Source organism: Papio anubis, chromosome 7 (assembly GCF_008728515.1).
Source record: "Papio anubis isolate 15944 chromosome 7, Panubis1.0, whole genome shotgun sequence".
In the NCBI taxonomy this organism is placed as follows: domain Eukaryota; kingdom Metazoa; phylum Chordata; class Mammalia; order Primates; family Cercopithecidae; genus Papio; species Papio anubis.
Genome location: NC_044982.1, coordinates 110410368 through 110549104, shown reverse-complemented (window position 1 = coordinate 110549104; position 138737 = coordinate 110410368). Strand labels below are relative to the sequence as shown.

The 138737-nt window shown below is 45.1% G+C and overlaps 4 protein-coding genes and 1 pseudogene across 7 annotated transcripts; 2 read left to right on the top strand and 3 right to left on the bottom strand.

Annotated features, from left to right (window-relative positions):
- The first annotated feature begins 5469 nt into the window (after positions 1 to 5469).
- On the top strand, positions 5470 to 14475 carry PSMA4 (proteasome 20S subunit alpha 4). 2 transcript variants are annotated; one of them, XM_003901272.3, is made up of 9 exons: positions 5470 to 5601; positions 6961 to 6986; positions 7233 to 7275; positions 7544 to 7706; positions 9319 to 9396; positions 10011 to 10099; positions 10778 to 10908; positions 11701 to 11824; positions 14060 to 14475. In XM_003901272.3, exons 2-9 carry the CDS (start codon positions 6984 to 6986, stop codon positions 14212 to 14214), a joined length of 786 nt encoding a protein of 261 aa, XP_003901321.1. In that variant the 5' UTR covers positions 5470 to 5601; positions 6961 to 6983; the 3' UTR covers positions 14215 to 14475. The 2 variants fall into 2 exon arrangements, with proteins under 2 accessions (XP_003901321.1, XP_021796493.1); XM_021940801.2 differs by lacking the exon at positions 7544 to 7706 and having other exon boundaries at positions 5472 to 5601.
- Positions 14476 to 32080: 17605 nt separating this feature from the next.
- Positions 32081 to 61325, top strand: CHRNA5 (cholinergic receptor nicotinic alpha 5 subunit). Of its 3 annotated transcripts, XM_021940804.2 has the most exons (6): positions 32081 to 32164; positions 47851 to 48002; positions 51917 to 51961; positions 53708 to 53817; positions 55225 to 56056; positions 59128 to 61325. In XM_021940804.2, the coding sequence occupies exons 3-6, from the start codon at positions 51935 to 51937 to the stop codon at positions 59287 to 59289; spliced, it is 1131 nt and encodes a 376-aa protein (XP_021796496.1). In that variant the 5' UTR covers positions 32081 to 32164; positions 47851 to 48002; positions 51917 to 51934; the 3' UTR covers positions 59290 to 61325. The 3 variants fall into 3 exon arrangements, with proteins under 3 accessions (XP_021796496.1, XP_021796494.1, XP_021796495.1); XM_021940802.2 differs by lacking the exon at positions 47851 to 48002 and having other exon boundaries at positions 32090 to 32164; positions 59128 to 59731; XM_021940803.2 differs by lacking the exons at positions 32081 to 32164; positions 47851 to 48002 and adding an exon at positions 49536 to 50184 and having other exon boundaries at positions 59128 to 59731.
- Positions 61326 to 61364: 39 nt separating this feature from the next.
- CHRNA3 (cholinergic receptor nicotinic alpha 3 subunit) lies at positions 61365 to 88781 on the bottom strand. The gene is made up of 6 exons (XM_003901273.5): positions 88256 to 88781; positions 86291 to 86430; positions 86132 to 86176; positions 84558 to 84667; positions 75295 to 76306; positions 61365 to 62802 (listed from the first exon to the last, which is right to left on the bottom strand). Exons 1-6 carry the CDS (start codon positions 88311 to 88313, stop codon positions 62674 to 62676), a joined length of 1494 nt encoding a protein of 497 aa, XP_003901322.1. The 5' UTR covers positions 88314 to 88781; the 3' UTR covers positions 61365 to 62673.
- Positions 88782 to 92403: 3622 nt separating this feature from the next.
- On the bottom strand, positions 92404 to 108647 carry CHRNB4 (cholinergic receptor nicotinic beta 4 subunit). Its single transcript, XM_009210729.4, has 6 exons — positions 108406 to 108647; positions 103052 to 103200; positions 99029 to 99073; positions 98817 to 98926; positions 96711 to 97671; positions 92404 to 93017 (listed from the first exon to the last, which is right to left on the bottom strand). The coding sequence occupies exons 1-6, from the start codon at positions 108458 to 108460 to the stop codon at positions 92859 to 92861; spliced, it is 1479 nt and encodes a 492-aa protein (XP_009208993.1). The 5' UTR covers positions 108461 to 108647; the 3' UTR covers positions 92404 to 92858.
- Positions 108648 to 123105: 14458 nt separating this feature from the next.
- LOC101003741 lies at positions 123106 to 128168 on the bottom strand (annotated as a pseudogene).
- Between the last annotated feature and the right edge of the window lie 10569 nt (positions 128169 to 138737).

Below are 138737 nucleotides of genomic sequence, written 5' to 3'. Positions count from 1 at the left end.
TGAAGCTCACTGTATACTTGGCTGAAGGTATCCCACTGTGTTTCCTTCACTGGTTTCTCTTCATGTCTCCTTTAGTATGATTTAGTAAATGGCTGTTTACTATTCTTATGGTTTCAACTATTCATTGTCTACAGATGACTCAAGCCTAGAACCCTGGCCATTCAAACACTCAATAGTTATCTTTCTATATATATGAACAGGCATTGATCCTATCTCCATCTTTCTGTCTACCTACCTAGTCTTCCCAAAGTAGATATTTCTCTAAATTGTCTTTTTTTTTTTTTTTTTTTGAGGGCAGGGGGACAGGGTTTCACTGCAGCCTCAACCTCCTGGGCCCAGGTGATCCTCCCACCTCAGCCTCCCTAGTAGCTAGGACTTCAGGCATGTGCCACCATGCCCAGCTAATTCTTTAAATTTTTGTAGAGATTGGGGTAATACCTATCTCATACAGTTAACAGAGTTCATTGTGAGAATTTCATGAGAGAACAGTGCCAAGTGCTTAACACAGTGTAACACATAGGACTCAGTAACTATTTACTCAATACATGAGCCATATTCCAGGTTACCCAAACTCAAAATATTGGAGTAATTTTTTGCTTGCCTCTCTTATATTCAGTGAGCCCTACTGGTTTTTAGAATCGTAGAATTTTAGGAATCTCTGTCTTTCCTGAATTTTTTGGGGTTTTTTTGGTTTTTTTTGTTTGAGACAGGGTCTCAGTCACCCACGCTGGAGTGCAGTGGTGTGATCACAGCTCACTGTAACCTCTACCTCCTGAGCTCAAGCAGTCCTCCCACCTCAGCCTCCTGAGTAGCTGGGAGTACAGGCATGTGCCACCATGCCTGGCTAATTTATTTTATTTTGTAGAGATAAGGTCTCACTATGTTGCCCAGGCTAGTCTCAAACCCCTGGACTCAAGCAATCCTCCTGCCTTGGCCTCCCTAAATGCTAGGATTACAGGCGTGAGCTATCATACCCAGCCTGTGCTGTTTTTTAACAATATATAATAAAAGCCAACATTTATTCAGCACTGAAGTATTTTACACACATTAGCTTACTCAATTTTTACAACAAACCCATGAGGGAAGTACTGTTATAATTAATTCTCATTTTCAGATAAGAAAATAGCAGCTGAAAAAGTAAAAATAATTTGCTCAAAGAGAGCTAGGGCTTAAATCAGGTCTTTCTGATGCAGACCATGCTCTTCACTACCACAAAGTTCCATGCTACTTTCTCTCCCTCTCCCTCCTCTCCTGTCCCTGCTGCGCGCACACACACACACACACACACACTCTCTCACACACAGGAGGAACAAATGAGATCATTCACATGAAAGCACTTACGTTTCTCAAATTTAAGGGATTGTGGTTTTTATCTAGTTTGACCACTCAAGCTAAAAACTAGGAACCAGAAAAATGGACTGAAACTTGGGTTTCACTTTCAGACCAGTGTTGATCCTCTGAATTGATGAAACTCTATAGATTTCCCTCTTGATTGCCCCTGCTAACATAGATTTCCTTTCACGCAATTCCTAATGCAGATATTGCTGACCACTGTTTAGATGTTTATATGCTGCATTACATTGATATTTTACTATTTGGTGTTTGTTCTAACTTGTCTCCAATCAATCAATTTCATGTGGTTTATATAAACTCTTTGGTGGCTGTGATGGTTAGTTTTAGGTGTCAACTTGCCTGGATTAAGGGACACAGAGATAGGTAGCAAAGCATTATTCCTGAGCATGTCTGTGCAGAAGTTTCCAGAAGAGACTGGCATTTGAATCAGTAGCTGAGTAAGGAAGATCCCCCTCACCAATATGGGTGGGCACCATCCAATCTGTTGAAGGTCTGGATAGAACAAAAAGACAAAGGAAAGATGGATTCAGTCTCTCTCCTGGGACAACCATCTTTTCTTGCCCTCAGATAGCAAAACTCCAGGTTCTTGGCCTTCAAACTCCAGGACTTAACCAGCAGCCCCTCAGGTTCTTAGGTCCTCAGCCTCAGACTGAGAGTTACACCATCATCTCCTTTGTTCTCCAGCCTTTAGACTCAAACTGAATCACACAATTGGCTTCACTGGTTCTTCAGCTAACAGAGAGCAATCGTGGGACTTCTTAGCCTCCATAATTTAGTTCCATAATAAATCCCCTCCTGTCTGTCTACCTATGCATCCATCATCCCATTGATTCGGTTTCTCTGGAGAACCCTAATACAATGCATAAATTAAACATTTATTTTACTTTACCTTCAGGACCTAGCACCATGCCAGGCCCCTAGAAGACCCAGTAAAGATTTGTTGAATAAACTGTAAGAATGAACACACCACTACAAGTGCCAGGTCCTGGTCCTTTCAAACGTGGAGAAAACCCAGTTCCAGATTTAGGAATTAATACTGTATGTCTGGCAAAGACTCTTTGCTCTTGCTAGTGCCTTCTGTCCAGGCTTTTAACCCCCCTGGACTACAACACACCTTTACTTTCTGGTGTTCTTAGTCTCCCTAACCTCTGCACTTCGTATTATGTAGGCAGATAAAAACTCTGGTTACATATATTGCTCTGTGATGACCAAAAAAATTGTGGCTTAAAACTTTAGTCATTTTATTAGCTTATGGTTTCTGGCAGTCATGAATTCAGACAGGCCCTGGGACAGTTTGTCTCTGCTCCCCAGTGCTGGGGCCTCAGCTAGGAAGACTTTAAGGCTGGGAGAGATTTGATGCCTGGGAGAGACTCAATCACTGTGTAACCGAACACTCGTTTCTTAAGAGTCCAATTGACAAGGGTGAGGTATGATAGAAAGACAGAATTTATTAACCAAAAATAGTAAAGGGAAAGCAGTCAGATTCCTTTCCAAATTAACGGCTTCTATTTTTAGGAAGAAGGCAGGGGTTTAAAAAGAAAAAACTTGATAAGGAAGACATGCAAGAACTGGGCTGAGTACAGTTGTCCGTGTGTCTTGTTCTGGTGGCTATCTTGGGTTCTGGTCCACCTGGACCCTGGGCTGATGGCATTTCAACAATGGCCAGGTTGTTTTTTTTTTTTTTTTTTTAGTAGAGCCGGGGTTTCCCCTGGTTCCCCGGGATGGTCTCGATCTCCTGACCTTGTGATCCGCCCGTCTCGGCCTCCCAAAGTGCTGGGATTACAGGCTTGAGCCACCGCGCCCGGCCGCCAGGTTGTTAACTAGCTGCCTTGAAGTAATCTCTGGAACCTTGCAGCTGGGTCTCCAGACTTGGTCTCTGTGTCTCAGGATTGACCCCTGGAACTTCTAAGAAGACACATAATTAGATACTAATAGACAGTTATGTGAAGGGAGTATATATAATGAGAAAGGGAAGGATGTGGAGTCTAGAAAAGGCTTCTGCAGTTTGCTTCAAGGTTGTATCTTTAAACCCAAGGAAAAGGGGGAAAAAATTTAATGCAGTTTGAAGCTAAGCTGCCTGGTTACAACTGGGTACTAGGATCATCTGGAGGGATCTTCACTCAGCTATTTGGCAGGTGATGCTGGGACTTCATCTAGGCTGTTGGCCAAACACCTCTCCATGTGGCCTTTGCCTCCTCACAGCATAGTGTCTGCGTCCCAAGAACGACCATCCAAGAGGACAAGACAGAACCATATCACTATTTGTGACTTGCTCTTGGAAGTCACATGATATCCCTTCTATTGTAGTCACAGGCTCACCCAGATTCAGAATAAGGGGACACAGAACCTCTCAATGGGAACCATCTGTGGCACATTGTAAGAGGAACATGTGGGATGAGAGATGTTGACGGTTCATCATCCTAAAACATCACTTTAATCCTGTCTTCCCATTACTGACCAAAACAAATTCTGGCACTAAAAGCACTCTACACTTTGGCCTCAAACACCTTTCCTTCTTTACTTCCTGTATTATCTCCTCCATTCAGATCAGACGGAACTACTCAGTCACCCACACTTGTCAGACTCATTCTTCTTTTGTCCTTTTTCTCAACTAATCCTTCTTCTTTTGACCTGAGAGATTCCACCTCTGACTTAAAAGTTACTGTTCACTGAATTCTGCAGAATGAACTAAGGTGGCAGGCAGGGGCCCTCAGAGATGCCATACGTTACACCACCTGAGGATGCTTTCAGAGCACCACCTGTGTGTGACTCTTTGCCATCTTGCCTTGGCTCACTTCCCTGTGTGCTTGGAAAGCAGAGACGATAGGTGAGACCCCAAAATGCAACTTCCAAGCCATCTCCTTTTCAAAGGCCACATCCCCCAATTATTTTGCAACCAACATGAAGAGGACAGAGTTTCTGCCCAATGGGTTGCTTTTTGGGAGAGACTGAGCAGATGACTTCATATGAACCCAGATCTAGTCAACCTTCTAGCCTGAAAAAACCTGAAATGAATAGTAGATAGTTTACATAGGGACTGAGGCTGAATGAGCAAAAGGGTGGAGAGATGGATAATGAACACATAAACAAGTATGACAATTTCAGTAAAGAAGATAAAATGGTGCAAGTATATGCTGACAGTAGGGTATTGTTTTAACTACGCTGGTCAGGGTTATCCTTTCTGACTGGTGAAAAGCAGAGAAACAGACCAAGTGAAAATTCTCCTAAAAGTGTGAACCTGACCATAATTTTTTTTTAATTTTTAGAGCCACAGTCTTTGTCTGTCACCCAGGCTGGAGTGCAGTGGTGCGATCACAGCTCACTACAGCCTCAAACTCCTAGCCTCAAGCCATCCTCCTGCCGCAGCCTCCCAAAGCAGTAGAATTACAAGCGTGAGTCACCATGCCCGACCATCATCATAATTTTTTTTTTTTTTTTTTGAGACGGAACCTCACTCTGTTGCCCAGGCTGGAGTGAAGTGGTGCACTCTTGGCTCACTGCAACCTCCGCTTCCTGAGTTCAAGCAATTCTCATGCCTCAGCTTCCTGGGATTACAGGCGTGCACCACACACCCGGGTAATTTTTGTAGTTTTAGTAGAGACGTGGTTTCACCATGTTGGCCAGGCTGGTCTCGAACTCCTGACCTCAGGTGATCCACCCTCCTCGACCTCCCAAAGTGCTGGTGCTGGGATTACAGGCGTGAGCCACCCAGCCTTCCTCATCATAATGTAAATGTCCAAAATGTATACATCAGCAGTAAAAGTGAAAGCCAGAATGAAAAAGGGAGATGATGACAGAGGTAAAGGCTCATGTGATTGGAACCATTTCGGGAAACAGGACAGGAATGGTAGCAATTAAGAAGCCGGTCCACACTATTTGCTATCCTAGGTGTGAATAGTGAAGAGAAAGTGAAAGTAGAGCGCCAAGGGTAAGAGAAGGAAATTAGTTATTCCACCTTCTGGTTGGCTACGGTCTTCCTGTCCTCCTCTCCATGGCGCAGCAACTCCTCCACCTGCTGCAGCGCCTCCGCAGCCCCGCGCCCCAGCTCCCACGAGGGCCACGGGTTCTAGCTCCGCCCCACAAGGAGGACTTCCGTGTCCTCGGCCATCCCACTACCCCCTCCCTTAGCGGTTCTGCGCAAGCGCGGGGGCCATATTAGCAGCGGTTATTCGGGCAGCCCTGGTGGTTTATTTTCCTGCGGAGATAAGGGCTCAGTGGACATCTGAAGTCTTCAGGGTCTTCCATCTGGTGAGCCTTTGGCCCCTGGGGGCCCGCGGAAGCATGGCCGCTCTTCCCTTGGGCGGGGGTCGTGAACGTCAAGACAGTCGGTCCCGGCCTGCAGTTGCCGCCGAGGAGCCGTGGGCACGATGACTCTGCACCGCCTCCACGGTGACAGACCAGCCGCCGGGAATGGCCCCCTCCGGCCGCCGTTGGAGGCTTCCCCGTGCCGAGCCTGGACGCCGGGGCCCGGCGAGGGGGCGAGCTGAGGGTGGAGGTCTGTGGGCAGGACCGAGGACTGCGTCCTCGGCGGCTTCCGTCCCCGGGAGTTCGGTACGTGAAAGTTAGCGCTCCCGGAGGTGCCGGTGAACTCAAAATCGTGGTGTGACCGGCGTCAGGCGTGGAGACCACAGAAAGTTGTGCTTACGCTCGAATCAGAAATCCCCGGCGAGTCTGTCTGTGTCCTACCTGTTTCTCTGCTCTGGGCCATCCTTACTTTGCACCTTCCTATTACCTCAACCAGTTCGCTGCCCTCCGTCTCTCACCAGCCAGAGGGATCATTGAAAATGCTAATCAGTTCTTGTGGGCCTTGGGAATCATTCCGAGGAGCCCCAGTGGCTGAGAGAGAAAATTCTGTTTTTACCTGGGCACGCGGGCTCTCCAGGATTTGATTCCAGCTTACCTTTCCAGTCTTGATTCCCTGTATTCCAGTATTTGGGAATGTGGGCTTTGGACTGAGGCTTTACCAAATAACACTGAGCACCCAGTATTGCCTTTTGCACGAATGGTACTGATGGTGCCCAAGATAACTGCCTCCACCCCCAAGTTCAGGACTCTCTGGAGAAGGCCTAAGTGTCTTAACTTGGCATTCAAGGCTCCGCGGGATTTGGATACTCGCTTAGCTCTTATTTATGTATTTTTAAAAACATCAGCAGTTTGTCTCATGCCCACTAGGCTATCCTGCCTCAGTACCCTTTGTTCATACTTTCTGCTCTGTCTGGAGTGCCCTTCCCTTCTTTCTTCCCCTGTTCTTTCTCTTAGACCCAAGAGTTCTCAGCCTTATTTCTGCCTCTCCCGTCTCTGATTTACTTTCATTTTCTGTATCGGTTTCTCAAAAAATACTTTCTGGATTTTTTTCATCATCCCTTTTCCCATTCTACCCCCGGTTCCTCTTTCCGCATTATAATCTATGACTGCCTCTCTCACCTAACTGCCAGTATTAGCTTTTCAGGACAGGAATTGGTTTTACACATTTTGGTATTCCAGCATCTAGCATAACGCCTGACACTTAGCTGAATAAAGGGAGTAAATAAAACTGATTTGTAAAGTCAGCAAATGCTTTTTAATTTGTGAATCTTATTTTAATGATGATTGATTTTCTTTTTACAGGAACTATATAAAGTTCAGAAAACATGGTGAGTTAATACATGTGCCAGTAAACTGTTGCCTGATAAATAGTATTGCTTGTACTCAGCTTACAGACTTGTGTGGGAAAATTGAAATAGAAGGAAAGCAGTGAGATGGTGCCTTTTTTCTTGTCAGTTTCCTCTCACCTGCTGAACTTTGTATACCAGGATAGGTTTTGTAAGGTGATTTGTAGGCTTGCAGGAGTTGGCCTACTTTCAGTGGGTAGGAATCACTCATGTGTTTTTCCTTTGCAGTCTCGAAGATATGACTCCAGGACCACTATATTTTCTCCAGAAGGTAAAATAGAAATTGTTTAATCTGCCTCAAGTTTAAAAAAAAAAAAAAGTGTTAGACTTTTAGAAAAAAAAAATTACAAACTTTTTTTGGTAGTTGCAAAGTTCATCCTTTTTGTACTTCGAAGCAATTATGGTCACCGGGTTGATTATACCATAGAAGAGTGAAAGTGGGAATTTGTTTCTAGCTTGCTTCCTTGCTAATTTCTTTTGGGTCAGTGGTGCAAGAGCATAGAGGAGAGTCTTGGCTTCTCACTGCTTTTGTTTTGTAGGTCGCTTATACCAAGTTGAATATGCCATGGAAGCTATTGGACATGCAGGCACCTGTTTGGGAATTTTAGCAAATGATGGTGTTTTGCTTGCAGCAGAGAGACGCAACATCCACAAGCTTCTTGATGAAGTCTTTTTTTCTGAAAAAATTTATAAACTCAATGAGTAAGTGAGATTTTAGGAAAGAGTTTTTTTTAAAAATCTCACTTTCTCACATAAGTGGGATCTATGTAATTTGGGAGGGCTCTTCCGTGTGATGTGGTAGGATTGAAGTTGTACCTTTATTTTGCTTGAAACCTCTTTGAGGCCTGGTACCATGTGTTACTCCTTTTAAGTGCAGGGCAAACACTTAGTGGAGAAACTAGCATTGTGTAGTGGTAAAAGTACAGACATAGTAGTCACACAGATTTGGGTTCAACTCCAGGTTTCCCCCATGCAGGCTATGTGATCTTGCACAAATTATTTAATTTCTTTGGGCCTCAGAGTCTCCTCAAGTGGTTGTGGCAGTTTAATGAAATAAAATGAATGAAATAAAATAGTATAGTGTCAGGCATATAGTAGGCCCTCAAAGTATTGTTTAGAATAGCTATGCAGGATTTTGTTGAATTATACTGAATCTTACTAAAGAACAAGCCTGTTGGAGATCTGGGAAGAATTTAGCCAAGCCTTGTACACGGTGTGAGATGTTGGTTATATTTAGATGTGCAGAACTTTGCAGCTCATGGAGAGCTGTCCATGCTAAGTAGAGACTTTCCCTTCAGTGATGTTGGGCTTGGTAAATGCTGATTATCATGCTAAGTAGAGACTTTCCCTTCAGTGATGGTGGGCTTGGTAAATGCTGATTATCAGGGCCTTTGGATACACTTGTCCAAAGTGGTGTCACCCCTCCACAGAGCCTCTGTTGGGCTCACCCAACAGCTGGCACACTTGGCTAGGCATAGTCACAGGGTGAGTCTCAGCTATAAGAGAGCCAGGGCAGCCCTCAGGAAATGGTCCAAAAAAAATGAAATGCACCTCGAGTAGGAGCCTAGCCCTGTACTTCCTAAGCAGGCTTGTAAACCCTCCTGCCACTGTCCCCCGTCACCTCCATCAAGCCAGGCCTTAGGAAATGAATACTACTCAAGAGCAATCTGTCTAGCAAAATCTTTTTTTTTTTTTTTTTTTTTTTTTTTGAGACAGATTCTCGCTTTGTCACCCAGGCTGGAGTACAGTGACGCCATCTCGGCTCGCTGCAACTTCTGCCTCCCAGGCTCAAGTGATCCTCCCACCTCAGCCTCCCAAGTAGCTGGGACTATGGGTGCGCACCACCACACCCAGTTAGTTTTTGTATTTTTTGTTGAGATGGGATTTCGCCACATTGCCCAGGCTGGTCTTAATCTCCTGGGCTCAAACCCTCCATCTACTTCGGCCTCCCAAAGTGCTGGGATTACAGGCATGAGCCATTGTGGCGAGCCTGTCTTTGTATTCTCTGTTGCTAAATCTTCTTGAGATTTACTTTAGCTTCCTGGCGTAAATCCTGTTACCCTATTCACAGGGTGGTAATGATAAATACATCTATTAACGAACTTAAGGGTGCATTTATTTATCTTTCACGTTGAATGACATCAAGTAAACGTCTCCTACAAAGATAAGACTTTTATAGGTTTCTTCTGAAGGAAGTAGCTGCTGTGAAGCAAACGTAGGGAATTGCTAATAGAATTCTGTGCTTTTTAATATTTATAAATGCTCCTTGCAGGCATCTTCCCTGCTTACAGATCAATATCTTTTTTTCTTCAAGGGACATGGCTTGCAGTGTGGCAGGCATAACTTCTGATGCTAATGTTCTGACTAATGAACTAAGGCTCATTGCTCAAAGGTATGGTCATATATAGCATAACTGATGATACAGAAATTAGTTTTGATGTTTCTTTGTTTTTTTTGAGATGGAGCCTCACTCTGTTGCCCAGGCTGGAGTGAAGTGGCGCCACCTTGGCTCACTGCAACCTCTACCTCCCGGGTTCACGCCATTCTCCTGCCTCAGCCTCCCAAGTAGCTGGGACTACAGGCGTGTGCCACCACACCCGGTTAATTTTTGTATTTTTAGTAGAGATGGGGTTTCACTGTGTTAGCCAGGATGGTTTCGATCTCCTGACCTCATGATCCACCCACCTCGGCCTCCCAAAGTGCTGGGATTACAGGCATGAGCCATTGCAGCCAGCCTAGTTTTGACGTTTCCAAGGAGAGCTCACTTTTGCAAAGATTAAAGTCATTAAAAATCTTTGAATTGAAAATTACAGATTTTTTTCAACCAAACTTACAAAATGTTACTTACTATGAGAATATTCGGATATTGACTTGTTCCCTCCCCTTCAAATTACAAATGACTGTTAGGTTGTCCCCATGGCATGGATTGCTTTTCAGAGAATATTTTCCTTAGAGTCTGTCTGTGTTTTGGAGAAAACTACTAATATGCCCATCTCTTTATCCTAGGTATTTATTACAGTATCAGGAGCCGATACCTTGTGAGCAGTTGGTTACAGCACTGTGTGATATCAAGCAAGCATATACACAATTTGGTGGTACTTAATTTTTTTGAAAATGTTATTCCAAAAAGTTAAGACATTTTATGAGTTATAACCCTTTTGAGGTAGTAAAAAATTGAAAATAGACCCTTTGTTTTAAATTGAATTTAATTTTTTTAATTGACAAATAAGAATTGTACATATTCGTTGGGTACATAATGATGTTTCGGTACACATAATGATCAGATCAGGGTAAATGGCACATTAATCATCTCAAACACTTCTTTGTGTTGGGAGCCTTCCATATCCTTCTAGCTATTTGAAACTAATGTGTTACAGTTAACCATATTAATCCTACAGTGGCGTAAAACACTAGAATTTCATACATTCTTGCTTCATGAATGAATGTGTTCCTCCGCCATGTAGATTACCCTAGTTTTATTAATAGGATATTGAAAGTCCAAAACAACATTTTCAGATCTGGAAACTAACTGCTGTTTACATAATAATGAAATTCAGTACTGGTCCTTTCTCTGTTCCCTCTCCTGGCTGTGTCCAAATCATAGAAACAAGTGGAATTTGTAATGGAGCTTATCTCTGGTAGCCAGAATACAGAACAGTTTATGAATGCTTAAGTTCACAGAGAAAGGTTTAGCTACATTCACTGAGCTCAAGTAACTATAGTGATACTAAATTTAGATTATTGATATATTTGGCTTTTTTTCTTTGTTAAAGGAAAACGTCCGTTTGGTGTTTCATTGCTGTACATTGGTTGGGATAAGCACTATGGCTTTCAGCTCTATCAGAGTGACCCAAGTGGAAATTACGGGGGATGGAAGGCCACATGCATTGGAAATAATAGCGCTGTGAGTATTTTTGTTGTGCTGTGAAATCTAGCAGAACGTCTAATAGATGCCATAATTTTGCCGTGGTGATGGATGTAAACAGTATTTAAAGATAGCTGCAACAGCCTTAATGTGATATGGAAATATCTGTGATTTCTGTTGGGGACAGAGTTGCTGGTATAGCTAATACACTGGGGTTCATTAACTACATTAATAAATGCTAATTTTCAGTTAGGAGTTGTGAAATTAGAAGTTGTGATTTTGTTTCACATCCTAGTTTACAGACCCCTTGAATTCTATGACAGACCCCTTGGGAGACTGAGGACCTCAGGTTAAAGACACACTATATAGAGCATCAGTACCACCTCTTCTCACCCTGTGCCATGTGTGCCCTCCCTGTCATCAAAATTATTTATATGGGCCAGGCATGGTGGCTCATGCCTGTAATCCCAGGCCGAGGCAGGCAAATTGCTTGAGCTCAGCAGTTTGAGACTAGCCTGGGGAACATAGCAGAACCCCATCTCTACAAAAAGTACAAAAATTAGCTGGGCACCATGGCATGTGCCTATAATCCTAGCTACCCAGGAGGCCAAGGTGGGAGGAGGAGCACCTGAGCCGGGGGGACTTGAGGATACAGTAAGCTGAGATCATGCTACTGCACTCCAGTCTGGGCAACAGAGTGAGCCCGTGTCAAAAAAAAAAATTGTTTATACTTGTAATGCCAATAGTAATTCAGGCATTTTTCTTCTAGACCAATTCATGTTTCTAAAAAATGTAAAAACTTAAAATTCTGTGTTGATTCATGTTTTATAGGCAGCTGTGTCAATGTTGAAACAAGACTACAAAGAAGGAGAAATGACCTTGAAGTCAGCACTTGCTTTAGCTATCAAAGTACTAAATAAGACCATGGATGTTAGTAAACTCTCCGCTGAAAAAGGTAATCCATATCCTCTGCTTTAATTATTTCAACTGAGCAAGGGGAATTAGCAGCTGTTAAGTTTTTTGTTTTTTTTTTTAAATATGGAGTATTGCTCTGTCACCAGGCTGGAGTACAGTGGCACAATCTTGGCTCACTACAACCTCTGCCTTCTGGGTTCAAGTGATTCTTCTGCCTCAGCCTTCCATGTAGCTGGGACTACAGGCTCATGCCACCATGCCCAGTTAATTTTTTTTTCTTTTTTTTTTTTTTTTTTTGAGTCTCGCTTTGTCACCCAGTCTGGAGTTCAGTGGCGCAATCTCGGCTTACTGCAAGCTCTACCTCCCAGGTTCACACCATTCTCCTGCCTCAGCCTCCCAAGTAGCTGGGACTACAGGCACCCGCCACCACGCCCAGCTGATTTTTTGTATTTTTAGTAGAGACGGGGTTTCACCCTGTTAGCCAGGATGGTCTTGATCTCCTGACCTCGTGATCTGCCTGCCTCGGCCTCCCAAAGTGCTGTGATTACAGGCATGAGCCACCGTGCCCGGCCTAATTTTTGTATTTTTAGTAGAGACAGGGTTTCACCATGTTGGCCAGGCTGGTCACAAACTCCTGACCTCAGGTGATCCTCCCACCTTGGCCTCCCAGGGTGCTGGGATTACAGGCGTGAGCCATCGTGCCCAGCCAGCAGCTGGTAAGATTTTTAATGTCATCCTAGTTCATTGAAACAGCAACCTTATGAATTACGTGATGTTATCCCTGTCTTCTGAGGATACTAGGGCTTAATGAGGTTAAGTGAGTTGAGCAAGACCAACATTGGTAAATTGTGGAGTCACAATCTCATACTGTATTCCACACTTAAAGGCTTGATACTGAACAGTCTCAGTACTCACAGATAGACATCCTGCACTGTGTCACTTTTAGTTAATAGTTACCAAGTCTTCTCATCAATGTCTTTGGTTCTATGTATGATAAAGCATATATATATAGTTATATATTTATACATAGGTTTGGTATACCTTACCAGAGATACAACATTTGCATGGGTTGTGATACCCTCTCCTGTTCTTAATCTACTAATCTCTTATTTTAAGCTCATGTTAGCAATTCCAAATACTTTGTTCAACTTAAGCTATATGACTATATAAAAGAATATTTCAGTCGAGCATGGTGGCTCGCGCCTGTAATCCCAACACTTTGGGAGACCAAGTTGGGTGGATCACCTGAGGTCAGGAGTTCAAGACCAGCCTGGGCGACAGAGACTCCACCTCAAAAAAAAAAGAAAAAGAATATTTCTAAATGTTTTTCAGAAATTGTGGTAAATTAACATGTTGCTTTATGTTAGAACAGTTTAGCTCCTGGTGTTCCTTAGAAAATGCCATTTATGGTCAGGCACATTGGCTCACGCATGTAATCCCCAACACTTTGGGAGGCCGAGATGGGCGGATCACCTGAGGTCAGGAGTTCAAGACCAGCCTGACCAACATGGTGAAACCCCCGCCTCTACTAAAAATACAAAAAATTGGCCAGGTTTGGTGGCGCATGCCTGTAATCCCAGCTACTTAGGAGGCTGAGACAGGAGAATCACCTGAACCCGGGAGGCAAAGGCTGCAGTGAGCTGAGATCGCACCATTGCACTCCAGCCTGGGCAATGAGCAAAACTCTGTCTCAATAAAAACAAAAAGAAAATGTCATTTACATGCAGATTTCCCTCTGTTGTCTACTTCCACCCAGTTTCAAGGAGGCACTACTCACTTTCCCTGGTACAAAAAAATTCCTTCCCCTCGAGGTATCAGTCTGCTTTTCTTGGCCATTTCATGCCCCCCCCCCCCTTTTTTTTTTTTAAAGACTTGAAAAGTCCATAAAAAATAAGCTATTATTACCAGTTGAAGATTCTGGCTGAGCCCTCAGAGGTTCCTACAAGAAAATTGTGGTTCGTCTAATCGGCACAGCTAATAGCAGGCCAGCAATAGCAATTGGTCGATTATACTTTTTCTAAGGGAGTGACAAAATGGCCACTAAGAAAGTTGGGATGGGTGAGGAGAAGGTATTTAGGTAAAATTTGTAATTAAAAGATTACAAAATCAAAGATATTTTGTTCTCATAAAAGGGAATAATATTAAGCATAAAACATAGGAGAGTGCTGAACTAATGTTTAAATGATGTGACGAGCATAAACCATGAGTGCCTATTAAGTTTCTCTGCTAAGTATGCCTGCCTGCAGTACAAATACATGTATGTGTTTGTTTTTAGTGGAAATTGCAACACTAACAAGAGAGAATGGAAAGACGGTAATCAGAGTTCTCAAACAAAAAGAAGTGGAACAGTTGATCAAAAAACATGAGGAAGAAGAAGCTAAAGCTGAGCGTGAGAAGAAAGAAAAAGAACAGAAAGAAAAGGATAAATAGACAAAATTGGAGATTTTATTACTCATTTGGGGCACCATTTCAGTGTAAAAGCTGTCCTACTCTTCCACACTAGGAAGGCTTTGACTTTTTTTAACTGGTGCAGTGGGAAAATAGGACATTACATACTGAATTGGGTCCTTGTCATTTCTGTCCAATTGAATACTTTATTGTAATGATGATGGTTACTCTTCATGGACATCTTAATCTTCCACACACATCCTCTTTTTTTGGAATAAAATTTGGAAAATGGAAATGATGGAATAAATTCTCTGTAGCAGTAATTGTTAAATATACAAAAACTGACAGGGCGATTATCTTTTGCACACTGTGGCTTACAGTCCTTTCACAAAGATGGGCACATTCTTCAAGCTGACCAGATTATTTGTCGCTGTCTGCAGGGATTGGTTTGAGAATGAACACTTGAGCTGAACAAAGCCAGAATTAATATATAGGTGTGGATCTTACAGCTAGGACTGAGGCTGCCCACAGGCAGCAGCCCAAGCTGCGTGGAAGATGAGGTATAGAAGTTAAGGCCACAGAGGAAAAGTGGAACCAAGAGATGAGAACAGTTACGTGTTGGCTGAAGGGAGCTCTGTTGCTGGGCTTTGTTCAACCTGAGTTCCCTTGGGTGTCTGTGGCTTCATGACAGAAGTGATAATGGGGCACTTAATGTATAGCCATGGTGCTTTAGCATCACCTATGCAGATTCTTTTTTTTTTTTTTTTGAGACGGGGTCTCACTCTGTCACCCAGGCTGGAGTGCAGTGGCCGGATCTCAGCTCACTGCAAGCTCCGCCTCCCGGGTTCACGCCATTCTCCTGCCTCAGCCTCCCGAGTAGCTGGGACTACAGGCGCCCGCCACCTCGCCCGGCTAGTTTTTTGTATTTTTTAGTAGAGACGGGGTTTCACCGGGTTGCGCCACCGCGCCCGGCCACCTATGCAGATTCTGATGTCCCATCCCAGATCTACTGAATTAAAATGTCTGAGGGTGGAACCCAGTAATCTGTTTTAACAAGCTCTGCATGTGATTCTTAGGAATGCTAAATAAACCTTTAGAAGGTTTTGTTGCATATTAGAATCACCTGGGAAGCTTTTGCAACTTGTAAGCATGCGATATCAATTAACTCAAGCTGTGGTGGAACCCAGATAGTAACATAGCTTAAACTCTTCAGGTGATTTCCATCAGCCAGAATGAGACCCGTGCATTGAGCCATTCTTTACCCTTCTCTCAGCTGTTGCCAATCAAATATGGGATTGCAGTCTAATTCCTCATTGTAGATTTTTTTAATGCAGCTCCCTGCAGTTTTCTCTATTGGCTAAGGTATTTCCAAGCCCTATTTGCAGTACTTTTTTGAACTTCTAAATTATTCCGTTACTCTGTACAGCTGGTTCTTGTTATTTTTGGTAATTATATTCTAAATTCACTGCTAAAACTAAATAACTGAACTCTTGCACCTAGGGGAAGTACTGGGTTAGGGTCCTACAAGCCACTGGTCACATTTTTACCAACTGATCAGTACATAACCTGTTTTTTGTGTGTTTCTACTTAAAGACACCTTTTTAAATGTATATTGTGGATTCATTAACATAGAACTCAGCCAACAGCTCTTTACCTGAATGTTTTAGTTTTGTTTTGTTTTTTGAGACTGGGTCTTGCTCTGTCACCCAGGCTGGGGTGCAGTGGTGTGATTATATTTCACTGCAGGCTCAAACCATCTTCCTGCCTTGACCTCCCAAAGTGTTAACATCACAGCCCTCTTATGCTTAGGAACAACACTAAACTTTTTTTTCGTAGAGACAGCAAGCAGGGAAGGTCTCACCATGTTTCCCGTGCCAGTCTCAAACTCCCGGACTCAAGTGATCCTCCTGCCTCAACCTCCCAAAGTGCTGACATCACAGCCCTGAATGTGCCAAGCGCCCCTCGCATCACTTGCCAATCCTTCTGCCTTGAGAATGCTCTTCCTGGGTATCTATCACCCACTCCCTCATCTCCAGGTCTCTGCTTGAATGTCACCTTTTTTGGGGTACTTCTGTGAAGGAGCAATTTTTTTCCCCTGCACACTTAACATTTTCTATTCCCCATACATACCCTGTTGATTTTTTCTCCATAGCACTCATCACCAACTGGTGTATTTGTTTATTGTCTCTCTCCACTGGAATACAGGCTTCCAGAGCAGTACTTTGTTTTCATTCAATAGTTGTGTCTCAGTACCTAGAACAGAAACTGGCACATGTTAGGCAACAAATAAATACTGATGAATGAATAAATGCCCTGGATATGCTGGTGTGAAATCCTAAAAAATACCCACTTTCCATCCAGATCAATAGCACTGGTGGATTTTCTGTATTCTGACTACCCCTTCAACACTTGCCTAAAGCTAGGACAACTTCTTCAAAGGCAATAGTGGATAAGAGAGGCTGGTATAGTTTGCCACCACATTAGGAAAGTCTTCAGAATTTGACCCTAACAACAGGCAAATTTCAATGTATTCATCGTTTTGTTGAAATAAGTTCATACCACAGGGAAAAGCAAAAGATAGGAGGTGAGGCAAAGGCTACTCTGTAACTGAGTTTTTTTCCCTGCTATAGGGTTTGCCTACCTAGTCTAGATTCTCACACTAGCCCGACTTTCCTCTGCTCTGTGGCATATTTTTAACCCGAGTTGCAGGGCTGTTGGTTTCCAGAGTGTTGCCTGATGCATCCCAAATGTCGGCTTAGCAATCAATACACATCTGAACAGGGGCCCATCACTAATAGCAAGCATCTCATTCATCTGGGCAAAACTCATGGGTTTTCACAGGGACCCTACCAGCTCAGAAGCACCTTGATATAAATAAGTAGAAACCAAAGACAGCTAAGTTTTAAATCTTGAGTCAAAACTTTAAAATCAAAGTCAAGTTGATTTCATTTTGGCGAGCTTTCAAATCATGCTTTTAAAAATAAATCATGTAAAAAAATCATGTACTCCTATGTATAATTTTACTTCTGGTGTTTTTTCTTAATCAGAAAATAAAGGAAGACTCTGGAATTTGTACAGTCTAGCACTTTGAAAGTTTCATGAGAGTGTTTGTTTTAGCAGTGCAAAAATATTCCATACTCTGAAAAACAAAACCAGAAAGTTGATTCATTTCTTCATTGGACACTTACCATGTTCCTGATAATTTTAGGTGGTGGGGATACATGGATAAGACATGTTCTCGGCTCTTAACTTGCAGTCTTGCAGGAAAAGTGGATAATCAACAACTTAATATTGTGGAGGAGTGCTAGACTCCAGGTAACTGTGTGCTGAAGGGTAGGGAGTAAAAGCAGAAGGAACCGCAGGTGCAAAGGCTTGGTAATGGGAAAACTTCACAGTAGCTAAGCAGAGCTAGAGCACAACTTACTGGGGAAATAAGAGATGAGGTTGGAAATGTACACTAGGATGAGAAGACAGCTTTGCAGGTCTTGAAGTCTGTGCTGTATGCAATGCAGAGGCAGCTGAGATTTTTTAGTGAATAAGAAAAACAATTACTCTGACTCGTTTAGAACAATGATTCTGGGAGCCCAGAAGATGGACTAGGTGGGAAGAGACAGTGAGTTAGGAGGCTACTGAAATAGGCAAGGAAAGATGACGGTGTAAGACTGTAGCAAAGGGAACAGAGAGGAAGGGAAGCTGCCATGGAGTGACAGAGGAGAGAGAAAAAGAAAGGGATGACAAGGGCGTCAAATTCAAGTAGTCACAATCTGATCTAAAAAAGTACTCAGTGAACACGATGAACGACTCTTAAAATTTCCTAATGTCGGCCGGGCGCGGTGGCTCAAGCCTGTAATCCCAGCACTTTGGGAGGCCGAGATGGGCGGATCACGAGGTCAGGAGATCGAGACCATCCTGGCGAACACCGTGAAACCCCATCTCTACTAAAAAATACAAAAAACTAGCCGGGCGAGGTGGCGGGCGCCTGTAGTCCCAGCTACTCGGGAGGCTGAGGCAGGAGAATGGCGTGAACCCGGGAGGCGGAGCTTGCAGTGAGCTGAGATCCGGCCACTGTACTCCAGCCCGGGCGACAGAGCGAGACTCCGTCTCAAAAAAAAAAAAAAAAAAAAAAATTTCCTAATGTCTTTTTTGTTACTATTGTTATCACATGAAACCAATTAGAGTTAATATTCCTAGTAGGGAAGAATTCTATAAACAACATTGCATATCACACATCAGGGTAAACCCATGTCAAATGCTTTTTTCCCCTTCTTCTTCCAGATATTATTCATTTGTATTCTTGTGTGCACTGTCTGATCATCTTTTTTCCCAATTTCTATCAGAGAATTTAACTTTCTAAAAATTCATTTGTGAGCTCTTTTAAAATAGTTGTTTGTCATCTGTGTTACATTTTTTTTCATTGTAGCATTTGCATTTTTATTTTGTTTTTGATGCTGATGTACCGAAGGGTTGTTTTGTGTTTATGTAAACAAAGCTATCATTTCAAGTTCTTGTTAGTACAATGCACATCAAAATATTCCCCATGCCAAAGTACATCAACGTTATTCTAGTAAATTTGTGGTGTAATCATCTTTATAATACACAATTTGCAAAATATAATTGTTAATCTATTTTTAAAAGCAGTATTTAAATTAATCATGAAACTTTCAGACTATTGTTCAGACTACTTGGGAATTTTCCATTCTTGAGTGAATTCAGAATTACATGAAATGATAGTTATTTACCTTTCTCCATTTATTTTTGTTATTTTTTGGTAACAGCCTTACTGAGATACAGTTCACATACCATACAATTCACCCATTTAAAGCATACATTTCAGTCGTTTTTTGTATACTCCCAGAATTGTGCAACCCAGCACCACAATCAATTTAGAACATTTTCATCACCCCAAATATAAAACTCCACATACTTCTTAGCCATCACCCTCAAATCACTGCCCAGTCCTAGGCAACCACTCATCTTCTTACTGTGTCTACGGATTTGCCTATTATGGACATTTCATGTAAATGGAATCATACACTATGTGGTCCTTTGTGTCTGGCTTCTTTCACTTAGTGTAATGTTTTCAAGGTTTATATATGTTGTAGTATGCATTAGTAATTTGTTTACTAGATTAGAGAAAAAAAGCAGAGATGTATTTTTTTTCCATTGTATGGTTATACTACATTTTGTTTATCTACTTATTGGCAAAAATATGAGTTATTTCTACTCTTAAGAGTAATGCTGATATGTACACCCATGTACAAGTTTTTTGTGTGGACACACGTTTTCATTTATTTTGAGTATACACCTTGAAGTAGAATTTTTGGTTTATTTTCAAATCCATCTTTATGCCGTACATTAACATTAGTGATATGGATTTTTTTAAAAATCTACTTTGCCCTATTTTCTCCTATAAGAACCCAATAGAAATGGGAAATGGGTTGACTATTTGAGTAAATGTATATGAATCTGTTAGTTATAGAAGTAGGTCTCACAGTTGGAGAGGATTTTCACTTCCTTTCATCTTGGCAGGAAGAATGTTTTCTCTAAGTCTCTTTATACTTAACACTAGAGAGGCCAAGTCTTTGATTCTGTACCTAAGAGCTTTATGTAATAACCTCTGAAAAATTAGGAATCACATGGAATGGGAGAATCCAGGGTAAATTGTCTTCTGAGTCCTGAACAACCTAATAACTTACTTTCTCTGATTAGGAAAGCAATGCATGATCACTTTGGAAAACACACAGTGAATACAATAAAAATCACCCATAATATCTTGCCCAGAGTTAGCCACTATTAACTTATCTCATTGGCCCAGTTTAGATACTGAATGAGTATACCGGTAACCTTCAGCAAATTATAGGCAAACTATTTTAAAAGACTGTTTTATTTTGTTTTCTTTGGAGATGGAGTCTTGCTCTGTCACCCAGGCTGGAGTGCAGTGGCACAATCTCGGCTCACTGCAACCTCCCAGGTTCACGCAATTCTCCTGCTTCAGCCTCCAAAGTATCTGGGATTACAGGCACCTGCCACCATGCCCAGCTGTTGTTTTTTTAATTTTTAGCAGACAGGGGGTTTTACCATGTTGGCCAGGCTGGTTTCAAACTCCTGGCCTCAAGTGATCCATCCGCCTCGGCCTCCCAAAGTGCTGGGATTACAGGCACGAGCCACCACCACGCCCAGCCTAAAAATACTCTTAATGGAGAAATGTAAAAATACTTTTTCCTTCTAATTGCCTTTCTTTTCTTTTTCCTTTTTTTGAGATGAAGTCTCACTCTTTTGCCCAGGCTAGAGTGCAGTGGCACCATCGTGGCTCACTGCAACCTCCGCCTCCCAGGTTCAAGTCATTCTCCTGCCTCAGCCTCCTGAGTAACTGGGATTACAGATGCGCACCACCACGCCTGGCTAATTTTGTATGTTTAGTAGAGATGGGGTTTCACCATTTTGGCCAGGCTGGTCTCGAACTTCTGACCTTAAGTGATCCACCCACCTCAGCCTCCCAAAGTGCTGCGATTACAGGCGAGAGCCACCGCACCCAAGTATTTTGCAGCCTTAGAAAGCCCTGTTTCTCTTTACAGCAGAGTAGAAGCTATCATTTGTTGAATAAACAGTAAGTGTCAGCTACATTATAAATGTTAGTGCTAATTCTCACAACAACCTTGTAAACCCTTGAGGGCCTACTCTGTGCTCAGTGACTTAGAGGCAATCTCTCTATAGTGTAGCTGAGGAAACCAAAGATCAGAAAAGGTGAGTAATTTGTGCCAAGTCACACAACTCCAGTGCTATCATTCCATGCAAGCCATCACTATCATTCCCTTGCCTGGACTTCTATAATAGCTGCCCATGCTTGTTCCCCTCCAACCTATTCTCTCCTTCACTGCTAGAGGGATCTTCTTAATATGTCAGTCGAAGCACATGAACACATGTCTTAAACCTCACATAAGTTTCCCATCAGAGAACTTCCCCAGTTTACTGTGAAGCTAATGCAGCTTAAGATTCAAGTCTTCATTTGCACGGCTCCTTCCTAGGCTCTGGGAAGGACCCTAATAATGTATTCTTATGCTCATACGCAAAATACCTTTTTTTTTTTTCTTTTCAGAGACAGAGTCTCACTCTGTTGCCCAGGCTGGAGTACAGTGGCACGATCTTGGCTCACTGCAATCTCCACCTCCTGGGTTCAAGCAATTCTCCTGCTTCAGCCTCCCGAGTAGCTGGGATTATAGGCGCATGCCACCATGTGAAGCTAATTTTTTTTGTACTTTAGTAGAGACGGGGTTTCACCATGTTGCCTAGGCTGGTCTCGAACTCATGAAGTCAGGCAATCTGCCTGTCTTGGCCTCCCAAAGTGCTAGGATTACAGGAGTGAGCTACTGCGCCTGGCCGCAAAATATCTTTTAACAGCAATTGAGAAGCACTACTGTTTGTTTCTGCACAAATTTCTCCTCCTTTTGGAAGACATTGGAGTGGTCATGGGTGTAATGGAATATGTTAATTCACAGTCACTTTCATGGATAGTGAGCTTATTGTTAACCATTCCAGTGTAGAAATGGCTTCGGGATGTTTCCTACCACCATTGTGCCAACTCACCTGGCATCATGACAAGAAGATACAGGGGCAGAGGTTGTGTCACCACGTGAACTACGTCTTCTATGGTGCCCATCACTGGAAGTTTATGAATACTGGAGAGAGAAACAAGGCTTGAAATATATGGAGTCAGAAGCTAATCTATGATAAACACTTCCGGTCTCCAGATGTATAAAATTATAAGCTAAGGATTCAGTTCTCATCAATACCACAACAGGAAGTGGGAAAAGTACTATAGGATGTCAGACTGATAGTCAAACTATCATTTTCTAGTTACTGTGATGTTTGTCATCTTTTAAAAAATTTGTTCTGGCTTTGAGTGTTGTGGTCCAACAAATAATGTAATTTGTTGAAATTTTTTTTGCTCTAAGTAAATAACCAATTTCACACCCAATTTCACATTTGTACTATCCTATTCTTTTTCTGTTTGTAGAGATGGGGTTTTGCTATGTTGCCCAGGCTGAGGCTTGACTTGAACTCCTGGGCTCAAGTGATCCTCCCTCTTCAGCCTCCCCAGTAGCTGGGACTACAGGCACGTGCCAACACACCTGGCTTGTATTGTCATATTCTTTGCTTAAACAGAACTCCTTCCCACCTGCCCAAATAGTATAATCTTCAATATAAACCGGAATTAGCCCCTGTTTTCCATTGTCCCCCTATCTTGTTGAGAATCTGTACCTGATTCCTCTCTGCCCCTCCCTCACACAAACTTCGTTCTTTTTTTTTTTTTTTTTTAAGACAGGTTCTCTCTCTGTCACCACAGCTGTGGTGCCATCATAGTTCACTGCAGCCTCAACCTCCTGGGTTCAAGTGATACTCCCATCTCAGCCTCCCATGTAGCTAGGACCACAGGTGTGCACTACCACGCTCAGATAATTTTTATTTTTAGTAGAGATGAGGTCTCACTATGTTGCCCAGGCTGGCGAACTCCTGAGCTCAAGCGATCCTCCTGCCTTGGCCTCCCAAAGTGCTGAGATTACAGGCATGAGCTACTGTGCCTAGCCGTAGCAAGCTCTTTTCTACCTAAGTGTCTTTAGCTAGATCACCCCCCTATCTGGAATGCTCTTCCCTCTATCCTGCACGACTGTCACTTTCTCCATCTTCTCTCCTAACTCAGGTTACCTTGTCAGGAAGGCATTTCCTGACCACTCGATCTAAAGTAAAAGTCCCTACCCACCACTGCATCAATTTTATCCCTCAATAGTTTTTTTTTTTTTTTTTTTTTTGAGACAGAGTTACACTCGGTTGCCAGGCCAGGCTGGAGTGCAGTGGCACAATCTTGGTTCACTGCAATCTCAGCCTCCCGGGTAGCTGGGATTACAGGCGTGCGCCACCACACCCAGCTATTTTTTGTATTTTTAGTAGAGACGGGGTTTCACCATATTGGCCAGGATGGTCTCCATCTCCTGACTTCGTGATTTACCTGCCTAGGCCTCCCAAAGTGCTGGGATTACAGGCATGAGCTACTGCGCCAAGCACTCCTCAATTGTTCTTATCAAATTCTGAAATTATCTTGCTTGTTTTTTGTTATTTTTTTTAAAGACAAGGTCTTATGTTGTTTCTTTTTAAAGACAAAGCTTATTTTTATTTTTATTTTTGAGATGGTGTTTTGCTCTTGTCACCAGGGCTGGAGTGCAATGGCGCACTCTCTGCTCACTATAATCTCCACCTCCTGGGTTCAAGCGATTCTCCTGCCTCAGCCTCCCAAGTAGTTGGGATTACAGGCATGTGCCATCACACCAAGCTAATTTTTATATTTTTAGTAGAGATGGGGTTTCACCATGTTAGCCAGGCTGGTCTTGAACTCCTGACTTCAAGTGATCCACCCACCCCAGCCTCCCAAAGTGCTGGGATTACAGGCATGAGCCACTGCGCCCAACCAAGGTTTGTTTTTTTAAAGACAAGGTCTCACTCTGTTGCCCAGGCTAGGGTGCAGCAGCAGGCATGATCACAGCTCAGTGAACTCCTGTGCTCAAGGGACCCTCCCACTTCAGCCTCACAAGTAGCTAGGACAACAGGTGCACACCACCACACCTGGCTATTTTATTTTACCTTATTTTATTTTATTTAATAGAGATAAGGGGGTTCTTGATGTTGCCCAGGCTGGTCTGGAACCCCTGGCCTTAAACAATCCTCCCACCTCAGCTTCCCAAAGTGCTGGGATGATAGGCGTGAGCCACCGCCTCCAGCTTTGTTTACTTGTTTATTGTTTGAGTTCCTTCCCACCCAGCTTTGTTTACTTGTTTATTGTTTGAGTTCCTTCCCGAGGCAGTACTTTCCAAGAATGCAGGGACATTAACTATCATGTTCACTAAATCATTCCTAGAATTTGGCATATACATTAGTTGTTTCTTTTTTTTTTTTTTTTGAGACGGAGTCTCGCGCTGTGTCACCCAGGCTGGAGTGCAGTGGCGCGATCTCGGCTCACTGCAAGCTCCGCCTCCCAGGTTCAGGCCATTCTCCTGCCTCAGCCTCCGAGTAGCTGGGACTACAGGCGCCCGCCACCACGCCCGGCTAGTTTTTTGTATTTTTAGTAGAGACGGGGTTTCACCATGTTAGCCAGGATGGTCTTGATCTCCTGACCTCGTGATCCGCCCGCCTCGGCCTCCCAAAGTGCTGGGATTACAGGCTTGAGCCACCGCGCCCGGCCAGTTGTTTCTTAAATATTCGTTGAATGAATGAATGAATAGCTGGGAGTGACAGCAAAGATTCAAACTCATGTTTATCAAATCAAAGGCTGTGCGATGCCCAATATGCCAAAAGCTCTCTGTATTTCCCAATCTGTTATCCCATAGAGCATTGAAGAGATCATGTGTGTGTTAAGAACACAGGCAGTTTCAATTCTGGTTCACCAATGACTGAGAAGATCAGATATAATCAAGGATCAAAATATTCTTTTCCATATAGGTGACTTCAAGTATTCTTCAGTTTTCAAAAAATTTAAAACACCTAAAATTAATCAGACATGTTCTAAAAGAGCAAGGAAAAATTGTGTTCTGTGTGAGACAGCTGTGGAACTGGAAATTACCAAATGATTTCCACTTTTAAGAGATTTGGATCAGGTGGCTTAGAATTAGATTAAAGATAATCAATTCCCTGGAACAATCAATGCCATGCATAACTCTAATCTTCAGAAGGAGCTTTTTGTATTGCTGAGAGGTTGCTCATCTGGTCTTGTTTTTTATCCATACGGAAACCTTGATGTCAATTAGTATTCCACGGGAAATGAAGCTAGATGAGAAAGTGAACCCTTGCTAAATAAATTAGAAGAGACGATAATTAAAGCAGAGATTCTAAACCGTATCAGAGAAGCAGCTCTATTTTCATTTTACCATCACTTCCCTAAAAGCAATATATGGCAGTTTACAGATTACACATGGAAATGAAATATATTAAATTTTGGATTTTTTTGTGCTTTTGAGGATCAGAACTTCATAATATCTCTTGACTGAAGGAGAGTTAATCTGGGAACAAATAATTTGGCAATCGATACATTAAATTCTTTTTTTTTTTTTTTTTTTGAGACGGAGTCTCGCTGTGCCCCAGGCTGGAGTGCAGTGGCACAATTTCGGCTCACTGCAAGCTCCGCCTCCCGGGTTCACGCCATTCTCCCGCCTCAGCCTCCCGAGTAGCTGAGACTACAGGCGCCCGCCACCACGCCCGGCTAGTTTTTTGTATTTTTAGTAGAGACGGGGTTTCACCGTGTTAGCCAGGATGGTCTCGATCTCCTGACCTTGTGATCCGCCCGCCTCGGCCTCCCAAAGTGCTGGGATTACAGGCATGAGCCACCGCACCCGGCCCGATACATTAAATTCTAAGATGACAGTTCTCCTGGTCTATAGCCACAAATATCTGGAACATTTGTGGTCTAAACCTGCAGTATAATTTGTACTTTGGATTCACTTCAGGTATACATAGCAGTGTCTATAAATACCTTTCATGTCCAGAATAGAAAGCCTGAGGGAGAGACAGAGGCTAGATATTTGATATTAGAAAAATATTCCAATTCTACCTTTTGCACAGAATTGAATATTTGTAATTGTGTCTTGTAGATATCAAATTAAAAGTATAAGTTTCATTTTAACATTTATAATAGTACACCATCTATGGAGAACAGACAATATGTATTTATATTACACACATTTACATATTCCTAATAAGGTGTCTTTATTTAGTAGACAAATGGTGAACTTTTGCATATTAAAAATTATTACTTTACTCTAGGACTTTATGGAAATTCATATTTGTCTTAAAAAGAAAAATTATTTTATAACGTAATTCATCATTCCCAGATTTAAAAGCTTTCAACATTTAGGGCACATGGGATATTGTATTGTACTTTCTTAAAAGTGAAAAACAGTATCTTCATTTTTTTTTTTTTGAGACAGAGTCTTACTCTGTTGCCAGGGCTGGAGTGCAGTGATGGGATCTCGGTTTATTGCAACCTCTGCCTCCTGGGTTCAAGCGATTCTCCTGCCTCAGCCTCCTGAGTAGCTGGGATTACAGGCTCCTGGCATTACACCCAGCTAATTTTTTGTATTTTCAGTAGAGACAGGGTTTCACCGTATTGTCCAGGCTGCTCTTGAACTCCTGACCTTGTGATTCGCCCACCTCAACCTCCCAAAGTGCTGGGATTACAGGCATGAGCCACTGCACCCAGCCTAGTATCTTCATTTTTAACAAGAATGTTTTGTAGGCCAGGTGTGGTGGCCCATGCCTGTAATTCCAGTACTTTGGGAGGCCAAGGGGGCAGATCACCTGAGGTCAGGAATTCGAAACCAGCTTGGCCAACATGGTGAAACATCTCTACTAAACAAACAAAATTAGCCAGACGTGGTGAGGCATGCTTGTAATCCTAGCTACTTGGGAGGCTGAGGAAGGAGAATCACTTAAACCTGGGGGGTAGAGGTTGCAGTGAGCCGAGATCGCGCCATTGCACTCCAGCCTAGGCAACAAGACTGAAACTCCATCTCAAAAAAAAAAAAAAAAAAAAGAAAAAAAGTTTGGTAGCTGAATTGCCATTTCCTTGTTAACATGCATTTTTCTTGAATGTAGGTAATTGAACCTGTCACATTGTGTTATATATATATGCTATTATTAAATTCTGTTGAGAAGGTTTAGTTTTATATATGGCTTATGTTTTTGTGATATTTGATTTTATGCATTACTATTTAGTTATTACAATCTAATAAAAATGTGGCCAATTGATTTTCTTTTTTAAAGCTCTCCACATTAAAATATGTCTGTACTTTTACGTTTTGATTGTGGTCATTGAAATAGCCCTTTAAAGAGAGCTTTTCTTCTTATATTGTTTCTTATGAAGGGTTGAATTTTAATATCACATCAATACTTGCTTTTTTCATTTAATCTGTGAAAATGAATTTAATTTCAGCAGTAAAATTGACAGCATCCATTTTTATCTTTAATTAACTTTTCAGTTTGGCTTTCATCTTAAAGGCTCACAGCAGAATTTATCACCAAGCCATAATAGAAGTGCTGAATGGAAGATTCAGAGAAGCTGACTAACTCTGAATTTAGCTCAGTTGACCCCATTATAAAAAAGAAAAGTGAACAACATTGATATAAAAGACAACTCATTAGGCCATACCACTAACAGATGACAATGTTTATTTTTGATTTCCGCTATTTATTTGGCCTCCGAATTCCCTTTCCATGCACTCTCTTTTTAACTCCAAAGCACCAACTGCCCTTTACTTAAGGGTTTTGTAAGTATGAAAGTACGTCAGAGAATAATTGCTACATAAATAATAATAGCTAGCATCTATTGCATACTCAAGCACTGTGCTAAGGACTTTATTAACTTTATATTCTGTGAGGCAGGTTTTATGGCACTGTTTAAAAATTAGTAATGGGGCTTAAAGAGATTAACTTTAGTTTAGTGAATGGTTAAGTGTTTGAAGTCAGGTCACCTGGATTTGAATCCCTGCCCACTATTTTCTAGCTTGCTAGCTCTGAGATCTTGGGAAAACCAGTTAGGATTCATATATTCAGTGAAAGCAACGAGCAGAGGGAGTACAGGACCCAACTTAGTTAGAGAGATTGCTTTCATACAAGAAGTGACAATAAGCCCAGTGCTAGAGGAGGAGTAGGAGTTAGGCAAAGCAGAGGAGGAGGAGGGGTGGGGAGAGATTAGTCCAGGCAGAGGAACAGCATGTGTGAAGGCCCTAGAGCGGGACTGGGCTTGGTGGTTCCTGTCCTGAAGGGACCCATGTGGCTGGAATTTAGTTTGCAAAGGGGAGGGGTGTGATGCGGAGTTTGTGAGCATAGCGGGGGGCGGGGCGCCTCTAAAAATCATGACAAGGACTTGGGATTTTGTTTCTGTTTGAAGACAATCACTCGGGCTGCCATCTGCAGAGTGTGTTGGAGGATCCAGGGAAGGAGACCCAGAGAGAGGCTGGGGCAGGAGTCTAAGATAGAGATGCATTTGAATAAAGTAGGAGTGGAAAGGAGATACAGGAGATGGATTCAAAATAAATTCAGGGCTGGCCAGGTGCGGTGGCTCATGCCTGTAATCGCAGCACCTTGGGAGGCCGAGGCGGGTGGATCACCTGGAGTTCCAGACCAGCCTGACCAACATGGTGAAACACCATCTCTACTAAAAATACAAAATTAGCTGGGCCTGACGGCGCATGCCTGTAATCTCAGCTACTTGGGAGGCTGAGGCAGGAGAATCACTTGAACCCGGGAGGCGGAGGTTGCAGTGAGCTGAGATCGCACCATTGTACTCCAGTCTGGGCAACAAGAGTGAAACTCCTTCTTAAAAATAAAATAAGTAAATAAATAAATAAATTCCAGGTAAATAGCACTTAGGGTTGAATTAGACTTGGTGGGTGAAGTAGAGGGAGGAACTAAGGATGACTTCCAGTTTTCTAGCTTGAGTAATTAGTCAGATGGTGGTAGCATTGATTGAGATGGGAAGGCTAAGAGGATAACATGGTTTGGGGACATCTTAAGCGACATATCTAAGTGACTATAATGTAAAGTACATAGTCAAATACACTGGAGCTCAGAGGCGAGATCAGCACTTATCTGCGTATGAATCTGGTCATCATCAATATATGGATGGTATTTACAGCCAGGGAAATGGGTAAGATCACTGAGGGAGGAAGTTTACAGAGACAGGAGAATAGGTCCCAGATGTGAGCCTCTGGAATTTCCAACAGGCAAAGCCTGGGTCAAAGAGGAGGAACCTGCCAAGAGAACTGAGAAGGAGTTGGCCAAAACAAGGATAATAAAAGTACTACTCCTATAATATTGAGATTAAAGGAACTAGCATATTCAACAGTGTTTAACTTCTTACAGTCCCCTTACTTAGCAGTGTTAATTTAATTATTAAATTCTACTTTCTATGACAAAGTACTGACTGGCCAGTGGGTATTGTAAAGGTGAATAAGACATAGCCCCGCTGGGTATGGTGGTTCACACTCCTAATCCCAGCACTTTGAGAGGCTGAGGTGGGAGGATCTCTTGAGCCTGGGAGTTTGAGAAAGCCCAGACGACATAGTTAGACCTTGTCTCTACCAAAGAAAACCAAAGAAACAAACAAAAAAAATCAAAACTAAAAAAATTAGCTGGTTGTAGTGGTGCACACCTGTAATCACAGCTACTTGATAGGCTGGGGAGGAAGGATCGCTTGAGTTTGAGCCCAGGAGGTTGAGGCTGCAGTGAGCTATCATCACACTGCTACACACTCCAGCCTGGGCAAGAGTAAAATCCTGTCTCTACTAGGAAAAAAAAAAAAAAAACCAAAAAAAACAAAAACATAGCCGCTAGACTGAGAAACCCATTATCTAGTAGAGAACATATAGAGAAATAGATAAAGAGAAGGCAAGTGGCATTTGAAATGAGCCTTGAAGAAAGGGTGGGTTTAGATATTCAGAAAAGGGGAGAAGGAAGGACAAGTGAAGACAGGAAAGTGTAATAAAAATTCCACCATCTTCAGAGGAAAATGTGTCTGGGATGCAAGAACTGTGTAATAGTCCCTTTGGCTAAGTCTCAGAAAGTTGGTAGATAGAGGCCACTTTGGGGGAACTTTGTAGGCGGTGGCTGCAGCAACAGCCGCAATTTTCATTGTCATTTGATCAGCTAATGTCTCCTAGCAGTGTGAAGATGTCTGTTATCAGAATCAGGTGTAGCACCACATCCAGCAAACATGAGAAATTGGCATATCCCCCTGGAAATACCATCTAAGATGTAGACGTTATATTCTGATTATTTGCTTGGATTTTAAAATGCCCTACAAATGACATGCTTTGCCTTTCACTCAATAGCGACAATTAATAGTGTTTTTCATAGATTATGTAAATAACCATCATTCTCATGATTATTGATATAACATCTAGGAGTTCCAATTATACTTCCAGTGGCTCCACTAACAACCATTTCATTCCAGTTTTGCCACTGACAGGTACTGTGACCTTCAGCAGTTATTCAATTCCTCTGTTTCAAATCAATTAGCTGTAAAAGCAGAATAACACTTTAAAGTCATCCAAACACTGTTAGGATGAATTGCATAAGTGCCTATAAGTCCCATAAATTCTTCAGAGTAAAACATAAATTTGCAGTGAAAAGATGATAGGTACTGTCTTTCATTTCTGTGCAGAAGTACAATTAATTACTAACCCTAACTGGGGTTAACCACGTCTTGTGCATTCCTTTTCTGTGGCCCCTTTCTGTAAGTCCTGCTTAAACAGATTGGCTCCATTGGATGTAATTTCCATTTTTCTAGCTGTAGTTGGACCTAAGAAGTTGGACCGTCTTCACTGAATTTTGCCGTTTAGATTCTTTGCAACCAGGTTTAGTTTTTCACAGATTTACTAGTCTGGAGGTTGGAGTGAAATTTCTGCTCACAGTGAGTCTTAGAGGTGTCAACTCCACAAAGCATACTGTGAAGAGTCAGCGGCTCCCTCTGCCACTGAAATTTAAAGATAATTCGCCTGAATCCCTTCAGTCAAATGAACCTCTCTAATCAATTATGGACAGAGAGGATGAAATATAGGGTCTGGAGGGATTTGAGACGGGTTTCCAGCAGTCAGCACCAATCTCCACTGGAGCTGCTAAGTGTCTGTAGCAGATAGCGTCACTAATATTTACAAATGTTAATTGATGGCAACACGGAGGGTGATGCCCACGTTTGAGGCGACTGCATATCATCTCCAGGGATGGCTTGAGTGTCAGAGCTGTACCTTCCCGAGTCCTCTAGTTTATCTGCCTCGGTTCCTCGTTTCCAGACGAGGAAACAGGCCCAGAGAGGAAGGTGACTTGCCCAGGGTTGCCTCGCTGGGCCACAACACAGGTCTCCTGGTGGGGACCCCTTGGCTGGCACGACAGCCCCAGAAGGCAGTCAAGCTGCGACTGGTACTTCCTGGTGAGAAAGACTTGAGTGGGCAGCGGGGCCCATGGAGAACTCTGCAGCCCGGAGCAAGTCCCCCACCACTGTGATTCTGCCCCAGCTTCCCGCTTGTTTCCTTCGCAGCTCTGATACAACTCGGAATTACTTTATTTACATTTTCTGTCAGCTGGGAGCATTCTGTCCCTCTGCTTCCCTTTTGGTGCTGAGCACAGAGCAGACATCAATGAATAGCTGTTATCTTAAGGTGTGCAGTGACTTGGCCAAGGACACCCGGTGGTTAGAGAAGGACGCGCCTGCGATGCCAGCCTAGAGTCCTTGCCTTCCTGGAACTCTGCTCCAGGTCGCACCTGCCAGAAGGAAGGCCTGGAGGCGGGGGCCAGGGCGATGGGGCGGGGCCAGGGTTGGAAAAGGAGGAGCTAGGAGCAGACAGGGTTGGGCCAGAGGCGGGGCCGGGGGGGAAAGGCCTGGTGGGGATCGGAGGCGGGGCTATGAGTAGACCAGACAGGGCCAGAAGGAACAAGGCGGGGATTGGGCGGGGCAAGAGAAAACAGGGGCGGGGCCGGGGTGGTTCTGGGCGGGGTCAGGCGCCGCAAGCTTCTACACGCGTCCCGAGCCCGCCTGAAGCTGCTAGGCTGAGGCTGCTGTCCCGGCGGGATCTGAGGAGCGGAGCGGCCCCTCTGCTGCGTCTGCCCTCGTTTTCTCTCACGACTCACACTCAGTGCTCCATCCCCCAAGAGTCCGCGTTCCCCGCACGGCGGTCGAGAGGCGGCTGCCCGCGGTCCCGCGCGGGCCAGGGGCGATGGCGGCGCGGGGGTCTGGGCCCCGCGCGCTCCGCCTGCTGCTCTTGGTCCAGCTGGTCGCGGGGCGCTGCGGTCTGGCGGGCGCGGCGGGCGGCGCGCAGGGAGGTGAGCCCGGGCGGCAGAGGTGCGGGGCGGGGCGGGGGGCCGCGGGCCAGAGCGGGTACTGGCCCGGCCCCCAACCGCGGTGCCCAGGAAGCCCCCAGGCCACGGCCGCCGGAAAACCTGGTTGCGAGGCGAGGTGGGTTTTTTTCTCCTGGGGGCTTGGAGTGAGGTTTCAGTTTAAATGCCCAGATTTGCTCATTTAAATGCAGAGAAAAGCCACTTGGGTGGGTTTTCGTTGTTGTTCCACGACCTGCATCGCTGGAGACTACGAGGCTGGCTTAGCGTGTACTTCCACACAACTTTTTCAGTAAAAGATGCCGCTGTTGTCCAGTAGGTCTTTCCTGTCGTGGTGGCAGCCAGGCTTACCACTTTGTTGCCTATTCACGGGATATAGAGACTCTGGGTTTTATTCTAGGGGTTGGGACTTATCTTCCACCTCCTGCCCGCCTCTTCCCCAATTCCTGTCCCCCACCCACCGCAGCATTTGAAAACCTTCCCTTTCGCTGGAGATGAAAAGTGTGTGTTGTAGCGGGCTAGGCGGCCGACTTCCCTGGCTTCTGGGCTAATCGTTTGCATCCAAAGTTCCTCACTAGCTCCTTAGAGCACAGCTTTTTTCAGCCTGATGTTTTTCAAGAGGTTTTGGACAGGAATGGAAACAACAAAAGAAATCGCGTAGTCCCACATGTTTCAAGTGCCTGAGAAAGTTTTAGAGTCAGTTCTCTCAGTGCCTTGAAGAAAAATACGTTTGTGGAGCAGCTATGGTGTGATCTAAACATAGAAAAGCTAAGCATCCGTTAAGCAAGATATGATTGCAGAAGTTCACTACGTCTGTATTTCAGGTTTTATGAGTGAGTTTCTTAAATAGGGGAAATATTGCAAGAACCTTTTCTTGCCTTTCTTTGTTAAGGTTTTTAATCTATGGCTCCTGATTTTAGGAAGTAATAAGACTAGAATAAGTCATTGCAGGATGTATTGCTTAGTGTAGACCGAAGAGAAATAAGATGGAGGGTGATTTAAACAAATTAAGAGAATCCTGGGCAGAGAGAGTTAAACAGAAAGAAAGGAATGTGATGTTGGAGCCAGGCATTTAAATTATGGCTCTGGTGCATCCTGCCTGGACAAACTTCTCTCAGCTCTTTTCCTTCTTTAAGAAATAGGGGATAACCGTGCTTACCTCTCAGAGTTCTTTTGAGGATTAAATAATGCATATAAAATGCCAGGCACAGTGTCTGACACTCGAGAAAATGGTAGTTCTCTACCCCTTTTGATGAAACTGAACTTTAAAAATCTGTTTCATTTCTTTTAATATAAAACACTGTAGCCAAGCGTTAAATAGTGTAAATAGCTATCTCCCTTCATGCATGGTGTTCAGTAACAAAGTGAAATTGATTAGTTCCTACTTTCTGCCCCACTTAGTTAATATCTCTCTCATAATAACCATCTGGTTGTATTGCACTTATGTTTCCTCCTTGTTCCACGTGAGCTCCTTAAGAACTGTGATTCTTGTTTATCTTTGTATCCCCAACACCTACCTTACTGTAGGAGCCCAGTGAAGGTTTGCAGAAGGAAGGAGTGGAACAGTATTACCTCTCTGGATAGTAGTTTCCCCATCTGTCTGGTGAGGGGCCATTAAAGGATTCCCCTTTCCACCTCGTAAATTGTAAGATTCTGTGTGCTCTTAGAAGTGATCATCTTGAAGAACAAAGTGATATTGAATGGATGATGTAATTGCACACTTGCTCTTAACTGTTAATGTGCATTTGTGTACAGCTGTCATTGCATGTGGGTGGTTGAAAGTACTGTCTGGAAATAGGAGACCTGCCACTCACTGTCTGTGTTTCCTTGGATGTATTACTTGACCTTGCTAATTCTTTATTTCTCTCTCTTTAAAATGAAAGGGTGGTAGTAGATGTTTTTTAAGTCAACTTTAAGTTTTTTAAGTTCAAGTATAATTACCTTTATTTTTACAATTTATTGTTTTCATATTCGTCTTAGGTTCTTAATAGTAACCTTTCTCTATGGTTTTCTGTGAGCCAGTCCCCAGGTAAAGAGAATATCTAGACAGCCAGCAGCCATTATTTGACTGATGAACAGTCACAGAGCTGTGGAGAGCGGCTCAGGAGACAATTAAAGTATAATAAAGTATAATGAACTAGTACATTAAGATAATACAAGCATTTTAAACTGACCTGTGATTGGGACAGTGATTATGGAAGTTAGATAATCATTAACTATCTAATTATATTTCTTAGCTATGTGACATTTTAAAGCTGATGGTCATATTTCTTAGCTGTGTGACATTTTATTTTTTTAATATTTTAAAATTTTACTTTAAGTTCTGGGATACATGTGCAGAACGTGCGGGTTTGTTACATAGGTATACATGTACCATGGTGGCTTGCGGCACCTATCAACCTGTCATCTAGGTTTTAAGCCCTGCATCCATTAGGTATTTGTCCTAATGCTCTCCCTTCCCTTGCCCCCAACCTCCCGGCAGATCCCGGTGTATGATATTCCCCTCCCTGTGTCCATGTATTCTCATTGTTCAACTCCCACTTATGAGTGAGAACATGCGGTGTTTGGTTTTCTGTTCCTGTCTTAGTTTGCTGAGAATGATGGTTTCCAGCTTCATCCGTGTCCCTGCAAAGGACATGAACTCATTCTTTTTTGTGACTGCACGCTATGTGACATTTTAAATAGTTGAAACTTAATTAGTATATGTAGTGGCTGAAAATAAAATAGGAAAATAATTCGTAGAAAATGAGAGCTATCAAAGATTTTTTTCCTCTCACCTTTAGTCATTTTCATTAACATTTTCAGAAGCTAACAGAAGTACACACATAGTGACTGTCAGTTTTACTTTTGTTATGTATGTCCTTACATAAACTTTATACACAATTTAATTTGCAATTTAAAATTATTTTGATTTCCAAGAAATACTAAATATGCTGTATGAACTAGACTGAGCAACTGGAGGGCAGGATTTCATTTGTCTGTGTATTTCCTGATACATTGCAGATGTACCTGTGTTTATTTATTTATTTATTTTTATTTTATTTTATTTTATTTTTTGAGACGGAGTCTGGCTCTGTGGTCCAGACTGGAGTGCAGTGGCATGATCTTGGCTCACTGCAAGCGCTGCCTCCCGGGTTCACACCATTCTCCTGCCTCAGCCTCCCGAGCAGCTGGGACTACAGGCGCCCGCCACCTCGCCCGGCTAATTTTTTGTATTTTTTAGTAGAGACGGGGTTTCACTGTGTTAGCCAGGATGGTCTTGATCTCCTGACCTCGTGATCCACCCGCCTCGGCCTCCCAAAGTGTTGGGATTACAGGCGTGAGCCACCGCGCCCGGCCGTACCTGTATTTATTAATGTAGCATATGGGCTGAACTCTGAGGTTTTCAGTCAATTGTAAGAATAGCTTTTTTTAAGGTTGAGTTCATGTCCTTTGTAGGAACATGGATGAAGCTAGAAACCATCATTCTGAGCAAACTATCGCAAGGATAGAAAACCAGACACCGCATGTTCTCACTCATAGGTGGGAATTGAACAATGAGAACACTTGGACACAGGGTGGCGAACATCACACATGGGGGCCTGTTGTGGGGTAGTGATGAGGAGGCATAGCATTAGGAGATATACCTAATGTAAATGATGGGTTAAGAGGTGCAGCACACCAACATGGCACATGTATACATATGTAACAAACCTGCATGTTGTTTGTTATGCAGAACTTAAAGTATAATAATAAAAAAAAATAAAAAAGGAAAAATATCAGCATTGATATAAAGGAATTAATGCCCCAGATCATTAATTCTTGGGCTTCAGAGGGTTTCTGAAATAAAAATTTGCTTATAAAAAATAGCATTTTTTTCAACCTATAATCTACAAATTAGATCTAGCAAGTAATTTTTTATAATTAGGACTTGAAGTTTTAGTTCAGTAATTTCAGTACAGAACATTTTTTTCTAATAGCATTATTTTTCTTCTCAAAGCATTGGAATTAAATTATCAGATGATAGTTTAAGTTCACTCTTAAACAAGCATGTCTACTGTTAGAGTTGTTAAATACTGGAATTTTTTTTTTTTTTTTTGAGACAGAGTCTGACCCACCTGCCTCGGGCTCCCAAGTGCTGGGATTACAGATGTGAGCCACTGCGCCCGGCCTGGAATTGTTTTTGCAAGAAGTTTGGAATTTGTTTCTTTAGCCATCTGTTCCACAGAACAGCATGGGTATAGTGTTTTTTTTTTTTTGGAGACAGAGTCTCGCTCTGTCACCCAGGCTGGAGTGCAGTGGCATGATCTCGTCTCACTGCAGTCTCTGCCTCTGGGTTTAAGTGATCTCCTGCCTCAGCCTCCCAAGTAGCTGGGATCTAATTTTTGTATTTTTAGTAGAGATGGGGTTTCTCCATTTTGGCTAGGTTGGTCTCGAACTCCTGACCTCTGGTGATCTGCCTGCGTCGACCTCCCAAAGTGTTGGGATTACAGGCGTGGGCCACTGCGCCTGGCCTGGGTATAGTTTTATAATGACAACATGATGGAAAGGATTATTGAAAATTATCCTTTTCTGTTCTATGATGAAAAATGTTAATTTAGATATTTTGTTCTCCTTTTGAGGAAACATGATGTTGTTTGTCCTACTATGTTTATTTATTTATTATTTTTACTGAGGCAGAGTCTTGCTCTGTCACCCAGGCTGGAGTGCAGTGGTGTGATCTTGGCTCACTGCAACCTCTGGCTCCTGGGTCCAAACGATTCTTGTGCCTCAGCCTCCCGAGTAGCTGAGATTACAGGTGTGTACCACGACACCCAGCTTATTTATTTATTTATTTATTTATTTATTTATTTATTTATTTATTTTAGTAAAGACAGGGTTTCACCATGTTGGCCAGGCTGGTCTTGAACTCCTGGCCTCAAATGATCTACCCACCTTGGCCTCGCAAAGTGCCAGGATTACAGGCATGAGCCACCACGTCCAGCCCCTCCTATTGTGTTTCATTCAGTGACTTCATGCTCTTCTCTTCCAAAGTGTGATTATAAAATATAGCCTTTTACCAGTAAAAATAGGAGTTAAATATGAATATTTGAATTCTGACAAAAAAGATGATATGAACTTTTAGGTTTTATTTTTCTCTGGTTTTATTTTCATTTTTATTTTACAGTCAACTATATATATATATGGAATTAGGCAAAACTCTTTCCTCTAGGTCAGGATTTCTCAACCTCTGAAATTTCGTACTGGATAATTCTTTGTTGTCAGAGAGGGGGCGTCCTGTGCCTTGTAGGATGTTTAGCAGCATACTGGTTTCTAGCCATGAGATGCCAGTAGCACCCACTGAAAAATGTCTCCAAACATTGTCAGATGTGCCCTGGGGGCAAAATTGTGCTTCACATTTGCTACCCCTTGAGAGCCACTTCTCTAGGTCTTGTTGACCAGGGCTTCTGAAACTTAGATGTACACAGGAATTCCCTGAGAATGCAGACGCTGATCCAGTAGGTCAGAAGCAGGGCCTGAGACTCTGCATTTCTAACAAGCTCCCAGGTGATGTCAATACTGTTGAGTCAGTGTATCACAATTAAATAGTGAGGTTGTAGAAAATTCCACATTCATACCATTGGGTAAACTCTCAAGGGAAACTGATGACAGTAATTATGAAAATAGTGAATTTACAGTGAATTGTAGCCCAAACAATGTAAGGTTAATAGAAGCTAAGAAAACAAGCATTATCCTGCTGTCTTAACAAAGCAGCTGTCTTCACTTTTCCATATTTTCTTCCAGTGCTTAGTATTCATTCATAATTGGACATCTCTAAGGGGGAAATTGGCAAGCGTCTTTTCAAGGTCATACAGGCAACCTCATGCACCATTAGGTGTTTTATTCCATAATACTGTAAATATACTAGCTCGTAATACATATTTATTGCCTGTTGAGAGATCTATAGCCCCAAGTTAAGATAATGAACTCTGCATTTACTTGATCTGATGATGCTCAGCGTTTTTTTTTGTTGTTGTTGTTGTTTTTAAGTGTGCAAGTTGTCTCATCTCCTTGAGAACTATTGACTGCACCTAAATTAATACCACCTAAGGTCATTCATTTTCTTACTGCAAGTGTTCTGAGAGTCAGGGTAAGATATTAAGTTTACTAAAGCATAGCAGTTGCAGTGTAACTTTATCCTATAATTCTGTGATAAAAATCAATATAAAATATAATGAAAATCCTAGAGTGAAAAAAAAATCCCTCTATATTTTATCTGTAATACTTAAAATAATGATTGGTAAGCATTCTTGTTTGTCACATGGAAAATGTTGAATATAGTACGCATTTCCCCTCGTTTACAAATGGTTATGTTCACTGCTTTATCTTGCCGTTGCTTAAAATAGCCCTCCTAGGACTGCTGCAAAGAGGATTTTTTTTTCAAAAGAGTACAAGTCACTTTTTGCTATCTTATAAAAAGATACAAGGAGACTTCAGGGGTAGATTAACTGCTCCAGGAATGCCTTGATTATTAATTGGGGAGGTATAATATACATCACTCTTCAAATCTTTTTTAGATATGTTATCTTATTTCCTTCTTATGGCAGCCTGTGAAGAAGAAAAGGAAGCTATTGGCAGCACCTAGCAAGATTTAAAATGTGCATCCCCTTGACTCAGCAGTTTTACTTCTGAGAATCATTGCTGTAGAAATCTTTGCATCAGTATGGAAAAAGAGATTTGTTAATTATAGCATTTTTCCCGTTGTAGCATTATTAGAAATAACTAAAAACTGAAGAGTATAAATGCCAATCAGTGGTGAAATCTTAAATAAAGTCTGATGCACCTGTATTGAAGATCACTTTGCAGCTTATGAAGGAAGACTGGAGATGGTTGGACAGCTACTGGTATATAATTTATACAGTTTTGTTTTGTTTTGTTTTGAGATGGAATTTCGCTCTTGTTTTCCAGGCTGGAGTGCAGTGGCATGATCTCGGCTCACCGCAACCTCTGCCTCCCGGGTTCAAGCGATTCTCCTGCCTCAGCCTCCTGAGTAGCTGGGATTATAGGCATGCATCACCAGTCTGGCTAATTTTGTATTTTTAGTGGAGACAGGGTTTCTCCACATTGGTCACGCTGGTCTCGAACTCCCGACCTCAGGTGATCCCCTGCCTCAGCCTCCCAAAGTGCTGGGATTGAGTACAGGCATGAACCACCACACCTGGCTGGTATATAGTATTGAATGAAAAAAAACAAGTTGCAGAACTTAGAGGAAAACATGTTTCCATGTGTGAGTGAGCATGCATGTAATTTAAAATATCTACACATCAAAATTAACAATGGTTACCCTTGGAGGGAAGGGGAAGGAGAGGAGAAGAGGGAGAATTCTTACTCTTTTTTTTTTTTTTTTTTTTTAGATGGAGTCTTGCTCTGTCACCCAGGCTGGAGTGCAGTGGTGGGATCTCAACTCACTGCAAGCTCCGCCTCCCGGGTTCACGCCATTCGCCTGCCTCAGCCTCCCCAGTAGCTGGGACTACAGGCGCCCGCCACCATGCCCGGCTAATTTTTGTGTTTTTAGTAGAGACGGGGTTTCACCTTGTTAGCCAGGATGGTCTCGATCTCCTGACCTCATGATTCGCCCACCTCGGCCTCCCAAAGTGCTGGGATTACAGGCGTGAACCACTGCGCCTGGCCAGAATTCTTACTCTTTATGAGCTTCTGGATTTGAATTTTGACAGTGATCACACATTACTTTTGCAATTATAGCATTATTTTGAGAAAAACCAAAATAAATCTGGGTCTGAGGTCTACTTCTGCTGCTTATTAGCTACTGGTGTTACAACAGTGGTTTGCAAAAAGGGTCAGTTTTGCCCCCCGCTCACCAACATTTGGCAATGTCTGGAGACACGATTGGTTGTCACGTGGGGCGGTGATATGTCAAGTGGGTAGAAGCCAGGGATGCTGCTAAACATACAGGGCACAAGACAGCCCTCCAAAACAAATAATTGTCCAGCCCAAAATGTCAGTAGTGCCAAGTTGAGAAATCCTGTGTTAGACTGCAGTGGTGTTGGAATATGCAGATGATGCACTGTGCAGTGGCAGGGGCGCCATTCTCACTGTGGGGTGTAGTTTGCATAGCCATAGAATTATAAGTATGATATAATAAGGTAAATAAATGTGCAAGTTTGTACCCCAGGAAGACAGCACCAGGTCTTTGTTTTCTGCTCTCCCTCCGGCATCTGGCACAGAGGTTGGCACAGTAAGCAGCTAGTTGACATTTGTTGAATTAATGAATGAATTGAATGAGATATCACATTAGGCTCTAGTGTGGCTAAGTTGTAGCAGATGCTAAATATTTAAGAATAATTTATGGCAAAAACTTAAAATTATAGTTAATGTCTGTTTTTATCTGCAGGTTAGCTAAAGACTGCTAATATCCACATTTGGCTGCTGACCATGTTGGTTGACTTTTTTTCCAAATCATTACCTTTTGATAAGAAAATCATGATTCTTCATGGAAAAATGCCAGAGCAAAGCACTATCAAATGTTCCTAGAATTTTTTTTTTTTTTTTTTTTGACAGAGTTTCACTCTGTCACCCAGGCTGGAGTGCAGTGGCACAATCTCGGCTCACTGCAACCTCCACCTCCCAGGTTCAAGAGATTCTTCTGCCTCAGCCTCCTGAGTAGCTGGGACTACAGGTGTGTGCCACCACGCCTGGCTAATTTTTTTGCTTGTGTTTTTAGTAGAGACAGGGTTTCACCATGTTGACCAGGATGGTCTCAAACTCCTAACCTCGTGATCCGCTCACCTCAGCCCCCAAAGTGCTGGGATTACAGGTGTTGAGCCACCGCGCACGGCCTAGAATTGGTTTTTTAAATCCTCAGTGGGAGGCCAAGGCAGGCGGATCACCTGAGGTTGGGAGTTCGAGACCAGCCTGACCAACATGGAAAAACCCCGTCTCTACTAAAAATACAAAATTAGCCGAGTATGGTGACTCATGCCTGTAGTCCCAGCTACTCAGTATACTGAGGCAGGAGAATTGCTTGAACCTGGGAGGCGGAGGTTGCGGTGAGCTGAGATTGCACCAATGCACTCCAGACTGGCCAACAGGAGCGAAACGCCGTCTCAAAAAAAAAAAAAAAAAAAAAAAAAAAATCCTCAGGTATCTTTTTGGCTACATACTATATTTAGTGAAGAAGATTTTTTAAAAAACTTAAACTACTTAGATACTACCCAACATAGTAAGATAATGTACTTTATTTCATTTGATCCAGATGAGAGTGAAGCAGATAAGCAGAGGTTCTCCTTTGTATTAATGTTTTATAATGGAAAAATAAAAATGTTCACAAGAATGGTCCAATGTAATGAATTGAAAAGTTGTTGCCATACCCATTTAACAATTATTGACATATTGCTAACAGATATCCTTATTTTATATAGGCTAGAAAATTATGGGCCAGACGCGGTGGCTCACACTTGTAATCCTAGCACTTTGGGAGGCCGAGGCAGGTGGATTTGTTGAGCTCAGGAGTGCAAGACCAGCCTGAGCAACGTCTCTACAGAAAAATACAAAAACATTAGCTGGGCATGGTGGTGGCAAGAGGATTGCTTGAGCCCAGGAGATCGAGGCTACAGTGAGCCAAGATCGTGCGCTGTACTCCAGCTTGGGTGACAGAGTGAGACCCTGTCTAAAAAAAAAAAAAAAAAAAAAAAAAAGGGGAAAGAATAAAAAATGTGGGTTATGGAGGTTAACAGCTAATTAATGGTGCCAAGTATTCAAATTAAGGTTTTCAGCTTTGCAGTTCTGTGTCCTTTCCTTTCCACCATACTAAAACTAAGAAGCAAGGTTACATTTCTTTGAAAATCAATGTGGTTTCACCAAACGATTTGACTGTGATTTTTTTTTTAAAAATATCATTCTCCCAGTTCCTCAAACTTTAGGCAATGAATGATAGAGTTAAAATTGAATTTGTAAAACCAAAATATAAATATATAAAAGTGTTAGTGATATTACTCTCTACACATTTATACCTTTGTTAGGTATTCAGCTCAGTTTTTCTCTTAGCAGCTGTCCTTTTAACTACTTTAGAAGAATTATCCCATTAAATTTTTTTTTTGTTCTTATCCTATTTTTAGTGTGCTTCACTGCTTGGTTTCCTTTGTTTTTCTGAGATATGTGGTTTATATGCTATTAGCAGGTTGTATTATAATTACTATTATTTGGTTTCAAGAATAGAGACTTGAGGAAAGCTTTATAGTGACCCATCACTGCACTGTGTTAAGAGTACCCAATGCCACAAGCACATTCTTCCTTTGTATTTTTGCAAAGTTCCATTGGCTAGGACTGTCTGGAGACAATCTTTGTTGGTCTGTCGGTTACTGTTACTTTAGCAATCATTTATGGAAGAATAAGAACGACCCTGTGCTGGCACTTATATCTACACTTTTAGCTAATCCTTACAATAACCTTATAAGGGAGGTACCTTTTTTATACCTATGTTACAGATGAAGAAAAGTCATCTGCAAAGTTGAGTAACTTATTTGTCTTTTTGGTTATAGCCAATCCTATTAGGTGTGAAGTGCTATTTCATTGTGGTATTGATTTGTGTTTTCCTGATGGCTAAAGGTGTTGAGCATCTTTTCATATACTTACTGGCCTTTCATTGGAGAAATGTCTAAGTTAATTTAGATCTCTTGCCCTTTTAGAAATTGGATTATTGAATCTTTTTATTATTGATTTTTATAATAGTTCTTTATATATTTTAGATACAAGTCCCCTATCAGATATATGATTTGCAGATATTTTCTCTGGGTTGTATATCCTTTTGATGTAAGGGATCTTTTTAAATCAAGTTTTTTGTGTTTTTTTTTGGTTGTTGTTGTTGTTGAGATAGGGTTTCTCTCTGTCTCACTGGCTGGAGTGCAGTGGCACAATCTTGACTCACTGCAACCTCTGCCTCCCGGGTTCAAAAGATCCTCATACCTCAGTCTCCCTAGTAGCCGGGACCACAGGTGCGCACTACACGCCCAGCTCATTTTTGTGTTTTTAGTAGAGACAGGGTTTCGCCTTGTTGGCCGGGCTGGTCTCGAACTCCTGGCCTCAAGTGATCCATTTGCCTCGGCCTCCCAAAGTGCTGGGATTACATGCGTGAGTCACTGCGCCTGGCCCAAGTCAACTTTTTTTTTTTTTTGAGATGGAGTCTCGCTGTGTCATCCAGGCTGGAGTGTGGTGGCGCAATCTTGGCTCACTGCAAGCTCCGCCTCCCAGGTTCAAGCGATTCTCCTGCCTCAGCCTCCTGAGTAACTGAGACTACAGGCGCCCACCACCAGCCCGGCTAATTTTTTGTATTTTTAGTAGAGACAGGGTTTCACCGTGTTAGCCAGGATGGTCTCGATCTCCTGATCTTGTGATCCACCCGCCTCGGCCTCCCAAAGTGCCAGGATTACAGGTGTGAGCCACCGCGCCCGCCCCTAGTCAACAATTTTTAAGACAAGAAAGGGGAAGAAAACTAAAATGTAATAATGTAATAAGGCCGGGCGTGGTGAATCTTATAGCACTTTGGGAGATTAAGGTAGGAGGATCGCTTGAACCTGAGAGTTGAAGACCAGCCTGAGCTACAAAAAGAGACCCTGTCTGTACAAAAAATAAAGAAATTAGCTGGGTGTGGTGGAACATGCCTGTAGTTCCAGCTGTGTGGGAGCTTGAGATAGGAGGGAGGCTGAGGTGGGACGATTGCTTGAGTCCAGGAGTTCCAGGCTGCAGTGAGCCATGATGGCGCCACTGCACTCCAGTCTGGGTGACAGGGCGAGACCCAGTCTCAAAAAAAAAAAAAAAAAAAAAAAAGCCATTACTGTCATTAGCGTATATGTAGTGCTATAGCGATGCCAGAAAAATGTTCATTTTGAATAGGATGAGCAAATGTTAACTATTTAAAACAACTTCTAAAAAGAACTTTTCCATTTAATTCAGTTTATTTAGAATTTAGCTCACATATAGTGTCAGTCTTTCCTACTGGACTGTAAATGTCGATGTTGTCTGTTTTGTTTACCAGTATATTCCCAGTGCCTGTCTGATAAATGTTTGTTAAATTAATGAATAAGTAAACATCAAAGTGGGCTAGAGCTATTGGGGGTGTGGCATTCATTAAGTTAATCTAGAAAGTTGTCACAAGATGGAAGATGTTATTGTGACAAGAGCATGAAGCCAAGGGTGCCCCTCAGAGCTCTGCAGTTAATGAGCTCTGTAGCAGCAACCCTTCTGGTCATACATATATCCTGATTTGTAAAATGAGGGGATGCATTGGATTGTCTCCTTTTTAACATGCTGAGGTTTGTGAACAGTGTAAACTTAAAACATTTAGAGCCAGATAAAAAAGCATGACCACTAAGAATTTAAGTGCACTATCAAGGTTTTATGCTAAAATATCTTTGACATTTGCACCAGACACTGCTATAAAGTGTCATAAGAAAATGGTATTTCTAATATGGGATGTATTGTGAAGATATTCACAAAGCAGTATCTTGAAGATTCTCATTAGGTAGAATGTTGAGATTAATTTAGTATTTTATTTATACCCTGTCTACTTTCTTTCAAACAAGATTTGAGATAGCAATTCAAGCTAGTTTTTTTCCCCACTCAGGCAAAAGTTCCTTAGATGCTATTGAAAGACATTTTAGGCTGGGTGCAGTGGCTCACACCTGTACTCCCAGCACTTTGGGAGGCAGAGGCAGGCAGATCGCTTGAGCTCAGGAGTTTAAGACCAGTCTGGGCAACATGGTGAAACCCCATCTCTACCAAAAATATGAAAAATTAGCCAGTTGTGGTGCATGCCTGTGGTCCCAGTTACTCAGGAGGCTGAGGTGGAAGGATCGCTTGAGCCTAGGAGGTCGAGGGCTGCAGTGAGCCAAGATGGCACCATTGCACTCTAGCCTGAGTGACAGAGACCCTGTCTCCTAAAAAAAAAAAAAAAAAAAAAAAGATTTTATTTATTAATACTTTTATCTTTTAACCCTTAAATTTTTGGTATTTCAGGAACTATAATTAGGATTAGAAGAGGAGAAATGGTTCAATAATGCTATTTTAACTTGAAGCTCTAAAATTAATGGCTTTTAAACAATAAGAATGACTCTAGTGTATAATTTTCTAAATGAGTCTGAATATCTTCAATGCTGTGCATTTCAGCATAATGAGATTTACAGGTGTCACCACACAAACTCCATAGTATTTGAAGATTAAACTAAGTATCTTAAACTAGTTACTGCCCGGCGCAGTGGCTCATGCCTGTAATCCCAGCACTTTGGGAGGCTGAGGCGGGTGGAACACCTAAGGTCAGGAGTTCAAGACCAGCCTGACCAGTATGGTGAAACCCATCTCTACTAAAAATACAAAAATTAGCCAGGCATGGTGGAGTGCACCTGTGGTCCCCGCTACTCGGGAGGCTGAGACAGAGAATCACTTGAACCCGGGAGGTGGAGGTTGCAGTGAGCCGAGATCACACCACTGCACTCCAGACTGGGCGACAGAGCGAGATTCCATCTCAAGATAAATAAATACAAAATAAAATAAATATTTTTAAAAAATTAAACTAGTTATTCAGGGAAGCAGGACACAAACTCTTGAGGAGTAGGTTATTTATGAAGAACTAGGCAGCAAAGGAGAACTGGGAAATAGGTTTCCTTGAGCTAGAGTACCCGGGTATTCGTTCATATCTCTGCGTGGAAAACATGGTCTGTCATCATAAAGAGAAGATTTTGTGAAAGTGTTAATTTCTCTCCAACCATTTCTTTTAGGTTGGAGAAGAACCATCACTAGCTACTGTAATCCTTGTGCATATATTTGCTGATTAATAAGCCAGTGACATTTTTGTTTCAAGTAAAAGTGTTTTTTTTCATAATATCATTAGTTTTAAGTAAATGTCATGCTTGCATTTTATACATTTCACCTTTCCTTAAGTGATCCCAGGCCAGACAACACTGAAAACTCATTTCTTCAGAGAGGCTTATTCGAGCTCTATAGGAGTATAAACATAACTATGATCCCCAAATCTAACCAGTCTTTGGCCATGGTATCCAAAACATTTTATATTTTGACTTTTTTTTTTTTTTTTAACAACTTAGGTCCTAAAATATATTTTTTTGGAAGAAAAAAGTTTATTTTAGTATATTTAATGGCACATGTTTCCTGATTTTTGAAGAGGAATTCCTCCTCTTCATTTTACATTGGGCCTTGTGAATTATTTAGCCAACCATGTTCACATTCACACACAAGCATACATACGTACATACATTTATTTATTTGTTTTTTGAGACAGAGTCTCGCTCTGTTGGCCACGCAGAGTGCAGTGGCATACTGTAGGCTCACTGCAACCTCTGTCTCCCGGACTCAACCTATTCTCCTGCCTCAGCCTCCTGAGTAGCTGAGATTACAGGCGTGTGCTGCCATGCCTGACTAATTTTTGTGTTTTTAGTAGAGACAGAGTTTCACCATGTTGGCCAGATTGGTCTCAAACTCCTTACCTCAGGTAATCTGTCTGCCTCGGCTTCCCAGAATGCTGGGATTACAGACATGAGCCACCGCCTATTTATTTTCTTACTGATCTTGAAATAAACCTTTCTTGACTCTTTATCCTCAGTATCCCTATATCAGCGTAACTTTTGAAAGAGGTCATTCCTGTGTTTGCACTCTGTATTAAACATACTCCAAGTCATCTCTCTTCTCTTCCCGTAGATGGCGTTTGTTAGATTCACCGTCTGCCTCACTGTTGCTAATCTAGCACTCAGTTCTCAGCTGCCTCTCCATGGCTCATGAGTAGCATCCACAGATTGGGAGGCTCAACCCTTCTTGCTACATTTTCTTCATTTAGCTTCTAGGACAGCATGCTGTCTGCTATCTTTGAGTTCTTCCTTCCTTATTCCCTAAAAAGCAGTTTTATACAAATGTTTTATACAAATATAACAATATATTATACAAATATAGTAGCAAAGTATGTCAAAGCTAAATAAGTCACTCAATATTTATATATTTCATATTAAGATTATGCCAATAAGGTCAGGCACAGTGGCTCACATCTGTGATCCCAGCACTGTGGGAGGCCGAGGTGGGCAGATCACCGAAGGTCGGGAGTTCAAGACCAGCCTGGCCAACATGGTGGAACCCCGTCTCTACTGAAAATACAAAAGTTAGCCCGGCATGGTGTTGGATACCTGTAGTCCCAGCAACTCGGGAGGCTAAGGTGGGAGAATTGCCTGAATCCCAGTGGCAGAGGTGGTGATGAGCCAAGATTGCACCACTGCACTCCAGCCTGGGAGACCAGGTGGGACTCCGTCTCAAAAAAAAAAGGCTATGCAAATTAAAGCAATTTTAACATTTATAATTGATAAATGAACTTTGCTTTAGTGTATCTGTTTTCTAGGTTTAGAATTTCAAGATAACTCCTGCCGCCCTGGCAATTTAAAAGCTTTTATTATTTAGATTTGAAATTATTCTGTATTGAGTACTGAATGTTTCTTAAGGAACTCAGCATATTCCATAGTCAGTATAATTTAAGACATATCTGAGCCAGAGAGTCCCTTATTCAATCAGAAATACTTATATTAATACTTCATTTTAAAGGCTGCATTAATAATAGCCTAAGTTGTAGTTTGGTTCATTATTAATAATGCTGAACTTTTTTTTTCCTATTTTTTTTTTTTTTGGAGACAGTCTCTCTCTGTGGCCCAGGTTGGAGTGCAGTGGCCCGATCTTGGCTCATGGCAACCTTTGCCTCCTGGGTTTGAACTTTTGTTTGAAAGTATAGGGATCTGGTGGGAGAGAAGCCAGTACATTAACTTTTAGAAATTTGTTATACAGGATTATCTGAACCTTCTTCTATTGCAAAACATGAAGATAGTTTGCTTAAGGATTTATTTCAAGACTACGAAAGATGGGTTCGTCCTGTGGAACACCTGAATGACAAAATAAAAATAAAGTTTGGACTTGCAATATCTCAATTGGTGGATGTGGTAGGTGTGCGTATCCTTCTATACTCAATTTCTCACAGATTTAGTGAGAGCCTGGTGTGTGGCCAGGCACTGTGCTAGGCACCAAGGATTACAAAGGTGATTGAGGCAGTCCTTTGCCTGAAGGAACTCACCAAGGAAAAGTAATGATTGTGTCACATACATGATAACACACTGTGTTTATATATTTTATAGTTTAGAAACTGTTTATCTCAATTTGGTAATTGTAAGTCTATCTTTAACAAATTCAAAGATCTAAAACATTGTATATTCCTTAAATGTGTTAAAAATAGGTTCAAAAAGTTTAAGAGTAACTTGTTAGCTTGAAAGTAGGGAAAAGAAAAAAAAATTTTTTATGTTTAAGAGAAAAAGTCCAAAAATAGAGTGGTAGATTCTTAGGACCTAAAAGTATCATAAGAGATCATTATCTTGGGCTCACACTTAAAACATTTCAGAAATTTTTCCATGTGACATTCATCAGTAGGATAAGTTCCCTTGATAAATTGTTCTTATTGCCAAGGGATTCTATCTATTTAAACTAAAACATTCATGCTAATTTTTAAACTAGTTTCTTCTTGTTCTGAACGTGTAAATCAATAATTATTTCCCTGTTGTGTTCCCAGAATAACCAAGTATATGTATACATATATATATATGTATGTTTTAAAATAACATTTATAGATGTGCTTTGTGTTCTGATTACAGAAGCAATGGGTGATTTTTGTAGAGAATTTGGAAAGGGCAAAAAATTACAAATGAGAAGTTAAAAATTGACTGTAATCGTACTACCCAGAGATGACTAATATTAATAATTAGTTGTGTTTCTTGCCAGACTTTCTTTGTGTGTATGTTACAAAATTGTAATAATATTTTAGAAATAATTTGATTACTGCTTTTTCTCTACTATGACATAATGAACATTTTCCTATGTCATTACATGCTCTTCAAATGTAATTTTTAATGGTTACATATTTCATCTATAATTTATTTAAGCATTCTCCCATTTTGAACAGAAACTTGTTTCCAATTTTTCTTCTTATAATTAACAACGATGAATATATTTGTATACAAATGCCTGAACATCTCCTTTCCTTAAGAAAGGCAGTTAGTGAACCAAAGGATATACCTTTTTCAAAGTCTATAGCTATGTCATCTAACTGCTTCCAGAAAGGTTAATGAATATATATGGACTGTGCACTCAACCTTTGGCTAGTCAATATGGGGAGATTTTAAATGAAAATAGGAAAGTGGAAAAGTAAGGTGGTGGCCAGGCACGGTGGCTCACACCTGTAATCCCAGCACTTTTAGAAGCCAAGGCGGGTGGATCACTTGAGGTTGGGAGTTTGAGACCAGCCTGGCCAATATAACAAAACCAGATTTCTACCAAAAATACAAAAATTAGCTGGGTGGTGGTCCGTGCCTGTAATCCCAGCTATTCAGGAGGCCGAGACAAGAGAATCGTTTAAACCCCGGGAGGCAGAGGTTGCAGTGAGCTGAGATTGTGCCACTGCACTCCAACCTGGGCAACAGAGCACGACTCTGTCTCAAAAAACAAACAAACAAACAAACAAACAAAAAAAGGAAAATAAAAGTAAGGTGGGTGGGGCTTGCTCTCAAAGATCTTTCTGGTTGAGGTCATTGGCACACAACTGGTGTAGAAAACTGTAGCACTAACTCATGATACCAGAAAGAGCTGGGAATTCAGATCTTGATGAATGACCTTATCAAAGAAGGTAGGGTAGATGAGGTGGCAGCTGAGCTGACTTTGTGGGAAGTGTAGGGTTTGACATGGCAGAGAGGAAAAGTATTTAAGTACAAAGGAACAATATAATCGTAGGTATGTATGATAACTGAGCCTTGCTGTACAGCTGTTTAGATCAAAAGATGAATGTTGGGAGCCCTGGCATACAGGAGTGGTCTGACTGGATGGTGGAGAAGATGAGGAGGATCCCTGCATGCCACTTTGTCTTTGCTCCTGCCATGTTTACTTCTTGGGAGAGCTTTCCAACCGGCACTAGCCATTTATTATTCAAGGCCAAATTCATTTGTCAGACCCTTTGTGAAATCTTTCCAGACTGCATAAGACAGCCTCTTCTGTGTTCAAACTTTTTTTTTTGCACTTTAATAGGGTGCCCGTTACACTCACTGGTACTCATGTGCTCTGGCATTTCATCTTCAAAACTGGGTGAGCTTTATTCCTTGTATCTGTCCTAGAGCCTAGTACCGTATCTGGTACATAGTAAATGCTGAATGAGTGAGAGACCTGATAGGCAACAGACATGATCAAAGCAGTACTTTCAGAAGATCAGTAAAACAGTAATGTACATGATTTTGAGGAGTGAAAGAGAGACTAGAAGATGAGAGGCAAGTTAGAAGACCACACAGAAGGAGCAGGACTTGACCACTGAATATGGAGGGAGGCATCACATTTTGAAGCCTAGGTGATTAGAGTGGAAGAGTAACACATTTGAAAAATACTGTTGGCCGGGCGTGGTGGCTCACCCCTGTAATCCCAGCACTTTGGGAGGCTGAGGTGGGCAGATCACGAGGTCAGGAGATCGAGACCATCCTGGCTAACATGGTGAAACCCTGTCTCTACTAAAAAATACAAAAAAATTAACCAGGCATGGTGGCAGGTGCCTGTAGTCCCAGCTACTCGGGAGGCTGAGGCAGGAGAATGGCATGAACCCGGGAGGTGGAGCTTGCAGTGAGCTGAGATCATGCCACTGCACTCCAGCCTGGGTGACAGAGTGAGACTCCATCTCAAGAAAAAAAAAAAAAGAAAAAGAATCTTCATTGTTATGGGAGTAGGGCAGAGAAGATGATGAGTTTGATTGTGGTTTGAGGTGTTAATTCCAAAGAAAATGTTCACTAGCTTTTGGGAAGTCAAGACTGGCTCTGAGATGACAGATGAGAACAAGGATGTCCATCTGGAATTGCTGGCTTGGAGGTGACTGTTGAAAACTTCGATGAGTTTTTTTGTTTTTGTTTTTGCCCTTGCCTCTCACCTCCCACTTTGATGAGTTTTTAAAGTTAGTGGGAAGAGCAGGAACCTGATCCTTGAGGAACATTTGTAGAAAGTGGTAGAAGGAAGGGCTAATCAAGCAGAGAAGTTGGAGAAGGGTTGCTTCTTGAGAGAAGAGCCCAGAAAATGAAATGTCAGTGACTATGAACATGGAAGAGGACTGGAGTCAGGGGAGATGAAGGGTGAGGGCCCTGGAGATGGAGAATGGAAAATTCACTGAATTGTGTCTGAGCTATTTTAGGTTCCTTTTATCGCTAAGCTCCCTGGAATCATATTTGGCGGATTCCTACCTTATTTCCCACATATTCTGTCTTTTTTTTTTTTTTAATCTCATTTTTGGCTTGTTTTGATTTTAAAGATACAATCTTTTTATACATATGATTACCCCTGAAACTCTTCTGCTATGCTTACACTTGTAGTTAACATTTTTCCATTTATTAGTGGTTTCCTCCTGGGGATCATCCTACATTTGTCTGTCTGCATTTTAACACCTCTGAAATCATGATGTGTCTTATAATTCATGGCAGCTTGAAATTCATTGATAGCTTTTTTTTCTCCTCTTAGTGCTAAGCACATAAAATAATACTGTGCTTATATCTTAGACTGCATCTTAAATTTGAGGAAATATAGTAGTTGAGATGATTAATGTTAAATGCAAAAATGCCAAAGGTATCTTTTAGTGTAGTTTATCTGAAATAGAGAGTATGTTGAAAGGAATAATGGGAAATTAGGCTGGAAGAAAGATCCTAGCTTTCTAGAGAACCAGACTGATGAATGAAATGTGGGTACTATGTGCAGAAGAGTGTTTATATAACAATGTGAAATTTATTATTTAAAGAATTATTGTTTCTGTAATTGAAATCAACCTTATTTAAATTTTTGCTTTTTAAAGGATGAGAAAAATCAGTTAATGACAACAAACGTCTGGTTGAAACAGGTATGTATAAAATTCAAGCAGGCACCCAATTAGTGACTGAGACACCTGTTTTTATTATATGTCTTGTAGCAGAAATACAAGAGGATGTGTATTTGTGAATATGAATGAATACGTGAATATATGGCCTTGGTGGATTGGCAGGATACAGAAAGATGAGGGTAGATGGAGTTCTTGTATTTATTCAGCTAGTATTTTTGGAGTGCCTATTATGTGCCAGACAGTGTTATGTGGAAACAGCAGTAAACAAAACAGACAAAAAACCCTGTGGTATTAGTCTGTCTTCACCCTGCTATAAGGACATACCCAAGGCTGGGTAATTTATAAAGGGAAGAGGTTTAATGGATTCATAGTTCAGCATGGCTGGGGAGGCTTCACAATGATGGTGGAAGGCGAAGGAGGAGCAAAGGCATGTCTTACGTGGCAGCCGGCAAGAGAGCGTGTGCAGGGGAACTGCCCTTTATAAAACCATCAGATCTCATGAGACTTATTCACTATCACAAGAACAGCACAGGAAAAACCGTCTCCCTTGATTCAGTTACCTTTCACTGGGTCCCTCCTACAACATGTGGGGATTATGGGAGCTACAATTCAAGATGAGATTTGGGTGGGGACACAGCCAAACTACATCACCTGCCCTCATGGAACTTCATTCTAGTGGGGGAAAAATAACAAGTAAGTTGTATAGTACCTTAGAAACTGATAAGCTTGGGGAAAAACACACTGGAAAAGAAGATAGGGAATATTGGTGGGGGGGATGTACTTATAAAAATGGTGGTCAGAGAAAACAGCATTGAGAAGACAATGTCTGAACAAAGTCTTGGCGGAGAGGAAGCAAGCCATGTGTATATCTGGGGAGGAGTGTTCCAGGCAGCAGGACCTGCAAGTGCAAAGGTTTCTGAGGCTGGTGTGTGCCTAGTGTGTTTAAGCAGTTGCAAAGAGGCTGGTGTGGCTAGTGGTGAGAGAACCACTGGGGAGAGGGGGTGTAGGAGATGGGGTCAGATAAGCAAGAAGAGGCTGGTGGAGTAGCAGCTGCTTATAGTCCACTGCAAGGATTCTGACTCTCTGAGGTGGAAATGGGCAAGAATGAAATGAATTTTTTTTTTTTTTGTAAATAGTCCCTTTTATATAAAGGACTTTTGTTTTTTTCTGGGCCACCATGCATATATCCTAACTGCTGTTGAATGCTTCCTTTTGTTTTCCTTTATCCCTAATTTTTATACCTACTATTTGTTTCCTAACCCCAAACTCCTGAAAGGCATATATGCTTTTCTCAGGCTGCAGCTCCTAACTTGATCACAGAATTGTAACTGCATGGAGGGTAGGGCAAGGTATTGAAATATGCAGAATGTGCAATAAATCCAACTCCCTTTTGCATGGACCAGAACAGCCAAATTGGGTGACAATACATCTGGAAAAAAGAATGTTTCCCTTGAACCTGGGTATTAAGTGCATGTGGCTTCAAGTACTGGATGTAGTCAGTCAGTTGATGGGAGAAGAGCTGCTGAGCAGAGCCATGAACACATCTAGCTCTGGTTCTCACCTGTGTCTCACAGGGACCATGGTGAGAACCACCACACAAGGGGACGGGTTATCTGGTGCCCATAATAAGAAAGATAGGGAAGTGTTCTCTATTTGGGGTAGAGGTGATCTCATGTCTAAAATTTCTGGTGTGACGAAAAAGTATAGTATTCACTGTTTTTGACTATTAGTTTTATTGAAATTGAGGCAGATTTCTTTGTTTTAAAGGAATGGATAGATGTAAAATTAAGATGGAACCCTGATGACTATGGTGGAATAAAAGTTATACGTGTTCCTTCAGACTCTGTGTGGACACCAGATATCGTTTTGTTTGATAAGTAAGTTGTATTCTAAATATAGTTTCATATTTCCAAAAGAAAACATTTGTGTTTCTATTAGGCACTAATAATTTTTCTCCCTTTTGAAAATTGTTTAGGTATAAAAATCAAATGACATGACTGCATGTATTGGGTGTGATTACATGTTTTATAGATGAGGAAACAGAGGCTTAGGGTGGTGGTTCATAGAGCTATCACGTGGCAGATCACAGAGCTATCACATGGCAGGGTAGGGGGGTCACACCAGGGGGACTGATACTTCCATTTACCCTTTGATTTACTAGACTATATATTTGGCGGACTTCCAGATTTTTTAAATATGTTTTTTACATCGTTGAGGTCATATTTTATGTTGAATTGTACATCCTTCTAATTGCGTTTAAATACTGTATTGTCATTTTCCCACAATGAAGAATGCTGGGTTAATTATTAATTCATCTTCAGAGGCATCCTACCTAGGTGTGTTTTGAGGATTTTTTTTTTTTTTTTTAAACTTAGGGGAGAGGATAATTCTGGCTACCAGTTTTATTTTTTTCTAAGACCACTCCTGGGCAAATCTGGGAATTTGTGCTTATCTTAAAGCACTTTATCTAATTTGAAAGAAGGCCATTTGGCATGAGGACAGGGCAACTGCTATGCAAAAATATCTTTAATCTTTTGACACCTTTTACCTCCATGCTGCTTAAGAAGTGAACAAAGCTTGTAAGGACACATGATGCAGCTTCCTGGAGCATCATTTTATTTTCAGTAATTGGAAACATTTGTATATTAAACATGGATATATTACAGAATAGTGTGCAAAAGCCACATTAATTTGAAGACAAAGAGCAACATTTTAAAGAAATCTTACGTTGGTGGTGTGCTTTCCTGCTAGACTTTTCTAGTATATGAATTCACTTGGTGGGAGAGCTTGAGAGGCACAGCTGCTTTTCAGGGTCATGCCCAGCTTGGTGTTGATGGTCTTTCCCCATCAAGTAAAAAACGGCCAGTATTTGTGATGAAGGAAGAAGAGCACTGTGCAGGGAGTCTAGGAATGTGGATTCAGGTTCTGGCTGTATGCGTGCCCATTGTGTAAACAGCCTGAGTCTGTTTTGTGTGTAAGGTGAGGTCTTTTCAATCATTAGAATCTCAGGCTTCTGTGAAATAGAGATTTGTCAGTTCTGGAGTAGATGCAGAAGAAGGGGTTCAGTTCTCATAGAGTTAGATATTTAAGGAATATATTCCTGGAACAGGAGTATCTGTGTAGCAGATATTCTGTGTAGCAGGTATATCTTATCTGAAGTATAGTAATTTAAAAATTATTTCATGCAATCAGTGATAGGCCTGCATTTATATTAGGCTTATATTAATACAATGCATGTGCATTGTTTAATTTCTGCATTGTTATTGTCTATGTGTGTATTTTAGTGCAGATGGACGTTTTCAAGGGACCAGTACGAAAACAGTCGTCAGGTACAATGGCACCGTCACCTGGACTCCACCAGCAAACTACAAAAGTTCCTGTACCATAGATGTCACGTTTTTCCCATTTGACCTGCAGAACTGTTCCATGAAATTTGGTTCTTGGACTTACGATGGATCACAGGTTGATATAATTCTAGAGGACCAAGATGTAGACAAGAGAGATTTTTTCGATAATGGAGAATGGGAAATTGTGAGTGCAACGGGGAGCAAAGGAAACAGAACCGACAGCTGTTGCTGGTATCCATATGTCACTTACTCATTTGTAATCAAGCGCCTGCCTCTCTTTTATACCTTGTTCCTTATAATACCCTGTATTGGGCTATCATTTTTAACTGTACTTGTCTTCTATCTTCCTTCAAATGAAGGTGAAAAGATTTGTCTCTGCACTTCAGTACTTGTGTCTTTGACTGTCTTCCTTCTGGTTATTGAAGAGATCATACCCTCATCTTCAAAAGTCATACCTCTGATTGGAGAGTATCTGGTATTTACCATGATTTTTGTGACACTGTCAATTATGGTAACCGTCTTCGCTATCAACATTCATCATCGTGCTTCCTCAACACATAATGCCATGGCGCCTTGGGTCCGCAAGATATTTCTTCACAAGCTTCCCAAACTGCTTTGCATGAGAAGTCATGTAGATAGGTACTTCACTCAGAAAGAGGAAACTGAGAGTGGTAGTGGACCAGAATCTTCTAGAAACACATTGGAAACTGCGCTCGATTCTATTCGCTACATTACAAGACACATCATGAAGGAAAATGATGTCCGTGAGGTCTGTGATGTGTATTTACAAACGCAGATCTGCTTCCATTCTAAGTTCAGAAGTTACTTTCATTAATTTTGGCAGAGTAAACAGCATGACCCTTAAGTAAGACTAAGCATAGATTGAGGGCCAGAATGGTTGACATAATTTTCTTTTTCTTTTTTTTTTTTTTTGAGACAGAGTCTCGCGCTGTGTCACCCAGGCTGGAGTGCAGTGGCGCGATCTCGGCTCACTGCAAGCTCCGCCTCTCAGGTTCACGCCATTCTCCTGCCTCAGCCTCCGAGTAGCTGGGACTACAGGCGCCCGCCACCACGCCCGGCTAGTTTTTTGTATTTTTAGTAGAGACGGGGTTTCACCATGTTAGCCAGGATGGTCTCGATCTCCTGACTTCGTGATCCACCCGCCTCGGCCTCCCAAAGTGCTGGGATTACAGGCTTGAGCCACCGCGCCCGGCCGACATAATTTTCTATAAAAGATCTTTACTAAGGCTTGTTTCAGTTAAAACACCTGCAAAATGGGGCATCTACACAAATCGCACTTCTCCACTTCCGCCATCAGCATCTTGGATAACTCGAAAGAAAATTTAGTGTTATATATTCTAAGGAATAATAATCCTGCCATATTTCTTGGCTCTGACATGATGAATTTTTTTAATTTCTTGGGGTGAGGGCAGAGGGTGAACTGTTTTAATTTTGTCTTTAGTAACTTTGTTTCTAAATTGTGACAATCTGAAGGCAGAACTCGATTATAACAGTTAATGGAGTTATCAAAAGTTATTTTAGGCTGGGCGCAGCGTCTTCACGCCTGTAATCCCAGCACTTTGGGAAGCTGAGGCGGGTGGATCATTTGAGGTCAGGAGTTCGAGATCAGCCTGGCCAACATGGTGAAACCCCGTCTCTACTAAAAATACAAAAATTAGCCGGGTATGGTGGCACATGCCTGTAGTCCCAGCTACTCGGGAGGCTGAGGCAGGAGAATCGCTTGAACCTGGGAGGCGGAGGTTGCAGTGAGCCGAGATCACACCATTGCACTCCAGCCTGGGCGACAGAGCAAGACTCTATCTCAAAAAAAAAAAAAAAAAAAAAAGTTATTATAAAGAATGAGCCTAATGTGGAATTTATAAATATAGCCAATATATTTTTCTAAAACAAATCTTTTTGTTCATTTATAAGAGAATGTTAGGGAAATTAAGAGAAGTAAGGTGTTCTTTTGTGTTGTTATATATCAGAGGATTCATTGAAACTTAGTGTTTACTGTGCTTAATTTGCCTAAAATCAAAAATTTGCTTAAAACTTTTTTTATAGAAAAATTGCTCTGTCTCCTTAAGGTTAATATTTAAAATTCAAGAATTGAACATGAATACATTTTAATTTTACTAATGTGATCACATTGGCCTGCATTTTCTTTCAAAATGTGTAAGATTTCAGTTTTGTCACGGTTATTTCTTCTATTGTGTATTATTTTAAATCTATGACTATAGTAATATTTTCATAATTGAATGCACATTAAAATTATGTGAATTATAATTTGTAGAGCTATTTTAAATGGAAAATCTTCCATCAGGTATGAGGAGACAGAATAAATCTGGCAAAATAATAGCCTTTACCCCAAAAGGGACATTTGATGTATATTTTTTGAAAACATTTTTTCATATTTGAATGATTTAATTTTAATAAGACTTTCCTTCCTTATTTATTAATTTCAATAGGTTTTTGGGGAGCATGTGTTTGGTCACATGCATAAGTTCTTTCATGCTGATTTCTGAGACTTTGGGCAACCAACATAAAAACTTTTTAATGCTTGTGGGTTTGTAAAGTATCTGTTTGGTGGTAGCATAATTAAATTAGTTTGTAAGGTTTGGAGCTATCAATGGAGTTTTCAAAAGTACATTATATTTATTAGATAATGGTTTAGACTGAGATGGAATTTAATAAATGTCTGCAAAGTATTGTGCAAAAAGGCCATGGCTCATACTACTAGGATCGGGGAGGTTGGCTTTATTTTCAGAGGAAAACTTAGAAGCAGAGGTGGCCAGGTGCGGTGGCTCATGCCCTGTAATCCCAGCACTTTGGGAGGCCAAGGCAGGTGGATGATGAGGTCAGAAGTTTGAGACCAGCCTGCCAATACGGTGAAACCCTGTCTCTACTAAAAATAGAAAAATTAGCTGGGTGTGGTGGTGTGCGCCTGTAGTCCCAGCCACTTGGGAGGCTGAGGCAGGAGAATCACTTAAACTTGGGAGGCAGAGGTTGCAGTGAGCTGAGATTGCGCCACTGCACTCCAGCCTGGGGGACGGAGTGAGACTCCGTCTCAAAATAAAAGCAGCAGAGAAGTAACAGAGTGTTTACGATGCCCTAAATTCTAAATTATCCTACACCTTGGAGGCATAGTTCCTATAGAGGAACTATATAGACACCATCCTTCATAGAGGCTCAGGGCCAGGGAAGCCCCTGGTCAAGGAAATGGCCTGGTAGAAAGGGCTGCTCAGTGGCTGGGCTCATCCTTCTCTTTCCTTGTGGTGGCTCTGAGCTGTTCAGCCAGCTCCCTACTAAAGCTGGCTCCAGGGAGGGCCGTTCTGTGCTCATGAAATTAGACTGAAGTGGTCCCTAGGGAATCCAAAAATAAATAAAGTGTGTATGTGGGGAAGATGAACAGCTTTCTAACACGTATTATTCTGAACCAACTTTTAATTTGGCATGAAATTAATCTCAGGCTAGAGTCTCTCAAAATATTAAAATAAGTAAACACTGCTGGGCAAGAATAAATAGCAAGAATAACTACATAGTAAGAATAACTTTTAGTTTATTGTAAAATATCCAAGTAGTCTATTTTAATCTATCAAAGTAAACCACTTGTAATATAAGTTGATGTGTAAATGAACATATTTTGTAGTGTCTTTTAAAGCTTATAACAGACCATCAGGCTAGTGTCTGTCCCTGAGCTGAGTATAGGGTCAGTTACTGTTTACAGGCAGCAACGGGAGGCAGAAATTGATTTGGCTTCTAACTCAGTGTGTTTGTTATATGTTAAAATATGTACACAATTTACAATTATTTAATGCACTTTTATTTTTTTCATCACAGGTTGTTGAAGATTGGAAATTCATAGCCCAGGTTCTTGATCGGATGTTTCTGTGGACTTTTCTTTTCGTTTCAATTGTTGGATCTCTTGGGCTTTTTGTTCCTGTTATTTATAAATGGGCAAATATATTGATACCAGTTCATATTGGGAATGCAAATAAGTGAAGCCTCCCAAGGGACCGAAGTATACCTTTAGTTAACACACATATATCTTATGGCACTTAAAAAATTATGAAAATGTAAGTTATGTGTTAAATTTGGTGCAAGCTTTAACAGACTAACAGTTGCTAACCTCAACTTATGTTAACAGATGATCCATTTGAACAGTTGGCTGTATGACTGAAGTAGTAACTGATGAGATAACATTTGATCCTCTAAAAATAGCAGCAAAATATTATCTGAACTGTACTAGTGAAAAATCTAGTGTTTGTATCCTGGCAAATAATACTAATTTATAATCCACAGTAAAGTTCATCCTTTGTGCTAGAGAATTCCGGTTGTATTTGAAGACTGATTTTAAAACTTTTCTGCATCTGGTAAAGGTATATAAACTTTCCTGTACTCACTGAGTAACAGCTAATCTTTAATATATTATACTGCTGTATTTCAAAAGCTGACTACTTGATATAATTACTTAATGTGATGCTTGATATAATAATTACTTAATGTGGCCGGGCACGGTGGCTCACACCTGTAATCCCAGCAGTTTGGGAGGCCAAGGCAGGCGGATCACCTGAGGTCGGGAGTTCAAGACCAGCCTGACCAACATGGAGAAACCCTGTCTCTATTAAAAATATAAAATTAGCTGGGGTGGTGGTGCACACCTGTAATCCCAGCTATTTGGGAGGCTGAGGCAGGGGAATCGCTTGAACCCAGGTGGTGGTTGCGGTGAGCTGAGATCACGCCATTGCACTCCAGCCTGGGCAACAAGAGCGAAACTCTGTCTCAAATAATAATAACAACAACAACAACAACTTAATGTGATGCTGCTTTTTCATAACCAACGTTTTTAAAATAAATGAAAAACAGGAATTGGGAACTCCTTTAAGGCTTACTTTATTCTTTAGATGCTTAAACTTAATAATTATTGTGTTAACTATTTCTGTAGCTTACCTTCCACTGTAAAGTCATATAGTAGACAACTCCTGTGGACACGCAGTAGTATATCCTTAACATTAATTTCAATCCTGTTGTCCACATTTCCCACAATTAATAGAACCATCTTCTATGTAAATTGTGGTAGTATCTCTTTATCCTTGATCTTAGAATAGTCAGTCCACTACAATCACATGAACCCCATTTAAAAAACATATTTAGGGCCGGGGGCAGTGGCTCACATCTGTAGTCCAAGCACTTTGGGAGGCCGAGGCGGGTGGATCACTTGAGGTTAGGAGTTTGAGACTAGCCTGGCCAACATGGTGAAGCCCCGTCTCTACTAAAAATACAAAAGATTAGTTGGGCATGGTAGTAGGTGCCTGTAGTCCCAGCTACTCAAGAGGCTGAGGCAGGAGAATCGCTTGAACCTGGGAGGTGGAGGTTGCAGTGAGCCGAGACTGCACCATTGCACTCCAGCCTGGGCAACAAGAGCGAAACTCTGTCTCAAAAAATAAATAATAAAAAACACATTTAGGTCTAACTCATTCTGTGAGAAAAGTCTTCTAATATTAAAAATAGTATTCTAATTTGGTATAAGCACACTGTTATATACTTGTAATATTTCAACTTTCTCTCTTCATTGTAATTACAATAATAGAATCTTAGAGTTGCAAGGGCCTTTAGATGTAATCAATCTTAGTCTATTAGTACAGCATAAATGATTTAGTACAGTATAATGTATCAAGGATAAAACAGTTACATTTCATCTCTAAAGGTCACCACTTCAGGTGTGACCAGGTAGCAAACACTGACAAAAACCCTGCGTTCAATTTAGGACTCTTAGCTGTTGAGATCACAAACACCTCATTTATTTATAATAAGTAACCTATCTAAGTTCAAGCTAATGCTCTTTGGAAGACAGAGCAGACCCTGTCTAATTTGCATTTAATTGTAGGCAGGTGTTTAATGCCATTTAATGAGTGAAAGCCTGGTGTGATGAATTTAAACTGCCTGTTAGCTACCTTAGCTTGTATACATCCCTGATCTCTCTTATACTGCCATTACTGTTACTTACGATTTTTATATATAAATAAATTTTGTTGACATCTTTCTTTTGACTTATTGAAACATGAGTCACAGCAGGCTGCAATTCTGTCCGTTTTATTTTTGCATAGGAAAAACAGCTAGTGAGACAAGATTCAAACAGTCTCTGAATCATCCGTCAGTGATGATGGTCATGTTAAGATTCAGAAGTGTAGTACATGATACTCTTTCTTAACAATTTGTCTAAAGCAATGTTTCTCAACCAGGAGCAGTTTTGCTCCTAAGGGGACATTTAACAATGGAGACATTCTTGGTTATTGTAACTGGTGAAGAAGCAGGGTATGTCATTGGTATCTAGTAAGTTGAGCCCAGGGTACTGCTAAAGATCCTACAATGCATAGGATACCCCCACTCTGTCCCAACACATACTTATCCAGCCCAAAATGTCCATAGTGCTAAGGCTGAGAAACCCTGTTCTAAAGGTTCATGCTATGGTCGGAATGTGTCCTCCCCAAATTCATATGTTGAAACCTAATCCCAGTGTGATTGTCTTAGAAGGAGGGGGCCTTGGAGAGGTGATTAGGCCATGGGGGCTCTGCTCTCATGAATGGGGTTAGTGCCCTTATAAAATAGACCCCACAGAGGTAGCTAGTCCCTTCAGTCATGTGAGGAAACAGCTAGAAGGCACCGTTTGAGGAAGAGGACCCTCACCAGACACCAGATTTGCTGGTGCCTTGACCTTGGACCTCCTTCAAAACTGAGAAATAAATTTCTGTTGTTTATAATCCACCCAGTTTATGGTGTACTAAGACAGTTTATTAACAATGAATAACTAGGCATGATTTCTCATGGTATAATTTAGAATTATGCAAGAGAATTAGTTGAAGCTCTCTGAAATGGAGGCACAGCCCTTTAGACCCAATAAAGAATGAGAAATGCATGGTGAGAAATGGGTAACAGTAGGAGATTGCTGAATTAGTATAAACCTGCAAAGAGATTATGGGCTAAATAAGAAAAACCACTGGGAGATCTGCAGTGATACTGAACTGAATGACTTTTCATATTTCTCAACAGCATTTTTCTATCCAGTTTTGTCTTAAAAGGAAACATTTTTACACGTATATTCCATAGCACAGCACACTACTTATCACATAGAAGAATCACATTTTGACGTCTCTTTGCCATGCCAAAAAGGCTAGTTAAATGTTCATTTATCCATAATAAATATTCTACTTTTTTTTTGCATGATTCTTTTTTTGACAAAAACCAAGATAACTGGAAAATAAGTAAACCTCGAAATGCCAAACACAAAGCTGGTAGCTTGATAACAGAAAGTACGTTCCTACTAAGCAGCAGCCTCCTCCTGCCCTGACACAAGGAAGTCTCCCAGGCAGGCACACAGCTTGGTGCTTATGCATCTTCCCTGGCCATCAGGGGTTGCAGAAACAATCCTGCCGTCCCTAGAATGCACACCAGGGTGAAAACCCACAGAAAAATACGATCAATCACCATGGCAACATACTTCCAATCATCTTGAATCTGCAAAACAAAATGATAAAAGAGGAAAAAAACATGGAGGGAAAGGCAAAATTAATACATTTTCAATACTGAAGATTTAATAAATACATTGCAGTAGAAGCCATTTTGTCTCTAATATGCAAGAAGCCCTTTTTTTTCCCTAATTGATGTAGTCTGAGGAAATCTACCATTCTCAAGTTTCTCTTTATGCAGGAGAGAAACAGGTGTAAAAGATTTGTCATGTTAGATCTGTTTCAAATCAGAAGTTTCCTAATATATGCATAACCTAGTTTTTCTAAATTGAATTCCAATTGTATAAAGTTAGTGAAACCAGTTTGGACTTCCACGGAAGGATTCTGGGCCTTGGTTGGAATGCCTAATATAGTCCAACATAATCTACAAGTGCTTCAAAGTACTCCTTATCCAGTTTTAGATATAAATTTCTGGCTGGGTGCAGTGGCTCACACCTGTAATCCCTGCACTTTGGGAGGCTGAGACCACTTGAGATCAGGAGTTTGAGACCAGCCTGGCCAACATGGTGAAACCCCGTCTCTACAAAAAAATAAAAAAAAATGGCCAGGAGTGGTGGTGCATGCCTGTAATCCCAGCTACTTGGGAGGCAGAGGCATGAGAATTTCTTGAACCCAGGAGGCGGAGGTTGTAGTGAGCCAAGATTGCACCACTGCACTCCAGCCTGGGTAACAGAGCGAGACCCTGTCTCAAAAACAAAATAAATTTCCTTTTAACATCTGTTCCAAAAATGAGAACACACATCAGGGCAAGTCCATCCTCATCACCCTTTCCCTCCCCACTGCCCTCTCCACGATGCCCAGCTGATCAAAAGTCATTTTTAGTGTAAGGCCAAAGTATCATGGAATACTGTGCAGTTGGAGAGCAGGTTGAACATCAGAAATAATTGCTGACAATAAAGTAAAAGATGGGAGAAAAAGCAAGACCAATTGTATATCATACAGCTTCAATTTGGGCTTGAAATAGGAAGGAAAATTGTAGGGTAATTATACTCCTAGACAATTCAGAAAGCAAAGAAGCCATAATTGAATTGAGAGAGAGAACCCATGAATCAGCTGATTTTAAAGCAATAATCAAAATAAAGAGGCAGCATGTAATTTATTAATTTAAGTATACTGAAATGGCACTGGGAGACGAAGATTTTACATCACCATTGTGAGCTTGAGTAAATGTGTCCTCTTGGTGACACTACTGTCATAGGTAAAATTAGAATTATGATGCCATATTTGCCATAAGGTACTTTATTTGAATTCCTAAGACTGGTTTGTGTGTGCTTCAGATACACCTTGAGATGTGAGATTCCTACCCACCCCCTACCAGCCACGTCCTAAGGCTCTAGGAGGCCAGAGGGGTGGAAAAGCAGAGACTTGGAGACAAACTGATTAGAATCCCAGCTCTGCTCCTTTCGAGCTGTGAGAATCTGGGTAAATTCCATGACCACTCTTAGCCTCATTTTCCTCATCTGTAAAATGGGGATAAGAACAGTACCTCCCTCAGAAGGTTGTTTCACAAGAGTCCTTAATGAATAGAGCCTAGTGATACTAATGTTGATTTATAAAATGACCCTTACTTAAGCCTCATGAAGAAAGATGACACTTGAGTCTTACACATGAATATAAATAGTGGTGCAAAAAGAGCTGGCTGGATAGAAATTTTTTATCTTTTTTTTTTTTAAGATGGGGTCTTGCTTTGTTGCCCAGGCTGGAGTGCAGGGGTACGATGATGGCTCACTGCAGCCTCGACTTCCTGGGCTCAAGTAATCTGCACTCAGCTTCCTGAGTAGCTGGAACTACAGGTGTGTGTCACTACACACAGGTGACTTTTTTGTTTTGTTTTTTGAGACGCCCAGGCTTTTGTCGCCCAGGCTGGAGTGCAATGGCATGACCTCGGCTCACTACAACCTCTGCCTCCCAGGTTCAAGTGATTCTCCTGCCTCAGCCTCCTGAGTAGCTGGGATTACAGGTGCCCACCACCATGCCCAGCTAATTTTTGTACTTTTAGTAGAGATGGGGTTTCATGTTGGCCAGGCTTGTCTCAAACTCCCAACTTCAGGTGATCCACCTGCCCCGGCCTCCCAAAGTGCTGGGATTGCAGGTGTGAGCCACCTGCAATTTTTTTTTTTTTTTTTGAGATGGAGTCTCACCCTGTCACCTAGGCTGCAGTGCAGTGGCACGATCGTGGCTCACTGCAACCTCTGCCTCCTAGGTTCAAGCAAGTCTCGTGCCTCAGCCTCCGATGAGTAGCTGAGATTACAGGCTCATGCCACCACCCCCAGGCTAATTTACTGTATTTTTAGTAGAGATGGAGTTTCACCATGTTAGCCAGGCTGGTCTTGAACTCCCAACCTCAGATGATCTACCCGCCTCGGCCTCCCAAAGTGCTGGGATTACAGGCGTGAGTCACTGCACCTGGCCTGATTTTTAATTTTTTTCTAGAGACAGAGTTTCCCTGTGTGGCCCAGGATGGTTTTGAACTCCTGGGCTCAAGTGATCCTCCTTCCTTAGCCTCCCAAAGTGTTGGATTACAGGCATGAGTCACTGTGCTGGACTTATATCAAACTCCTAAAGTCTTTAAAGCACTTGATATTGGCTATTTTCTGATGAGTCACAGATAGATGAGTGTTAGGCAAAATGGTGAACTAGCCCAAACTGACAGCTGGCCCAGAAGCAAGAGAAGACTACTTTAAAGGCCCAGAAACTGGGAAGGTGTGGCCGGGGATTGGGGATGGCAGCCCTGGGCAGGCGGAGGGGCTTGGTGGAGGGGAGGGCTAGGGAGAGTTCTTTGTTCTCTCGCCTCTTTGCCTCTTTAGCCTGCCACTCCCAGCCCAGAGATGCAGGTTCAGGGGGTCCCTTCGCAAGCCCAGCAGAGCCTGGCTGAAGGGAAGTGCAGAGAACTGAGCTGCCCATTGACTGGTAGAGCCCGAGGCTTTCCTCCTCCCCCTTGTAGCCCCTGGATTTGTTTCTCTTCTTATTGGCCTGCCTTCTCAAGAATGTTTATGGATAAATGTTCTTCTAAGGGTTCAAAAGGCCAGGTGTGGTGGATCACACCTTTAATCCTAGCACTTTGGGAGGCCAAGGCAGGAGAAATGCTTCAGTCCAGGAGCTCAAGACCAGCCTGGGCAACACAGTGAGACCCCTGCCTCTTCAAATTAAAAAAAAAAATTAGCATTTGGGAGGCTGAGGTTGGAAGACTGCTTGAGCTTAAGATTTAGAGGCTACAGTGAGCTACGATGGCTCCACTACACTCCAAAGTGGATGACAGAGCAAGACCTCAAAACAAAAACAAAAACAAAAACAAAAAAACAAGAAGGCTAAAAATTTTATTGCAGCCTCACTTTTATTTATTTATTTATTTTGGTAGAGATAGGTTTTCCCCATGTTGCTCAGGCTGGTCTTGAACTCCTGGGCTCAAGTGATCTACCCATCTCAGCCTCCCAAAGTGCTAGGATTACAGGCATGAGCCACGGTGCCCATCCCCTTTTATTTTATTATTTATTATCTTTTAAGACATGAGGTCTCATTATATTGCCCAGGCTGGTCTCTAGCTCCTGGCCTCAAGCAATCTTCCTGCTTTGGCCTTGCAAAGTGCTGGGATTACAGGTGTGAGCCACTGTGCCTGGCCATTGCCTCACTTCAGAGAGAGTAGCTGGATGCAAAACTCTTCAGCTAAGACTGAAGTTCCACACATCAAGGACCAAACAGCTTCAGTCCAGCAGGAGGTACTTGGAAGAGATCAGAGTCAGGCAGATAATGAGACATTCTTTGAGGGACAAGGTCATCTGGAGGGGATGACCTTGAAAGGTGATCTAGCAGAGTTTGTGGCTGTGTGGACCCCCAACATTCTGAAAGCCTGGATTTCAGCCCCTTCCTAAACACAATTCAGAAAAGATGACTGACACCCTCAGGAAAAGTGAGTTTACAGGCCCCAAATATACCAACTCAATTATTTGAAAGAAAATTCATAGATTTAAAATAAACATGAGATAAGGGACCATTGGAAACTAAGGAACCTGCAGTTTTACAGAAGAACCAAGTGGAAATAACAGGTGTGAGAAATAGAAAAGTTACAATCCAGAACTCAGGGGATGGGGTAACTGGCAGGATAGATGCCACTCAGGAAAGAAGCAGAGAGGTGGGAGGAGAGACTGTGGAAAGCTCCTGGGAGCAGCCAGAAGTAATGACGAGATGGGAAGCGTACAGCGTAAGAGATGGGGAGGCTGGACGCCGACATGTCGCTGCAACAGGAGGTCAGGAAAAGAGAAAAGGAAGGGGTGGGAAGGAGTCTTTACAGAAATCAGAAGCTGGAATCTCTCAGAATTAAAGACAGCAACTTCAGAATGAACTGGCTCATAACCAGTGCCAAGCAGAGTAGGAGAGACCCTACCCAGACACATTCTCTACAAATTCTAATAGCTCCTAGGCAGAATCCAGTATTCACAAAGGACCAACACAGACTCACTTAAAACTTTTTTTTTTTCTTTTTCTTTTGAGACAGAGTCTTGGTCTTGTCACTTGGGAGTGCAATGGCACCATCTTGGCTCACTGCAACCTCCACCTCCTGGATTCAAGTGATTCTCCTGCCTCAGCCTCCCGAGTAGCTGGGATTACAGGTGCCCGCCATCATGCCCAGCTAAATTTTTTATTTTTAGTTGAGATGAGGTTTCGCCATGTTGGCCAGGCAGGTCTCGAACTCCTGATCTTAGGTGATTGGCCTCCCAAAGTGCTGGGATTACAGGCATGAGCCACCGCGCCCAATCCACTTAAAACTTTTCAAAAGTGACACAGGTGAAAAAGACCATGGAGCAATATTTAAGTATTTATGGAAGAGAATTTCAACCCTAGCTGAAGTATCCAACCTTAGCTGAAGAGTTTTGTAGCCAGCTAAACTCCCTCTTTAAAGTGAGGCTATAATAAATTTTTTAGCCTGCCAGGCCCCAGAAGGTTTACCCTTAAACACTCTTGAGAAGGCATGCCTGTAAGAGAAGGAATTGGCTGGGCATGGTGGCTCACACCTGTAATCTCAGCACTTTGGAAGTCTGAGGCAGGAGGATCACTTGATCACAAGAGTTCAAGACCAGCCTGGGCAATATAGTGAGATCCCATCTCTACAAAAAATTAAAAAATTAGCCAGACATGGTGGCATCCACCTGTAGTCCCAGCCACGTGGAAGGCTGAGGTGGGAGGATCACTTGAACCCAGGAGGTTGAGGCTGTAGTGAGCCGTGATCGTGCGACTGTACTCCAGTGTGGGAGACAGAGCAAGACACCGTTTCAAAGAATTTTTTTTTTTTTTTAAAGAAGAGAAATAAATCCAGGGGGACACCATGCAATGTATGTGAAGGATAAGTAAACTTGGCAAAGTTCATTGTAGACTAAAAAAAGGAATGGCAAAAATGAAAATGTACATTCATAAAAATCCAGAACTAGGAATAACTGGGGTGGCTAAAGGCAGTTCCCTTTATTTTATGGGAAGGTAAGAGGGGAAGGAGAGTGGATGGGTGTAAGATACAGATATTGAGACATATAAGAGACTGATCGAGATGGAAAGGGAACTGGGGGATGGGTTTAAATCAGTTAGGAATAGCTACAGGAGAATAAATATAAAACACACGTGGGCCGGGCGCGGTGGCTCACGCCTGTAATCCCAGCACTTTGGGAGGCCGAGGCGGGCGGATCACGAGGTCGGGAGATTGAGACCATCCTGGCTAACATGGTGAAACCCCTTCTCTACTAAAAATACAAAAAATTAGCCGGGCGTGGTGGCGGCGCCTGTAATCCCAGCTACTCGGAGGCTGAGGCAGGAGAATGGCGTGAACCCGGGAGGCGGAGCTTGCAGTGAACCGAGATCGCTCCACTGCACTCCAGCCTGGGCGACAGAGCGAGACTCCGTCTCAAAAAAAAAAAAAAAACAAAAAAAACGCACGTGGCACATTACCTGTTCGATATCAAAAAAAGAGTAAATAGAAAATGTGACATAACAAATGTAATCCTGATAAAGCAGTATTACAACACATGCAAATTAATAAACAACTGATCAAAGGCCAGGCTCCAACTGGAATGAATGAAATTATATCTATACCTGTATCTTTCTCTACCAAATAGAAAAAAAAAGTCTCAGAATTATCAGCTCAAAATATCATAGCTGGGTTGCTCACGTCCATAATCCCAACACTTTGGTAGGCCGAGGAGGGCGATCACTTGAGGTCAGGAGTTTGAGACCAGCCTGGCCAACATGGTGAAATCCTGTCTCTACTAAAAATACAAAAAGTATCCAGGCATGGTGGCTTGTGTCTGTGGTCCCAGCTACTCAGGAGGCTGAGGCAGGAGAATCGCTTAAGCCCAGGAGGTGGAGATAGCAGTGAATAGAGATCATGCCACTGCAACCTGGCCTGGGGGACAGAGTGAGACTCTGTCTCAAAAAAAACAGGATCCTGGCTGGGATCGGTGGCCCCTCTAAGATCTAGAAAGCAACTCCTACAGTGTGCCAATCACTGAGGGATCAGCCATCAAAACAACTGTCAACAAAGAGTGCTTCCATGCTACCACAAACCAGCTCCCTAACTAGTTTTCTAATTTGATAATCCAATCCTAGTCCTAACTCTAAAATTAGAGTATTATTGCTAATTAAATTCCTTACTAATAAGACCAAGTATGAGCCTATGGGGATGACCAATGTGAACTTTTTTTTTTTTTTTTGCAGAGGTAGCTGAGGTTTTATTTTTTGGGGGAAAAAAAAAGCAATTGAATTGTTTTGTAGCTGGAGGCATGGGCAAGAGGGGTGCCTAGGCAGTGAACTCCCCTGAGGCTGGGCTGAGGGCTGGGGGAAGCCTCAGGTGGGTCTTCCGTTCCCTGTGCCCCCCTGCACATGGGCCTCCCTCCCAGGCTCTGGGGCAGCCACAGGAAGGGCAGGCTGGGAGGGGCTGCTGTGGCTGTTCACTTCGGCAGGGTGTCAGAGGACTTGGACACCACCTTCCCATGGTCTTGATCTTCTTCACAAGAAGAAGTTGACCGTGACAGCACTGATGCCTCCCATACCACTGGTCCCGCCACAGCCTCTGCCCAGGCCACCCCAGAAACTGCTGCTGCCCACGGGAAAAACTCGAAGAGCTGATGTGGGCACTGGGCCCACTTGTGTAGGAGCGGCTGCTGAAGGCCTGGGGGGCAGAGGTGGACACCTTGTAGGACGTCTGGGTCACCCTGATGGACATGGTGGAGGCAGGCAGGCTGAACCAGGCGGAGATTCAAGAAGGAGCAGAGAAGCTGCTTCTTGGTGTGAACAATTTTTTTTTTTTTTTTTTTTTGAGGCGGAGTCTTCACTCTGTCGCCCAGGCTGGAGTGCAGTGGCGCGATCTCGGCTCACTGCAAGCTCCGCCTCCCGGGTCCGCGCCATTCTCCTGCCTCAGCCTCCCAAGTAGCTGGGACTACAGGCGCCCGCCACCGCGCCCGGCTAATTTTTTGTGTTTTAGTAGAGACGGGGTTTCACCGTGTTAGCCAGGATGGTCTCGATCTCCTGACCTCGTGATCCGCCCACCTCGGCCTCCCAAAGTGCAGGGATTACAGGCGTGAGCCACCGCGCCCGGCCGGTGTGAACAATTTTTTAAAAAAGAACAGCCAGGGAAGGCTGGACACTTCCCCTACCTTAGGAGCCTGTGAATGTGTCCAGGGATCAGCATTCACAGGCTCACGGCACCCTCAGGAGATGGCTCTGGGAAAACAGCCTAGGCTTCAGTCTAGGCTCCTTAGAACCAAAGACAGTTAAAACCAGCCAAGCTGGAGCCAGAGATGTAGGAAATTAAAATATCTCTGAAAAATTCTGTGTAAATAGCAGAGTGTCAGTCACTCAGGGAAAGAAGGAATCCTTCAGACAGCTCGACTTTCTCCTCCGAGCGCTGAGTTGGCACCTTTACTCTAACACTCGCTACTTTCTCATAGACAATCTGGTGGCTTGCTGGCCAGATTTCTGCCTTCTCTGAAAAAAACAGGAAGATCTAGCAATAATGGGCTCACAAGCCCATGTGGAGACATGACCAGAGGTGAGCAGTGGCTGCCTCTTGAGACAGACCATGTGTCACTAGTTTGCCACAGACCCCACCACTCCCTATCGTTGCATTCAGGCCATTTCACCAATCTACCTGCCTTGTATTTAAGTTTGTGACCTCCCTTTTAATTACAAGTTTTTTATATGTCTGTCTCCATGCCTTAGGGCCTTCTAAAACTCTAACACCTTGTATGGTATCTAATAAATAAGTTTTAGAATAAAAGTAATTTCTAATAGCCTGACAAAAGCTAGAGTATAGGTACTTAGATCTCGACCTTTAGTAAAGAAATAATTATTTTTAAAGTGGGTAAAGAAGATGTCTGCAAAAGTTATCAGTATTAGACAAATAGATTTTCACTGATCATTTACTTTGTTTTGTTTTGTTTTGTTTTTTTATTTTTTTATTTTTTTATTTTTTATTTTTTTGAGACGGAGTCTCGCTCTGTCGCCCAGGCTGGAGTGCAGTGGCCGGATCTCAGCTCACTGCAAGCTCCGCCTCCCGGGTTTACACCATTCTCCTGCCTCAGCCTCCCGAGTCACTGGGACTACAGGTGCCCGCCACCTCGCCCGGCTAGTTTTTTGTATTTTTTTAGTAGAGATGGGGTTTCACCGTGTTAGCCAGGATGGTCTCGATCTCCTGACCTCGTGATCTGCCCGTCTCGGCCTCCCAAAGTGCTGGGATTACAGGCTTGAGCCACCGTGCCCAGCCTTTTTTTTTTTTTTTTTTTTGATATGGAGTTTGCTCTTGTTGCCCAGGCTGGAGTGCAATGGCGCTCAATCTTGGCTCACTGCAACCTCTGCCTCCTGGGTTCAAGTGATTCTCCTGCCTCAGCCTCCCAAGTAGCTGGGATTATAGGCATGTGCCACTATGCCCAGCTAATTTTGTATTTTTAGTAAAGATGGGGTTTCTCCGTGTTGTTCAGGCTGGTCTCAAACTCCCGACCTCAGGTGATCCACCCGCCTCGGCCTCCCAAAGTGCTGGGATTACAGGCATCAGCCACTGCGCCCGGCCCTGTTCATTTGTTCACTTCTAATTACTCATGGTGTCCAACAACTGCTTCAACTGAATTTAAAGGAGTGCCTGACTCTTCCGCTAAATTACTGGGATCAGCTGGAGGTTTTGCACCATTATGGTCAGAAGACATACTCATAGTTGCTCAGATGGGTGGGGGTGAGGGGATGAGGGCAGCTGTGACTGTCTCCCTCCTGTCCCATCCACTTTGGTATGCCACTCACAGCTGAATAAAAGAGGCTCCAGACATACCTTATCAATATTAATTACCTACAGTGGGTCAAGAGATGAAGTTATCTGGTAATTACCTCTTTGCTGATAAACAACTTAAGGCAGATCCACTTAATTTTAAAGCAGAACTTCTCATAAAGTCATTAAGTGTGATCCTGGTAACCTTGGTGGTATACAGTCATGGAATGACCAGGCACATGACATTATTTACAGTAAGTCTTTCCTATTCTTATTACTTGACATAAGTTCCCGGTTCTTAAGTTCAAGCATTAGATTTTTGGAGAAAACAGAACTAAGTTCACTCAATTAAAAAAATGGGCTGGGCATGGTGGCTCATGTCTGTAATAACCCCAGCACTTTGGGAGGCCGAGGTGAGTGGATCATCTGAGGTAACGAGTTTGAGACCAGCCTGACCAACATAGTGAAACCCCGCCTCTGCTAAAAATACGAAATTGGCTAGGTGTGGTGGCATATGCCTGTAACCCCAGCTACTTGGGAGGCTGAGGCAGGCGAATCACTTGAACCAAGGAGGCAGAGGTTGCAGTGAACTGAGATCACACCATTGCATTCCAGCCTGGGCAACAAGAGTGAAACTCCATCTAAAATAATAATAATAATAATAATAATAATAATAATACAAATTAAAAAATGGGCAAGAACTGGGTGTGGTAGCACCTGCAGTCCCAGCATGCAACTTGGGAGGCCGATGCAGGAGAATCGTTTGAGCCTGGGAGTTTTGAGACCAGCTAGGGCAACATAGCAACGCCCCATCTCAAAAAAACGGGCAAAAGAATGTGAATAGATACTTCACTAAAGAAGATATCCAAATGACCAATAAGTATATGACAAAGAGCCCTAATAATTACTCAATGAGAAAATGCTAATTAAATCCGCAGTAAAATGCCACATCACACACGTTAGTGAGGGTGTGAAGCAAATGGAACGCTGAAACATCGCTAGGGAAGTGTCAAATGATTCCATCACTTTGGAAACCTTACAGTATGCACTGAAGTTAAAGACATCTCTCCAATGATCCAGCAATTCCACTGCTAGGTATACATCCAGGAGAAATAAGCGCATACATTCACCAAAAGACATAAATATTTGTAGCAGTTTTATTCATAGTAGCCTCAAATTGGAAATAACCAAATGTCCAACAAATGTAAAACAAACAGAAGGCAGTATTATAGTCATATTATGGAATATTACACACTAATAAGAAAGAAACAGCAACAAAGATAAACCTCAAAGACATTATGTTGAATGAAAGGAGTCAGACATGGGAGAGTTTATACTATGTGATTCCATTTATATGAAACTCAAGAATAGGTAAAACTGGCCGGGCATGGTGGCTAACACCTGTAATCCCAGCACTCTGGGAGGCCAAGGCAGGTGGATCACCTGAGGTCACGAGTTCGAGACAAGTCTGGCCAACATGGCGAAATCCCATCTCTACTAAAATACAAAAAATTAGCCAGGCATGGTAGCAGGCAGGCACCTGTAGTCCCAGCCACTCTGGAGGCTGAGGCATGTGAATCACTTGAACCTGGGAAGCAGAGGTTGCTTGCAGTGAGCAGAGATTGTACCACTGCACTTTAGCCTGGGTGACAGAGCAAGACTCCATCTCAAAAAAAAAAAAAAAAAAAAAGGTAAAACGAATCAATTATCAAATAAATCAGTATAATGGTTATTTTTTTAAAAAATAATTAATTAATTTAAGAAAGGACTTCACTCTGTCACCCAGGCTGGAGTGCAGTGGCATGATCATGGCTCATTGCAGCCTAGACTTCCTGGGCTCCAGTGATCCTCTCACCTCAGCCTCCTGAGTAGCTAGGACAACAGGCACATGCCACCATGCCTGGCTAATTTTTGTATTTCTGTTAGAGATAGGGTTTCGCTATGTTTCCCAGGCTGGTCTCAAACTCCTGATCTCAAGCCATCCACCTGCCTCAGCTGCCTAAAGTGCTAGGATTACAGGTGAGAGCCACTGCGCCTAAGCCAGGATGGTGGGTATCAAGCAGGGAAGGAGACACTGACTGGCAAAGGCATTGGGGAACTTTCTGGGGCACTGGGAGTGTTCTATATCTTTACCTGGATCTTGGTTACATGGTTCTATACATGATGTAAACATTCATTGACATGTACATTGAAGAGGTGTGCACTTTACTCCACATAAATTCTTCCTCAATGAGAACACATATATAATTAGAAAGTAAAAATAAAGGCCAGGTGCAGTGGCTCACGCCTGTAGTCCCAGCATTTTGGGAGACTGAGGTGAGCAGATAGTTTGAGTCGAGGAGTCTGAAACCAGCCTGGACAACATGGCAAAACTCCATTGCTACAAAAAAATGTCAAAAATTGCCTGGCGCAGTGGCTCACACCTGTAACCCCAGCACTTTGGGAGGCCGAGGCAGGCGGATCACAAGGTCAGGAGATCGGGACCATCCTGGCTAACACGGTGAAACCCCATCTCTACTAAAAATACAAAAAATTAGCCAGGTGTGGTGGCAGGCACCTATAGTCCCAGCTGCTGGGGAGGCTGAGGCAGAAGAATGGCATGAACCTGGGAGGCAGAGCTTGCAGTGAGCCGAGATTGCACCACTGCACTCCAGCCCGGGTGACAGAGCGAGACTCCGTCTCAAAAAAAAAAAAAAAAAAAAAGTAAAAAAGTAGGGCATGATGGCAGGGCACCTGCAGTTCAAGCTACTCAGGAAACTGAGATGGGAGAATCGCTTGAGCCAGGAGGCAGAAGTTGCAGTGAGCCAAGATTGAGCCACTGTACTCCAGCCTGGGCGACAGAGCAGGACCCTGTCTCAAAAAAATAATTAAAAATAAAGTAAAAATAAAAATATAACCTCAGTTAACCAATACCAACTGGAGATCATCTGGCCCCATGCCCTTTTCCAGCCTACATCCTAATCTACTCTATTGGCATCAAGTGTTTTCATGGTCCGGCCTGCTGGCAGCCTGGTGGCTAGCTTCCGGGTACCACATACTACATGCTTGATCATCCCATTTTACAGATGAGAAAACATGCTCCGAGAGGTGAGGTAACATACCCTAGGACATATAACTGGTCTTAACACAGGCCACTGACTCCAGAGTGTAATTTCTTAACCCCTACCCTATGCCTTGCCCCACGAGGAATCCGTAAATGTTTGTTGAATGAATGAATGATCAATATAATAAGAGCCATATCCTTACCTCTTTGGCTTCATTTTGTGCTTTCATATTTTCAGCAATATACTTGACACTTTGGATGGCTTCTTTGATTTCTGGTGACAAAGCAGAGAGGGACAGCACAGCATCAACAGATTCAGAACTAGAGCTTCTTGTGAGGTTAGCACTGAAATTGGAGATTTTTATCCTGCGGTGGTGGCAGTAACCACACATCCTGTCCTGGCAGGGGTAGCCCTCCTTGCAGCCTTTGGACTCTGCACGGCTGAAGCAATTCAGATTTGAGAGCTCGGCACCAGAGAGGGGCCTTGGCTTCTGAGCGTTGCCCTCGTTGCTTGTTGGCCTGGTCATGAACATGACCCTGGGGAGCAGGTTCAAGAATACGGTCTTCACCCATGAGGGCATTGTGTGTGTAGTCGGGGTTCTGTAGTGCACGTTGAGCACGAAGACAGTGATGACGATGGACAGGGTTACGAAAATCATGGTGAACAGGAGGTACTCTCCAATCAGGGGGATGACTAGCGAGGTGGAAGGGATGGTCTCAGTGATCACCAGGAGAAACACTGTCAGGGAAAGGAGGACGGAAATGCACAGGGTCACCTTCTCACCGCAGTCGGAGGGCAGGTAGAAGACGAGCACAGTGAGGAAGGAGATGAGCAGGCAGGGGATGATGAGGTTGATGGTGTAGAACAAGGGCAGGCGCCGGATGTACAGCGAGTATGTGATGTCGGGGTAGATCTCCTCGCAGCAGTTGTACTTGATGTCATGTTTGTAGCCTGGGGCTTTGATGATGGCCCACTCGCCGCTCTCCCAGTAGTCCTTGAGGTTCATGGAGGAGCCGATCAGGACCAGATCGATTTTTGCCTTGTCGTAGGACCAGGAACCGAACTTCATGGTGCAGTTTTGGTAATCAAATGGGAAGTAGGTAACGTCAATTTTGCAGGAGCTCTTAAAGATGGCAGGAGGCATCCAAGTCACCTCTCCAGTGTACTTGAGTAAGGCTTTGGTCTTGTCATCCACCTGGAAATCCCCAACAGCACTGCAAAGACAGATGGGGGGCACAGTAACACATGGTCATTAACACTGGGTCATATAGTGGTCATCTCGACCAGCTTCTCACAGTAATGATTTGGAAGGCAGCGGAAGATGAGAGCTGAAAGTGCCATAAAGTCACCCGATTCCCAGCCCCATTTACCAACGGGGATACTGAGGCCCAAGATCCCTCCCCAACAACAATCTGAGATGTTGAACACCCCTCAGGCATGCCACCAGTTCATCCCACAACACAGGTCCCAAACTGATAGACTCCCAAATGCCTGGATTGTTCCCCCTTTAATTAAAGAAATGGGAGGAAGGTCATCCTCCTGGAGCCAGGTGCTGAAGCAGCCTTTGGGATTATTTGCCACCCAGGGTCCCTGAGGCTTGGCCCTCTCATTCAGTCTGCACTGGGAGCTGGAAGGGGCCGCAGAAACCACACAGGGGAATCTACCCCCATTAAACAGAACCTCATCAGATGGGTTTATTTCCAAACCCTATCTCTGGATCCTGATTCGACCATTCCCTGTACCCTCCCCACCCCCATTCTTCCCAGTACTGTTTTATAATAATCATGTTTTTGCTTCCTTGTCTTTTGAATTCAGCATAACAGATTTATTCACTTTCTGTGTCTCTATCTGTCCCCATTTTCTCCCCATGTTTCTTCTCCCTTCCTTTTCACTATGTACATCCTGACTTCATTTTCACACAGAAATATGTTTTTCTTTTCTTTTGTTTTTGAGCAGGCTAGCATGCAGTAGCTCACTACAATCTCTGTCTCCCAGGGTTCAAGTGAGTCTCCTGCCTCAGCCTCCTGAGTAGCTGGAATTACAGGCATGTGCCACAACACCTGGCTACTTTTTGTATTTTTAGTAGGGATGGAGTTTTGCCATGTTGGCTGGGCTGGTCTCAAACTCCTGACCTCAAGTGATCCACCCACCTCGGCCTCCCAAAGTGCTGAGAATACAGGCTTCAGCCACTGCCTGGCCTTAGAAATGTACATTTTTCTAGGAATAGTCTTGTTGGTTTGTTTGACAGAAAATCAGCTGATGATCCCTGTTGAGTCTTGCATTGGGCATTCCATCCATGATGGCCAGATGGTCCATCTGAGAGCAAGGCCGGTTGCTTCCACAATGGCCCTGCCCAGGAAGGTTCTTAAAAATTCCTCAGATCAGCCCTGTTAAGTTTCTTAGCCTTGTGAAGGCATTTACATCCTTCAAAGGGAGCAACCGCCACACTCCTTTGCCTTGTAAACAAAGAGCTGAAAAACCTAAACATCTAGCGATATCTTTGTGCTGCTGTAATTGGATGAGAACCTGTGAAAACAGAAGGGGAATGTTCTGGTGCGTGTCCTTCTTCCTTGCTAGTTTCTCCTGGGTCTCGGCTGAGGAGGATAATCATTACCCATGAAGGTTAAATGCCAAAGCCACTACCTGTCTTTCCTCTGGTTGACTGGTTTGCCCCCAAAGGTGCCCTGCTGAGTTTATACATTCTTTGCCCCACTTCACTCCCACCATGCCCTTAATTCCCTACAAGAGTATTCCTGCCTCTGGCGGCAGCAAAAAGGGAGAGGTAGGAGGGTGGGGGTGGAGGTGAATATCCACACAGTCTCCAAGTGGACTCAGCCCATGTTCAGCACTGAGGGGCCCTGGAGAGGGCTGGGCTAAGCAGAAGGTTGAAAAGACCCTTGGGAAGGAGAGGCCTCCTGAACCAATTCCTCGCAGAATCCTGGATCAACAAAATGTCAGAGCAGCAAGGGAGCTTCAGAGCCCAAGGTCTGGACCAGGGGTTGGCAAGCTGCGGTCCTATTTCTGTAAATAAAATCTGGGGGGAATAGTGCCACTGCCTTTTGTGGTCTATTATCTGTGGCTACTTTTGAGTTCCAAGGGCAGAGATGAATAGCTGTGACTGTGACTGTACGTACGACCCACAATGCCTAAAATATTTATTCTCTGGCCCTTTAGAGAAAACATTCGCTAGCCCCTGCTCTAGTCCAAAGGCTTCATTTTGCTGACGAGAAAACTGAGGGTCAAAGGACAGGAATGATTTGCCGGAGACCCCAGAGAGTTTATGGCAGAGGTTAGCTGAGCTGGGCTGATGGCTCATTTCTGGGGATCCTGGTCACTGCTGCTGCTGCCCACGGCACCCCTGGGGTGTGTCTGCCCAGATCAGAAGGACTGTGTGCTGCCTGGGGCAGTGTCAACAGTTATATCCCTGCTAGGAGGAGACACAACATGCAGACCCAGCTGGAGACTGGGGTCTGGCACAGCACCAGCCTCATAAAGGGCACTCAGTAAATATTTGTTCACCTAACAAATGACCAAAAAATAAAGGAAAGCTGGGCGCGGTGGCTCACGCCTGTGATCCTAATACTTTGGGAGGCTGAGGTGGGCGGATCACCTGAGGTCAGGAGTTTTGAGACCAGCCTGGTCAACATGATGAAACCCCGTCTTTACTGAAAATACGAAAATTAGCTGGGTGTGGTGGCGCACACCTGTAATTCCAGCTACTAGAGAGGCTGAGGTAGGAGAATCGCTTGAACCCAGGAGGTGGAAGTTGCAGTGAGCTGAGATGGCACCACTGCACTCCAGCCTGGATGACAGAGTGAGATTCTGTCTCAATCAATCAATCAATCAATCAATAAACATCACACCCAGAGATGGCTGGCAGCAAGGGACAGCAGAGGTGGGAGGGGTCTGAGCAACGTACTGCCAAACCATGTGAGGCAATTACAAAAGAAAAGGTAGTATGGGTGCAAATGATCAGCCAAGGTAGCACTATCATACAGATATTTTAGAACAGAAGTGGGGTGGGGTGGTGAGGGCTATGAGAACGATCATGATGACATGGGTTTTTAAAATCTCTCTAAATTTCTTCAGAAAAATAGGGCAACTAGGATGACAGAAAAATAACAAACCTTCTGATCACATCGTCAACAAAGTTAGATTACGCAGCACCTCGGGATATGAGAGTGTGGGGTCAGACCACCACCACCAGCAGGACCTGTGGGACCCCCATGCGATTAGCTGCTGGGTAGAGGCAGCCAGGGGAAAAGAAAGATGGGTTCTCATGTCCTACGATCCTACAAGTGCCAGACACAGAAATCTCCAAGAAGTGGCTGCCCCTCAAAAGACGAGGACGCCACTCTGCGCTGAATCCTCGGCAAGAGGAACAATGGGGCAGAGAGGGCTCCACGGGTTCCGATTTGTGGGCAAGAACAACAACAAAAACCCCACGGGAACCCACTTGGGGTCTGCAGAGGTCAGTCGGCTGGCGTGGGCTCCTGAGCATGTCAGAAATGCCTCCCCAAACCTCCCTGCCAGAAGGACAGAGAACCACTCAGAGAAAAAGCAGCTTATGGTAGGATCCAAACTCAATGGGGTAAAAAGTGGGGTTGAGAAGAGAAAGAAGGTTCAGAAACTGAAGTCAGCATCCAGAGACAGCAGCTCATGGAAGTGCCATGACTGTGGCATGTGGTGTGGTGTCATGACATGTCATGGCTGTGGCGTCATGACTGTGGAGACTGTGGAGGTGTCCATGCAGAGAGACAAGTGTTACCTCAAGGTAACTACCTGTCTTCTCCTATTCCCTCCAGCAACTTGCCCTAAAAGCACAGCAAGGCCATCTATTTAAACAAGAGCAACAGAGCCTTATGAAAACATACTGTAAGAAAAACACAAACTGGGTGCAGCAGCTCATGCCTATAATCCCAGCACTTTGGGAGGATGCGGCAGGCGGATCACCTGAGGTCAGCAGTTTGAGACCAGCCTGGCCAACATGGTGAAACCCCGTCTCTACCGAAAATGCAAAAAAAAAAATTTTAGCTGGGCGTGGTGGCAGGCGCCTGTAGTCCCAGCTACTTGGGAGGCTGAGGCAGAAGAATTGCTTGAATCCGGGAGGCAGAATTTGCAGTGAGCCAAGATCATGCCATTACACTCTGGCCTAGGTGACAAGAGCAAAAAAACGATGTCTCAAAAAAAGAAAAAAAAAAGAAAGAAAGGAAAATACAAAAACAAGTAACTGAATTAACACACACGCAGATTAACGGCAACTACAAAAACAGAGTCACCAACCAGATGAAGCTGATGATAATCTGATATTACAAATTAAGTGAAAAGAAACTAAGAAATTTTTAGAAACTGTGAAACAACAACAGAAATCAGAAAAGACAAGGGATAATTTGGTTAAACAGAATGTATAAAGATTTAGTAGAATTTAGGAAAGAATTAGGAAAAAGAAAAAAATCATTCTAGAAATAAAACCAGAAGAGGCCGGGCGCAGTGGCTCATGCCTGTAATCCCAGCACTTTGGGAGACTGAGGCGGGCGGATCATGAGGTCAAGAGATTGAGATCAACCTGGCTAACATGGTGAAACCTCATCTCTATTAAAAATATAAAAAACATTAGCCAGGCGTGGTGGTGGGTGCCTGTAGTCCCAGCTACTTGAGAGGCTGAGGCAGGAGAATGGCGTGAACCTGGGAGGCAGAGCTTGCAGTGAGCTGAGATTGTGCCACTGCACTCCAGTCTGGGTGACAGAGTGAGACTCGATCTCCAGAAAAGAAAAAAATATATATATATATATGTGTGTGTGTGTGTGTGTGTGTGTGTGTGTGTGTGTGTGTATTTAAATTTCACTTAATTTTGTGTGTGTGTGTATATATATATAAAAATACAAATATATACATATACACACACATATATACACACACACACACACACACACACACGAATTAGCCAGATGTGGTGGCAGGCGCCTCTAGTCCCAGCTACTTGGGAGGCTGACACAGGGGAATGGTGTGAACCTGGGAGGTGGAGCTTGCAGTGAGCCGAGATCGTGCCACTGCACTCCAGCCTGAGTGACAGAGCTCGACTCTGTCTCAAAAAAAATAAATAAGTAAAACCAGATGAAACATAAGAACAAGCAGGCCAGGCGTGGTGGCTCACACCTGTAACCCTAGCACTCTGGGAGGCTGAGGTGGGCGGATCACTTGAAGTCAGGAGTTTGAGACCAGCCTGGCCAACATGGTGAAACCCTGTCTCTACTAAAAATACAAAAAATTAGCTGGGCATGGTGGCACACACCTGTAATCCCAGCTACTCAGGAGGCTGAGGCAGGAGAATAGCTGGAACCCAGGAGGCAGAGATTACAGTGAGCCAAGGCACTCCAGCCTGGCCAACACAGCAAGACTCTGTCTCAAAAAAAAAAAAAAAAAGATTTTCATGGAAGGTAAAAAGGAGCCAATGATTTTACACCCAGCCAAGTTACCTAAAAGTATTCTCTAAAAAGGTTACAATGAATTATGAACTTGCCAGAACACAGAGTTACAGTGTCCATGAACACTTGGAGGATTCTATCAGGGAATGAACTTTAGAAAACAAAATATCATAGGAGAAATTTTGGTATATGAAAACACATGTTCCTACTGTGTTAAAAAATGAAGAGAAATCCTTAACAGAGGGTCAATCCTGAGCAATTGAAATTCTAACTAGGAGAAGAGAGAGAAAATGAGTTGGATGATTTTTTCTAAATGTTATTTTCAGCTTCAGATTTCAAGGAAATTCCTTATGATATTTGCTCCTCTCCACATCCAATTTGAAACATTTTGCTACGCTTCTCATTATTGCTAAAATCATACATCCTATAGTACTCCAGCTGTTCACTCAAGATTGCCAGCAAGAAAATGGTTATAAAACCCAAAACATAAAGATTAAACTTTCTGCTCATTTTCTTAATTCTAGCTTAGCAAAAATTCTCTACACCCTGCCCGGTTCCCTTAAGAGCATTTGAACTATGTGATTCCTATGACAACTCACAGTGAACAACAAAATAAACTGCAAGCCTGTTAAGTTTATACTGTGTCCCACTTCTTTGATGACCAGTTTACAAATACAAATTACATAGAAGAAACATTTATAAGTGCTATGTTTCCTTGGGAAAATAGTACATAAAACATGGACCGTCTTCGGAGTGAGTCAAGACCCCCTTTTGTTTTTGCCAGAGTCCAGAAAGTGTGATTCAGTATAAAACCTAGCTTCTCTAGTTCTGACACTAACTGTAAAATCAACACTACTACTAAGAAAACATTATTTTGTACTAATACGGCATAAAAACCTAGACATATTTTTAGCATTAAAATCAGAATAGACTAATTCTATATCAAGTGTTTTGCTGAAAATTGTTTAAATGTAAATGTAAAATGTTTAAATGTTAAAACATTTTAACTCCAAAGCACAGGTACAAAAATGATATTCTTCAGTACCTACAGAACTAACGAGCATACTGTAAAATATCAACTAAAATTTATGTCAGTCCAATGAAAGAGCTTAAATGTGAAAAGTATTAGTTTTGAGTGGACTTAGAGAAAAGAGAGGGGTTTTGGAGGTGCTATGATGAGCAGGACCAGTCTGGCAGAGGAAGAACCTTTACAAGAGAGAAAGAGGAGAGGCCTCCCAAAATTGGCGGGAAGATGCGCATTCTGGATCCAGAGGAGACTGGAAGTAGCCCATTGTGAAGGACCGGCTCAAGAGCAGCTTCTTTGGAAGGCAGGAGCCAGGGAAGTCTTTTCAGTCCTAGACTCACCCTTCTCAACTATGATCTGGATGTAGCCACCCAGACGGGCTGGGAGCACGGGGCCCAGAAAGCTCATGCTACTCTGTACATGGGAACCTCACTTCACATACTTGGGGGAGCATCAATCCTTTCTCCAAGGCCCAGACCTTTTCCCAGTGGGAGGAGTTCTGAAGGGTACACCGTGTAGCAGGGTAGCCGTCTGACGGCAGGTTTGCTGCTGAGAGAGTAGAGGTTTGAGGACACAGGCAGAGACAGGCTGGGGTGTCCAGCTCAGCCGCTGATCACAGCATCGGCCTCCTGCATCCACTGCCCACAGCGGCCCGAAAGCTACAGTGGATGGCTGAGACCACCCCAGGCCCGGCTGTGCCACACATCCACTCTGGGCCTCAGTCCTTATCTGTGAAATGTCAGGGATGGGCCAGATCAGGGATCCCCAAAACAAGCTGGTCACACGAGTCCCTGGAACACCTTTGTGAAAACACCCATTCCTAGGCCTACCCAGAGCCACTGACTCAGTGTTTCTGTGGGGCAGGACCTGGGGACAGGTATAGAGATTTTTTTGATAACGTAATACATATTAACTTTAGAAAAGACAGTGAAGAACAAAGAAGAAAATATTTTGAATGCAGGCACCTGTATTTTTTTTTGTTTGTTTTGAGATGGAGTCTCACTGTCACCCAGGCTGGAGTGTAGTGGTGCGATCTTAGCTCACTGCAGCCTCCACCTCCCAGGTTCAAGTGATTCTCCTGCTTCAGCCTCTGGAATAACTGGGATTACAGGCACACGCCACCATGCCTGGCTAATTTTTTTTTTTTTTTTTGTATTTTTAGTAGAGATGGGGTTTTGATACGTTGGCCAGGCTGGTCTCGAACTCCTGGCCTCCAACGATCTGCCTGCCTCAGCCTCCTAAAGTGCTGGGATTATAGGCATGAGCCACCATGGCTGGCCAAGACCTGTATTTTTAAAAAGCTCATCGGGGCTGGGTACGGTGGCTCATGCCTGTAATCCCGGCACTTTGGGAGGCCAAGGCAGACAGATTGCTTGAGGTCAGGAGTTTAAGACACCAGCCTGGCCAACATGGCAAAAATCCATCTCTACTAAAAAATACAAAAATTAGCCAGGCGGGGCCCACCCAGCTATGATCTCCAACACTCTCATTCTCTCTCAAAGAAAAAGTGAGGAGGGACCATTTACTCCATTCCTGTCTGCTTGCACAGAGCTGCTAACAGATGCTACATTCCAGGTGCCCCCGGCATCTGAGCCTTCCCCCTCCACATACAGGTTTGTCCTTGGCCCATGGATCTTTCCATCCTTATGTCCCACAGTCCAGCCAATGAGGTCACCTTGGCTGCCCATGACATACTCTCCTGCCTCCCCAGGCCCTCGTCTGCTCCATGTCCTGAGATCCTGCACAATCTTCGGGACTCAATTCAAATGCCAATTCTTCCCCGAAGCTTTCCTCCACCCACCCATGCCTGTTTTGAAGCCATTCAGCAAACTGTTGCTATCCACGGCTTTCCAACATCTCTGGTCCCTGGTATACAGCAGTTGCTGAATATGTACCTGTGGAATAAACAAATGAATGAAGCCCTCTTGGAAAAGGCCAAGTTTTAAGCACAGTGGGCCAAAAACCCAGAGCCTAGGCTGACAGCCCTGAGAGGGCATGGGCCCCCCAGCATCTTACTTGTTATACAGCACAATGTCTGGCTTCCAGATCTTCTGTGCAGGGACACGCATGAACTCTGTCCCACCATAGTCAGAGGGGTTCCACTTCAGCTTGTAGTCATTCCAGATCTCGGGGAAGGAAGCAGGGAGGGAGAAGGAGACAGTAAAAGAATCAGCCTGGTTTTACTTCTCTTGGCACCACCCATCTTGGTGAGTCCTCACCCCTGCTGCATGTGACGGAGCCACATCCATGCCATGATCACATAGTCCAACTTCTCCTGTGGGTGCAGTGGGGAGAGAGCACAGGGCTGGATCTGCAGGCTGCCTCCTGGCACTAGGGAAGCCACTGCCCCCATAACCGTGAGCAAGCCCAGCCCCTCATCAACCAAACAGGGTCTACTGGTGCTTTCTCTGGTCACTTCTAGTGCCAGGCGGAGCCTCCTGGACTTCTTGCACCATGTCCAGGTCCATGTGCCTGCTGTTTACAGCCCCTGAATGGTTCTCCAGGGGTGTTTTCCAATACAGACTCTCTTTCATCCCAAGGTTAAGCAAGGCTGGCCTCTGAAAGGTTCTGGGGGAAGAAGCCATGACCCCCGCAGGGCCCAGGAAGTGTCTGGGAGGTCTGAGTCCTGAGCACCAGAGGAGAGAGGGGTGAGGCTGCGGCCACAGAGGGAACGTGTGCATCAAGTACTGGGTGGGGCACTGTGCCCATCTGGCTTTCCAGCCTCCTGGGGATGAAGGCTGTGTGTGCTGAGTGCTCAGCTGGCAAAGCTGGCAGAAGGGTCACCAGCAGGCCAATGGGCCATTATGTCTCCTGGCAAGTCTGGACAAAGCCTCCCTGGGGAGGACATGTGGAAGCCAATTTCTTGGCCTTAATGTGAACAGAAAAATCTACTCCCATGCTACCAACAACAGCAGCATCTGATTCTGACTTAAGGATGAGTTTCTGGGCTAGGCGCAGTGGCTCATGCCTGTAACCCCAGCACTTTGGGAGGCCGAGGTGGGTGGATTGCTTGAGCTCAGGCATTTGAGACCAGCCTGGGCAACATGGTGAAACCCTGTCTCTATAAAAAATGCAAAAATTAGCCGGACGTGGTGGTGCATGCCTGTGGTCCCAGCTACTTGGGAGGCTGAGGCAGAATTGCTTGAACCCTGCTGGTGGAGACTGCAGTGAGCTGAGATCGCACCACAGCACTCCAGCCCGGGTGACACAGCGAGATCCTGTCTGGAAAAAAAAAAATTGAGTTTTTAGCAAGGAGAGAAGGAGGTGTCTCAGGCACCACCCTAGGGTTTGGGGGCACGGCTTCAATCTCAGGTTCATACTGTTCTGTTGTTTGAACATGGAGAATGTCTTTCACCAGGCTGAAACCTGTCCAACTGGGACTTGAGGGGTTGGGCCCTACAGTCCTTCCAGGAGGACTGTTGGGCAGTGCATGTGACCTCAAGCCTTAGAAGAGATAGATCTGCCAGTCAGTCCAGTCTGGGTTCTACAGAAGTAAATAAAGCCTGGTCGTTGGGCCCTTCTTGGTTCACCTGAAGCAAATAAAGAAGTCACCACCAGGGGGCAGCAGTGCCTAGGGTCTGGTCACTTACTTGCTTGAGCCACAGGTTGGTCTCCATGATCTGGTTTACTTCATCCTAGAAAGAGGGATTAGAGTAGACAGGAGAATTACATAAACAAGGCTCACTCTGGGAAAGGCTCCTTCAGAAGCTCCGGTCCCCATAGCCACGGCTCGTGGCTCCAGCACTTACCACCTTCACCAGCTGAGACATGGACACCTCGAAATGGATGATGACTGGGTTGGACACGTTGGCCACAGGCCGGATGATCTCATTGTAATCTTCAAACAGCCGCTCAAATAGACGGTGCTCGGCCTCTGAGGCCCTGGCCACTGGGGGAAGCAGCCCTGTCAGTCCCGGGGAAATCATTACTTAACCTCCCCCACCCAGCCCACCAGAAACATCACCCATCTACAGCGTCCCCTCCACCTGTGGAGGGATTCTGTGGAACCCTAGACTTTCAGGTTAGTCTTATCCAGTGGGTTACAGAATGGGAAACTGAGGCCCAAGAGGGGCAGGATTCTACCAGGCCACACACATTCAGTGAGAAGCACAGTGGTTGCAAGCCTGGGTTCTGGAGTTGGACAGATCTGGTGCAAATCCTGACAAATCACTTGTGAGCTGTGTGAGCTTAGGCAAGTGGCTTAACCTCTCTGAACCTCAGTGTCTTTACCAGTCAAAATAAGGATTATAAACGTATCCACCTCAAAGCGTTGTTGTGAAGGAAGTGCACAGCTTGGTGCTGTGCTAAGAGCTCAAGAACTATTCACAATCCTTTCCTGGGTTGTTACTGCAAGGCAGGGGTGTGGTGCAAATGCTGTCTGCCTAGATACAGCCACTTGCTGCTTCCACTATGGAAAGATGGCCAGTCCACCCCCAGGGGCAGGGCCACCCACGGTCACCCAGGCCCAGGTCTTCTGCCTCCCAGCCTCTGGGAGAACGCAACCCAGGTCTGGGCCTCTCCTGCATTGCACCCTGTAGGGGTTTGGCCACCAACCCTCTTAGAAGCCAGGGCACTATGTGGCTCCCGTGATCTCGTGTGACCCCCAGCTCTTGTTGATGCTGTCTTCACATCCTGATCAAAGACTCTGACCTCTTTGCAACCCTTAGGCACCCCTCTTTGTTCCTAAGCCACACCCCAGTACAGGTGAGGCATACGGGGGTCAGCTGTCTTCTGATTCCCACGTACAGATCCGGGGCAGCTTGGGGAGGCGGGAGGGGAATCCTCTGGGAAGTTGAATCCAACTTCGTCAGGTCTTGAAATGGGATTTTTCCAGCTCCCCCCTCCCCTTCCCCAGAATGAAAGGAGGGTCCCAGGCAGGAGGTCGGTTGAGAGTGTATGGCCGTTCTGAATAGTAGAGGCCTCGGCACCGAGGGCAGAAAGCGCTCTGAGCGCACGATCGCACAACGGACCGCCCTCCCGGGCCCGCCGGGAATTCCCTGCAGCCCTGCCGGGTCCCCGACCCTCGCTATCCACCAGCCCTCCCAGGCACCCAAGAGCCTCCCAGCGGCGGGCCAGGGCCGGCTTCCCCCAGCAGGCTCCTCTGGAGAGCGGGAGGAAGACGGGAGGCACTCTCCCGGTGGAAGGTCCCACAGCGAGGCGGCCAGGAGCGCTAGGGGCTAGGACCGGAGGAGAGGCTGGCGCGCCGGCTCCAGCCCCAGTCCCGAAGCGACTCTCCTTTCCCCCAGGTGACCTTGGCCGAGTCTTTAGCCACCTCTGGATACAGTTTCCCTATCTATCCGTCAAATGAGGAGGTGGGCGGGGTGCAGACGGTGGAGCGGGTGGCTTGGGCGTGCCAGTTTGGGAGCCAGTGCGCGGGGCAGGGCGACGGGCAGCGCTGGGACGCGAATCCCCAACTCCTGCGCCCAAGACGAAGGACCCAGTCCCGACCTCCCCATTACCCCGCGCCTACCAGCGCCCGCTCGGTGACTCCCAGGTTTGGTGGTGGCTAGGGGTAGGGGGCGAGCCGAAAGGGAAAAAGCCATCCCACCCAAGTCGCCGCCGGGCTGGAGCGAGTTTGCGCGGGTTCCGAGTCCCCGGCTACGGCGCCAGCCTTCTCCGCTCGCCCGCGCGGTGCTCTCACCGGCAGCCCCTCCGGATCCCGCGCCTCCTCTCGGGCGCCCGTTCCTCCGGAGCCCTAACGCCCGTGAGCGTACCTGGCAGCAGAGACAGCAGCAGCAGCAGCCGCGGCGGCGACAGCGGGCGAGAGCCCATGGCTGGTGGCCGGGCTGGCCGCGGACCCGGACGGTCGGGAGAGGGCGCGGCGGGCGCAGCGACGGCCTCTGCCCGCGCGGCTCCAGCGCAGACCCCGGACCCGGAGCCCTACGGGCGGAGACGCAGGGGACTCCTCTCTGCTTCGCCGCCGCTGGGTTTCCGGCGCCCTCGGACCTGCGGGAGGACAGGAGTGCAGCTGCGCCAAGCGAGGGCGTGCGTGGGGCGGGGCTGGGCGTACGTGCAGTAGGGGAAGGGGCTCCGCGTCGGAGTCCCCAGCGCTGGGCGGGCTCCTTCTGCACCGGGCTGGGCGCTCTGGACGGCAGCACACAACCAGATCCGAACAGGTGCTGTCACCATCGCCAGGAAGGAGAGGGACCCAATCTCTGTCCCTGGCTTCCGGAGCGTGTGTAGCTCCCGCAGGGGGTTGGGACAACCGGGCTAGGTGGGCGCTGTAGGAGAGAGGCGCCAACACACTCAGAAAGGGGCTTCATGTATTTAATGCTATTAAGTAATTGTTAAGTGTTTTAGATATAACACTGGTATTTTTTTTTTAAGTCTTTATGGTTTAGGGGTGGGTAGAAATTAGTTAAAACATTATTGGCCATGAGTTGATAATTGTCTAGGCAGGGTGATGGTACCTGGAGGTTATACTGCTCTTAACTTTAGATTATGTTTGGCTTGTTCCTTAATGAAAATTTGTTGGGGTGATCGGACCCAACACCAGGCCGTGGGGGCAACGAAGTCCAGCGGAGTCAAAGGAATGAGAAAAGGCAAGAGAGAAAGTGGGACCAGGGGTCCAACCCTAGTATGGAGGCTGGGAAGGCCCTGAGCGCTGGGAGCCCATGCTATTTATAGATGATCAAAGAAACAGGTGGTGAGTATGTGGGGGTTGAAAGGAAGTGATGTATGAAGCGAATGAACTACAACTGTGACGGTTTAGCATTTTTCTTTGAAACATGGCTACTTAAGATAATGGGAGTGCTAGAAGCAAGGAGCTGGCAAGTCTAGACACGTTTCAAAGGCCATGAGGGATTTTACCCTGGACCCAGGACATGTTCCAAGCCCTGCCTCAGCTTCTCTCCCAGCACAGCTTTTCTCCCAACAAAACTAAAGAAAGATAAGACAGAATTTAAAATGAGGCTTCATTTGTTCTTCTTCTTCTTCTGAGACAAGGTCTCACCCTGTCACCAAGGCTGCAGTGCGGTGGCTCCATCTCGGCTCATTGTAGTCCCCACATCCCCGACTCAAGCGACCCTCCCACCTCAACCTCTGAAGCAGCTGGGACCACAGGCAGGCACCACCGCGTCTGGTTAATTTTTTATTTTTGTGGAGAGGGGCTTCTCCCTGTGGTTGCCCAGACTGGTCTGGAACTCCTGGGCTCAGCGCTTCTCCTGCCTTGGCCTCCCAAAGTGCTGGGATTACAGGCATGAGCCACTGTGTCTGGCCTCATTTGCTCTTCTGATGGAGCAATCTGAGAGGGCATTGGGGTTCCCATCCTAGTCCCCCACAGAACCCCTCTGTCCCCTTCCCCACCACCATCTGCAACCCCAAGAATGTGCACTGATTGGCTAGGCAGTGTGCCCTGGAGCCTCCTGCCCTCTCGGACCACCCACCAGGGATAGGGGTGGCGCCTTGATGTTGGCTTCTTTGACATCCCTTTATCGCAGGAGGAAGTTCTGTCATAAACTCTCCTCCTGGCGTTCAGATGGTGAGTTGCCTTTATTGTTTCCAGAATGTGCTGCTTACCCATATTAAAACCAAACAAAAGGAGACAGTGTGTGGAATGGAAGATGTTTGTAAGAATTGGGACCCACCTCTCAGGCCCCCAATTATAGCATTCTCATCTCTTGGCAAATGTCCCCCATTGGGACAATACTGTAAGTCATATATCCAACAAAGGTCTTGTATCCAGAATGTATAAGGAACTCTCAAAACTCAACAGTAAGTATAGATGCATATGAAGGATCTTATTGGGGTGATGCAGATGTTCTAAAACTGGATTCAGGTGATAAATGTATGAAAATTCATTGAATTGTACACTTAAAATGGGTGGATTTTATGGTATGTAAATTATACCTCAATAAAGTTTTCTAAAAAAAGTCTCAGTGGTAAGGAAACGAACAATTAATTTTTTAAATGAGCAAGAGGTAAACAGACTCTTCACCAAAGAGGTATACAGAAGACAAAAAAAAAAAAAAAAAAGCACATGGAAGATGTTCAGATCACTAGCCATCAGGGACATGCAAATTAAAACCAGGGTGGAATCCAGTTGCTGAAAAACTGGATCTCTCATACTTTGGTGGGATTGCAAAATGGTACAGCCACTCCAGAAAACAGTTTGACAGTTTCTTTCTCTTTTTTTCATTCATGTTATTATTATTATTATTATTATTATTATTATTATTATTATTATTATTTTTGACAGAGTCTCACTCTGTCACCCAGGCTGGAGTACAGTGGCACAATCTTGACTCACTGCAGCCTCTGCCTCCCAGGTTCAAGCGATTCTCCTGCCTCAGCCTCCCGAGTAGCTGGGATTACAGACACACACCACCATGCCTGGCTGATTTTTGTATTTTTAGTAGAGACAGGGTTTTACCATGTTGGCCAACCTGGTCTTGAACTCCTGACCTTAGGTGATTCGCAGCCTCAGCTTCCCAAAGTGTTGGGATTACAGGCGTGAGCCACCATGCCTGGCCTCAACAGTTTCATATAAAGTTAAATATACACTTACCATATAACCTAGCAATCACCCTCCTGAGTGTTTAAATAAATGAAAACTTTTATTCATACACAATCCTATATGTGAATCTTTATATCAGCTGTATTCATAATTGCCAAAAACTGGAAACAGCCTAAACATGCGTCAACATCATACAACTGAACACTCCTCAGCAATACAAAAAACCCCAGCTTGATTGAATCTTGAAGTCACTATGCTGAATGAAAGAAGCCAGTCTCCAAAGGTCACTACTGTATGTTTCCATTTAAATGGCATTCTTGAAAAGACCCAACTGTAGTGATGGAGAAAAGATATGTGGTTGCCAGGGGCTAGGAGTGCAGGGAGTCAGGAGTCTAAAGGAATAGCAGCAGGGAGTTGTTCTGGATGACAGATCTTTCCTGTGTCCTGATTGTGATGGTGGTTATCTGTACATGTGTTACAATTCCTAGAACTATATATTTAAACGTCAATTTTATTGTATAGTAATTTTTAAAATAGAATTGTTTAGAACGTCCTCCTCCATTCCACCAATATTATGAGTGCCTACTACATGCCAGGCACTGTGCAAAAGGTAATATGTGTGAGGAGTGAATCAGCATCGGTGTGGGAGACAGACCTGAACCCAGCCATGATAGAGAACTGCAAAATGACCAGCGCCGCAGAGTCATGGAGGAGCAAGCCATGCCTTTCAGATGGGGAAACTCGGGATGGCTGCTCAGAGGAGGGGCATTTGGATCTGAAGGAGGGGTAGGAGCCATTCATTCATGCAGCAAACATTTATTGAGCACCTACTGTGTGCCAAGCTCGTCCTAGGCCCTGGGGATACCACCATGAATGTGAAGGAGCAGGTCCCCGTTCTCATGGAGCTCACACTCCAGTGGGTGAGTTGTGGATGACATATATGCCACCAGATAAAAGTGGCAGGTACCAAGGAGTGCTTGAGGAAGGAGGCAGGGTAATGTGATCATAGGGAGGCTGCTTTAGAATGATTGGGTGGTTAGGGAAGGCCTCTCAGAGGAGGTGACATTGAAGCAAAGAATAGATTGGAGCCATGCCCTGACTGATGTGGCTGTGGAAAGAGCTTGGGAAGCCTGGGGGAAGAGGAAGAAGGTTCAAGTAGAAGATAGGGAAGGCCAGGCATAGTGGCTCACTTGTAATCCTAGCACTTTGGGAGGCCGAGGCAGGTGGATCATTTGAGGTCAGGAGTTCGAAACCAGCCTGGCCACCAAAAATACAAAAATTAGCTGGGCGTGGTGGTAGCTTCCTGTAATCCCAGCTACTTGGGAGGCTGAGGCAGGAGAATCACTTGAACCTGGGAGGTGGAGGTTGCAGTGAGCCGAGATTGTGCCATTGCACTCCAGCCTGGGCGATAGAGCACGACTCCATTAAAAAAAAAAAAAAAAGATGATATGGCAAATGCCAAGCCTCTGAGCTGGGAAGAAACTAGAAGTGTGTGAGGGACTGGACAAGGGGAAGTGGAGAGAGATGGCGATGGAGAGGCAGGCCGGCACCATGGCTGACGCATAGTAGGTGCTGCTATGATATCATCTTTATCCCCATTGCCTGGTGCAGGGAAGGAAGACAGGCCAGAATTGAACTGTCTGAAGCTCCCTCCTGCTGGGGCTTCCTGGGATCCCTCCAAGGCATTCAGAGAGGACAGTCCAGGCCCCCATCCTTGCCTCTTCCATGGCTGTGGCTGGTTTGATGGGGTTGATGGCCAGTGGTCAAATTTATTTAGGGCCTCATCAGCCACAACCCAGAAGGAAGCAGCAAACTGCTCACCCGGCCACTCACATCCTCTCACCCCACAACCCAGGGGGCCCTCAGTCACACTGGGCAGCGTAGGGCCCTTCTGAAGCCGTTTGGGTCTGGAAGAGGGGCGGTAGGAAGAGCCCAACAGTGCCCAGTACGCACACAAACACGAACACCCACAGGAACAGCCGGTCTACCACCATAGCCACGTACTTCCAGTCTTCAACGACCTGCAGGCAGAGAGAAGGGCTGGTCACAGGTGCCAAGTACTGGGGTCCCTCCTTTCCCCAAGTCAGGCCCTTACTATCTGGCCAGGGACTCCACAGGCCACAGGTGTGGAACTGCATACTAGTGGGGCAAGTTCTGAGTCCCAGACTGGCCTATCAGCTGGGCAGCTCTGAGCCTCTCTGGCTGTTCTCCACCTCCACCCCTGCCTGTCCCCCACAGCACTTTAGGGCCACTGGGAACTTGGGCTGTACAGAAAAGTTAGGAACGTGAGGGCTTGTTAATACCACATACTGTGATTTGAAAACAAAATCTGGTTATAAATAGGAGATAGGGCCTGAGGATCTTGAAGCCCCATCTTCTCACTTTTACCCCAGACTCACTGCCTGAGCTGGTTCTAGCTAAAGAAAGAACTAGGTGGCTCTCACCTAGTTCAGTGGGAGCAGGGAAACGGGGGCTTACAGAACACCTGGAAATCCTACTGTTTAATTTGTTCAAGTCTGTTCACAGCAGCGTCTGTTCCCTGTAATTAAGACCCAGCCTCCTCCTGCTGCATCATCCAGGTCTCTGTGGTCTTCTTAGACCCTGCTGCAGGGTATAAAGTTGGCAGAGACCTGGCCGGCCTCCAGAGGGGCCACCACAGATGGGCCCTGTCTCCTTTGCACTGGGGGAGAGCCCAGGATCCTGGCCTCCCTCCCCTATGCCTGCTTTCACACCCCTGGACTGGCTGGCTCATACTACATTCATTCCCTGGCAGAGACGGGCTGGATCAGAAGGCTTGGGAAATCAGCAGAGGCTCTGGAGTTGGAAATGTGGGCAGCAACGGGCATGCTGACGTCAGTGACCCAATTTGTCAGGGCCCTGTCAACGGTGTATCTAATGTGCAGGATAATCCTGTGTCAAGCCAACCCCGACACCTGCAACCAAGCATGACTGGCACCTGTCCCCAAGACTCAGCAGGCACAGCACAGCTCTCTCCACAGAGCACTTCTTGGCTTTCCTGGGTTTCTTTTTAACAGCCCTAATTTCAAGCGGTGTGCGTGTGCGTATGTGTGTGCACGCACATGCTTTTCCCCCTTTTAATATTTTTGTGCTATTTATAGTGACCAGTTAATCACCAGGGTGGGTGAAAGTACTGAAGATGAGAAGCAGCATGGGCTGGTTTAGGGGCAGGCATGCTCTGGAAGGGAAGAAAGCCTCTTTTCTCCAACTATCCATGAGAAAGTCAATCAACCAATAAGCCGGCCATGTGCTCAGTGCAGGGCAAGAAACTAGGAAGGGCAAGAGAGTTTAAGGATGTCAGGTAGATCTGGGTACAGAGCCTGGCACTGCCCTGGGCCAGCTGTGTGCCACTGGTCAAGTCAGTGAACCTCTCTGAGCTTTGCTTTGAAAGCTTCCTTATTGTAAAATGGGGGTTCTACTAAAAGCCACTTCACAGGATTCCAGGGAGGGTTAGCAGTAATGTATGTCAGTTCCTGGCAGAGCACCTGATGTGTGGTTGGAGCTTAATGAACACTGGTGATTATAATAACAGGGGTCCTGCCTGGCTCCTTCCCTTAAGAGGCTTGTAATTAATTGAGCTAGAAAGAGCAGAAGGTACGTGAGTGCCAAGGGGGTGGTGAGGTCTTTAGAAGAGAGTTCAAGGTGGGTGCCGGCTCAGCCAGGGACGCAGGAGACCAGTACTTCTCAATCTAGAATGTGCACATGAACCACTAGGAATTGGTTAAAAATGCAGGCTCCAATATGCCTCCCTGAGAGATCCTGGTTCAGTCAAGAAAGGGTGGTCCTACAGCATAGCCCACGTGGTTCTCACTTAGCCAGCAGGGCCCCAGGCTGCGTATTAATGTTTGGGAACCAATAAATTAGGTGATGCTGACCTACAGAATGGTTTAACCTAAGTAATAGCATGATCAAATTAACGTTTTAGAAAGTGAAATCTGAGAATCCTATAAAGCTGTGCTTCTCAAACTGCAATGGGCCTGGGAATCTCCTGGGGACCTGGTTAAAATGCAGGTTTGGAGCCAGCAGGTTTGGACTGGGGCCTGAGACTCTGCATTTCTGATAACCTCTCAGGTGATGCCAGTGCTGCTGGTCCAAGAACTACACCAGAAGAATATCTCATGTCCTATATTCCATTTGTTTGCATTTCTCTTCTTTTCTTGGCACAGTGTGATTCTGGAGCTGTTCCTGCTCTTTTCTCTGTGGGCTAGCTAATGGAATGCCGGTGCTTCTCCTTGAGAATGCAGTGAGTGGAAAGCAATCTTGACAAGATAAGAATGAGGAGACGTCCATTTTTGTCCATGCAGCTGCATAGGGGTAGACACCATGTTGTATAGTAAAAACCTGCCCAAAAAATCTGATCTGAAGGTGCTGATATGAGAACATTCACAAGAGCATGAAACTTGTTCTCCCTCCTGGTATGGAAATGGGTGTGAAAATTTCTGTCACCACCACATTCTGTGTTGTTACTATGACATTGTCCTTAGAAGTGTTATTTATTCAAAGGAGTCATGTGAAATACCCAGACTCCAGCACTCATTGCTTTGTCCTCTGAAAGTAAATTAAGCCTCTTTTTAAAAAATCTGTAATTCTAGGTCAGGTTCGGTGGCTCACGCCTCTAATCCCAGCACTTTGGGAGGCTGAGGTGGGCGGATCACCTGAAGTCAGGAGTTCAAGACCAGCCTGGCCACTATGGTGAAACCCTGTCTCTATTAAAAATACAAAAATTAACCAGGTGTGATGGCCAGCACCTGTAATTCCAGCTACTTGGGAGGCTGAGGCAGGAGAAGCACTTGAACCTGGGAGGCAGAGGTTGTAGTGAGCCGAGATTGTGCCACTGCACTCCAGCCTGGGCAACAAGAGCAAAACTCCGTCTCAAATAAAAATAAATAAATAAATAAAATAAAAAATCTGTAATTCTAGTTAGCACAATTGATTAATTCATTACCGTGGTAATCATAGTATATTTACTGATGTTCCTAAAGCCCTGAAAGCTATAAGTGCTTGAATGGCTTCTTTGCAAGTCTGAAGAGGATGGGGCAGATGCGGTTGGTACCCCAGCCCACCCGTGTTCCCTAAAGCCTGCAGAGTCACTTCCCAGCCTTCCGTTTCTGGTGCCTGCATTTCCTCTCTCCTCTGCCTCAGGGCTTTCTCCAGCACCAAGGGCGCTTTCTCTGGCAGGCTGGCATTACCTGGAAGCGCAGGGGAGTTAATGTCCTGGGGCTACCCTCATCCTTTAGGGAATGGGGGCTGCTGGGTAAATACCTCAGCCTCCTTCCAGGGGGGTGATCCTGAGGCTTGTTCCCACGGGTCCTCAGAGGGTCTGCAAGGGTACTGAGTCCCGGGCACCCATGGCAGTATCCTGCTCATTCATTCTCCTTTCCCTGTCTCACTTTCCCTCCTTCCTCACTGTGCTTCCCGGGATCACATCCCAAGTAAACCACCTGCACCCAAGTCCCCATCTTAGGGTTTGCTTCTGGGACACCTAAAACAAACAAACAAAATCACTGGCACTTCCTTCCTCTCCCCGGATGCATGAAGCTATAATATTTAACACAAACTCATTTCAATTTTGGATTCCTTATTCAGAGTTTGAGAGTTGTTGTCTCCTGTGAATTAACTGCAGGAAGTGGGAAGCTGGTGCTACTATCTGAGCCCTTTCTGTTGGGCAGGTGGGCAGGGGCTGGCTAGCAACTTACACTCTGGTCTTCATCGTCATTCTTCATGTGCTGGGCGATGAAGCTGACACCTTCTAATGCCTCCTGCACATCCTGTCGGAACCTCCCAGAGGACCGCAGCCAGAAATCCCTGGAGCCGGCTGGAGACTTGGGAGCTGCAGAGGCAGGGTTCACAAAGTACATGGAGTTCCCATAGAGTTTGGAGGGGCTGGTGGAGGTGGTGGTGGCCTTGGGCTTGGTCACGTGTGACTTGCTGGGCAGGAAGGCTCTGGCCAGACTGCTGTCAGGGCCAGGGCGCTTCATGAAGAGGAAGGTAGGCAGCTTGTGCAGGAAGCAGCGCTTGACCCAGGGTGCCATGGTGTGGGTGCTGGGTGAGCGGTGGTGCACATTGAGCACGCAGACGCTGGTGACGATGGAGAAGGTGACCAGCACCATGGTGAACATGAGGTACTTGCCAATGAGAGGCACATCGAGGGAGGTGGGCGGCACGATCTTGGAGATGAGCAGCAGGAAGACTGTGAGCGCCAGCAGCACAGAGATGCACAGCGTCATCTTCTCGCCGCAGTCGGACGGCAGGTAGAAGACGAGGATGGCCAGCGAGGTGATGAGCACGCAGGGGATGATGAGGTTGATGGTGTAGAACAGAGGCTTGCGCTTGATGATGAAGTCGTAAGTCACGTCCACATAGCTGGGGTCCTGTGGGTTCACTGTCCTTCTCCCTGGGAGGGCCACTATGTCCCACTCACCATTGGGAGTAAAGTCATCCATGCTGGCTGTGGGTGTCATGAGGACCATGTCTATCTCCGTGTGGTCATAGGTCCAGGAGCGGAACTTGAGGGTGCAGTTCTGCTGGTCGAAGGGAAAGTACTTCACCTCAATCTTGCAGGTGCTCTTGTAGATGGCAGGGGGCAGCCACACGACGCTGCCGTTGGACCGGACTACCAAGTTGGTGTAGACAGACACCTCATAGGTCCCGTCAGCGCTGGGCAGGGTCAGGGCATGAAGAACATCGTGAAACCCATACACAAGGCCTGGCCTGTTCTCAGAACTCACTGAAGAGCTCTTTGGGATTATTTCCCACTAGTCATCCTTCCACCCTTCCAGTCCCCCAGGCCCTCACTGAAAGGGACCTGCTTTTGTTGGCAACTATGTCATGGAGAGAGCCCTACCATCAAAGCACCAAAGCATTCTTTTTTTTTTTTTTTTTTTTTTTGGATGCTTTCTTTGTTTTTTCCCCGGGTGTGGAATAGTGTGACATTGGCTCACCGCAACCTCCACCTCCCAGGTTCAAGCGATTCTCCTGTCTCAGCCTCCCGAGTAGCTGGGATTATAGGCATGCACCACCATGCCCGGCTAATTTTGTATTTTTGGTAGAGATGGGGTTTCTCCATGTGGATCAGGCTGGTCTCGAACTCCTGATCTCAGGTGATCCACCCGCTTCAGCCTCCCAAAGTCCTGGGATTACAGGCGTGAGCCACCATGCCCGGTCCGTCAAGCACTCTTAAGGCTTCCCATGGAATAGCTCATTTAAGCCTCTCAGTAGTCCAGTGAGGCAGGTTTTATTATTATCCCCATTCTACAGATGGGAAAGCCAAGGCCCAGAGAGGTTAAGTGACTTCTTCAAGGTCAGAAAAGTTGTAAGCAGGACAGCTGAGATTTGAACTCAGGTCTGTCTGACCCCAGACCACACACCCTTAGCCATTACATGCTACTGCTGGTATAATCATGACTCAGGGAGAGTCTCTTGGGCTTCCTCCACCTGCCTAAGATATCTATGCATAGTAAGTCAGTGGTACCAACACCAACACTGGCAAAGCAACAGAGACTCGAAAGAATAGTATGGAGCACAGAAAGGGCACTGGGCTTGAGGTCAGGACACTGCTCTGGTCCCAGCTGTGCTTCAGTGAATCAGACAAGGCCCCTCCCCTCCCTCAGCCTCGAACTCCCCATCTGTAACTGAGGGCTCTGGCTCTGCTCACCTCTGTTTCTCTTCTAGCTTGATGGCCTGGAAGGCTGGGTAAAGCAGAGATGGGGCTCAGGGTTGGACTCAGGCCTGGATGACTCTTAGGGCTGGGCCTACTGCCCTGGCCTGGCTGTCACCAGGCCTCCACCAACCCTGCCACTCACTTGTTGTAAAGCACGATGTCAGGCAACCAGATGCGCTTGGTGGGGATCCTCAGGATGTTCACACCCTCGTAGCGGGAGCTGTTCCAGGTCAGGCGGTAATCAGTCCATTCCTGGACAGACAGGCAAGGCCCTGTCACTTGTAGGTCCACTGCCACCAAAGGGCAGCCCTCAAGAAAAGATCTCTTGGGCTAGGGGCCCTTCAGGGCACTTACCTGTTTCAGCCAGACATTGGTGGTCATGATCTGCTCTCGCTCATTCTGGGGAGGGAAACAGGGCTATCAGTTAACCAGGAAGGAGGAGCCTCACAAATGGATTTCACTTTATTGTGCAAAAGGCTGTGAGCTCCAGGCCCATGTGACCAACTGCCACCCCAACATCTCTTGGATGGCCCAAAGGTATGTCACACTCAGCATGTTTGACACAAAGCTCATGATCTTCCCCAAAACCTGATCCTCCTTTGGCTTCATTGTCTCAGTGAATGGCACCCCTAGCCATTCAGTTCCACAAGCCAGAAGCGTGGACATTGTCTCTGACACTTTGCTCTCTGATCCATCCATCACTTAAGACAAAAACTTAAGTCTTGTAAGTTATATCTCCTAAAGCATCTCATATTTGTCTGCTTCTCTCCACCGCCACCATCATCTGTCACTTAGACTACTGCAGTAGTCCCCTAACTGGGCTTCCTGCTCTGCCCTGGCCTGCCTTTAGTCTATTCTCTACATGGTAACCAGGGTGATCCCTTTACAATCTCAATCCCTTCGACTAATTGCTCTGCTGCTGCATCTCATTCAAAGTAAAAACCAAAGTTCTGCTTAGAGTCTACAAGGTGCTAATGATCTGCCTCCCCACCACCCCTCATCTCATTAGTTCTATGACCTCTTATCTCAACACTCTGCCATTTGCTCATTCCATTTCCACTGCACTGCCTCTTTGCTCCCACACAATGTTCCCTTTTCCTGGAAACCCACCGGGATGCTTCCACACTTTCTTCTGTTCTCAGAAATGTCATCCTATCCGAGAAGTCTTCCCTGACCTACATAAAATAGCATCTCTGTCCCTGCCCTGCCTTATTTTTCTTTCTTTTGTGTGTGTGTGTGTTTTTTTTTTCTTGAGACAGGGTCTCACTCTGTCACCCAGGCTGGAGGGCAGTGGCGTGATCTTTGCTCACTGCAACCTCCACCTCCCAGGCTCAAGTGATCCTCCCACCTCAGGCTCCTGAGTAGCTCAGACCACAGGCACAGGCCACCATACCTGGCTAAATTTTAAAAAATTTTTTGTGGAGATGGGGATTCATCATGATGCCCAGGCTGGTCTCAAATTCCTGAGCTAAAGTGATCCACGCATCTCAGCCTCCCAAAGTGCTGGCATTACAGGTGCAAGCCACATCACCAGTCTTCTTATTTTTTTTCCATAGCATTTCTCATACCTAAACAGCATCTATCTATCTATCTGTGTATTGTCTGCCACCTCCCACTAGAATCTAGTGGCTATGAGGAAATAAGGCAGCTAGAAGAGTATGTGACATGTTGGATACTCCATAAATCTTTTCTGAGTAAATACATGAATCCTACCATAATAAGCCAGGCCACCATCATCCACGTCTCACCTGGACCATGTAAGACCCTCCTAACTGGTCTATGTTCATTCTGTACACCGCCACCATACACACACACACACACACACATCTCTTCTTCCTATGCAGCCAAAATAAATCTTCCAAAGTTCCTGTCATTTCCTCCCTCAATTTTATCCCTATTTAGATTACTTCTTTGGCTTCCTTCACTTACAGAATAAAAATCTTGCTCCTTCACAGGGTCTACAGGGCCTTGCCAGGTTTCCCAGCCACACTTCACCTCTTTATGTCCCTCTGTTCTGTACTCCAGCCCCCTGGCCTTCTTTAGTACTTTGGATAAGTCTTGTGTTCTCAGTCTGTACTATTTTTGCTGCCTCTCCTTCATCAAGATAACTTCCAGCATACTGATCTCATTTTGGGAGACATTTCCCCAAGGAACCTACAACTGTATAAGATTACCAGTAAGATAGGGTTTGGCTGCCAGTAACAGTGATCCAGAGTAACACAGGCTTAAATAAAGTAGCAATTCATGTCCCTCTCATGTTAACACTTTAGACATATATGGCAGTTCTGCTCTACAAAGTTCTGATAGGTACCCAGATTCTTTCCTACTTTCTTCTCCACCATACCTAGAGTGTGGCCCTTGTAAGAATGGACCAAAATAACTGTTGGAGCTCCAACTATAAATTCCACATTCCAAGCTGTTGGTGGGGAAGGAGAAGGGAGAAGAAGAATGCATGGCAATTGTCTCATTTTGATTAGAATATTTAGGCCATTTACATTTAATGTAGTTACTGATATATTTGGGTTTAAACTTACCCCCTGAGCTTGCATAGCCTCAGATCTGCCCCCTGTATACCCCTGATCTCTTGCCAAGTGGCATTTGGGTCTTTATGTCATTTCCCTCACATGTCTGGGAGTAAAGGTGAGGTTCAGGGACTTGAGCTTGTGTACGCTGGTGTTTTCTAGGAGAAAGTGTCAAGTACGGGGAAATGGCTTGGAAAGAGGGAGACTCAGAGGAGAGTCAAGGACCTCAAAACAGGCAAGCCAAGGAGCAGGAAAAGAGATGAGAGTGAGCAGAGGAAACAGTGCTGGGGCAGGGGAGCAGGTGGAAGGGTCAGGGAGTAAGGAGGGCTGGAGAGGTGAGGGTGGGGATGCTGGTGAGGGAGTGCCTGGCTCGCCAGACTCAGAAGTCAATTACAAAACAGGTGCTTTGACAAGCCTGTTTGCCTTACCCAGCACTAAATCCCTACATGCTCTCTAAAGATTTCCATCTTTAAACTGGTTGTACCTATAACCCTCCCTCCTCAAATAAATAAACCCTGAAAAATAGGAAGAAAATACCCTCTTTTGGCCTGGCAACCCACAACCTAATATTTAGTGTATACATAAGCTTTCAGAAATACAACTTGCATGCCTGGGGGCTGGTGGTTGCATCCCCTCCTCCTTCTGGTAGCCTCTATCACCCTATAGGGCCTGCAGAGCAGATCTGACCAGGCAGCCTGAGTCTGGAAGTGCGGCAGAGCCTCCCGCTTGTTCACTCTCACTAGGGCGGCAGCTGCACAGCAGCAGCTGGGCTCACCTCATTAAGCAAGAAACACTGGACTGGACAATAACACTCAGACACCAGCCTGAGCAAGCCTGGCTGAAAGCCCTCCTTCTTTCCGGTCTGACTATGGAGGGAGAGGGGCAGAGAGTATACAGCTCTACAGCCCTCCCCATCCTGGGGCTGTGTGTTCTCCCAGGAGATGGAGCCAGTCATTAATTTGGCCAAAAGCTTCCTGAGGGCTGTAGGTTTGACAGGCTGGGTGTGTGTGGGCCAACCATGTTAGAGAGAGAGTCTAGCATTTCAGAAGGCAGCCACCTAGCCAGAGGAGGGTCAGCCCCCTTAGTGATCTCTTTCCCCTGGCTGGATACAGCGCCCTGCACTCTCCCCTTGTGAATGATCCCCCAGAGCTGCTTCCAGGGACGGGGTTCTAACCCTGTGGATGGGGACATGGGAAGGTTTACAATAGGCCATGGTTCCCTCTGACATCTTCAACTCAGAGGCAGCAGAGAGAAGAGAAATTCCCAGTCACCTCCTCTCTCAGCACCCCCGCCTCTGCCCCACATCCACATATGGAGAACCTGACAACAGTACCACTCCTCCTTTCCATGCCTGCAGCAGCCACACCCACCGTCCAGACCCTCACCCGCCTGGCTCTATAGGTACTGCACTGCCTCTGGTCCTGCCCCTACACCTGGGCCTCTGTATCCATCAGTTCCCCCAGTCTGGTTCTCATTTCTCCCAACAAGTAGGAAGCATATAAAGTTATCTGAGCAGGCTAGGGGAGAGAATAGGGTGAGGCTGTGAGGACAAGGAACAGAAGCTTATGGTCACGCTGGAGACCCAGCTGAGCAGAGTCTATGGCAGGCCCATTGGCTGCCTACCCAATGTCACCCCGATCTTACCCTCATTTCTTCTTTGTTATAACAAAACCATGCCTTCACTAAATATTGGACACCTATGAACTTCATGGACCCCTCTGCAGCCTCCCTGACGTGTACTGGTAAGTCTAAGTCAACTATAGTAGTTTCATTCCTCTGGCCAATGATCGCCTGGGGCTTGGGCATGAGCAGCCTCTCCGCCTGAGTCTGAGCCACAGCTGCCCTCTGCACCTACCACGCTGATAAGCTGGGCCAGGGAGAGCTGCAGCTTGATGGAGATGAGCTGTGAGGAGCTGGTGGCTGGGCGGATCAGGTTATTGTAACGGGTTTTGTTCAGAAGGTCGTCCATCAGCTTTTCCTCTGCATTGGCCACGCGGCAGTCCCCTGGGAAAACACACAGTCAGACCTGCTGGGCCCTTGTGCACCTGACCCCCACTGCAGCCCGTGGCAGCGAAGGGGAGAGCTGAGAGGGAACACAGGTGCCCTTAGGGCTGGCTGAAGCAGCGAAGGTGCTGGCAGGCCTGTCTCTCCTTGAGGACTTCAAATTAAATACACTCAACACAGAGCTCCACTGTCTCCTCCCATGCCATACCTCTTCCTCCTCCTCTTCCTTCTAGCAATGAATGGCATCCCACACTCTACATATCTGGCACAAAAACTGGGTGTCTCTTCTTGACCTCTCCCTTGGTTCATCGAAGTGGCCATTTAGTCCTGCCTTTTTTTTTTTTTTTTTTTGAGACAGAGTCTCACTCTGTCGCTCAGGCTGGAGTGCAGTGATGTGATCTTGGCTCGCTGCAACCTCTGCCGCCTGAGTTCAAACAATTCTCCTGTCTCAGCCTCCAGAGTAGCTGGGATTACAGGCCTACACCACCACATCCGGCTAAGTTTTGTATTTTAGTAGAGACGGGGTTTCACCATGTTGGCCAGGCTGCTCTAGAACTCCTGGCTTCAGGTGATCTGCCCACACTGGCCTCTCAAAGTGCTGAGATTACAGGTGTGAGCCGCCATGCCCAACCCTAGTCCTATCTTTTACCTTCCAAGTCCCTCAGTCTGTCCTCCTTATCTCTAATGCTACAGCCATGTCCCCACCTCCCCACCCCTGCCCTCCTTCTGGTCTCTCCACCCCCAGTCTGCCCTTGTTATCCATGTACCCTACATTGCCAGAGTGGTCTTTCTACAGCAAACTGGTCTAGGGCACTTCCCTACCCACAACTCTCAGAGCTATAGGTGGATTTAAAAATCAAATGTTTTGGCTCGGCTTTCAAGGCCCTTTCCCTGCTGACACTGGCTTATCTTTCTCAATCTGATTTTCTCCCACCTCTCTACCTCTACCCCAGATACTCAGATACTCTCTCTTCTGGCCATAGCCTACTGTTTGCCTTTCCCCCTGTGACCTTCACTGTCTCACTTCCTTTTTTTTTTCTTTCTTTTAGAGACAGGGTCTTGCTATGTTGCCCAGGCTGGTTTCAAGCGATTCCTCCTGGATTCAAAGGATCCTCCCACCTCAGCCTCCTTAGTAGCTGGGACTATAGGTGTGCACCACCACACCCAGCTTGTCTCACTTCTTTGAACACACTCTTTCTTCTGCCAGGATTGCCCCCAGCCCACCAGTTATGAATTATCTGAGGGTCTGTCTTGTGCCAGGTACTTTACTACATTTTGAGGATAACAGCAAGCAAAAGCCAGAAATGGTTCCTGCCACCAGAGCACTTACAGTGCAGGGGAACAGCCCCATTACTCACATGTGAGTTTGGGTGCAGAAATGGGTACGAGGTCGTGCTTTCCCTAAGAAGAAACAGAGCTGAGACGGGGCAGGGGGGATTTTCCAGGTTCAGACTTAGACCTACAGAGTGTAAGGTCCCTCTGAGACACCAAACGGAGGGGTCCAACTGGCACCTGGCTCCTCGTCTGGAGTTTCCAGGAGAGGTCTTAGCTCAGAGCCACATTCAAGACCCAGCCTAAATGCCGCCTCCTGCAGGGAGCCCCCCTGAGCTTCCATAGCCTCAGATCTGCCCCTCTGCACACCCCCGATCTCTTGCAAAGTGGTGTTTGGGTCTTTATGTCATCTCCCTCACATGTCTGGGAGTAAAGGTGAGGTTCAGGGACTTGAGCTTGTATACTCTGGTGGCTTCAGGGAGAATGTGTAAAACAGAGAGGAGGTGGCTTGGAAAAAGGGAGACTCAGGAGAATCAAGGACAGCTGAGGAGGCAAGCCTGGGAGCAGGAAAAGAGATGAGAGTGAGCAGAGGAAACAGTGCTGCGGCAGGGAAGCAGGTGGGAGGATCAGGGAATAAGGCGGGCTGGAGAGGTGGGGGTGGGGATGCTGGCGAGGGGCTGCCTGGCTCGCCAGGCTCAGGAGTCAATTACATCTTCCCGCAAGGGCCAGTTCACCTAGTTGCACCAAACCCCTCCCTCTGTGGGTAGGGCCAGAGGGCCCAGAGCACAGACCAACCCAATTAGGCAGGCCTGAGGTGGACTCAGGGGTGGGTGCTGGGCTGGACTCCTGGTTGTGGGGAGAACCGCCACCCTGCCTACTCCATCCACTTTCCAACTCGCTGCCTATCTGGAGCAGATGCAATATTTAGTGCCTTGTGAAAGATGCTCCTAGTGCACCTGCTGCCTGCTGCCCCTCCCCCACGCTGCCCTGGGCTCTCCAGATGGGGGTCCTATGGATGCTTGGCCTAGATTCTGAGCCCTGCCTCTTATACTCAGGACCCCTTTCCCAGAGGCCAGCTGCTTGAGTACCCTGGAAGCCAGTCTGTAGCCCCAGGCTAGAGCTGGGTCCCTCCCACAGCCCTTCTTTAGCATGTCTGTTTGGACCGACTTATTTCATAAAGAGGGGTGTGTCTGGCCCAAGCCCATCTGGCATGTCTGAGGCAGCTCTGGGGTCAGAATCTGCAGCTCCCATGCCCCCGCCCTGCAATACTAGGGGAGGCTGGAGCCCACATCTCTGAAGTCCCACTGGGCTGGTCCGACTGAGCTCCCAAGTCCAGGGCTGCTCTGTAGGCTGTGGGGCTCATGCTCCAGCTCCCAGCCCACCTGATGTGCTCAGGTGGCTCACCTTTGGGCCTGCCCTGCCTCTCAGACATTCAGCTGACCCAGAGGGACTCCCCATCTTGACCAACAGCTGTGGGCTCGAGTTAGAGGTTCCCGGAACCTTAGACCATCTGGCCCAACCCCCTGTTTCTCAGCTGGGGAAACTGAGACCAAAGAGGGGAATAAACTTTCTCGAGTGCCCCCAGCAAGTCAGAGGAGGAGCCAGGTCTAGGAGCCTCTTTCCGACAGAGGTATTCCCTGACCCCTGAGCCTTCTTCAGTGCCTGATTAGCTTCCCTGTAAGGAGACTGCCCTGCAGGGGCTGGAAATGGTGCTGTCCCGGGCAGTGTGTGCCCATGACTGCGCCTGTGTTTGTACTTGTGAGTGTATGGTGGGGGGCGGGAGGGTCGGTGAGGGGTGGGAATAAACAGCAGGGATACTGGGGGCTGGAATGCACCCCACTTGCCTCCCCAAAAGGGGGCGGGGGAGCCGAGCCCAGCACATGCTTAAATTTTCCAATGTACTGAATGCCTGTGAGGCTTGCTGGGCTCAAAAGACAAGCAACAGGCCTTTTGCCCCCAGATGGCAGGGGTGGCCCTGAATGGGTGGAAGCCTCTGCAGCACGGTTAGGGGTCACATCCCAGCCCATGGGCTGACAGTTAAACAGAGAAGCCACCACTAGGCGTCAGTCACGATTCAATGATTCTGATGAGGAGTGGGCCCCTCCCCCAGCCTCTGCCCAGGGTTTTGTCTTCCAGGCCTTCTTGGGAAAAATTGTTCCCTCCCAGAAAGGGGCTAATAATCTGAGAGGAAGCCATAGCTGGACTTCTAAACTGTGTGAGTGTGTGTCCAGTTTGGAAAGGTATATCCAACCTAAAAATTTATATTGAAAAAATGGAAAGATACACCCATTGTTTTGGAATACAAGCTACAGAAAGTAACAGTTAACAGAATCTTATTGGAAAGATTAGATTCTGCATCTGGAAAGACAGAGTGATTTTTCAACTGGGGTGTATGTCCTTAACTGACGAAGGGAACATGATATTTATATTTATTAAAAGGCAGCTATGATTTTTTTTAAGTAGAGAATTTATCTTTTATAAAGAGCTTATAACATATTATTAGTGTTTCTTCAATCATGTGTATTAATCACCTGGATTCCTAGGCTTTATTCCCAGAGATTCTGATCCTGTGAGCCTAGGGTGGGGCCCAGAAATCTGTAGAGGGTGATACAGACCACCCCAGGAGCACACCTAAGAAACACTGCAACTGGCCCTCACACACATCCAAGTCTCCAAATATGTAGGCAGGGCATATTATCTCCATAGAACAGATGGAGAAACTGAGGTCCAGGATGGTGAAAGAAATGGCACAGGGTCACCCAGCAAGTAGTAGCAGAGCCATGATACACGGACTGCCTGCAGACACCATCTTTGGTGAGAGCTCCTCTTCTTTATAGGAGTAGTACAAACTTACTTTCTGTAGTTTGTATTCCAAAATGATGGGGATATCTTTCCATATTTTTCATTATGAATTTTTAGATTGGATATGCTTTCCCAAACTGGACACACACTCACACAGTTTAGAATTCCAGCTATGGCTTCCTCTCAGACTATTAGCCCCTTATATATTCCCTGACTCCTACCTCCTTCCACCACTATGGTGGGTCTCTATCCAAGGAAGAGGTAGCCCTGGTCCTCTAGGCTGACTGGGGCTTGGAGGAAGAGCCTGGGTGAGTGTAGGAGCTAGGAGGGCCCTTGGAATTCAGGTGGGGAAACTGAGACCCTGAGAAGGCAGTCCTCATATTTGCACTCTACCTGGAGAAGGGCTAGGGTCTCCTTCCTGAGTGTCAGGCCCAACTTCACCAGCCTGGCACTCAGTCAAGCTGGCTGTCCAGGCCCGGCACACCTTGGGTGGGTGACCAGAGGCAGTGGTGCCATAAAATGTGTTTCCTGGGAGATCTACCCGCAAAGCACAAAACATTCCAGGGCTGGTGATTTGGGCAAGCCCCTTTCCCTCTTGGCCCAGTTTCCCCATCTCTACCACAGCTGTGTTGGAGGAGACTTCTCTCTAAGGCTGAGCAGCAGATTCACTCCCAAGTGCCTACACCGCCCAGGTGGCCGGCTCCTCTGAGCCCACGCTTCAAGCAAGTCACCTCTTAGGCAAGGAAGGAGCCTCGGCCCTGTTGGGAGTGGGAGTCGGTGCACTTGCAGCCTCCCAGACTACTGGGGATGACTCGCGGTGCCTGCAAAGCCGGTGTCATCCAGCCCCGCTGCCCAGCCCACAGACACTCGCTCGGGAGGGTGGCCCTGGCCCTCGCAAGGGCTCCGAGAAGAGGCGGCCTCCACTCCAAACCTGGCAGACCCACCCACGCAGGCCCGCCCCCGCTGCTGCGGCGAGTGGGCTCAGCCCTGCCCACGCCCCTATCTGGCCGGGACAACCTCGGGCCACTCACCCGGGCGCAGGGCACCCTTCCTTCCCTCCCACCTGTGGCCAGTCCAGCCCCGTTCAGCCCAACCCAGGCACCCCTCCCTCCTTCCCCGAAAAGAACTCACCGCGCCCGCAAAGGGCGACCAGGAGGAAAAGGACCAGGGAAGGCGCATGCCTCATGGCTGGCAGGGCCGGGTGGCAGCCGCTGCGAGCTCCGCTGTGGGGTCACAGGACACCCGTGAGCCGCGCGGTCGAGTGAGCGCCGGTCCTGGCCCAGGAGGTTTGCTGGCGCAGCGGCGCTCACTAGGACCCCGCGGAGAGCCCCGCCGAACCCCGCCAAGCCCCGCGTGGGCAGCAGCTGGGAGTCCCGCCCACTCTGGGGATGAACTGGGCCCGCTGCTCCGCTTCGACGCCGTGGGTGGTCTGGACCCCACCTGCCACCTGGCTTCCCGATCTCCTGGGGCCTCGCAACCTTCCCCCAAGGAAGGCAGGCGGGACAGTGCGGGCACCCTTGGTACAGCTGGGGAGAGTGAGCCCTCGAGGGCGGCAGACGCTAGCGCAGGATCCCTCTACTGTTGGGGAAGGAGCATGTGCTTGAGCCGGGAGGTCCTTGGCCTTTGCCTTCCCTCACCTCGAAGAGGCTTTTAGGCAAATGAGTCATCTCAAGTTCATTCGCATGGGGTTTGCTGAAAGAAACGACACTGCGGGGTGAGCCAACACGAGGGAGCGCTGCTCTTTGCAGACTTCGCAGGGAAGGCGTTTAGGAAAAGTGAGTGGAATCTGGGAGGGTGAATAGCTCGGGGCCCCTCACCCAGCTTGGGGGCTGGGCAAGGAGCAGAGTTAAAAGGGAGGGGATGGGGCTGAAGTGGGCTGGCCTCATCCTCCCCCATGGGCCTTCCAATCTGGGCTGAACAGAGGCAGCTCAGGTGATTCAAGGGAACAAGCACATCCCTCTCCTAGCCCTCTCCTTGACGCATTTTTGGAATCAGTACCATTCTCTTGCGGGTGGTGGGACAGCTGCCACCTCAGGACCTGGCTGGAACTGCTGCCTCAATTCTGGATCCAGAAGGGCCTCTGGCAGCATCTCCATCTCCCTCTCAGTCCAGTCCTCCTACCTGCTCCCCTGTGTGGGCCCTAACAGGCAAATCTGACAACTGGAGGATCGAGGCAGGAAAGGGCAGGGTCTGAGGGAGTGACACCTGTAAAAAGGCAGCTTTGCCACCTTATCTCCAAGACTCTCAGTCTTGCTTTCATATTGCTCCCCCCACACCATGTTGCTATAATCTGACATGTTGACATACAGTCTTCAAAAACAACACTGTTGAAGTGGAGCAGATTTCCCCTTTGGGATGCTTTGGAGAAGTTAGGCTTGAGGGCATCCTCTCTTCTCCAAACTGCAGCAGTAATAAGTGAGATATATAAAGTAAATAAAAAAGACATGGCAAGGCTGGAAAATAAGATACTCATGTCCATGAACCAAAACCAGAAAAGAAATGCAAAGCAGTTGGAGGCTGAAGAGCCTGGAGCCTGTTGGGCTTTGGAAACCAAAGACAGTGGCAGGTCCTTTGGGATAGATGGGGACCAAAAGACTCTTGGCTAGAAGCTGGGAGCTTGGGTGTATGCCAGGACTTGAAAGGATGCTGGGAGCAGGGGACCTGCTGCTGATCTGTGGTCTGTATCCCTGGCTTTATAGGATGTGTACATCCCCAATATACCCAGGACAGGAGCTTGGAAAGGACATAAAACCTGGAGGCCATTGCAAAACTGGAAAAGTTAGGCTAGCAAAGGGGATAGGATGAAACAGGTTTTTATAGAAGTTTGACGTGTGTTTTCTTTAAATAAAAAGAGCAGCTGTCTAATTATCTATTGAGAATAATATAATCTTGGTACAAAACTAGAACAAGGATGTACAAGGAAAGTACATCATAGAACAATCTGAATTATTGTCTTTGTCACAGAGAGACAGCACAGAGCAGTGACCAGTGCATCGCTTCTGGAGCCAGGCATCCGGATTTGTATTCTGGTGCCACTACTTATCTTCTCTGTGACCTTAGGGAAAATGATTTGCCTTCACTGTGCCTTAACTTCCTCATATATAAAGGGGGAAAATAACCTTCACAATAAGCCTTCTAGGATAAAATGAAATAATTCATGGAAAGTAACTTAATACCCAGAACCTAGAAAACCAAATAAATATTAGCTGCTATTAACTTTTATGAACATGGATTCCAAAATTTTAAATAATACCAAGTTGAATATAGCAACGTACACACACACAAACAATGCATCATGATGAATTAGGTTTTATTACAATAACGCAAGGGCAGAGTCAACATCAGATAATTCACTATTAGCAAGTTAGCTTCTTTGTTTTTGAGACAGGGTTTCACTGTTGCCCGGGCCTGAGTGGAGTGGTGGGATTTTGGCTCACTGCAACCTCCACCTCCCAGGCCCAAGCGATCTTCCCATCTCAGCCTTCCAAAGTGCTGGGATTACAGGCATGCAACACCATGCCTGGCCCTATCTTTCTTAATGTGTAGTAATTATCATACTTAATGATAAAACTTCAGAAGCAATTTCCATCAAAGTTAGGATGTAGACAAGGGTGTGTTCTATCACTGTTTCTATTGAACATGGCACTGGAGGTCCTAGGCAATGTGTTAGGTTAATACATATGAAAATGCCATTTTTTAAAAGATTATGAGATGCCCAATATCAGAAATGTATGTGATTCAACCTATAATAGAAATGAAGGAAATAAAGTTTTAAAATTGGAAAGAAAAAGAACTACCTGTATTTGCAGACAGGTATGATTGTCTATGCAGAAAATCCAAAAGAATATACAGATAAATTATTAAGACTAGTAAGAGAGTTAAGCAAGGTTGTTGAATTCAAGATCATCTTTAAAAAAACCCATTAGCATTCCTAGACATCAGTAATAACAAATTAGAAAATGTAATAGAAAAAGAGATTCTAGGCCGGGCGCAGTGGCTCACGCCTGTAATCTCAGCACTTTGGGAGGCCGAGGCAGGTGGATCATGAGGTCAGGAGGTCGAGACCATCCTGGTTAACGTGGTGAAATCCCGTCTCTACTAAAAATACAAAAAAAATTAAAAAAATAAAAAAAAATTAGCCAGGCGTGGTGGCGGGCGCCTGTAGTCCCAGCTACTCCGGAGGCTGAGGCAGGAGAATGGTGTGAACCCAGGAGATGGAGCTTGCAGATCGCGCCACTGCACTCCAGCCTGGGTGACAGAGCAAAACTCTGTCCCCCCCAAAAAAAAGAAAAAAAAAAAAAAAGAGATTCCATTCACAATAGCAACAAAAACCTGAGAATATATCTAGCAAAATATACGTAAGGCCTTTCATGAAGAGTATTGCTATGGTCTGAATGTGTCTCCCAAACATATTTGTTAAAACTTAATTGCCAAGATAATATTAAGAGGTAGGGCCTTTAAGGAGTGATTAAGTGATAATGGCAAGTCCTCATGGATGAGATTAGTGTCTTATAAAAGGGCTTGTGTGGGAGGTTTATCTGTTCCTTCTGCTGCATGAGAACATAGCATTTGTCCCCTCCAGAGAAGCCACCATTCAAGGCACCGTCTTGGAAGCAGAGACCAGGCCCTCACTAGTCACAGTACCTGCTGGTGCCTTGATCTTGGACTTCCCAACCTCCAGAACTGAGAAAATAAACTTCTGCTGTCTGTAAATTACCCAATCTCAGGTATTTTGTTATAGTACTACAAAGACAAATACAAAAATTACTCAGGAAGAACTGACTAAATTGAAATATAGACCATATATATTATGAATGGGAGAACTCAATGCTATAAACATATGACTTCTCACCAATTAATCTGTAAATTCAAGCAGTTCCCAAATCCCAATAGATTTTTTTGTGGAACTTGACAGACTGATTCTAAAATTCATATAGTAATTGAGGGGTCAAGAACAGTGTCCATACACTGCTGGTACCCTCTCCATACCCCTTGGCATTGCCAACCGCATACATGCCAGGGAGCTGATGCTTTTAAGAGTACCCTCAGTGTATTCATCGTGCCTTTTCATTTCCTGTATTTCCTGATGTTTTGACAGCTGAGGCCTTGCTGATTCTGGAGAGACTGCTCCTCCCAGGGCTAGCCAATTCCCCAAGACAGTAAGGGACTCACCTGCAAATGCACCTTCCATATGCAAACCAGCTAATCCATAGCCCATACCCCCAACCACCTCCTTCATCAGACTCTTACACTGGGCCACTGTCCATCTGCCCTCATCATCCCAGGGCCATGAACCAGACAACTAGGGACAGCCCTATGCCCCAGAGTCAAGTGAAATTATTTAAACTATTAATAGCTAATCTTGTGCCTGCTTACCCTGGCTTGACTTGCCTTTCTCTTGGATGCCACAAATAAAGCTCTTGCCCACGTTTCCCCCCAGCTCCCTTTACTTATTCACCAACCCTGGTGCTTCCCCATGTATCCCTGCCTGGTGTGCCCTGTCTCTTGTTTCTAGGGACCTCTGAATATAAAAAACTCTTTCAAAACAGTCATTTCCATATCTGTGTGTCTTGCCATGTCTGATGAAAATCTTGAGTGCATTTTAAAACAGCCATGAGGAAAGGGAGTTGGTGGATAAATACCACAGCTTCCCCACCCCTCAGCTGGAATAACTGAAGGGCCCAGTGAGATTGAACCCCAGTTACCTTTTGTGGCAACCTGCTCATTCATGCACCATCTATTGGCTTTCTTCCCTTCCCTATGTCACTTCTCACCCTCTTACCTTGCTTCCTGGAATCATCTTCTAAAAACATGCTGGCGCCCAAATCCTTGACTCAGGCTCTCCTTCAAGCAGAACCCAAATGAATACATTTTTAAAGAATAAGAATGACATAGGCTGGGTGTGGTGGCTCACGCCTGTAATCCCAGCACTTTGGGAGGCCAGGGCAGGCGGATAATGAGGTCAAGAGATCGACACCATGCTGGCCAACATGATAAAACCCTTTCTCTACTAAAAATACAAACAAATTAGCTGGGCATGGTGGCACGTACCTGTAGTCCCAGCTACTTGGGAGGCTGGGGCAGGAGAATAATTTGAACCTGGGAGGTAGCGATTGCAGTGAGCTAAGATCACACCACTGCACTCCAGCCTGGGTGACAGAGTGAGACTGTCTCCAAAAAAAAAAAAAAGGAATGACATAGAGGATAGAGGTCAGTGGGTAATGGAAGGTTTAAGATTTGTGTACATATAATAATGTCATAGGAATCAGGACAGTTAAATGTTGTTGAGGGGGATGTACAAATTGACCACTGGAAGAGAACAGGAACCCAGCAAAAGATCCATGACACGTAGAAACTTGAAATAAGACAGAAGTTGCCTTGTAGATCATTGGGGAAAGGATGGAATATTCTAAAAATGATGTTGGCACAATTGATTATCCATATGGAAAGTAAATACAACTAGATCCCTAGTTCACACCATACCAAAAATAAAATCCAGGTTCATTAAAGATCTAGTTTGAAAAACGAACTTTGAAAGCATTTAGAAGCAAATATAGGGGGATATCATTATGACTGGAGTAGTGTCTTAGTGTGGGCTGCTCTAACAAAATGCCATAGACTGGGTTTGAGAAATCAACAAACATTGATTTCTCCCAGTTCTGGAGGCTAGATGTCCAAGATCAGGGTGCCAGCATGGTTGGCTCTTGGTGAGGGCCCACCTCCTGGTTCACAGAGGGTCATCTTCTTGTATCCTCACATGGCAGAGAGCAAGGCAGACAGGAAGCAACTCTTCTGCATCTCTTCTTTTAAAGGTGCTGATCCCATCGTGACAGCTCCACCCTCCTGACCTAATTACTTTTTAAAGGCCCCACCTCTTAACACCATTATATTGGAGGCCAGAATTTCAACATATAAATTTAGAGGGGACACAAACATTCAATCCACAACAAGAAGAAAGTAATTTCCTAAACAAAATACTAAAAGTGGCTGGGTATGGTGATTCATACCTGTAATACCAGCATTTTGGGAGGCTGAAGCAGGAGGATTGCTTGAGCCCAGGAGTTCCAGACCAGCCTGGGTGACATAACAAGACCCCGTCTCCTCTCTATGTATAAAAAATTAGCTGAGTGTGCTGGTACGTGCCTGTAGTCCTGGCTACTTAGGAGACTGAGGCGGGAGGATTACTGGAACCCAGGACTTTGAGGCTGCAGTGAGTTGTGATTGAGCCACTGCACTCCTGCCTGGGCAACAAAGTGGGACTGTCTCAGGAGAAAAAAATATTAAAAGCATAAGCTCAAAAGAAAAATGGTAATAGACTTGACTTCACTAAAGTATTTAAACTTCGATTCAACTAAACATACCACAAGCGAAGTTTAAAGAGAAACCGTAGATTACAAGATATTTGCAATTCACATAATCAACAAAGGATATATATCTAGAATATTTAAGGAATTCCTATAAATATCAATATTTTTAAAAGTCAACCAACCAAAAGAAAAGTGGACAAACAATATGAACATGTAATTCATAGAAAAGAAAACTTGAATGACCTGCAAACATAGGAAGAGGTTTAATATGGATAGAAATGAGGGGAATGGACACAGAGATGACCACGACATACTAGCATTCCTATATATCAATAATAACAGGTTAGAAAATGTATAGAAAAAGAGATTTGGCCAGGCGCAGTGGCTCACACCTGTAATCCCAGCACTTTGGGAGGCCGAGGTGGGTGGATCATAAGGTCAGGAGATCGAGACCATCCTGGCTAGCACAGTAAAACCCCATCTCTACTAAAAATACAAAAAAAAAAAAAAAAAAAAAAGAAAAAGAAAAAGAAAAAAGAAAAATTAGCTAGGCGTGGTGGCAGGCACCTGTAGTCCCAGCTACTAGGGAGGCTGAGGTGGGTGGATCACAAGGTCAGGAGTTTGAGGCCAGACTGGCCAACATGGTGAAACCCCATCTCTACTAAAAATACAAAAATTAGCCAGGCGTTGTGGTGGATGCCTGTAATCCAAGCTACTCAGGAGGCTGAGGCAGGAGAATTGCTTGAACCCAGGAGGCGGAGGTTGCAGTGAGCTGAGATCATGCCACTACACTCCAGCCTGGGCAACAGAGTGAGACTCCATCTCAGAAAAAAAAAAAAAGAAAAAAGAAAAAAAAAGAATATATTCTTATTGTTATTTTGAGACAGGGTCTCACTCTGTTGCCCAGGTTGGAATACAGTGGCATGATCACTCATGGCTGCAGCATCAGCCTCCTGGGCTCAAGTGATTCTCCCACCTCAGTCTGCCAGGTAGCTGGGACCACAGCCATGCCACTACACCTGACTAATTTTTTTTTTTTTTTTAATAGAGATCGGGTCCCACTATGTTGCCCAGGCTGGTCTCAAACTGGAGGGCTCAAGCAGTCCTCCTGCCTCAGCTTCCCAAAGTGCTGGGATTACAAGTGTGAGCCACTACTCCTGGCAGTTCATATTATTTTGAAAGCCCTATAACAGCAAGTGCCATTAAGGATGTGGAACAGCAGGAGCACTTGTCAACTGCTGCTGGTGATGTAAACTGGGTCTGCCAGTTTGGAGAGAAATTGATAATGTATTGTAAAGTCAAAGATGCTTGTGTCCAATGCCTAGCCCTTCCACTTCTTGGTGTGCACACCAGAGAGACTCACACATTTATATGATAATGTTCATAGTCACCCTTGTGTAGTGAAAATTGGAAACCCCTTAGATGTCCATCAACAAGAACATGGAGGAATGAACAGCGGGATACTCACACAATACAATACGATCTGGAGCAGGGGCCAGCAAACTACTGCCCATCTGCCAAATCTGGAGCTAAGAAGAATGGTTTTTATAATATTAAAGCATTATAAAAACAAAACAACACAACACAACAATGAATGCAAAGCAAAGACTGCAACGGAGACATATGTTGCCTGCAAAGCCTAAAATATGTTACTATCTGGCATTTTACACAAAAAGTTTGCTGACCCTTGATCTAGAGTCACATGTATTAACAAAAATAAATCTTTAAAAAATGTTAAAGTTTTGAATATGTACAAATCACACATAACATACGTGGACATATACACATTAGCTAACATTTAAAAACATATTTAAAGATACCCACGTAAGTAGCAGAACTATAAAATTTCACACGAGTGATAAACTCTAAGTTCAGAAAAGTGGTTACCTGGGAAGTGTTGCGGCCAAGGTGTGGGGATGTCCTGGGTTTTATTTCATAAATAAATTTGCTTTAGTTCATAAAATGAGAAAAGAAGGTCTGAATAAATATGATCTTTCATAAGCATGAGGCATTCTGTAACAACCCTGGAGTAATGGTTCCTATGTTTGTTTTTTTTTGAGACTGAGTTCTCAGCCTCCTTGCTGCCCAGGCTGGAGGTGCAGTGCCTGGATTCAGCTCACTGCAAGTCTGGGCCTCCCGGTTTACGCATTCTTCCTGCCCCCAGCCTCCTGGGAGTAGCCACCACAGCATGCCTACCACTTCAGCCTGGGCTAGTTTTTTGTATTTTTTTAGTAGAGACGGGTTTCACCGTTAGCTTGTGGGATGGTCTCTTGGATCTCCTGACCTCGATCCACCCGCCCTCGCCTCCCAAAGTGCTGCTGCTGATTACAGGCTTGAGCCACTGCTACCGCCCTGTGTTTGCCAGACCCTATAGATTATGCATGTTTGAACATTTAATAAATTGTTTTTAAAGGAATGCCTTTTGGTGAGTGTGCCCAGGAGGAGGATGGCTGTGGACATGGGCAGGCGCCCTTCCTGCTGTATACCCGGCCCCTTGTCTGGTCTAGCCAGGCCCCAGCTGCAGGCTGAGCAATTGTCCACAGGCCAGAGAGACTGACGTTCTGGCCCGGGGCTCTGCCCATGACTGTCGCATGCCCTTCTTACAGTTGCCTTGGCAGTGAGTGAGCCTAGTTGGCTCCACCAGCTGAGGCCCAGGCTGCAGTGGTGCTGGCCAGAGAAGACAGAGTTAGCAGCCTGGGACCTGCCACAAATGACAGCAGGAGTCAAAGCCCAACTTCCCCATCTGTGGAGTGAGATAGTGGATCTCATAGCGTCCAAGGATTCGTCCAGCTCTGTTTTCCTGGGCCCAGGGTTTGTCCTGAGACCTGTGGCTGATGCCCTGGGCTCCAACCTCTCTAATTAAGGGAGTAAGGGCCAAGCAGAAGTTGGTCTTCACATTCCTGGCTTTTCACTCCCCAACCTGAACTGCCTTTCTCTGGCTTCCCCATCAGTGCTGGTGCCCCTTGAAGAGGAGCCTTCCAGAGGAAGAGTTGGCCAAAAGGGGCATTTTTGTGTGATTTGTAAGGCAGAAGGAAAGAGGCAGCCATTGCTGTCTGAAGGTGGCCGTAAGTGGTGTCACTGGCCAGGTCTAGGTCCATTCTGCCTGTGCACAGCAAATCAATCACTGTGACACAGGTCTTGATTTATGCACAAGGCCACCAAACAAGAAGGGGGAGAACAGCTCTCAAATCCACCTCCGCAGATAAGGCTTAGGGTTGCTTATGGGCTGGGGAAGTGTGATGGTCTAAGATGTGAAGAGAGGTGATTGGCAGCGGGGAAAAATGAAGTCATAGGTTCATTTCGTGCAAGTGCAGTCAGGCTTTGCGGCATTTCACAGGACGTAAGTGCAGAAAATGACGGCATTAGCATGATCTGAAGGTGGAGTATTTGGCCCTCTGACATCAAAATGGACCTTTTCTTGGGCATTAGCACAGGTCCAGTTGAAGGGTCATTGGTCTCAACTGGTTTGAACTGGACAAGAGCTGGCCCAAATTCCCGAAAAACAGCTGAAGCAACCATGACCATGGCAACCTATGACTGTGATCTATAAAGCAGCCAGTGAAGGTTGAGGTGCAGCCTTCAGTGGACCATGGCCTCAGGGTTCATGGAAAAAACAAAAACAAAACAAAAAGCAAGCGGCCAAAAGCAAGCAGGGCGGCAGGCAGACCTGATCTAATTTACCCCTCGGTTTCAGTAGTGATGGATGTAGTGGTGCTGGCAGGTACCAGCTTATCCTCACTCTGCCCTGAGTCCACCTCTTCTCCCCGATTGCTGACCATATGACCTGCGCTGACCCTAAGCCCACCACAGGCACTTTGTGCAGACCCACAGATGTGGGAGCTCCGCAAGGCACAGCTGCCCAGAGACCTCTCCAGGGCCTTGCCCTTGGTGGTTCCACCAGAAGCTGGACATGTTTCAGCCTCTCAGATTGACCATTTGGTGGACCCCTTCTCTGACTCTCCAGATCCCTCCCCACACCTCTACTTCCCAGCCCCTCCACAATCATGTAAGGTCTAATTGTGCAATAAATCTCTTAGCCCGTAACTCACATGGTTCTGCTTCTTCCCTGACTGAATCCTGACACTTCCATCAAGGAGGGTTTAAGCAGCAAGCGCTCTCTGAGCACTGGGAACACAAGTGAAGCAGGACGCCCCCACCCTGGGTCGTCATCCTTTCTTTGGTAGCTCCAGAGGGAGGCCTGCTCCCTTCAGCCCCTTAACAGAACTTGTTTTTGAAAAGGGTCACATCTGCCCCACACTAGCCCAAAAGGGCTGCAGGGACAGGGCAGGGTCTTGGATCCTCATCTCTTAGGACAGGTGATGAGGAAGCCACAATATGCCTGGTAGCTACTTGGTGCTGGATACTTCATCATTTTATCCTCACAAGAAGCTACTGCCCCATATTCCAGTGAGAAAGCTGATAGGGAAGGAGTCTGGTGAAGCTGGAGTTTGAACCTACGATTACCAAGCAGCAAAGCCCACAGGTCCTTCACTTGTAACTTGCCCACAGCTGCAGCAGGAGGTAGAGCAGTGATTCCTGACTGTATCTGGCTTCTGCTGGGTCATGAGGCCATAGTCTCCCAGGCCCGGCTGCTCTCTGCTCTTCTCCTTTTCCACCTGTGTGCCTCTGTGTCTGGGGCACACAGCAGCTGAGGCCACAGAGCCAGTAGCATTGGTGGCTCTGCCAGTGCGGCCTGAAGATATGGGTCAGGGCTGACTCAGACGTGAGGCCTTGTGGAGTGTAGTCACTCAACCTGAAGGCCTTGAGACAAGGAACAGCTGGTTCCCACCCCTCTGGCCAGCACCATCTGAGGCCTCATCATCTGGGCTGGTGGTATCTCAGTGCCTGCTGCTGGCCTGAAACCTCGCTCAGTCTCAGAGAAGCCTCTCATCATGCAGCAGATTGGAATGAGTTTCCTCCACGGCCCTTCCAGCCTGGTGACTCTATGACTTTCCATTTGTAGATGGTAATGAAGGTAGTGAGGTCAACAGACAAGGGTACCCATTCTGGTTCTGCCATTTTGGAGCTCCATGACCCTGGACCAGCTACTTTCTCCTTTTCCTCATCTATAAGGGCTGTCCTGATGTTTCAACAAGGTAATGTGGGTAGAGCATGTCGCACAGTGATTTGGTACTCAACAAGTGCTCAGAAACGATGGCAGCACTAGGGATAGTGGTGGAAGGGGAGACATTACAAAAACTTATGGTTGGATTGACTCGGCTTCAAATCCGTTTGGTCACTTAGCAGCTGTGGTGGGCAAGGTATCTCACATTTTTGGGCTTGGTTTTTCCATCTGTAAAAAGAGGGTGATAATTGTCACCCTGCTCATAGGGTTGGTCTGAGGCTTAAATGGGATGATGAACATGAAAGCCTCAGCAGATAGCACACCACCGCTTCCTTCTCCTTTCTCCTGTCTCCTTTATAACAGATGGGAATTCAGTAGGTGCTTAATAGTTGCACGATCCTTTTACAGTGTAACCCTGCCTGTTGCTTCCTCAATCAGTCATAACTAATGATGTGTACTTCCATCTGAAAGTTCTGAGGGATGCAGGACATTAAGCTGTTTCAAATGCTGGCTTTAAATCTAAAGGGTTCACTCTACCTTGTCCTGAATCACCTCCTCCCTCCTTCCTGCTGATCAGAAGCATCTGGGCTTTCAGGACTCCTCTTGGAAAAGCCGGCCCTGATTCCTTCCAATCTTTATGGTCTCCTCATTGAAGGACCTCCTTACTCCATATCTGATTCTCCATAGCTTGCCTCACCTGGCTCCCTAGCTGTCTGTTAACAGCCAGGCAAAGGTTGGCGGTGCTGGCGGAAAACCTGCTGGGTGTTTTCCTTCCCTTTTGTGACTGTGACCACTGCAGAGATGTTCAAATCTCCCAGCTGCAAGAATGCAGTTAGCTGCCTGCCTCCAGTGGCTAGCATCTTCAGGCTCCACCTCAGCTTTTGAGTAAAGGTCACACTTTTCCTGGGTAGCCTCCAAACAAACTACTGAGCACAGTGAGAGTCCTAGGGCCTGCCATTTTTGCTCAACTCAAACTCCAAGTCCTCCTGTTGCAGGGGCTGAAACTTTGTTAGATCTGCATGGCAGTCTGAAGTCCTCCCCTGCCCAATCCAGCTACCTCCCCCTATCTTTCACAGTAATTACTGGTCCCCACTGAATGCTCTTTCATTCTTTACTGCATCTCAGCATCTGCTGTCCAGAGCACTTACCATCTCCAGCCCCATGGAAGGCATGGGCTGCAACGGGCTCTAGGATGAAAGGCTGTGCAGAGGAAGCTCAACGGCTTCAAGGACTCCAGACCCTCAGGGGCCAAAAAGGGACCTGAGAACCTGTCCATTCCAATTCCTCCTTTCACTTGTTCACATAGCATAAAGACTCAGATCTGTGCCAGGCCATGTGCTTCAGGGATGGATGAAGCCAGGATCCCTGCTCTCGATGAACTTATAGCAGAGACAAGAAGCCTAATGCTCTGTACCAGGGTTTTGGCACATTGCTGGGAAAGCCTACTACTCAAAGGGAATTGAGGTAACATTGCTGGTGCTCCACTTAAGGGCAGATGATGATTTTTAAGTCTGCCCTGATGGAGCCTGATTTCCTTCTGTTTCCTTTGTTGGAAGCATTTTCAATGGAGACACCTTAAACAATAACAATGACAGCAAAGAACATGCATTCAGTGCTTTCCCATCTGCTGGGCACTCTGCTAAGTGTATCAGGTAAAGCCTGGATTAGGAGAGACTGCAGAGGTGAGTCATAGCATCACGTGTCCTGGGCTTGCAATCTGCAGCTTCCTAGTTGTGTAACCCTGGGCAAACTCTTTAACGCCTCATGTTTTTCATCTGTTAAACAGGGAGATTAAGAGCATCTTCCTTACGCGTACGGTGAAAAATAGGCAATGTGAAATCCAGACAGGCAGATTCCGGAGTCCAGATCATCCTGATACTATCTGTAACTACAACACTCATCTAAGGCCTGGTGAAAGAGCTTTTCTAAAGAAACTTTTAATTGAGATATAATATATGTATAGAAAAGTTCACAAATAAACGTTCGACTCAATGAATTTTCACAAACTGGACACACCTGTGTAACCAGCATCCAGCTCAAGACACATTACAAGCACCCCAAAAGACCCTGTGTACTTCTCCAGGTCCCCACCCTCCCAAATGGAGCCACTATTCTAATTTCTAATGGTATAGATTCATTTCACCTGGTTTTAGAGTTCCCCCTACCCCAACTTTATGGATGGATAACTGCAGTACAATAAACTGCACATTTTTAAGATGTACGACTTGATTAGTGTTGATGTTTGTGTTCACTCATGAAGCCAAAATTCAGACAGCAAACATTTCCATAATCCCCAAAGTTTTCTCATGCCCCTTTGTCATCCGTCGCTCCCTCTAATCCTGTCCCAGACAACTGCTGATCTGCTGTCTCTATAGATTAGTTTGCAGTTTCTAGAATTTTGTATGAACAAAATTATACAGTACATACATTTATATTTTTTGAGAATGAGACTTGCTCTGTCACCTAGACTGGAGTGCAGTGGCGTGATCATGGCTCACAGCAGCCTCAATCCCCCAGGCTCAAGCGATCCTCCCACGTCAGCCTCCCTATCCTAGTAGCTGGGACTGCAGCTGCACACCACCACACCTGGCTAATTTAGTGTATATATACATTACATATCTATATATATATTTATATATATCTCACATATAATTACATATGTATATAAAATAGAAAAAAATTAGCTGGGTGTGGTGGCACATACCTGTTGGTCCCAGCTACTTGGGAGGCTGAGGTAGGAGGATCGCTTGATCCAGGGGACATCAAGGCTGTAGTGAGCCATGATGGTGCTACTGCACTCCAGCTTGAGCAACAGAGTGAGACCCTGTTTCAAAAACAAAACAAAAATTGTTTTAGTTACTCTAGGTCCTCTACATTTCCATATGCATTTTAAAACCAACTGTTCAAATTCTGAGAAAAACAAAATGACAATGCCTGCTGAAAATTTTGATTGGAATTACATTGAGTATATAGATAAATTGGGAAAGAATTATATTGGGGAATTTTGTATCTCCCAATCCAAAACATGGCATATCTCTCCATTAATTTAGTTCCTCTTCAATTTCACAATGTTTTATGGTGTTCAGTGTAGAGGTTTGATAGATTTATTTTTAGGTATTTTATAAAATTTTTGGTACCACTCTAAATGAGATTTTCAAAATTTCACCTTCAAATTGTTTGCTCCGACATACAATTAGAAGGAATAAATTCAAGGCTGGGTGTGATAACTCACACCTGTAATCCCAGCACTTTGGGAGGCTGAGGCAGGCGGATCACCTGAGGTCAGCAGTTCGAGACCAGCCTGGCCAACATGGTGAAACCCTATCTCTACTAAAAATACAAAATTATCTGGGCATGGTGGCAGGTACCTGTAGTCCCAGCTACTTGGGAGGCTGAGGCAGGAGAATTGCTTGAACCTGGGAGGTGGAGGTTGCAGTGAGCTGAGGTTGCAGTGAGCTGAGATCACACCACTGCACTCCAGCCTGGGCAAGAGAGTAAGCCTGTCTCAAAACAAAACAAAAAAGGTAACAAAAAAAGGAGGAATAAACTCAGTGATTGATAGCATAGTAGGGTGACTAGGGTTAAACAAAAATGTACTGCACTCGTGAGATGGACAGCCTAAATACCGACTTAATCACCATGCATTATATACATGTAACAAAATTTCACACATGCCCCATAAATTTGTGCAAATAAAAATAAAAATCACTTGTAGAATAAAGTAACACTAAGCAACAACAACAACAACAAAAAATTTGCTGCTAAAAACTTTTATGATGGACTCTCCTTCCTTTCACAACAGGGATGTTGGGAGCACCCAGATATACGAAGAATTCCTGCAGCACTCATTGGCAAATGCTGCAGAAGATATCAAAAGGCTGAAAGTAGAAGAGCAAAATGACTAATAAGACTCCAGAGAAGGGCATAACAACCTCCCTTCTTCTGATTCCCTTAATTATACCTCTCACTTTCCATTATGGGGTGTGGGTTGTTCTGTGGTGAGAGTTGGGGGGATCCTGCAGTGGAAAAAGATCGAAGGTCCTGGGCCCTGTTACTCTACATTCTCTCCCTAGCACACCTGCATTGCATAGTTTACAGTATCTTCTGTACATTGGAGGCCAGGCATCTTCCCTAAGTTCTAGGCATGTATCTCTCATAGGCCCTTAAACTCAGCTTCTCTAGAATGAAACTCACAATATTCTCTCAAATTTTCTTTTCTTTTCTTTTTTTTTTTTTGAGACAGTTTCTGTCACCCAGGCAGTGGTATGACCTTGGCTCACTGTAACCTCCACCTCCCAGGTTCAAGCGATTCTCCTGCCTCAGCCTCCTGAGTAGCTGGGATTACAGGCACATGCCCCCACAACTGGCTAATTTTTGTATTTTTAGTGGAGACCATGTTGGTCAGGCTGGTCTCAAAGTCCTGACTTCAAGTGATCTGCCTCCCTTGGCCTCCCAAAGTGCTGGAATTACAGGCGTGAGCCACCGCGGCCAGCCTCAAACCTGTTTCTTAGCCAATGTTTCCTTTACTGCAAATGGCAACCTCCTCCACAAGCTGCACAACATCCAATAGGAACAGTAGTGAATATCCAGTAAATATTTGTTGTATGGATGAGTGAATGAAGATTGGTAGCACAGAAAGTGAATTTATTCTATATAAGTTTTGAAGAAAGCTAACTCCTTTGAGCTGGCTTGGGATGTCTCATGCCTGTTCCCATAATGCTAGAGGCATCATGATTTAAATAAAGTTCCATTGGACTCTGTATCAGAGCAGGTCCTTTCTCCTGTGTTGCTCTGGGGCCTTACTGAGACCACAGCTACAGGCAGGGAGAGGGTGGGGCACTTTTGATTCTGGGGACACATATATCATTATTCCTCACAATGACTGTTTTTTTTTTATTATTTTTTTGAGATGGAGTCTCACTGTTGCCCAGACTGGAGTGCAGTGGTGTGATCTCGGCTCACTGCAATCTCCGCCTCCTGGGTTCAAGAGATTTTCCTGCCTCAGCCTCCCAAGTAGCTGAGATTACAGGTGCCTGCTACCATGCCCGGCTAATTTTTGTATTTTTAGTAGAGATGGGGTTTCACCATGTTGGCCAGGCTGGTCTTGAACTCCTGACCTCAGGTGATCCACTCACCTCGGCCTCCCCAAGTGATGGGATTACAGGTGTGAGCCACCATGCCTAGCCTCTTATTTTTATATCACCTGGGCCTTGGCTCAGTCCTAGTATGCAGAGATAATAAATGTTTGAATGAATGAATGAATGAATAAATGAACGAATGAAACAACTCCATTGTCTAAGTACTACTTGTCTCTTTTTACAGATAAGAAATCTGGGGCTCAGAGACTGCCCTCCCTAGGAAGCAGCAACAACTGGGGGACAAACCCAGTCCTCTCGGTTCCCAGATCAGTGATTCCTCTACCGCATCAAGAAAGTTGTAATTACTTGCCCTTGGTATCTTGGGAAAAAGAGAAAAAAGAAAGTTGTAATAACTAAGTACAGATTTCATTTCATCTTCTTTCCAACTTAAGTGCTTCCTGCATACCAGGATGAAGCTATCAATGTCCTCTTGAAAGCACAGTCAGCCACAATATTTTGAAGAGGGGGAAAAAAAAAGGCTGTCTGCTAGGCCCTGACCTGAACCAATTCTTGGTTATCTAAAGCAGTGGCCTCCAAATAAAAATTCCCAGGACACTCCCCCAGAAATTCTAATTCATGCATCTGAAGGAGAGGAGATGCCTGAAAACCGCCATTATAAACACTGCTCTGGGCTGATGTGGTATATAGCCAGTCACTGCACACAGTTCAGCAGGAAAGTAGCAGAAAGGAGGGTGAAGAGTAAGCATCTTTATTACTTTATTCACATACGTTAACTGAGCACGTAACATGTCCCAGTCACCATTCTAAGTCCTAGATATACAGTAGTGGACAAAACAAAATCCTTATTATCCCTCATTCTATGGATGGTGGGGGTGTGAGATGGAGAGACAATGACCAAGTAAAGAAATAGGGCCAGGTGCGGGTGGCTCATGCCTGGACTCCCAGCACTTTGGGAGCCTGAGGCAGGGGGTCATTTCAGCCCAGGAGTTTGAGACCAGCCTGGGCAACATGGTTAAACCCCATCTCTACTAAAACAAACAAACAAACAAACAAAAGTTAGCCGGGTATGATGGTTCATGCCTGTAGTCCCAGCTACTCAGAAGGCTGAGGTGGGAGGATCACTTGAGCCTGGGAGACAGAGGTGAGCTGAGGTCACGCCACTGCACTCCGGCCTGGGCAACAGAGCAAGACCCTGTCTCAAAAAGAAAGAAAAAGAAATAAACATACAGGATAACCACTGCTTGTGGTGGTGAGGACTCTAGAGAAAACACAACAGAGTGATGTGATGCAGGGTGACAGAGAAGGGGTACCCTAGCTCTCTGAGGAGGTGACATTTGAGTTGAGACCTGAATTACCAGAAGGAACCAACCCTACTCTGGGAGAAGATTATAGGCAAACAGAGTAGGAGATGGCAAAGTTACAGAGGGACGGGCTCGGCATGTGAGGCTAATATAGTGTGAACAAGGAGAAGACCAGCCTAAAATATGGTTAGACAGAGATAGTGAGGTAGGATTCATCATTTAAGGTCTTCAAATTAGGAAACGGGTTTAGAGTTTCTTCTGGAGAGTTTTAAGCAGGGAGTGATGTGACATGATTGCTTTAATTGGCTTGTTTTAGCTGCTGGATGAAGACAAGAGTCTAGGGGTTCAATGTGAGAGCAGGGAACCAGTGAGGAGGCTCACAGGAGTCCAAGCTAGAGATGATGGCGGGTGCGGTGGCTCATGCCTGTAATCTCAGCACTTTGGGAGGCTGAGGCAGGTGGATCACTTGAGGCCAGGAGTTCAAGACCAGCCTGGCCAACATGGTGAAACCCCGTCTCCACTAAAAATAAAAAAATTAGCCGGGCGTGGTGGCATGCACCTGCAATCCCAGCTACTCAGGAGGGTAAGGCAGAAAATTGCTTGAACCTGGGAGGCAGAAGCTGCAGTGAGTCCAGGCTGCACTTCAGCCTGGGCAACAGAGCAAGACTCCATCTCAAAAAAAAAAAAAAAAGTGGATATAAATATGACTACAAAACTGCCTGTGAACTGCTATTCTTGGCACACTGCCTGTGGGGTAGCCCTGCCCCACAAGGAGCAGTCACTCTGCTGTTGCAGTACACTGCAGCTTCAGTAAAAGTTGCTGTCTAACACCACTAACTCACCCTTAAATTCCTTCCTGAGAGAAGCCAAAAACCCTCCGGGCTAAGTCCCAATTCTGGGGTTCACCTGCCCTGCATCAATATTATCCTTTGTAGTAAACACCCACTACGATGTGGCACTCTCCTGGACATTTGATAAACTTACCTCTGTTTTCCCATCAGGTCTGTGAGGCGGTATAGTTCTTGCCACTTGACAGGTAAGTCGGCTGAGGCTCATAGAGGGCCCCATGTCACAACCCCTGTAAGGGTCAGTGCGACAACTGGAACCCAAGTGTGTGTCACACTGACCTCATGCTTGATCATCACTCCACACAGCCTTCGATGCAGGAAATAGGCTGGTTTCTGATGCACCTGGTGTCTGAGAGAAGCTTTGGTTCTTTCACTTTTCAGCTTTGCCCAGGCCCTACTCCTGAGGTCAGGCTTGTCCCAAGAGAGGCGGGGCCAGGGTAGGTGATTATCTCAGCGGTTGCTGTGAGCTCCATCCAGCTCAGGTGAGTCTCGGGATCCTAGCTTCTGAAACTTTCACGCGCACACAATTGCCTGGGGATTTGATTGAAACGCAGTTTCTGACTCAGCAGGACAAGGGTGGGGTCCACATTTCTTTCCTCCTTTTCTTTCTTTCCTTTTCTCTTTCTCTCTTCATCCAAAATCTTTTTAATAAGAGGGTAGGCTCCAGGGTTAGTTTTTGAGGTCTCGGCTGGCCCGTTGGCCTCTGGTGCGCTCGAACTTCCGGCCCTGGAGCGGACGTAAGGTTTGGGGTGGCTGTGCGGGGTTCCCGGAGCCCTACCGAAATGCCGGTACACCTCTTGGCTCTTGAGAGAACCAGAGAGCAGGATGGTGCCTCTGCCCTTGGGGGAGTCCAGGGCCAGCTGGTCAAAAGTGAGGATCTTGCCCCCTGCCCTGCCGTGAGGATGCGGCGGCGGCCCGGCTGGTCAGGCGCAGCGCACACACCTTCATTCTGAGTACCTCCTGAACCCGCGCATCATCCATTATGGCCCCCACGACCACGGCCGTTTTGTTTTCCCGGCCAGGAAGCTTCATCTTCCGGATCATCTGGGCAACAGAGTGACCGGTTGGTGTGGCTCATAAACAACCTCTTCAGTACAGCCTGGTTGAATATGGAGTTGATTCGTCTGGCCAGAAACCTGTACAGCTTGACCAACAGCCTTAGGTAGATATCCTGGCTCCTGGGCTCCTTGCGCGGAACCTTGTTGGTCCTTGTTGGGGCGGATGTCAACTCCCGTGATGGCGCCTCCTGCTCGGCCAGGTCCGGAAAGCCACATTTCTAACTTCTTTTTTTTTTTTTTTGAGACGGAGTCTCGCTCTGTCACCCAGGCTGGAGTGCAGTGGCCGGATCTCAGCTCACTGCAAGCTCCGCCTCCCGGGTTTACGCCATTCTCCTGCCTCAGCCTCCCGAGTAGCTGGGACTGCAGGCGCCCGCCACCTCGCCCGGCTAGTTTTTTGTATTTTTTAGTAGAGACGGGGTTTCACCATGTTAGCCAGGATGGTCTTGATCGGGTGGTGGTGTTACCAAGGTCCATCTGCCACAGTTTATAGAGGGCCGTGGAGGTGGGAGTGGGGTGGGGTAGGCAGAGGAGGGAAACAGGAGGCTGCAGTTGGGACAGCTGTGCTCATCCTCACTTGTAATTGACTCCTGTAAATTGTCATTAGTAAACCTCAACACCCACCCTCCTCCCCCATCAATATGATAAAGAACATCAGAACATCTGTGTTCTTGGTCTCCCAGGGAAGCCCACCCAGTCAGGACCCCAGGATGTGGCAGGCAAGTCGCTCCTTCTCCCTGAAGCCTCAGTGACTCCAACTCTTAAGTGCTTATGTTGGGGTGGGGGCAGGGCATGGTGAATCTGCAGCTGCTCCCCGCATTGTTGGGGGAAGTGCATGGTATGTGAGGAGAGGACTTTCCTCTTCCTAGAACTTCTGGTCTGGTCCCCAGGGCACAGGTGTTAATGAAGATGGAGGAGTGGCCTCTTCCTAATGGGCCTTTCAAGGCCTGCCAGAGCCAGCAGGGTGGGCAGGGGACAGGGAGGAACTTGTGCTTCCCGGCAGGGACAGGAACCTGCTGGATGCACCGATTTGACCTTGGCTCATTGTATGGGAAGTTATCTTAAAGTTAATTTATAAATTCCAGTCAAGGTCCTAAAGGAATTGTTTGGAGGGAGGGTGGTAGTGAACTTGATAAATTCATTTTAAAATCACTGGTAAATGGGAGAGAAAAATCAAGCAAATAAAGAAAAAAAGAATGTAGGGGGCTATAACAGTTATAAAAGATACACCAATGTCATGTAGTAGAAAGCCCAGAAGTCCCAAGTATACTTTAAATATTTAGAAAATGACACATTTGGCATTTCGAAATGGAGAGGAAATAAATATGGCTGAAAAAATTAAGGATTTGATCTTTCTTCAAACCACATGGTAACATAAATTCCAAATGGGATAGAGTTAAATGTAAACAAGGATACCAAACAAATAATAGAATGAAATAGAGGAAAACATTTATGTAATGTCAATGTGAGGGAGGCCATCCTAAGTTTAACATGGAAATAGAAACCATAAAGGAAAGATTGGAAACGTGACTGCAAAAAGATTTGTTTATGATACAAAAATATCATAAAATTAATAAGCAAATAATTGGGATAATTAAATGTATATCACACGGAGTTAATATTGGTACAAATCAATAGGAAAAAGACATATTCCCAATAGGAATGGGCACAGGGCATGGATATATAGTTTAAAAACAAGTAGATATGGCTGGGCGCAGTGGCTCATGCCTGTAATCCCAGCACTTTGGGAGGCTGAAGTGGGTGGATCACCTGAGGTCAGGAGTTCAAGGCCAGCCTGGCCAACATGATGAAAACCTATCTCTACTAAAAATACAAAAATTAGCTAGGCATGGTGGCAGGCACCTGTAGTCCCAGCTACTCGGGAGGCTGAGGCAGGACAATCTCTTGAACATGGGAGGCGGAGGTTGCAGTGAGCTGAGATCACACCACTGCACTCCAGCGTGGGTGACAGAGCAATACTCCATCTCAAAAAATAAAAAAGTAGAAATGACCCGTAAATATATGAAACAACTGTAACCATGAGAATAATAAAAGAAATGTGGCCAAACGCAGTGACTCACGCCTATAATCCCAGCACTTTGGGAGACCGAGGTATGAGGATTGCTTGAAGCTAGCAGTCCAACACCAGCTTGGGCGGCAAAGTGAAACCCCATACCCACAAAATGAGACAGTTTCACTCTGTCACCCAGGCTGGAGTCCAGTGCTGTGATCATGGCTCACTGAAGCCTCTGCCTCCCAGGCTCAAACAATCCTCCTGCCTCAGCCTCCCAAGTAGCAGGGACTACAGGTGCACACCACCACACAACCAGCTGATTTTTGTGTTTTGTGTATTCACTATGTTGTTCATGCTGGTCTTAAAGTTCTGGACTTAAGCAGGCTGTCTGCCTCAGCCTTTCAAAGGGCTTGGATTACAGGCATGAGCCACCACCACAACCAGCCCTCTGTAAGTTTTTTTTTAATTAGCTGGTCATGGTGGTGCACACCTGTAGTTCCAACTACTCCGGAGACTGAGGCAGAAAGATTGCCTGAGTCCAGGCTTCAGTGAGCTATGATTGAGACACTGCATTCCAGCCTGGGTGACCAAGTGAGACCCTGTCTTACAAAGGGAGGAGGAGGAGGAAGAGGAAGAAGAGGAGGAAGAGGAGAAGGAGGACTAAAACCACAAGATACCTCTTTTTTCCTGCTGAATTGGCAGAGATTAGAAAGATATAGTAATAGTGACAGCTGGACAGGGGAGAGTTTGAGTAAACAGACACTCATCCACTGCTGGGGCTGTAAACTGGAACAACTGCTCTGTAGGGCCAAAGCCCTAAAAATGCCCCGTCTGTTTGTACCAGAAATTTTATTTCTAGAAATAGATCCTAAAGAAATAATCAGATGTGCAAAATGAATGCGTCAATATGCATCACAGTCGCAATCAAACATGGAATATTGAAACTGCTTAAATGTATACCCATGAATCCAAACAACTTTCCCCTTGCTCACCCATCAGTCACCCAAGTCCTTCAGTCAAGTTTTAAAAACCAAAGCACCATGATTTAGCCTAAGGAGCTTTGCCCCCCTTGTGCTGCACGGGACAGGGCCAGACTGAGCTCTTCGCAGTGGAGTAGGAAGTCCCATCCAGCACTAGAGAAGTAAGTACCTGCTGAGGATTTAACTTGTGCTTTGTTTCTTGGTGTCCAGAAGGAATAGAAAGCATTTTCTATCTCCCTAGGGACCTGTTTTTGTCTCTAAAACTTGGCTTCTTATCAGTCTTGGGCCCTCAAAGTCTGACATGGTTGGATCTACCCCTCACCTCCTCCACCGCTCACCACCTAGGAAGCCTCTTCTTAGTTCCAGCCATGGAGTTGTTCTTTCAACTCTTCGAACTCATCATGCCCTCTCTGGCCACACAGTCTTTACACATGCTGTTCCCTTTGCCAAAAACTCCTCCCATTCTCTCCTGCCTGGTTGCTTCTGAGCTTGAACGTCCCTGTCTTAGGGGACTCTGCCTTGGCCTAAGTTTTTATAGGTTCCTTTGCACTCGGCATTCTAGCTGCAATTTTACATTAATTTATGCAACTGTTTGGTTTCTGTCTCTCTCTCCCAAGATTCTCAGTACCATGTGGCAGGAACGTGTGGCAGTTATATGTAGCTCCAGTATCCACAAGGTGCATGACACATGGCTGGGCTTCAACACGGTTAACTCATGGCTCTAGGAAATTTTCTTTTATTATTTCTTCGGTAACCCCTTGCCCTTTGTTGTCTCTGTTCTCTTTCTGGAGTGTCAACTGGTTGAATGTTGAACTTGAATAAGTCCTTGACGTATTTTATTTCTCGTCTTGTATTTTTTTGTCTTTTTGATGTTTTGTCTGCATTCCAGACATTCCATCAATTTTATTTTCCAAGCCATCTAGCAAGTTTTATTTTGTTAACCATATTTTCAATTGTAAAAAGTTACTTCTTTTTTGAGATGGAGTCTCACTCTGTTGCCCAGGCTGGAGTGCAGTGGCGTGATCTTGGCTCACTGCAACCTCCACCTCCCAGGTCCAAGCGATTCTTGTGCCTCAGCCTCCCATGTAGCTGGGATTATAGGCATGCGCCACTGCATCTGGCAAATTTTTGCATTTTTAGCAGAGACAGAGTTTCACCATGTTGGCCAGGCTGATCTCGAACTCCTGACCTCAGGTGATCTGCTTGCCTCGGTCTCCCAAAGTGCTGGGATTACAGGTGTGAGCCACTGTGCCCGGCCAAAAAATTACTTCTTTTATGTTTGCACACACATGTTCACAGCAGTATTATTCACAATAGCCAAAAGGTGGAAACAACTCAAGTGTCCACAGACAGATGAATGGATAAACAAAATTTGGCATATCCATACCAAATGGACTATTATTCAGCTTTAAAAAGGAAGGTAATTCTGACACATGCTACGTTAGTGAAACTTGAAGACATTATGCATGTGAAGTAAGCCAGTAACAAAGGACAATTATTGTGTGATTTCACTTATATGAGACACTTAGAGTAGTCAAATTCATGGAGACAGAAAGTAGAATGGTGGTTGCTAGGATCAGGGCCAGCTGAGGATGGGGAGTTATTGCTTCATGGGTACAGAGTTTCAGTTTTGCAAGATAAAAAGAGTGGAGATGGTTGTTGATGACAGTTTTAGAACAGTGTGAATATCCTTAATGCCACTGATGTGGTTAGACTTTGTGTCCCCACCTAATCTTATCTTGAATTGTAATACCCAGGTGTTTAGGAAAAGACCTGGTGGGAAGTGATTGGAGTATGGGGGCAGTTTTCCCCATGCTGTTCTCGTAATAGTGAATGACTTCTCATCTGATCTGATGGTTTTATAACTGGTAGTTTTTCCTGCACTGACGCATACTGTCTCCTGCCGTCATGTGAAGAAGGTTCTGGCTTCCCCTTCGCCTTCTGCCACGATTGTAAGTTTCTTGAGGCCTCCCCAGCCATGTGGAACTGTGAGTCAATTAAACCTCTTTCCTTTGCAAATTACCTAGTCTCGGGTAGTATCTTTTAGCAGTGTGAAAACAGACTAATACAGCCACTGAATTGTACATTTAAAAATCGTTAAAATGGTGAATTTTATATTATGTATTTGCCACAATCTTTGAAAAGATAATTGTTTCTCTAATTGTTCCTTTTTTTCTTAACATCTTGTGTGTGTGTTTTTTAAGTTGTATTTCCTTGAGTTTCCCTGAGAATACACATTTTCTTTATTTCTTTTTAATATTTTATTCTCTGAAGGTTCTCTAAGGACTTCTTTGGCTCTTTTTCCTTCACTTTGGAAGCTTTTCTAAAATATATGGGGCTACCTGGTGTCCTTCCATATGTAAAGGAATTTTGTGCACAGGCCAAAGGGGATTATGTGCATGTGGGCAGAGCTTAGAGTGGGAACCAGTCATTACACTTATGGACCCCTAAATGCCTTGGTAAGGAGGGCTTCCTCAAGGGTGCCGACCCCTATACTAGCAGCACCTATCTCACCAGGCAGTGTACACAGTTCTTATTTATTTATTTATTTTTTGAGAGGAAATCTCGCTGTGTCGCCCAGGCTGGAGTGCAGTGGCGCGATCTCGGCTCACTGCAAGCTCTGCCTCCTGGGTTTACTTACGCCATTCTCCTGCCTCAGCCTCCTGAGTAGCTGGGACTACAGGTGCCCGCCACCACACCGGGCTAATTTTTTGTGTTTTTAGTAGCAATGGGGTTTCACCATGTTAGCCAGGATGGTCTCGATCTCCTGACCTTGTGATCCACCCACCTCGGCCTCCCAAAGTGCTGGGATTACAGGCGTGAGCTGACGCGTCCAGCTGAGTCTGATTTTTTACCTTGGGGTAAGTGCTTGGTTGAACTCATGACTTGGGGGAAGGGGCATTAACTGTCCATACCTGGATCTTCATTTATTCTGCCTGTTCCAGCCCCATTTTCACTTTGCTCTCTGTGATACCTGCACTGGAGCCTAGAGGCTCCCTCAGGTTCTCACAGGCAGATAGCTCAGCCCTGCTGTGCTCCAGGCCCTCTAATTTACCCCACAGGTCTCTAACTCCTTTTCATCTTCCAGATGAAATCACTTGTCTGCTAATGACTAACGACATCCTTCCATCCTCTTTGTTTCTTTCTTTCTTTCTTTTTTTTTTTTTTGAGGCAGAGTCTCGCTGTGTCACCCAGGCTGGAGTGCAGTGGTGCAATCTCTGCTCACTGTAACCTCTGCCTCCCAGGTTCAAGCAATTCTCCTGTCTCAGCCTCCAGAGTAGATGGGATTACAGGCGCACACCACCATGCCCAGCTAATTCTTGTATTTTTAGTAGAGATGGAGTTTCGCCATGTTGGTCAGGCTGGTCTCAAACTCCTGACCTCAGGTGATTTGCTCACCTAGGCCTCCCAAAGTGCTGGGATTACAGGTGTGAGCCACCGCATTCAACCTGTCATGTTTGTTGTGGCTTAGCCTGTTTAAAACACTGGTCCATCAGTTGAAGGGAAGGAGAGGATATAAATGTGCCTTCTCAGTCACCATCTTGAATCCCATTCATTCCCACAGCTGCTGCCCTAACTCAGCCTCATTTTCCTGCCTGGGATCATTGTGGCTGTGCCACCTTCAGCCCCTTCATCCCCAGCACATGCTGCCACAGCCAGGGTGACCTTCCAAAAGCAGGAATCTGAGCATAGATCCCTGTTTGAACTCCTCAGTTGACCTTTAGAGTCAGCAGGATCAAATCTGCCATGATATTCAAGGCCTTTTGTGAGCTGGATTCTGCCTGTATCTCTAGCCTCATCTCTTTGTAGTTTCTCAGTGAGCTGTGCTCTTAGATGCCTCCTGGTGTTAGCTCATGCTGGCTCCTGGTCTGGAACACGTCTTTCCCCCTTCTGTTCTTAGATGGCTTGAATCCATCTGCTGGGGGAAGGATTACTTATGCCCCCACTCTTGTTTTTTCCTTCTCTGTAGAGGGAAATCATCAGGGTAACTCTCCTGGACTCCCATTTCCATACCACCCACCTCCCTGCAGGAGCTCCAGTATTGCCTCCTCCAGGCAGCCCTGTGTGATTGTCCAGTCTGGTGTAGGTTCCTCTTCTATCCTTTAGAGTCTCCGACACACTTATCACACTAATAATGGCCAGGGCCTGAAGAGAGGCAGAGCAGAACAAGCTCATGTTTGGTGGCTCCTGTCTGCATAGTCCACATCCACGTCTCTGGGCACACCAGGAATCTAAGCCCCTCTGGCCAAGCTGCTCCCATGCTATTCAGCATGGAGGCAGCAGTGCCTGTCACCAGGCAGGAGCTAAGTTCTGCATCCTCTTGGCTTACTCCCTCCCTCCTCTACTTGTTTTGGTTACCAGGATTCCTTCATAGCAGCCTCCCTCTCAGGTTAGCTTTTGTCCCCAATCCAGATGCCTATTGAGTCATATCACTATGGGAGGGGGCTCCCTGATTCCCCATAACTGACCCTGCCCTAGAAGCCAAGTGAATTGTGCAATATGAGTCCTGAAGCTCCTTTTGAGTTCACCCTCCAACTACATGTCTTTTTTAGAGAATGGTTTTTGTGACCTTGTCTGTGAGCTCTGGAGGTGTACACATGCCTGATAGAAAGTTGCACAGAACTCACTTGTATAGAAGCTTAAGAAGAAAAGAACCGGGCTGGGCACAGTGGCTCATGCCTGTAATCCCAGCACTCTGGGAGGCCAAGATGGGTGGATCACAGGAGTTCGAGACCAGCCTGGCCAACATGGCAAAACCCCGTCTCTACTAAAAATACAAAAATTAGCCAGGCATGGCAGTGGGCGCCTGTAGTCCCAGCTATTTGCGAGGCTGAGGCAGGAGAATCACCTGAACCCAGGAAGTGGAGGTTGCAGTGAGCCGAGATTGTGCCCCTGCACTGTAGTCTGGGTGACAGAGCAAGACTCCATCTCAAAAAAAAAAAAAGAAGAAAAGGACCTAAAAAATACATCAAGAGGTGGCCGGGCGCGGTGGCTCATGCCTGTAATCCCAGCACTTTGGGAGGCCCAGGCGGGTGGATCATGAGGTCAGGAGATTGAGACCATCCTGGCTAACGGTGAAACCCCATCTCTACTAAAAATAAAAAAATTAGCTGGGCGTGGTGGCGGGCGCCTGTAGTCCCAGCTACTTGGGAGGCTGAGCCAGGAGAATGGCGTGAACCCGAGAGGCGGAGCTTGCAGTAAGCCGAGATTGTGCCACTGCACTCCAGCCTGGGCAACAGAGTGAGACTCCATCTCTTAAAAAAAAAGAAAAAGATACCAAGAGGCATATTGAACAGCATGCCCCTGATTTTGGTGATCCATGTTTGAAATAAGTCTACCACAGACTGATAAATTTAAAGTGAAACAAAACTCAGTGTGCCAAGTGTGGTACAATGCAGTCCTACAGTTAAATTGGGTGGTCCCCACTTCCCCCTCCCCAGAGATGTAGATGAGGTATGAAGGGGAGCAGAGCTGGCCTGGGAGGGAGAGGGGAGGAGGAGGAGATGGGAGATAGTCTGCTCTGTTCCCTTAGGTAGTTGATTCATAAACTGTTACAGAAGTGGCTCAGAAAGCATGCTCTGAGGAACATTAACTTATAAGTCCCTGCTACCAGCCCTGAAAAAGCATTCTAAACCAAATAGGTTTGGGAACCCAGAGCACCCAATGCCTCTCCTGGGGAGTCCCATTTTACACTGGCATATTAAAGGCTCTGAGAAGTCCCACAGTAAATCAGCTTGTATAATTTTGATAATCCAATTCTTCCCAAATGTTTTTAAATTTGCTAACATTCTATGAAAATATTTTAAGAAATGTTGTGTACTTTAGGATCTTTCTACTCAAAATTTGGTTCCCAGCCAGGCACAGAGGCTCAGGCCTATAATCCTGGCACTTTGGGAGATTGAGGTGGATGGATCACTTGAGCCCAGGAGTTCAAGACCAGCCTAGGCAACATGGTGAAACCCCCTCTCTACAAAAAATAAAAAATATAAATGCAAAACAAAAAATTTGTTTGCTGGGCCTGCACCATCAGCATCACCTGCAAGCTTGTTAGAAATGCAGAATCATAGATCCCATCCCAGAACTACAGATTCAGAATTCTGGGGCTAGGGCCTAAGAATCGGCATATTAATCAGCCTTCCAGGTGACTTTTATGTATCCTGGGGTTGGATGATCCCTGCTTTAGGGCAGTGGTTTTCAAAGTGTGGCCCGTGAAATTCTGGAGGTCCCCGAAGTCTTTTTAGAGGATCTACAAGGTCAAAGTTATTTTCATAATAGATTATGATGTTAGCCTTTTGCATTGATCATGCAAAAGCAATGGGGAGTAAAACTGCCAGTGCCATAACCCACATCAAGGCAGTGGCACCAAACTATTCTGGTGGTCATAGTTTTCTTCACCATCACACACTTACAGCAAGTGGAACTTGGCATTTCATTCCTGACTGCCCTGGATAAAGCAAATATATATGTATTAATTTTGTTAAATCTCAACCTCTGGGTTCACATCTTTTAAATCATTTGTGTGAACAAATGAGAGGTAGACATAAAGCACTTCTGTTTTATAGCAAAATATAAATGTCTAGATGAAAAACATTTGTGCAGTCTTTGAGTTGCAAGTTGAACTAGTTGCATTTTTCATGAAACACCATTTTTGCTTGAATGGATGGTGGACAAACCAGTTATTCAGAGATGGATGTTGTCTAGAAAATGAACAAAGTAAGCTTGCCACTTCAAGGAAAACTGACAGTACTTATAGGCAATGATAACATTTGAGCTTTCAAGTGAAGATGAGAATTTTGGAAAACTTGTATTTGTTACCACAAGCTTAACATCTTCCCAATACTTACAGACTTTTCTTTTCTTTCTTTCTTTTTTTTTTGAGACAGAGTTTTGCTCTTGTTGCCCAGGCTGGAGTGCAGTGGCACAATCTCAGCTCACTGCAACCTCTGTCTTTTGGGTTCAAGTGATTCTCCTGCCTCAGCCTCCCGAGTAGCTGGGATTACAGCCACCTGCCACCATGCTTGTCTAATTTTTGTATCTTTACTAGAGATGGGGTTTCACCATGTTGGCCAGGCTGATCTCGAACTCCTGACCTTGTGATCCGCCTGCCTCAGCCTCCCAAAGTGCTGGGATTACAGGCGTGAGCCACCGTGCCCGGCCACTTACAGACTTTTCTAATGAGATTGTGGTAATAATAATATGATTTTTAAAAATACTATATGGTAAAATGCATCAACATCTGAAAGATCTGAGTAACTCAGAAAACCAATATTTTCCAAATGACCAATGCATGATGTTATAAAATCATGCTTAGGTAAAAAATCCATCTGAAGTGCAAGATAGATCAATGGATTTTAGAGTCACAAAGTACTGAAATTTCATCGATATGGTTTCCAAATCCACATTGCAATTAACCTTTAAGAAGTACCACTTGTTGAGTTTTGGTGTAGTATTTGAGAAAATTATCCACAATTTTCTGAAAAGACTGTTAAAATATTCCTCCCTTTTCCCACATGGGCATTTACTATATCTGAGCTTGCTTCTCTGGGCTCCGTAAAATAGGACTAAATGCTGAGGACCAGCAGTTGGGGGGTACAGTCTGCTCTCTGGAGTCAGCAGATAAAATGCAAGGTGTCTGGGGCACCCAGAGCTCTAATATTTAATACTCATCAGCTTCCACTGCAGCTGACATAAAGACGCACTTAGCAAGGGGTGTGTGCTGCTCCAGGGAGAAAATGAGGGTAATTGAAATTAACTTGGCTCCTGCCGTTTTTTCCTCCTTTCCTAATCACCAGG

Bases quoted from the DNA above. Each gene is read 5' to 3' on its own strand.
- PSMA4 (XM_003901272.3), top strand. The intron at 9,397-10,010 runs GTATGGTCATAT...TCTTTATCCTAG, and splicing joins CTAAGGCTCATTGCTCAAAG to GTATTTATTACAGTATCAGG. The intron at 11,825-14,059 runs GTAATCCATATC...GTTTGTTTTTAG, and splicing joins TAAACTCTCCGCTGAAAAAG to TGGAAATTGCAACACTAACA.
- CHRNA5 (XM_021940804.2), top strand. From the start codon at position 51,935: ATGACAACAAACGTCTGGTTGAAACAG. The intron at 51,962-53,707 runs GTATGTATAAAA...TTTGTTTTAAAG, and splicing joins CAAACGTCTGGTTGAAACAG to GAATGGATAGATGTAAAATT. The intron at 56,057-59,127 runs GTCTGTGATGTG...TTTTCATCACAG, and splicing joins AGGAAAATGATGTCCGTGAG to GTTGTTGAAGATTGGAAATT.
- CHRNA3 (XM_003901273.5), bottom strand. From the start codon at position 88,313: ATGGGCTCTCGCCCGCTGTCGCCGCCGCGGCTGCTGCTGCTGCTGTCT. The intron at 86,431-88,255 runs GTACGCTCACGG...TGCTTCCCCCAG, and splicing joins GCTGCTGTCTCTGCTGCCAG to TGGCCAGGGCCTCAGAGGCC. The intron at 86,177-86,290 runs GTAAGTGCTGGA...CCCTCTTTCTAG, and splicing joins TGTCTCAGCTGGTGAAGGTG to GATGAAGTAAACCAGATCAT.
- CHRNB4 (XM_009210729.4), bottom strand. From the start codon at position 108,460: ATGAGGCATGCGCCTTCCCTGGTCCTTTTCCTCCTGGTCGCCCTTTGC. The intron at 99,074-103,051 runs GTAGGTGCAGAG...TTCCCTCCCCAG, and splicing joins TGGCCCAGCTTATCAGCGTG to AATGAGCGAGAGCAGATCAT. The intron at 93,018-96,710 runs GTAAGTTGCTAG...CTCTGCCTGCAG, and splicing joins ATGACGATGAAGACCAGAGT to GTCGTTGAAGACTGGAAGTA.